This window comes from Aedes albopictus, chromosome 3, assembly GCF_035046485.1.
Source record: "Aedes albopictus strain Foshan chromosome 3, AalbF5, whole genome shotgun sequence".
In the NCBI taxonomy this organism is placed as follows: Eukaryota; Metazoa; Arthropoda; class Insecta; order Diptera; family Culicidae; genus Aedes; species Aedes albopictus.
This window is the reverse complement of record NC_085138.1, coordinates 204,456,841-204,578,226: the sequence shown is the minus strand read 5'-3', so window position 1 is coordinate 204,578,226 and position 121,386 is coordinate 204,456,841. Positions and strand designations below refer to the sequence as shown.

The window sequence follows — 121,386 nt, the reverse complement described above, 5'->3', positions numbered from 1 at the left end:
CCGTTTCGGGATTTCGTATGGGATTTTCTATTTTAGAAATTGTTTATTTCAATAATCTAATCAGAAATATGGAAAATCATGTTTTTTCTCCTACTACCTACAGTATCTGACAATAAAAATGCATCAAAGCCGTTTTCGCAAATAAACTAGTCAACTTTAGGTTGCCATATCTCAGTTGATTCTCAACCGATAATTTTCATTTTTGTGTGACGAACTACAAAACATTTCAATTTTCAAAAACTTTTGAAAAAAGTTCAGTGATAACTATTGTTACAAAAGCTACAGATAGGTTTAATTTTGATAATAAAAATGCATCAAGACGAAAAAATTTACCAGCATGATTGAACTTAAGTATTTTTTGCTATATAATTGTTTGTCTTGTTGCATTTTTATTGTCAAAATTCAACCTACCTGTAACTTTTGTATCAATACTTGAAAGTATATAACCGATTACGTAAAAGCACAGACAAACAGACGAAACACTCTTCCAAACGGCTTGGCACATGCATTTAACGATCAATTCAAATTTAATTTGATTTGCGCGATCCTTCCACCAGATGCGCTAGTGTTCGATCGCTTTGACGTTTGCCAGTGTACACGTTGCTGAATGATGCAAACGAAAATTCCAGGCGATTTGTGTACAGTCATACCTCGATATAACGTAACCTCGATATAACGTAACCTCGATATAACGTAACTCGATATAACGTAACTTTTACCTCGATATAACGTAACTTTTTTTTTGGTTCTAATTTTTCACTATTTAAATAATTAGAGTGAATTACAAAATTTTCTATATGATATTACACCTCTCCTGGAACCAAGCCTGCTATCTAGTCGTGGGTTATACGAATTTCAAAGTTTTATAAGAGTTGTTGTCACAGTTGATGAGAAATGTCATATAGCTCTTCACAGAACAAACATTACATCTTCTACTCATTATTGACATTACATCCCTAGTACATGCGCTAGTGTTCGATCGCTTTGACGTTTGCCAGTGTACACGTTGCTGAATGATGCAAACGAAAATTCCAGGCGATTTGTGTAGTAATGTGCGTGTTAAACAAACGTCAATTCGAAATCCATCATGACCGACAATGTCTCGCGCGGTTCTACGAACAGGTGACAGTGAGCTCATGAAAATGACATAGGGCAAAAGTATTTCATGAATTTCCTCTAAGAGTTACGTCTGTTTGTCTGTGGCTATACTTTATTATTTATTTTAACTTTAAATTTTGAAAGAGGGAAAACCCCTTTGAGTGATTTCAACATTCCAAAAACAAAACGCAAAAATCAGTGGCTTGTCCGATTTTAAATCTCTTTGGCTCAAATGAAAGGGCCACAAGTCTAGTTTTCAAAACCACCGGAGAAATCCGGATTTGGCCAGTGTGGCCACCGGGAACCTGCTTCAACTGAAAAATGCCGCTTTTGAGTCCAAGAATCGTTGGAAAGGTATTTACGTGGACTTTGATTATAGACATTAATATTGACTAATTATTGAGAACCGGTTCCGGAAATCCGGAACATCCGAAATATTAGTTTTCATCGTTGCTATGTGCATGAAAATCCATAAATGTATTCCCTTTATGCATTTTATTGCATAACTTCTCTGCACACTTCACTGAAATGAGAAACATATTGTTTAGGACCATTTTTGGAGGGTTCTGGGCAGGTCTGGTCAATGCTGAACGGGTTACAGGGACTCCGGCAGCTGGTCAATTGGGTAAAGGCAATGAACTTTGTATAGTTTTTGCTCCAAAACCCGGCGCCACATGGTTCAATCTTCGTCTGTTGTTCTTGTGATTCAAAAAGAGATTGATAGCCATCTTCTTCTTCTTCTTCTTCTTCTTCTTCTTGGCATAACATCCCTACTGGAAAAAAGCCTGCTTCTCAACTTATGAGCCTGCTTCTTATGTTATGAGCACTTCTACTGGTATACTGAGAGCTTCCTCTGCTAATCATTATTTTACATGTGTATACCGTGTAGCAGGCACGAAGATACTCTATAGTCTATGCCCAAGGGAGTAACGGTGATTTCCCTTACGAAAAGTTCCTAGCCCGACCGTAAATCGAACCCGTGTCCCTCAGTATTGTCATGCTGAGGGGCCCCAAATGAACAGTCATATTAGTTCCTCGTGGTCACAGGAGTGGCCACCGGAAAAATCCATATTGTATTTCTCTCAGAATTTAACAACAAATGTAGGCTTTTGACGGCTTAATTTTTATTATTTATCGTCACTGTATTGTTCTGGTATAGATATGAACAAATGCTGATCTCGATCTTGTCTTGCGATTTTCGACTGTGAAGATTACAAATTAGGTTCCAAACTTTGGAGTCAAGAAAATAAATTCGCATGCCAATTTATTGAGACTGCAAGCCACATTAAAGTTAGTTCAAAGATGATCTCGACCTCGGCCATGGTCATCAGAGAAACTCAAATTGTGTTTTGCATCGATAAACCATCTAAAATTTCCGCGGAGAATTTCTCTAAGAGCTTCTCGGAGAATCTATTGAAGGCATTATCAGGTCGATCTCCTCCGGAACTTATGAACAATTTATAAGAAAAATTCCGAAGGAACTCTTGAAAGAATTTTCGGACGACCGCCTGAAAAAATTTCCTGAGAGACTACTGAACGAAATTCTAGAGATTTACTGAAGGAATTTCTGCTAGACAGATTCTTGGTAGAAACCCTAGAAGAATTAGCGGTGGAACTCTTAGGAAAATCCTGTGGAAGTACTTGCGGAATTCCTGGTGGAACTGTTTTTTAGTTTGTTTTTTTTTTTTAATTAAAGAAATAATAAAATTATCTCTTGGATGAATTACTGGTGTAAGGCCTGGTGAAATTTTTACAGAACTTCCCGATGAAGATCCTCAATGTTTTTCGGTAGGAAATCTTGGAGGCTTTCCCGATGAAAATCTTAAAAACAATCGAATAAAAGTCTTTGAAGAATTCCATGTGGAGTATTCATAAAAACTATGAACCAGAAACATAGGGCATTTAGTGGAGCTCCTAGAGGATTTTCCGGTGAAACTCCTCTGGGTGTACCTACTATAAATTCCAGAGGAATATCCAGTGTAACTATTGTAAATTCAAGAGGAATTTCCAGAGGAGCTCCTAGCGGAATTCACAAAGCATCTGTGTTGCGGAGCTCCCTCAGATATTCACAGCAAAACTCTTGAAAGACTATCTGATGGAGCTCCCAGAAAAAAAAAAACCGATTAAACTTCTAAACAAATTTACGGTGAGAATCCAAGAGAAATTAGAGTGGAACTCTGGATTTTCACACACAAAAATACGCCATGGAGGAGGAGTGGTCCGAAAATTAAGATTTAATTATTACGTAATAACTTGATGCTGCATAGAGAAATTTCTGAAAGAACTTTTAGAAGACTTTCCGTTGAATTTTCTGCGAAAATTTTAGAGCACTATTTGGTAAAACTTGTAGAGAAATTCCCGATGGAATTTCTGCAGGAATGTACGGTGGAACTTCTACAGTAATTACTTAGTATTCTTGGCGGTACTCCTGTTAGGAATTTCTAGTGCAACTTCGAGAAGTATCCCCAGTGAATAATACTTTCAAAAGAATTCCTGACAGAACGTCCCAAGGGATTAAAAGTTTATCTTCTAGAGGAAATTTGTGGCAGAACACATAGAGAAGTATTTTGAGGAATTCTTGAGGAAATTCTCTTTGGAACTTTTAGAACGATTTCTGAAGAGATTTTTGGTGGAACTCCCACAAGAAATTTCGGTATAACTCTTGCCGGACTTCCCGATGCAACTTCTAGTAATAATCGATGCAACTCCCAGAGAAATTCTCTAGACGAATCCCTAGTCGATTTCCTAGTGGGATCCTTGCTGTAACTCCTAGGAGAATCACTGGTGAATGTCTTAGAGGAGTTCCAGTGAATATACTGGAGGAATTCACAATGGATTTGCTGGACGGGTTCACTGTAGATCAACTACTACAATTTCTGGATATTAGCGGAGGGGGCCCTACAAGTATTCATAGAGGATCTTCAAGTGAAACTTCCGGTGTAACTGGAAATACTTCCATTGAAACTTTGAGAAAAATTGCCAGTGAAATTCTGACAGGAATTCCCAGTGAATCTACTAGAGAAATAACACTAGTTTACAGCATTTTTGAACTCGGTAAGCTGATGATCATTTTTAGTGTAGAATCATGCCCTGAGTTCGAAAACGTGAAGGAAAAAAATACAGTAGAGCGGAATTTTTTTCGACTTTCAATTCAAGGCTGTCGATTTGAAATCGATTTTTGTTTTAATTTTTCAGCAAAGTTTCTCCCTTCATGCATCTCTATTTCCGTAACCAATGCTCCGATAGACCTGATTTTTTTTTTAACCCTCGAGCGATCGCGCTGTTGTATTTTGTACAACACGATGAAAAAATCTCGCTTTTTGTACTCAGCATTAGCGTGGTGCTGACGCAGGTAGTCAACCGCGCGAGTTACGGAAGGTTAAATAACTGGCCAACATCTATGGTTTCGAATGTACGTTGAGAAAGATTTTTTCAATAATTTTTTTGTTACTGCAAAAAATACAAATCTTCATTATTTCAGGATATTTTGCTCAAATTTAAGGAGATAGTAAATTTCATATTAAAAAAAAAACTATAGAGCTCAATTTTCAGGAAAAACTCAAAAACTGTTCTACCTAAAAATTTTCAAAGCACGATCCTGATTTCAGAACATAATTATGCATCAAAAATTTTGGTCGATGATAGAAGTTCATGAATTTCATTTTTTTTGTAAACTAGTCTAATTGGTGGAAGCAATAAAAAAACATTTAGTGGAACTCCTAGAGAAAGTCTATTTGGAACTCCTAGAAGAATTCGTTACGGAACTCCTAGAGGATTTTCCTGAGAAACTCCTAGAGGCATTACCGTTGTTACTTCGAAAACAGTTCTTATTTAAAAAAAAAAAACTACTGGCGAGAGAATTTCTGGGGCAACCTCTTCTAGAGGGATTTCTGGTGGAACTCCTAGAAAAATTTTCGTTGGAACTTCTAGAGCAATTCTCGCTGGAAGTACTAGAGGTCCTGCGGGAATTTGCAGTGGTACTTATACAGAAATACGAGGTGGAACGCCTATACGAATTTCTGTTGTGAATCCTACTGGAGTTTCGATCAGAATCAGAACTCCTGAAATTTCTGGTGAAATTCCTTGAGAATTTCCGGATGACTTTTCTGGTGGATTAGATGGTGGGACTATTGGAAGTATTCCTTATGGATCTCCTTGAAGGTTACCAATAATGGAACATCTAGAGCAGTGGAGCTCAGCGCTTTTCGTATTTTTCGCAACATTTGGTTAGAAATCAATAAAAACTGAAGAGATGTGTTACAAATTTATGCTTTATTCAATGCCTGGTGTTGTAGCTAACTGGTTATGGAGAAGCCCGCAGGCCTCACTCATTTTTGCCGAAGTTCGTCAAGTTACGAAAAGTTGGAAAACTTATTTCAGTTTAGTAACCTTGTACTACTAAATGACCTCGATACTAAGCTTCAGTTTGAATACAAATTTGCTTGTCATTGAAGTGGTTTTCGATAAGTACTAAGCAATTTTGTTGATGAATTGCGTAAAATGCTGAGCACCACTGGTCTAGAAGAATTTTTGCTGGAGCTCCTGCGGGCATTCTTGACGAAAAATAGGTGGAGCTTCGTGAAAGATTCTCGTTTGAACTCCGTGAGGAAATCCTGGTGAAGCTCCTCGTGGGAGCTCCCGAAGGATTTTTGTTTTATTTTCACCGGAGATGGAAAAAGCCAGTGGAGTAGAGTAATTTTCAACAATCCTTCCTCCAACTGACATGAAACCTCCTCATCTTTGTATTTTATAATTTGCAATAACAATTTTCGAGTTCATTTCCAGTGAGAGTACATTTTTTTGGAAGTTAGATTGCTACATCTACAATAAGGTGGATACATATTTCATTTTGACTTTTTGTCTCCTCCACTTCAAAAATTTTTGGTAGGATTTGTAAAATTCCACTTCGGATATGTAATGGATAAACGTCCGGTTAGGTTTACGTATAGTTCAGAACTGATCTTACTTTATTTCTACCAAGATTACCAACTCTCAGATCTCTCATAATCATTCGATTGCCACTCACCTACATAAGGGGTCTTTACTCGAAAGGTCGAAACCACGGATACTATAGTTCTTACCCCTAAGGATATTGCAATAGCAAACCTAAATTCAATAATCTAATTTCATATATAAATGCACAGAACACATAGTATCAAAAATTCAGAAGTCTAACAAACACAAGTACTAATTCAATTAATGATTTCAAAATAAAAACGTACACTACATCACAGATCAAAATTTCGAACGAAAACGATTTCAAAATTCTACCCAAAATTCATAATCTTAGTTCTAATTTCGAGAGAACATAAGTTCAATTATAAACGTAATCTTCATGTATTTTCTGCTTCTTTTTCCTTGACGATCTACGGAGTGTTGGTTGGCTGGTTTCAGTCATGGAGATGGGTCGTTTATCCAAACTTCCTGCCGTTGTCGATGTTGCTGGTCTCGTCATATCGCAATCAGCTTCGTCCTCATCCATCATCACCACCCGACTTCTTTTGCTTGAGACAATCGGGACCATTATGTTCAAGATGGGAGGTTTAGTCTTCGGAACCTTCAGCTGGTTTCGATGAGCGCTTGAAATCACGTTTCCAACTGCCACCTGGAAGACATTGAGAGAGAGACGTCTCACAAATGTTGCCTCAATCCATCTCTCTACGTGATTCATGTGGTTATTTTTCAACCACACCTTGTCACCTGGTATCAGGCTATCAAACTGGTCTTTTTTGACTTCCGTTTGGTTTGATGATGTTACTGTGTTTTGCTCACGTTTGTAATTAGCAGGGCTTTTGACCAATTGTCTCGAATAATGTCTTTTTGGGTTAATCAAGTCAATTAACATCTTTGGTTTATAGCTAAATATTTTCTCTGATGGTAAAGATCCATCTCTCGTCACACAAGTATTACGGTAATTAATCAAAAAGTAATTGATCTGGTCCTCCACGTTCCAGTTGCGAACCTCTGGTTCAAGCAAATATTTTTTGAACACTTCTTTTACCAGTCTGACCATCCTTTCTGCTTGGCCATTGCTGGAGGGGTTGTATGGTGGACTTTTCATGACCAAGACCCCTTGCCGCTCAAGAAAGGACACAAATAGCGCAGAATTGAATGGAGGACCACCATCGGTTACTATTACGTCCGGTATGCCAAAACTCGAAAACAATTTGGCAAATCTACGAATCACTTTTGGAGCATCTGTGCCGTTCCTCATCCACTCAATTTCTAACCATTTAGAATGGCTGTCCACTATGAGTAGGAACACTTTATGCTCAAAATGGAAGAAGTCTGCGTGAACTCTGCTGAATGGTTTCGTTGTGGGTATCCAATTAGTTGTCGTGCTGGGCTTTGGAACAGCTGACATTTTAGTGCACGTATCACATTGTCTAACAAACTCCTCAATCTCTTTATTCAGTCCAGGCCAATAAACCGTTCTCCTTGCCAGTTGTTTCATCGTGACTATCCCAGAATGATTAACGTGTAACATTTTGAGCAATTTGTTCCGAAACTTCACTGGTATCACTACCCTATCTTGAAACATTAAGCACCCATCAACGATCTCAAGGTCATGCTGATTTGCCTGAATGTTTAATAAAGATTTATCAATTTTTTCTGGCCAGCCATGCTGTAGATAGGACATTAACTTCACCATTAACGGATCATTTATTGTTTCGGTTGCAATTTTAGAAAAGTTTAAGGGTAGTTCAGAACTGATCTTACTTTATTTCTACCAAGATTACCAACTCTCAGATCTCTCATAATCATTCGATTGCCACTCACCTACATGAGGGGTCTTTACTCGAAAGGTCGAAACCACGGATACTATAGGATTTTGCATTTTGAGGGAGCAGATAAAAAATATTTATCAAAATATCGGGTCTTGCTAAAAATTCTGTAACAAATCCGATGAGTTTTTAATATTTTTCAGATGAAATGGTTTATTATTTTTATCCCCCCCCTCGACCAGAGGGTGGGACAAAAAGTGAAATAAATATTTGTAACGGCCTAATTGTTGTGACAAAACTAACCAAAATTTACAAATCTATACATTTATTGGTAATGAAACGTGATCATAATATATTATTTGCAACACCAAAAAGATTTCCTAGTGGAAGTCCTGGTAGCTGTAAAGGCAATCAGCATGATAATGCTGAGGGACACGGGTTCGATTTACGGTCGGGCTAGGAACTTTTCGTAAGGGAAATCACCCTTACTCCCTAGGGCATAGACTATAGAGTATCTTCGTGCCTGCTACACGGTATACACATGTAAAATAATGATTAGCAGAGGAAGCTCTCAGTAAATACCAGTAGAAGTGCTCATAACAGACGAAGGTTGAACCATGTGGCGCCGGGTTTCGGAGCGAAAACTATACAAAGTTCATTGTCGTTACCCAATTGACCAGCTGCCGGAGTCCCTGTAACCCGTTCAGCATTGACCAGACCTGCCCAGAACCCTCCAAAAATGGTCCTAAACAATATGTTTCTCATTTCAGTGAAGTGTGCAGAGAAGTTATGCAATAAAATGCATAAAGGGAATACATTTATGGATTTTCATGCACATAGCAACGATGAAAACTAATATTTCGGATATTCCGGATTTCCGGAACCGGTTCTCAATAATTAGTCAATATTAATGTCTATAATCAAAGTCCACGTAAATACCTTTCCAACGATTCTTGGACGGTCCTGATTACTTGTTTGGTTGCAAAGTTATAGCTTGTCAAAGTTAGGGTCTCAAAAGCGGCATTTTTCAGTTGAAGCAGGTTCCCGGTGGCCACAGTGGCCAAATCCGGATTTCTCCGGTGGTTTTGAAAACTAGACTTGTGGCCCTTTCATTTGAGCCAAAGAGATCCAAAATCGGACAAGCCACTGATTTTTGCGAGCTGACCCCAGGGTCTTATTTGTAACTTTTTTTATGGGAGCGCCCCTAGGGGTCGTTCAATACTTTTTATTTTTGGGAAAGGTTTATTTCCGCGAAAAAATAATTGTCAGAAAATTTCAGATTGCTAGCATTCGTTAAACAAAAACTACAGCGAATTGAAATTCGAAAAAGATCAAAAAAGACCCCAAGACCTTACTAAGGTTAAGTATTTATTAAAAAAAAACCTAATGATTTAATCCACCTATAGTTAACAGAACCCTTCTTACACTAATCAGAATTACTTCTTCTTTATGATACGAATATAACATATTTATTTTGTGCAATAGTGTATTTGGGTTATTCTTGAATATGAATTGGTATTCTTGAAAAAAATACGCATTAAGTACTGTTCTAAGAAATTACCGTATCCTTTTCATGACGAATCAACACAATTGTGCTGTTGAGAAATAACAGTTTTGCATATTTTTCATCCGTTTAGTCTTTGTTTTATGCGATGTAAACTGTTTTAATAATTGAACTATTTTAGGATTAACCTAGAATTTTCATCATGATTTCCTTTAACATTTTCTCTAGTTGAACATAATGGCAATCCATCCGAAGATTTTTCGAAAATGTCTACACGACAGTAATTAATCATCTAGCTTGTCTACGCTTATTAGCAATCTTGGAATTTCCCGGATCTTTATTTCTCTAATTATAAACCTTCAGTTGTATTGTTCCAATTCCAAGTACATCCTTGCCAAAATTTCCCTACAGACAGTTTTATATACTCATATTCTGCATACACTCATTACTCATCTCAAAACAAAATCATATAGAATGTTAATAATTTACTTATTCCCGAAAGCATTATCGAAAGAATTTTTGAAGGTATTTTCGCAAAAGCCTTGAAATTCACTGGAGGAAACCCTCGAGGTATCCCTGTAAGAATTCCTGAAGGGAATCCCTGGAGGTATTTCCGGAGGAATTTCCGGAAAACTCTCAAATAACGAAATTCTTGGAAAAAAAAACTGGAAATCACCTGAAGAAACCTGTACTGCCAAGACTCTTCTGTTACATGTGTGTTGCTTGGAATAAGCCTTGAAGGACTTATTGTAAGCAGTTCCTGAAATTTCATGGGGGAATCCCTAGAGGACGCCGGGGCCCGTAGCGTAGTGGCTACACGTTCACTTCATAAGTGGATGATCATGGGTTCGATCCCAGCCCCGGCACTTGCAATTTTTCGTCAGTTGCTCTTCCCCCGAGAGCGGCTGACACTTGACTCTCTTCTGAGCATATGCTCTAACGGACCCGGAAACTTGGATATCGGCTAACGGAAACTCATAATGGACCCCCAATCGGACTGGAAATGGAACAAGAGCCAACACAGCAACATCGTGCTCATCATTTTACCATGGACAGGGTAGAAAAGTGACAGCAGCGCCAAAGGCTACCAGTTCGAATTAGAATTAAAATAGCATACATTTAGGCGCTGTACAAAGTGTAAGTGCAGCCGCCAATTGGAATCGCTAACGCAGTGCCCTACTGGACAAAAGAGCTGTAAATTAGGTTAAGTGGTTGAAGAATAAAAAAATCTCTAGAGGAAGAGAAATTACTGAAGGAATCCCTAAAAAAAAAAATCCTGGACTAATTTCTGGAGGATTTCCTGAAGAAATTCCTGGGATAGTTCCCGTAGGAGCAGGAGGAGTCCCTGGAAAAATTCCTGGCGTAACCCTTAAGCAATGGGGCACGTTCGGTGTAGTACTAGATTTGTAGTAATGAGCTGAATTTTTGTATGGTGAGAAGGTCAATTCTCCGTTTCTGCAATGAAATGGTGCAAAAAGCGTGGGTCTTATGATTCCTTACCTAATTTGATGCAAAACTTTGAATAACTATGTTCAGGGCTGAAAATCGTCGCCGTACGACCAAAAAAGTAGACGACGAGAACGAAAACTAGATCGTCATCGTTGCTCGTTCCACATCGGATGACTCATTCAAGCCAGCGAATCGTCGCGAAGGGCTTGCGTCGTGACGAAAACAAAATCTTCATTCGTTTTGTTTCGCTCTTCGTCCAAGTGCGTCTAGCCGACGGAGTCAATGTTGCCACCAGCAACACACAAAAAAAAATTAATAAAAAAAATAATTGCACCTGGAATCAAACGGCGAACCACTAGATTGCCAATCCAGCACTCCTACCAACTGAGCTAATGAGGTTTCACACCACTATAAGTGCCGAAACGCAAATAAAAGCTATTGCCAGTTGGCGTTCGCTTGGCCCGTCGTCGCTCATTTCCAGGGAACAAAGAGGACGACGAAAAAGTTGGTGGGTGACTATTTATGATTGAGCTTCGTCGTGAAGCCCGCAGACGGCGACGAAAGGGCTAATCGTCACCGTTGTTCTTTCGGACGAAGATTGTTTTATTGTTATCTTCACGCAGTGGTGACGAGAACGACGTTTGTCAACCCTGACTATGTTGTTTATGTTGCAAGAAATGGAGAAAACAACAACACTGATACCCAAAGTTTTATAATACCTTTCAAGATAATTTAGAAAAGGGGTTATTATTTGCCACTCCGTCCAAACCTTATGTTATTGTTGGCGACATAAATATCCCTATTAATATGCAAAACAACAATGTAGTTACTAGATATAAAAAAATTACTAGAATCTTATGGTTATGTATGTACAAATACTATACCAACTCGCCCGATAAGCAACTATATCTTAGATCATTGTGTTTGTCCAATTGATCTTGCATCACAACTTCATAATTATACAATATTTAGCGAAATTAGTGATCATCTTCCAGTGATCCAGTGATATCGTCTCTCGCATTGAGTAATGGCAAAAAACGACAAGAGTTAAAAACGAATGTTATTGATCACGTCAAATTGCTGACCTGAGTGCCCTTATTTCAAAGTAGGGTGCGGGCACCGGTTTTGGCCAGTCTAAGGGAAATCATTTTTTAAAAAATAACCAATAATCCTATGAAAACAACCAATGCGTCAAATAAAAGGTATCAATCTATATTTTGAAGGAAAAATGCAAAAAGCAAGTCAATACTTGATTTTTGTGTTAAAAGTGGCACTGGCCAAAATAGCTCTGCCGCAGTTTTGGCCATATTCTTAAGTTTGGTTTCTATTTTGGCCAATCACGTGTATTTCTTATGGGAGTGGCCAAATTAGAAGCACCCTGGCCAAAATAGATATATGGGAGCTGATTTTTTAAGGAAATATATTTTTTTCTTCCAGTTTTTAATCAAAATGTGTGGTTTTCACAACTGTAATCATCATATTGTATTAGGATCTACTAGTAAAAATTAAATTTACGCCGGTTTAGATCGCAATAGGCTCAATACCGTACTATGGCCAAAACTCCGGACTGTCCAAAACTGAAGCTTCTACCCTACAACTCTCTATTGATTGAATGTACCAGATCCTTCACTAAAACTATCAATGTAAAAGGAGACCATTGTCCATGGATGACATACAACCTCTGGCGATTGATGCGAATTAAAAATAACTAGCTGGAGAAACATAAACGTAAACCTGCTGATAGACATGTTACCGACATGCTAGCTCACGTTTCTAGTAAAGTTAAAATTGTTAAAATACGGTGCAAGAGGCAGTACTATGAAAACATATTAAAAAGTTTAAGCCATTCTAATCTATGGAAGAACCTGAACCAGATATTGGCCGCACTAAAATAAATGAACGAATAAAACTACGAATTGATGAAAATTATTTAGATTCAGATCGTGATGTTGCAGAAGTGTTCAATAGTTTTATCTCCAGTATCGGAAATAATTTAGCTAATCAACTTCCGAGCAGTAACTTCGATATTTTAAACCCTGTAAAACTAGTCGACAGTTCAATTTTTTTTTAGGCCTGCCAATGTGAATGAAGTACGTATATTGATAAGCCAGCTCAAAAATAAAAAAAGCAGAGGAAATGATAACATGCCGACTGATCTATTAAAAGCTAATAGTTCCTTTTTCTGAATCATCACACAACTTTTCAATAAAATTATAGAAACTGGGTCTTATCCTGATACTTGCATCCCGAAACTGCCAAAATCTCACCGGTATTCAAATCTGGAGACTCGTACGACCCTTCAAACTATCGTCCAATTTCTACTCTGTCAGTTCTGAACAAAATATATTTGAGAAAGTTTTGACTAGCCGACTAGTGAACTTCTTTTGCGCAAACAATGTTATGTATAAATACCAATATGGCTTTCGTGAAGGATGTGGAACAACAACTGCAATTGTAGAACTGTTTGATAAATTGGGTCGTGAAATCGATCAAAGAAGATAGTAGGAGGTCTTTTTATAGACCCTTAAAAAGCATTTGATACCCTAGATAATGACATTCTTCTGAAAAAGCTCGAGAAGTATGAAATAAAAGGGGTTGCAAACGATCTTATAAAAAGTTATCTTTCCAATCGAAAACAGTACGTTTCTGTAAATGGCTTCCGTAGTAGCTTGCGAACGACTGAAATCGGTGTTTCTCAAGGGAGTAACATTGGTCCCTTGCTATTTCTTATTTATATCAATGACTTGGGCAACTTGAAACTTCATGGGACACCAAGACTTTTTGCTGACGATACGGCTTTGTTTTATCCTGAATACAGTATTCAATCCGTTATTCAGAACATCGAATCAGATCTTGAATGCCTAACACAATATTTTGACGGAAACCGGCTCTCTTTAAACCTCACAAAAACTAAATATATGGTTTTCCGTTCTTCGCGTAAATTGATACCACAACACCCCGATCCATATGTCAATAATGTTCATGTTGAAGAAGTTTCATCTTTCAAATATTTGGGGATACACTTAGACTCTTATCTTCCTTGGGATATTCACATAAAACAAATTCTGAAAAAAGTTTCATCATTGTGCGGCTTGATGAAAAAAGTTCGGTGTTTTGTACATAAGGAAGCTTTACTGCGATTTTATTACGCTTGCATACATTCTGTCCTACAGTATTTAATTATAGTTTGGGGTCATGCTTCCAAATCAAAACCTAAAAGGTTCAAGTGCTGCAGAATAGATGTATCAAAGTTATTTTCAATTTATCTCCCCTGTTTTCGACGACTTCGCTTTACACTGATTTGCATCATAATGTTATTCCAATTCTTGGTTTACGTGATTTTAACACTGTCATGTATGTATACAATGCTTTGAACAATCGTAACTTTCATCACAACATTGAATTTCCAAATAGAGCAAATATACGTACCACAAGACATGCACATGAACCGTTGAGAAATAGAGCGAACACGAACCTGGGCCTTGTCTGCATAACAAACTATGGCCCTTCAAAGTTCAACTCCATTCCTTCTGACATTAAAGGCATAACGAATACAATCCTCTTCAAAAGGAAGTTTAAGCAATATTTACTACGGATGTAAGCGAATATATCGTATAGTGTGTCAACCTTTCCATAAATGTAGGTTTTTCTGGCTCCTGCTTGTTTTTGCCTACTAGTCAATTATCCAGTTGATTCATTGTGCAACTGTCATTGGTTTCGGTCAATCAGGGAGTAGCAACCATAGATATGTGCAGTCAGTCTAAGCTCAGCTAAGCTCCTGCTTGTTTTTGCCTACTTTTTCACTTAAATTAAAGGAAAAATAATCAATTTGATGTTATAAGCCACAAACGTTATCACAAGGTTATATGTTTAGTCTATTAGTTTTGTTTAATTCTCTGGTTTAGTTTAATTAGTGGATCCCTTCAAAGGAACATAGTTCCACTGGGAATTCACATTTCTTGAGTTAGTTATAATTGTTCTCCGCGTTCTTTTTGTATTTTTTTTTGTTAGTAAGTGTCCATTACCAGAGGGCACTCAGTGTGAGCTCTTTGGTGTGGGGGTGAGCGGAGGGTACACTTAAAAAAAAGTTTTGCTCAAACAGCATCAAATTAGTCAAGGAATCATAATACCCACGCTTTTTGCACCATTTCATTGCAGAAACGGAGAATCGACCTTCTCACCATACTAAAGTTCAGCTCATCACTACAAATCTAGTAATTCACCGATCTGTCCTATTCCTGGAGGAGACCCTCAAGGAATTCCTAAAGAAATTCTTGGAGGAATGCCTATAGGAAGAATCTTCTGGAGGAATATGTAAAGGAATTTCTGGAGGAATTCACAGAGGAACTTCTGAAGGAATCCCTTGAGAAATGCCTGGAAGAATCCCAGGAAGTATTCCTGAAGAAATACCAGGAGGAATTTCTGAGGGAACACCAGGAGGAAGTACTGAATAAATTGTGAAAGGAAATCTTGGAGAAATCTTGAACTCCCAGGAGAGGAATTTCTAAGAGAATCCCTAAACAGTTTTTGGAGGAAGTTATTTTTTTTTTGTAGAGTGACCAGGTGGAGCTGCAGGACAGCTAATGGCAAAGCCTGGACCCTTTCCCAACTTTCCCCCTACTAGGACCAATACTCACGATGGACTAGACGATGTCGTCAACTTGAGCAAAGTGTGTAGTAATTAGTATTGGGTCGTAGTAGTTTTTAAAAATACTGTGTTCAAGGATGGAAATCTAGTGATCATGATCAGATTTCAAATGTTTCGCGGTTGAAAGGCATCGCGCGATCCTAGCAACAACGATAACATTTTGTCATCAAGCATCATAACAAACTACAGTGCGAGAAGAATGATTCGCTCGGCATGTGCGGGCGCGATGCGATCGCTATCATGAAGTCGAAATGATAAATTCGCGATTTCATTCACTTTTTGAGCATTCTTATTTCTTTAACTTGAAGATATGCTTATGAATGTATTATTTCTTATAATGAATGCGGTTTACGGGTGCATAAGTGGCCTAAATTGTGATGAATAAAATTCATCACGACTTGTAACATGATGCGATAACGGGTCATCACGCGATAAAGCGTGCATCAGATGCTTTGATTGCACGGTGATACGAGCACGGTGTGAGGCGTCGGCATCATCCTACTGCAAGAACAAGGCTATCTTGGATTATTCGTATCCTTTTTTTTTTTTTTTTTTTAAGAGTGACCAGGTGGAGCTGCAGGACAGCTGATAGCAAAGCCTGGACCCTTTCCCAACTTTCCCCCTACTAGGACCAATACTCACGATGGACTAGACGATGTCGTCAACTTGAGCAAAGTGTTTAGTAATTAGCATTGGGTCGTAGTAGTTTTTAAAAATACTGTTTTTAACTTTTCCCATCGCACTAGTGTTTTGATCGAATGGAAGCTCTAAAAATGATTTGATAATTGAACAATATTTCAATCGAAAATCTCCGAGGTCACTTCAGAGATAAAAAAGGTGTCTATGTCTATGTTAACGCCTTCAGAGTACTATTCTTAAGAAATATACGAAGAGCAAAAAGAAAAAAAAAAATGTGTCGTAGCTAATTTTTAAAGATTTGATATTTCTGAAAATTATTCGAAGACAGCTACCAGAGCTAGCGTTTTTAGGCGATATGGGCAACTAGTTTTTCTGACAGCTTCCCCAAACAATAATCAGATATATCCTCAGTTATTTTATAATACATTCTGAAAATTATTTCAAGCTGATTACCAATAGTGTCAATAACCGATGTTAGTCATTGACAGCACCAGCATCATCCCCAAATAACTCTCATATTAGTGTTAGATAACACTTTTTGAGCTTCCATTCGATATTGTAAAGAAATTTGTCAAACCCTATTTGTCCAAATATAGTCAATAATGTATCAAATTGTGTTTCTAATTTCGCTAGTCGTCTTCTGCATATCTGTGATCATCTCAGTCCAAAGTAATATTATATCGATCGTAACCCTTTACAATGTCAACCGTCCTAAGTCCTAACTAAATTCCTGCTTTTTTTGATCAGTGAAATAATACCGTCTAAGATATAAAAACAAAAAAAGTTCAGTCAACTGATTTTTGTCAAAAATAAAAATGATAATGATTATTTGTCAACTTTTATAAATTCACAAAACCCATAAAAATAAGAAATACAAATATAAACTCCTATAATCAACAGTTTTATCTTTACCTAATCAGTCCATAATTTTCTAATTGTAATGAATCTAATCTGTAAGGCTGTAAGTCAAATTATCCTAGCGTCCCCTGTCCTGTGTACTAACGAATTCAAGTAACGAATGATGAGTGTAACGCAGAGACCTCCTCTACCCACTCTTGCGTTACGTTAAATTTAACAATTATTGATAAATTTGAGGAAATTCAAAGAATGCAAAGATTAGGTCTATGCAAGCTGAATTATAATTTGTTTTTGACTTGTGATAAATGCACTACGGATACTCCTTTGGTTCCCATTAGCACTTACGGCGATTCTTTCACTTGCGCTCAACTCGTAAACTAGATATATCTAGCTCAAAGTCCAAGCGGTGGTGAATGAACTGGCACAAAAGTGCTAATGGGTTAAGCCCTCCCATCGCGTCAAGATCGAATATCCAGGGGAGGGAACAAGGCTATCTTGGATTATTCGTATCCTGTATCATTTATCGCTTGAAGTGATTTTCTTCCATCCTTGACTGTGTTTGCACTATTCCCATCGCACTAGTGTTTTGACCGAATGGAAGCTCTAAAGATGAATTGATAATTGAACAATATTTCAATAATCGAAAATCTCCGTTGTCACTGGACAACATTCAGAGAGTAAAAAGACTGTCTATGTTAACGTTTTCAAAGTACTATTTCTAAGAAATATTACAAAGAAGAGCAAAAAAAATATGTCATAGCTAATTTTTAAAGATTTGATATTTCTGAAAATTATTCGTAGACAGCTACCAGAGCTAGCGTTTTTAGCCGATATGGGCAACTAGTTTTTCTGACAGCTTCTCCAAACAATAATCAAATAATATCCTAAGTTATTTTATAATACATTCTGAAAATTATTTGAAGCTGATTACCAATAATGTCAATAACCGATGTTGGTCATTGACAGCACCAGCATCATCCCCAAATAACTCTCATATTAGTGTTAGATAATATTTTTTGAGCTTCCATTCGATGTTGTAAATCAGTCAAACCCTATACGTCAAAATAGTCAATGTGTCAAATTGTGTTATTAATTTCGCTAGTCGTCTTCTGCATATCTGTGATCATCTCAGTCCGAAGTATTCTTATATCCACCCTTCACATTGTCAACCGTCCTAATTCCTAAAGAAACATGTAACTAAATTCCTGCTTTCTTTTTGGTCAGTGTTATAATACCGTCTAGGATATAAAAACAAAAAAGTTCATACAGCTGATCTCTGTGTCAAAAATAAAATGATAAAGATTGTTTGTTAACTTTTATATATTCACCCCTACAAAACCTATAAAAAAATACAAATATAAACTCATTTCTAAAATCAACAGTTTAATCTTTACTTAATCAGTCCATAATTTTCTAATGGTAATGAATTTAATTGTTCACATAACCTAATCTGTAATGCTGTAAGTCAACTTATCCTAGCGTCCCCTGTCCTGTGTACTTTCGATTTCAAGTGATGAATGATGAGCGTAACGCAGAGACCTCCCCTACCCACTCTTGCGTTACATTAAATTTAACAATTATTGTTAAATTTGAAAAAAATTAAAGAATGCCAATAGTAGGTCTATGCAAGCTGAATTATAACTTGTCTTTGACTTGTGATAAATGCACAACGGATACTCCTTTGGTTCCCATTAGCACTTACGGCCGATTCCTTCACTTGCGCTCAACTCGTAAACCAGATATATCTAGCTCAAAGTCCAAGCGATGGTGAATAAACTGGCGCTTAAGTGCTAAAGGGTTAAGCCCTCCCATCGCGTCAAGATCGAATATCCAGGGGTAGGGCTAAACAGTTTTTGGAGGAAGTTATTGATAGAATACCAGGAGAAATTTCTGAAGGAACCCTAAGAAGAGTTGCTGGAGGGAATTTTTAAATAACACTAGTTTACAGCATTTTTGAACTCGGTAAGCTGATGATCATTTTTGGGGTAGAATCATGCCCTGAGTTCGAAAACGCGAAGGAAAAAAATTACAGTAGAGCGGATTTTTTTTTTCGACTTTCCATACAAAGTTGATGATTTGAAATCGATGTTTGTTCTATTTTTAAGCAACGTCGCTCACTTCACACATCTCATTCTCCATAATCAATGCTCCGATTGAGCTGATTTTTTTACTGTAACTCGCCTACATATGATATGTCAAATACACGTTGAGAAAGAATTTTCAGATTGTTTTTTTTTCTTACTGAAAAAATACATTTCTTCATATATTTTTGGAAATTTAGCAAAAATTTAAGGAGATCGTTCCTAAAACTCGCCAATATCTTGATTCTCATCAATCTGACGCAAAACCTGCATTCAGATGATTGAATGGTATTGTATTCAGCTTTCAATTTATGGAAAAAGATTTGAAATTGGTTGAACAAAACGCAAAATATTTGAATAGGGTCCTAAAATGAAAAATATTTCCCCGGTTTTGCTGCATAGCACGAAAGAGCATGCTTTTCTGATCTCAATGGTAATTTTTCCGAACTTAAACAATAACAGAATAGTTAATAAACTTGAAAATAAAATAATGATGAGCAGGTCTTGTTTGACATTCGAGGTCAACCTTGACGTAACGAAAGTGAAACGGCGGGTTGCAAAAGACACCACATTGGCTCACTTTTGACAATAAATGTTCCTGTTTGACATACACGGTAAACAAAATTTACCCAAAATTTAGTGCTAAACAAGAAGTGTTGCAAAAATTATTAAAATTTTTGAAAATATATTTTATGGGCTTTACCTAATAGGAATACTTAAAAAATGAGTAAACATGTCGTTTTACTCAATGCTTGATCGAATTATGCAGAAATTGAGATAGGCCTTTAGGAGCCTATTTTAGTAAATTTCATATTTTTAAAAGTTGTAAAACTCGATATTGAGCTAAAACTTAAAAACGGCTCTAGTCAAAATTTTTTGAAGCACGGTTTCGAAATCAGTGCTAAATTGTGCTTCAAAAATTTTGGTCGTTGACAGAAGTTCACGACTTTCGTTTTATTTTGTAAACTAGTGTAATATGTTCTTTAATGTACATTTAATCACTCATTTATGTCAAAGTGTAAGAAACTTCGGGGCATTGTGGAACTCGTCGCTATTTCCATGCGAATGGTGCAGTTTTAAAATATAAAACTGGAAATAACCACCCAGTAGTTCAAATTTCAAAACTCAACTCGGAAATAACAGACTCAACGGTTAAAAATTGGCATTCATCCTTGTAAAGCACATAAGCCTTGCATAAGCCTCTTTACGATGGTAGATTAAGATTTATGTTGACTAATGATTTTTTTTTTGTCTGTATTAACGAGATTTTTAGCCCTAGGCTAGTTCATCTCGGGACCCACGCTTTACTTCCCTTCCGAAGGAAGAACTCACATTTTGTGAGTTTGTCGGGAGTGGGATTCGATCCCAGGTCCTCGGCGTGATAGCCAAGTGTTCTAACCATCCAACCAGGTCCACTCCTTGACTAATGATGTTATAATAGATGAATCAATAGAGTTAGACAATTTAGACTTTAGCTATCATGATAGATTTAAACTTGACAATATTCAATACCGAACAAACGAAGCATGTAAAAACTTAGGCTATTTATATAGGACACATATTTTATCGCATTGACAATATTTTGACCGACGAGAATAATTGTTGTTGAACTAAATACTGACAAAATATTTGGCAACCTGTTTAGATATGAATTAACTGATATAAAAAGACCTATTAAAGTTCAGGACAACTTAAATCAATGTACATATTAGCATAAGCATTACCCAAAATGAAGAAATTATAAATTTTGTGTCAATATGTAAGTACAGTACTCAGGTAGATTGAACAAATGTATTGTGAATATAATTAATGCTATTTAAATATTGTGGATTTACCGGCTACTTGTATTCTACCGGTTACTTGAGTAACCGTTACAAAGTATCCGTTTTCATATAAAAACCAATTTGATTGTCAAAAAATGAATGTCGCTGAATAGCTAGTGGCAACGAGGAATAGCGCATACAGTAAAAATGTTTAAAAACATTTTTGAGTTTTTTTTTTATAAAACGGCTACTTTGGAGGCCATACTGAAGCGACCGGTAGAATACAAGTAAACGGTAAATCCACAATATGTTAAATCTATTTTAGATTTTTGAAATCAAATTTTGTTATCATTGATTTTTTTATGTGATAACAAAATAATATCTCAATTTGATATTACATTAAAAATTTTCAAATGAAAACTCGCATTGTTTTCATTTTGTTATCAATAACAAAATTAGTTATCAATTTGTTATAGTTTTGTTCTCATTCCTTGCTCGGGTAACTATCCATCCCTTCAATAAAACCTTCCCGTGACAACTGTGGAGGGTCCAAGTAGTACTCACATCCTCTAGTAACAACGGTTGTCAAACAAACATTCCTTCCCTTCCCCGGTTGACCGTATGGACGTGGCCAGCGCCGTTATTGACCGAATGAAATTTGAGCTCTCGTCGGATTGTTTCTATTTTACCGCAATAGGGTATATGGATCATTCCTTGGCCTAATTTGCAAACCGCCTTGACAATTTTGACCATAACTCATGAATTAATAGCACTATAAATAATATGTTGACCCTATTACGCACTCTAGGCAATGCATGTTTCACCAATGAGAAGTAAACTAACGTAAATATTCAATAATTTACTTAACTAAGTTGAAAAGATTCGATGTGATGGTATGCAACGTTGGTCTATGGTACAAAAATTGGCCTATTAGTGGATACAACGTTGGCCTATTGCTTTCCATGCACTAGAACCACTTATTATCTTACTTTTTCAATATTTCTGCTGAGGTATTATCTCTGTTTGTTCACCAATCATACTTTCAAATTACATTTTCGGAGCCAAATTTTAAAAAAACTATAAATAAATCACTTAAACTAAAGTTCTTTCATTTTTAGTAACGAAAACAATGCAACCCGATTTTTGTGTTATATTTTTACAGTCACCGCACACAAAATCTATTTTTCTGTTCGTTCTTTCTGGTTTTTACGCAAGCAATGTTGTTGGCGTCACTTTATCGGTGTTTTTGACGTCACTTTACTGATGGGCCAAGATTTGGGTACATAGTGAAAAAAATGTCCTGAATATTCGGCCCACATGTAATTTGTAAAATAGTTATTATTCGTTAAAAACAAACATACAAATTCAAACTAGCATCTTTGACCGTCGCATCAAATGTTCAGTTATTGAAAAGGCAATTCGAAATATACCAGAATCATGCCATTTATGACCATGTGTATAGACTACCCACTAAGCTGAAGAATCATGGCGTCTACAAAAGCTAAACAAAGTGACATTTTCATACAATTTTAAAACTCCAAAGTGCTAAAATTGAAGCGAAATATTACAGTTGTTTGGCGCAAAGCTTTTCCGATATCCAGTTCGGCATGTTTGTTTGAGTTTTTGGTTAACGTTAAGATAGGCCGAACGAGGGGACTATGCCAACGAAGCATCCCGATACCCTATAAGCCCAGTTTAGTGTTCGAAAGGAATCGCTCACGAAACTTCTTGACCGTTTCCTGGCAGAAACTTTCTACTGTGACTGCCATTTGAACTGTCATTAAGAAATTTTCTTCACAACTGCGTACTGCGATCGAAAAAAAACCGCTTCTTGATCTATAGGGCACTGCATGAAAATCTCTCCTTCTCTTTCACTCTTACAGAAATTTAGTAAACAACAAGGCCACGAAACGTCAAAGTGCCATACAAAATCAAAACAGTGCAGTGCCCTATTCAGGTAAGGAATTTCCCATGCATCAAGATAAGCCTAGTTTGGTGTTTGAAAGGAATCGCTCAAGAAACTTCTTGACCGATTCCTGGCAGAAACTTTCCACGGTGACTGCCATTTGAACTGTCATTTCTTCGCAACTGCGTACTGTGATCGAAGGAAACGGTTTCTTGATTGATTCAGGCAAGGAATTTCCCATACATCAAGATAGGCCAAAAAATTCCTTCTGAACTGCAAACAGCACTCAATGCATCTGACAGGAGCCAACATCTATCATGTATCCACAATGAAAAGCTTTGTGGATACACAAATGTTTACATGCAAGATGCTGGATTCTTAAGAATGGCGGCCTCGCACCCTGGTGGTTTCTGTGGACTTTGATTTGAAGTGGAGTGGACCACTTCCGGGGTAGTCGTAATATAGAAATAGCTGAATTCTAAATAACATACCTGGACTCCAACCGGTGGAAAAATCTCCAAACAATCCTTTTATATGCATTTGATTTCATGATGAATGCACAAATTCGGAGCTGTAGAAATTGTATCGTTCATTTTGTCAACAGAAACTCACACTCCCGCTCTCCCGGCCCATCATCACAAAATTTGATTTAGAAATTCACCACGGTCAAGTCAACGTGATCTCACTCACCTCGCGCGCTCGCGCCCTCTTGGAGTGAGAGCACGGTAAAATTGCGACACACAAATAATTAAAAAATAAACGCGCAGCCTTGTGCGCAGCGCTACATGGCGCTACCACAGACAAACAGACGTAACACTTGCAAAATTTCCATCGACAACGTTTTTAACGATCATTTTAAATTTTCATAGTTGTGGCTTTCACAACCAGAGGCGCGCGCATCGTTTCTCTATGCGTTTGACGTTTTACACTAGCGCCTTCTGTTGACGATATTGCACAACACATTGATTCGTGCAACTTTTCCACCAGGTGATGGTAGTGTGGACTGGGCGATGGATTTCCATAAAAATCGATCAAGGTGTTACGTCTGTTTGTCTGTGGCGCTACCATTTTGACTAGGCCACGCTTTTCAGCATCGGTAGCTTTCAGTCGCCCTGATTTGATTAATTGCTACCGATGTAAAAAAAAGAGTGGCTAAGGGTTCATTAAAATATTACGTAACGCAAAATATAACCATTTTAGACCCCCTCCCTAACCCATACGTAACAATTTTTGTATGGGAAATTTTGAAATTTTGTATGGAGCGTAACACAGCGCTAGACTCCCTCCCTCCCTTATTACGTAATATTTGAACGAATCCTAAAGGTGCCATAAGACTGTTTGTCATTATATTCATGCCAAATATTTGCCATTTTACATTATTAGACATTTATCCAAGGTTGCTATGTTTCACGCAGTGTTGGCCATTTGTTAGGCTTATTTGGTCAAATATTCTCCATGCACTTGAAACCCAGAATTTTCGACTAGCGAAGTTGGATTTTTCTCCGAATCCGTGCGTCGGACCTAACTTCGGAAGTAATGCGCTGTATAGCGGACCAGGTTTATTGTTCGTGCAGTTGAAAATCGGAATTTTTGACACGCGAAAATCGAGTTTTCTCTTAAACCATGTGTCGGACGTACGTCGGGCACAGTGCGCTGGATAGAGGGCCAGGTCCGCTGTCCAGCGCAGTACGTCCGACGTTAGGTTTCTCGTATAGATTTTGAGAAAATTCGATTGTAGGGTGTGGGGGAGCTTCGGGTTTCAACCGCGACGACAATACTATACAGCGCATCACTTCCGAAGTTAGGTCCGACGTACGGATTTGGAGAAAACTCCAACTTCGCTAGTCGAAAACTCCGATTTTCAACTAAATTGAGAATATTTGTCACGATCTAAGATAAGCGCCCGGAATTTTCGACTAGCGAAGTTGGATTTTTCTCCAAATCCGTGCGTCGGACCTAACATCGGAAGTGGTGCGCTGTATAGCAGACCAGGTTTGCCATACAGCGCACCACTTTCGAAGTAAGGTCCGACGCACGGATTTTGGAGAAAAATCCAACTTCGCTACACTGAAATAAATTTTGTTGTAGAAACTACCGATTCCATAGTTAAATTACTAACCGTACCTATGATTCTCAACCAACAGCTATTTCCTGTTAATTCCACTAAAACACTGTCAATTTAACTAGCAGTGCTGTTAACATTACCAAAAATAATCTAAATTCAACAGCTGGGCATTGTATTTTCAACCATACCGTGTTGTAAGATGCGTGTCCAGGAAAAATTTACAATGTTTTGTTGTTGAGGCGACTACGCTTTTAGTCAAACTTACTGCAATGTATTGTTACTTCAATCATATTTCAGTGAACTTAACAGATTTTGTTGTCGGTTGAGAATCATAGGTACGGTTAGTAATTTAACTATGGAATCGGTAATTCCCACAACAACATTTATTTCAGTGTAGTCGAAAACTCCGATTTTCAACTATTGAGAATATTACAGTGGGGTGACACAGCTGTCAAACTCGGTACATCGCCGCTTCACCCATCATCGTTTTTGGTACGGCGCGTTTTGGTACCCACTTTCTGGTCGGTTTACCCTAACTTGTTCCTGATTTTCGGGTGTGTGGCTCGTGTGTTGCTAGTGCTTATTTCGGAAATTACACATTTCGAACGAACTCGTTGTTTTTAATGATTGTTTCTCTTTCTTTATCACTTTGCACGATATTATATGTGGCAGCAAAGCAGTGTCGATGTTTCCAGCGCATTTTTTCCATGAATTAAGCAATCAAAACAAAAACATTGGACGCCATGTTTAATCGAATGCTGGGTAGATGATTTTAGCCCTTCGTCATCCCCCTGGAATATTGTGCGTTTAGCACTAAATTGATTTCCGAAAAAACTTCATTGACTTCCGCTGCCTTTCCTATGCGTTAAACATTACGTCGGAAGTAGTGCGCTGTACAGTAAATCTGGTTTGCTATACAGCGCACTACTTCCGACGTAATGTTTAACGCATAGGAAAGGCAGCGGAAGTCAATGAAGTTTTTTCGGAAATCAATTTAGTGCTAAACACACAATATTACAGGTGATGGTATTTTTTTTGTTCAGTGCATAAAAAGAGAAGTTGAGATTTTTTGTTCACCAATATTGTGCTGATTGCATTTTAGCGTGTAGTGACTGACAGCGCAAGTTCGTTGAAATTTTCACTCCACCTTGCGCATGTACGCTTCTTGCAGATCAATAATACTAAGCACCAGTGGAAAACAGGACAAAATATTTTATATTAGTTTTAACAAGTGAACTAATAGTGAAAAGTGCTTGAAATACGGCAAACCAAACAGGAAAATAGTCGTTGGCGATCGTGGGCATCAGTTCTGCAGTGTTGAAAATTCCAACTAGCCGTTGAGGGAGATTTGCAAACATGGAATCGCTCATTCCTATTGTCAATAAACTGCAGGATGCGTTCACCCAAATGGGTGTTCACATGCAACTGGATTTGCCACAAATTGCCGTGGTGGGTGGACAATCCGCTGGAAAATCGTCTGTGCTGGAGAACTTTGTGGGAAAGTAAGTACCGAAATCTCCTACCCTTCTCCCAATGCTAGCTAGGTTGTGACCTTTCGGCAGTGATAAAAATTATCTTGCACAATCACAATCAAAAGAAGCTTTTCACTCCTAAATTCCCGTTCTAAGTCATGGAAAAAGGTAAATCCCCTTTACCTCCTAGAATCGCAATCAATCACTCGCAGGGGTTTGTTTGAGGGAAAACGAATTCTCATCATCTGAGTTCGATTGCCAGAAAATCTGAGTCATTCGATTCGAGGGGCGAAGCTGAAAGATAAGGTATGTGCACCTATTATGACCACCACTAAAGGGTTATTCATGTATACGGAGAGTCGAGCGTTATCTCAATCACTCCACTCCGTTCCGCTTTTTGTATATCTTACTGTCAGTTTATCGATGGGCCTTTGTTGTGACTTGTGAGTAATTTGAAGAAGGCTGCGATAAGATTGCATAACTGCGAAGGATGCCAAACGCTGCTGCTGCTGTTCTATAGGGCTTGCGCGGCATAAAGTCATTAAAGTGCAAAGGTAATGTGGGTGGGAACTTCTGCTGGATGTCTTCTAGCAGATTTTAAAGTTATTTTTTTTGCTTATCCTGAGAAAAAGCATTCTTAGGCTACGACCGTTCTTCAAATAACCTACTCTGAAGCAAGTGGATATTAAACGATACGAGTGAAAATGTTACAACAATTATTTAATATTAACGAGTGAAAAAAAAAATATTCTATAGAAATCTGTTTTCATAAAATTCATTTTTATTTGCCCTGACATATCTATCTGCTACTGGTAAAAGCATAACAGTGCCAAGTAACCATACGCCATACATTACATATTACTTATGGGCTGTTTGCAGTTCAGAAGGATTTTCTCGGCCTATCTTAATTGATACATGGGAAATTCCTTGCCTGAATCGGCCAAGAAACCGCTTTTCTTCGATCGCAGTACGTAGTTGCGAAGAAATGACAATTCAAATGGCAGTCACTGTAAAAAGTTTCTGCCAGGAATCGGTCAATAATTGTCTTGAGCGATTCATTTTCAACACGAAACTGGGCTTTAACATGAACTTACAGAGGATGGCCAAAATGTTTAGGATAGGCAACTTTTTTTCTCCCACAAAAAAATTCAATATTTTTTAACTTTTCATAGAGTGCATAAAAAAAATCGCAAATTTTGACTGTTTGTCAACCTATTACCTATATGTGCATCATTGGTACAAATTTGGGTTCGATTTATTGATTTTTCGCGAAGTAAGAACCGTTCGGGTAAAACATTATTATTTGGACAACTAATTTTTGAACTGTCATATCTCGGAAACCAGTGAACCGAATTGAATGATTTTTTTAACGTTTAGGGGTAGGCGGGGCATTATGGACACCCGGGGCAGAATGGACACCCTCAATATTTTGAAATATGTGAACTTTTTTGAACTTTTAATGAATGGAGAATATAGTTCATTTGTCTAAAACGTAGTTTCAGGAAAATAACATTCGAAATTAAAATTATACTGTAAAATCACACGAAAAAGTTGCGTCCTCCGTTTTTTGTGCATGGAAATTATAATTTTCACACCATCTAAAATAAGATTTAGTGATTAATTTATTGTATTGCAGGTCGATTAAAACCTGATATTTCTAGAACACATGCAAGTAGTTTTGCTGTATCTTCATGCTTAACATGTTTATATTTTCTTCTTTGTTATATCAAAAATCAAGTTTGGAAATATCTTCTGCTGCCGGGGCAAAATGGACACTCACCTTTTTGAAAGAAGCGGCAAGGGAAAAATATAACCTAAATCACAAACCAACCAAATTCTTCGATTTCAGTATATTTTCGGTTAAATGTTCACTATAGTAGACATAGGGTGAAACAAATTGGTCAAAAACGACAGCAGTAGAAAATAGTTGTTCTAGGCACAGCTGTACATGCCGACAAAAACGAAGCTTTATCCAAAACAGCCTGAATTTAAATTAACTGAACAAAAATGATCTACTTCGGCGTATTATTCATCCATAATAGTTGTTTTGTAATGAAATGACTTTATAGGTGTAAATAATGTACGAAATTCGTAAAAGTCTCATGGTGTCCATATTGCCCTATGGGGGTGTCCATTCTGCCCCGTATGCTTGAAGACGGTCATGAAAAACTAACATTTTTCATAACATTTTTTGAAGTGTATAAATCATTTTTCTTCGTGAGCATTCTTATGCAATAGATACTAAATAGACTTTAAAAGGATACATGTATCAAAAAACTAAACTTTTTTGACATCTTGCCAGGTAAAGTTGGCAAAAACCTTAGGGTGTCCATATTGCCCCGCCTACCCCTATCAACAATATATTGATAATTATTACGACGTTATAAATGTAATATTTTCTCTCCGCGAATTAAGTTATACCGGGTTGAAATTTTTACCCATATAGGGGAAAATAAGTCAAATTTACAATATTTGTATTTGTTTTTATTCAGTTTAACGTTAGCCTATAGTTACAAACTTACCACCCAACAATTACTAAATGTGTATTTTTTCCAATCTAAATAGACTCTAATATATCTGATTGAAAATAACTTGAGAACAGAAGTGGAAAATCTTTGGATATCAACACTAAAATTTGTTGACATTGATGTAAAAAAATCACATTTTTTCGAGAAAAATCCAAAAAGTGTCAATCCATGATAACTTTCTTCGACGTTTAAAAAGTACTTATGTTTTAATAGTTTGTAAAGCATATACATATTGTTAGTGTGCGTTCAAAATTTCATTCAATTCGGTTCACTGGTTTCCGAGATGTGACAGCTCAAAAATGAGTTGTCTAAAAAATAGTGTTTTACCCGAACGGTTCTAACTTTGCGAAACATTAATCAATCGAGCCCAAATTTGTACCATTGATGCACATATAATAGGTTGACAAACAGTCAAAATTTGAGATTTTTTGATGCACTCTATGAAAAGTCATAGCATGTTGAACTTTTTTGTGAGAGAAAAAAAAAGTTGCCTATCCCAAACATTTTGGTCACCCCCTGTACGTGTAAAATAATAAAGTGACTTATAAACTACATAATTACATAAAAGTTTTGCTCAAACAGCATTAGATTAGCCTTTGCGACAAAATTTGATGTTCATTTAGCTCTTTTTTCTTCAATATCCACCCGATTTTGATGAAAATTTGACTAAACAACCGGAAATTACTACCGTTTCATAGACTGCATCGGTTGGGCAAGTTGGTTGACCGGTTCCGGATTTATACGGAAATCCAGTGGGGTACGTCCGTTGGCCAAAGGAGACCGCCTTCAAACATTTTGCTCTACAACAACGTTTTGATTATTTTTTCAATTTGTGGCTTATCCTCGGTAGATCAATCATACACTGGAAGGCGGCTTGCAGTAATGACAAGCATAACAATGTTTTTAAATTTACCATGGCAAAACATGATCATCGGAACACCAACGCTTCTTGTGTGCGTTTTGTTTCTCCTCACATCAACCGGTTCGATAGCTGAGTGGTAGCGTGCGAGCCTGGTGAAAGCATGGTTCTTGGTTCGAATCCGGTTGCCAACAGAAAGTTTTTTAAATTGAAAATCGAGTCCATGGTAAAATTGAAAACATAATTCTGTTGAATTGAAACGAAAATAAGTCTGCACAAATTTAGTGGCGTTGTGTATTTAAATTGATCCTCAGAATAGTAATTTTCACCGCAAGCCGCCGTTCAGTGTAGTAGGAGGCGGGGCATAATGAGCAGGTGGGGCATAATGAGCACCTTGTATTTTCACTGTAAATCTATCTTCAAATTAACAAAACAAATTGCTTGATTGTTGCCTAATCATGTAAAATCCAATGAGTTGATGACAAAACATTAGTCAAAAAATCCGTTTACCTTGAAAAAATAATCAAAATGCGTAAAGTGGTCATGTACTGAGAAAATACTATAAGAATCAGGTGACCTAAAATAAGGTTTTGGGAATCGAAATCACAACTTAGTGGGCATCTATCGATTTTCTTGATATTCCCTAGGCCAATGAAATTTATTTGTAACACTTTTCAACTATTTGTACAATTATTTTGTTGAAAAAATATGCTTCGAAGAGTTGGTAGTAGGGTGGGGCAAAATGAGCAATTGGTAAAAAAATGAAGAAAATGGTAAACATCTTCAACAAACAAATTTTAATTTTGGTTTTCTCTGTTTTGATGCATATAGTAAGGTTTTGTCTGTAACTTTCAATTTATTAGCTTTAAAATTTCAGTATCTGTTTATTATCACCGTTTAAAAATTCCTCAATAGAAGACTCCTTGGAACCCCACAGTTCCTTATGAATTAAACCCCGTAATCCCTTCAAATTCTCATTGATTGTTGCCGGTATGCTTTATCATTGACAAGCAGGCTTGTCCGCACTGAACGCATGAAAATTTTGCTCTTTTGATTTACACCACCAAAACCATCGTATTTATGCAATCTTCCTATCTTGCCCGATAGAAGGATGTTGAAATTACCTAAATGTCATTTTGAACTGTCAAAAAACCGCACCGCAGTGCCACACTGTGCGCGCAAAGAGAATTACACCCGGGTGAATTCACCCCAGTGAATTTCTCTTTGCGCGCTCAGTGCGGCACTGCGGTGCGATTTTTTGACGGTTCGAAATGTCATTTAGGATATTCAAACATCCTTTTATCAGGTAGGATAAGAAGATTGCATAAACACTTTGTTTTTTTTGCTGAAAATCAAAAGAGCAGAATTTTCTTGCGCTCAGTGTGGACAAGCCTGTTGACAAGAATAGATAATTAGCATTTGATTGTGTACAAAACTGGTATTGATCATTCTGCCCCACCTAGGGTGCTCATTATGCCCCACCCCCAAACGCAACTCGCGATTTTATACGTTTTTAAAAACATAAAATTTTACAATATTTTAAACTTTATTCGGAATTTCAACGATTAGCTTTTGTCAGTTAAGGTTCAAATGAGGATTGAACGTTAAAATTGGATGCACATAATTTACTGGATTTGATGGCAAAATGCTTAAGCTGCTCATTATGCCCCGCCTACCTTTAGAACCTAAATAAGGTCTTGAATCTCTTAACGAAGTGTGTTTTCATGAATTGAAATCAATTTTGAAAATTGGGGCGGAAATCGGTAAACGCCTAAATGTATGCAATGTCATGTAATTTCATGTAGTTAAAACTGTTGTGTCCAATATTTGTTAATATAAATTTCTAAAGCAACTCAAAAAGAGAACCCAATATACGTTACATATAATAATATGTTGATGTACCGTCAAGGCGCCATTCACCGTGTGCCTTCGAAAATTTTTTATTATTTCCATATTACGATTGAATGAAATGACAATTTCCCTTCAATTTCACCAATACAACACTTATGTATTGTTACCATGTCAAAACGCTCATTAGAAAAGAAACATTTAAAAGTATCATTTTGACACTAAAGTGTGTTTACATAAAGCGGGTTTCTGCTCGTACACTGCATTCATAGTGAAAAACTAAATGTAGTAACGTTTTTATTCCACCAAGAAGCAATTAAATTCACATATCAGGTATGTATTTTGCATTACCGAAGTAAGTTTAACAAGAAAGTACGATTACTCGTATTATTTAATTGAAACAAAAAGGCAAAAATCCACAATTCAGGTGAGATTTGAACTCACGACCCTTATTCGCTAGACAAGTGCTTTACCAACTAAGCTACCGAGCCAATTAATGACCCGGCAACTTAGTTGTCATAAGGTTCAATTCTAATCTCATCGATCTATATCATCTTCCCCTAAACCGCAAATATAACCATCTTTGTTGTACATATGTAAGAAGAGCGAAAGCGATTTGTTTATTGTTTGAAACTGTATGCCTATCATACAGGCACCGCTTCCTCAACCACTTGTAGAGGAAGAACAATTGCTACCTGGAAGGCGATCAAACGCGTCGTTCGCATTCTGTTTGATACGACGGATAACTACGTAGAGGTAGAAGCTCGAAAACGACTCACTCAAAGTGCAAATTTCCGGTAATACCAATCCGTGTAGTCAATTATGAATTTCAAATAACTCAACGTACATATGTACAGATGGGTAAATTATTGGTTAAATTGGGAAAAAATCCACAGCTCAGGTGAAAAGAAAAAAATAAAAATTTGAACATTCGTTTTGATCATTTTTAAACAAAATAGAATACAATTTCTCATACACGGTGAATGGGTCCCTACTACCACGGTGAATGGTGACCTACCACGGAATCAGGCGACCTTACTACTCTCTATTAAGTGTACTATGTCACCAAATTTTGTGAAAAATTTTCTACTTCTGTGGATATTGCTTTCATTTTAACCTATAATGAAGGCAATTAAAAGTGGCACCAACAATGTTTATAAGACTGGTGTCAAATGACATCCCTTATTTGCTCCGAATCCACTTAGATCCACGGTGAATGATGCCTTGACGGTACAATTAAAACAAAAAATCCGCAGTTTATGATTTGATTGCTAAATTCACTGCGTGCAAAAAATCTATCAAAGTTACCCAGTTTTACGGTACCTCGGAATCCGGAACAGGCCACTATAGTCCAATTGACCTCAAAGTATCCGAAAATACGAATACTTCATGATTCAGCAGAGAAAATAGGTAGAGAAGCGAAGAGTGTGAAGCCAAAAATACCTTATCGAACCGTCAAACTGGTATCCTATCGAACAAAATCAACAAACCTTAACGATTGCCGAATAATTCAAGATAAGTATTGCGATCATTTGAAACATTTTTTAACAATATTTTCAAATATCAAGGATTTTACTATAAATAACAATGATTCCTTAAATTGATGAACATTGATCCTTTTTGGAATACAATTTAGATGACTTCTTGTTAATAAATCAACTGCATAAATAATTTTCTATTGCAGTACACGAGAAAGACGCTACCCTCGATAGGTGGATTAATCTGTTTTTCGGCAGTTGCCAACATCCTAGTAATGAAATCAAAACAGAAAAAGTGTTGCCATTCAGATGGCTGTTCACTCTTCGCTTCTCTACCTATTTTCTCTGTGATTCAGATGTAAAAACTTATTGATCCATATAAGATCTGCCCGTGTAGCTGCCGGCTTAGAATAGCACTACGGACCACCTGTTCCGGGGGTAAAAGTCCACCAAACAGGTAACCCCAATCCAAGGTGTCAGGCGACCCGTGCTGAGGGATGAATGGTTGAGGGGGTTTAAAAGATGCTCAATCTTTAACGGAGCCCGTAGCGTGGGTAGATCGCCTTTTTGGGTTGCGTTGCGGTGATAGATCTACCAAACCGAAATCTAGTGTCGTCCTAAATTTTCAATTTTGGAATATGTGTTCTGGTAATTAAAGGCGTTATAGTTTTTAGTCCTTGCTACTGGTGTTGTAATATTATGACTTCCAGTCTTTGAATAAAACTAAGTTTACCAACTTTACTTTGCATATAGTTAAAAACCTCACCATCTGAGGCTAAACTCAATGCAAAGGAAATCAAATTGGGTTAGGGATCCATGTATGTACTAACTCTTCGAAGACTGGAAAGTGCTAGTACGCAAGGAACATACTAGAATCCTTATTGCTGAACACATGTTCCATTATTGGAATGACATTGCTGCTAATGTTAAAACCCGGGTCCTATTGGGGAGAATTTAGCAGTAAAACAAGGTTGATGCTAGGTTTCCGATGCATGGCCAATATCAGTACTCTTGTTGTGTTTTCTACGAAAACAAAACAAAAACTGTATCAAAATCGATACTCTATTTCCCCTCAATGGCAATTGAGTAATGCGACATGCACTACACTAACGATACGGGTAATGTCACAATAGATCTAAGAACTGGTCCCCGAGCAGAAAAGAATAGCAACAAAATAACATATCGAGGTATTTATCTTAAATAACATTATACCTCGATATGCCCTTCATTAGGTAGACATAAGAGGCAAAATAACAAAAATGAATACCATAATTTTGTATAAATAACACCTAAAAAATTACAAGTCTTGTTATTTCAATAATGAATGTATACCATAAATTTTAAGTGTTCTATTTGTTATCCAGAAGGTATGAAATAACAAAGTAATAACATGTCTTGCTATTAAATTGAACATTTTTCAATAGCTCCATGATGTAATAACAAATCTTGTTATTCAGTTATTTTCAAAGGTAAATCAACAATACCACATCAATACCTAACTTTGCTCAAATACCTCCATTTGTTATTGTGGTGTTCTGATAACATTGCGTAGAATAATATAGCAATACCACCTTGAGGTATTAGAGCACAGGTTGCTCTTTGCACGGTATTTGTAAGGTATGCCCTTCTGCTCGGGTCGCAGTGACAAACCCGAACAGGAATAAAAAAAAAAAGATCTGTAAAAAACAACGACAATGACTTATTTGGATAACGTTGGTGACGCAAAGGTTAGGCAAGAAATATGGAGAAACTTTATAATGCCCATGCTGTTTGTACCATTTTTATTGCTAAAACGGCGAACCTCACATACAAAAATACTTATATCATTACTTCAAATCTAGTACTCAATCCACCGCGTCCTATTGAACAAAATATGTTAGGTTTTCTTTGGGATCCTGAAAAATGATCAATATGTTCATTTTTCGGTAGATTTTTGACTATTACTGAATAGTAGAGATAGGGAATCGCACCACTTGGGCGGTAACTTCTATTTTCGTCTGTTTTCCGCTATAACTCAGTCAAATTCGAACCAATTGATACAATTTTTGAAATGCGGTGAGATAGGTATAGTATCTACCCGTGTACAACATTTCAAGTCAATTGGTTCAAAATTGACTGAGTTATTGTGGCAAACAGACGAATATAGAAGCCACCGCCCAAGTGGCGCGATACCCTATCACAATTAAATAATTCAATTAATTATGCTTTATCGCCTTTGTTACTGTGCAATCCGGTTTGTAACTAGCAGTATAAAACAAATTCCCGAGTTTGCATTAGCTAGGGCAGTGGTGCTCATCCTGCGGCCCTCCAAGCCTTGAGATGCGGCTCGTGGAGTACTTTTCGATGCACAGAAATTTTTGAACGATTTTTTGGAATAACTGGTTCAGTTCCTTAAGAAATCGAACAAAAAAATTTAGCTGATCAATTTTCACAGTCTTAAACACAAATAAAATGTTAAAAATACAAAAAGAACAATCCGTTCCGGTAAGATTCGAACTCACGACTCAGAACTGTTCCGGCGTGGTATAGCTAAGCCACAAAACCAATCACGAAAAAAAATAGTTCTGGTGCCACTGTAGCTGAAATATCTCAAACAACTTTATAAGAAAATTGGAGCAACAAAATATATTTTGAAAACTACAAACAAGATTCCAGGATCAATTGCAGAAACGCCTGAGAAAAATCTGAACATTAATCTTGAAGCAACTTTAAAAGATAATTTTTAAGAAACTGTCAGAAATAATTGTAAAGAATCTCAAGCAGAAAAAATCCGAAGCATCTTTAGGATAAATTTCGATAGCAGCATAGAAGCATTCCTGGAGGCACTTTGGGAAATATTTATGAAACATTCTGGTTTATGTTGAAGTTCATAGAAAACTTCAAGATATTTTTAAAAGACTTCAATGAAAATCTTTAGCTGCAACTCCAGAAGAGACTTATGAAAATACTTTACTAAAATCTTCGTGAAACTCCTGGAAAATTTCTAGAAAAGCTTTAGGAAAAATCCGTTAACTATTCTAGAAGAAATACCTGGAAAAGATAAATGAAAAATTCATGAAGTAACTTCAGAGCAATTCCAAAGGTAAATCCAAGAAAAGTTCTTGGAGGCGTTCCAAGGAAATTCTAGAAATAGGGGTAGGCGGGGCAATATGGACACCCTAAGGTTTTTGCCAATTTTACCTGGCAAGATGTCAAAAAAGTTTAATTTTTTGATACATGTATCCTTTTAAAGTCTATTTAGCATCTATTGCATAAGAATGCTCACGATGAAAAATGATTTATCCACTTCAAAAAATGTTATGAAAAATGTTAGTTTTTCATGACCGTCTTCAAGCATACGGGGCAGAATGGACACCCCCATGGGGCATTATGGACACCATGAGACTTTTACGAATTTCGTACATCATTTACACCTATAAAGTAATTTCATTACGAAACAACTATTATGGATGAATAATACGCCGAAGTAGTTCATTTTTGTTCAGTTAATTTAATTTCAGGTTGTTTTGGATAAAGCTTCGTTTTTGTCGGCATGTACAGCTGTGCCTAGAACAACTATTTTCCACTGCTGTCATTTTTTGACCAATTTGTTTCACCCTATGTCTACTATAGTGAACTTTTAACCAAAAATATACTGAAATCGAAGAATTTGGTTGGTTTGTGATTTAGGTTATATTTTTCCCTTGCCGCTTCTTTCAAAAAGGTGAGTGTCCATTTTGCCCCGGCAGCAGAAGATATTTCCAAACTTGATTTTTGATATAATAAAGAAGAAAATATAAACATGTTAAGCATGTACATACAGCAAAACTACTTGCATGTGTTCTAGAAATATCAGGTTTTAATCGGCCTGCAAAAGATTAATCACTAAACCTTATTTTAGATGGTGTGAAAATTATAATTTCCATGCACAAAAAACGGAGGACGCAACTTTTTCGTGTAAAATCAAGTATAATTTTAATTTCGAATGTTTCTTTCCTGAAACTACGTTTTAGACAAATGGACTATATTCTCCATTCATTTAAAGTTCAAAAAAGTTCGCATATTTCAAAATATTGAGGGTGTCCATTCTGCCCCGGGTGTCCATAATGCCCCGCCTACCCCTACTAAAAAAAATTCAAAAAAAAAATTTTGAATAAGCAATTTTAAGATTAGCTGTTAAAGAAATTGCTTGAAATTCTTCTGGACCAACTCCAGAATAAAGTTCAAAAGAAGATCCAGCATTTTTGGAGCGATTCGGAAGAAAATCATATAAAAGTTGCATGAGAAATTTCTAAAGTGGCTTCAAGGCAATCTAGGGGCGACTCCTAAATTGTTTGTTTAAATTTCAATTTGAAACTCAAACATTTTTCTAAAGCAAGCCTATGAATCTAAATTGCGTTTTGTTTTCCTTAAAATACAAAAAACTTAAAGTTCTGCTAAATATATTGTAGAATCACAGCTATTAATCATTTTTTGTCACTTAACGAAAAATAAAAACTACATGAAGCAAGTTTGACCCTTACACAAGTTCTGAACGGTTTAGATTTTCAATAAATGTATTGAAAAATGGTTCTTTTGGTTGTTTTTGTTCATCGATATTCTATGCGGCCCGCCGGTCGATCCCAAATTGTAAATTTGGCCCGTGGTATCCTTCAGCCTGAGCACCACTGGGCTAGGGTATCGCGCCACTTGGGCGGTGGCTTCTATATTCATCTGTTTTCCACTATAACTCAGTCAATTTTGAACCAATTGACTTGAAATGTTGTACACGAGTAGATACTATCACCCTCATTCTTGTTTTCTATCGAATCCACTTTCGAACGTAAATCGTCCGCATTCCTGTTTACGCCAGCAAAATCAAATGGGCTACGGATTCGAACGAACCAAATACGTTCGAAAGCGGATACACCCGTAAACAAGAATGAGGGTATACCTATCTCACCGCATTCCAAAAATTGTGTCAATTGGTTCAAATTTGACTGAGTTATAGTGGAAAACAGACGAATATAGAAGCCACCACCCAAGTGGCGCGATTCCCTACACTATATGTTTGAAAGTTTCGAATTATTCGGCTGAATATAACTTTTGTATGCCACAAAAGTACAGCTTATTTGACGCAGTGGATTAATTCCCCCAACAGCGAGGAGGAAAAAATATAAGCAACGCATAAGGGTTCGTTCGAATATTACGTAACGCTGTGGGGGAGGGAAGGGGTCTAGCTTTGTGTTACTTTTCATAATAAAAAAATCAAAATTTCCCATACAAATGTTGTTACGTGGGGCTCCCCCACGTCTAGAATTGTAAAATAAATGCGTTACGTAATATTTGAATAAACCCTAAAATCGTGATTGTTTGCTGTTTATTATTCGTCCTTGCAAGACATTTGAATTTTTTAGTAAGCCCCGTAGCCTACATGTCAACAATAATGAAGCTACAATCGAATCGGTTTGTAATCAATATTTGGCAGTTTATAGTGAAAATGTAGGACGCTCATTTCGCCCCAACTTCTGATTATTCCCTTACCTATTAAAACCATATGGCTTTTAATTATTCTTGTATTATACCAACTATCAGAAGCTATATCATACTCAAAAAATTCTGAATAGTTTATTTTTTGGAACCCTAACCATTTTATCATAAAGATGTTAGTAGGGTGGGGCGGGGCAAGATGGGTCGAGGGGCAAGATGGGTCAGTGCCATTTTCGGGCGCATTACTCATGTTTTGATTATGTTAATAATTTTGTTAGATGACCAGCATGAATATACAAAAGTTTGAGGCATTGATTAAAAAATTATTCACTCTCATTGGAAATAAAAAAAAATAAAATGGTTCTAGCCATTTTTCTGGTGCGATACATTCCATATAATCTCCATATAAACGGTCGCGGTGCAAGATGGGTCACCTTCAATTTTGAACGTATTTTTGGAGCATTCAAAAGTTATTTATTTTTTATAACAAGACTATCTCATAAATGACTTCAATCAAGCGGAATGAACACTCAAAATTATAACATAAAATGATGATAATTTTTTAGTGAAAACACCGATTTTCAAGACGCCTTAGGACCACTCAAATCGTAAAGTTTTTTATATTCCAAATAAATTTATAAAATGTTTACTAGTAGCTCTTGTGTACTCAGTATGGATATGGAGCATATATGAATGCGATACAAATCTTGTATTTTGACGTTTTCGTTGAGAAAATGTGAATTACTTAAAGGGTGACCCATCTTGCCCCGCACTTTTGTCACTGCGCAAAATCGATCACTTTGTAAAACTGCTTGTTTAACATCATATTTTGTATTTAATGAACTTTTTATCGACTTTTAGCATAGCTAACTAGTGTATTGAAGAGTAGCGGACGAATACAAACCAATACGATTTGTATTTACAAAGTTATGGTGATCCATCCTTAGATGACCCATCTTACCCCGCCCCACCCTACTATCGTCTGAAATAGAACCTTTTTTTTGTCTATTAACGAGATTTTTAACCCTAGGCTAGTTCATCTCGGGACCCACGCTTTACTTCCCTTCCGAAGGAAGAACCCACATTTTGTGAGTGTCGGAAGTGGGATTCGATCCCAGGTCCTCGGCGTGATAGTCTTGTGTTCTAACCACCACACCAGGTCCGCTCCTAATAGAACTTACAATTTTCTTCTCTGGCCAGAAAATGTTCGATCAAATTCAAGATTTGATCTCCTTAATTAAGTTTTATTTTGCCCTAGAAACAATGCAATTCGAGTCGAGAAGACGACCTTACAGTTGAAGTCGAAATACGTATCTGTCAAAGGATGCAAATTCTTAGTGGAATCAAAAGGAACAGTACTCAACCCGATTTTCTTTTTACTTACTTTGTGATCAATAAACAATATTATTTAAATAATTACATTTGAGTTAAGTTAGCCCGACGAAAGTTTGAATATTAATATAAACTTTGCTTCGAATCCTACTTTCAGAGACTTTCTTCCCAGAGGATCTGGCATTGTCACTCGACGACCGCTTATTTTACAACTCATCAATGGAACTGTTGGTAAGTGACACTTTCATTCTTTCGATTTATGGTTAGCACTAAATAATAAATAAATAACACAAATAATCAATGTTTGTCGTTTCGCGCAGAATATGGAGAATTCCTTCATCAAAAGGGGAAAAAGCTTACCAACTTTGATGAAATTAGACAAGAAATCGAAGCGGAGACGGATCGTGTGACAGGAAGCAACAAGGGTATTTCCAACATTCCAATCAATCTTCGAGTATACTCTCCCCATGGTAAGTAAAATCCCAAACAAAAGGATTTGTCCTAGGATCGTCATTTTCTTATCATCTATTTTCAGTTTTGAACCTTACTCTTATTGATCTGCCTGGCTTGACTAAGGTGCCTATCGGAGATCAGCCGGCGGACATTGAAAACCAAATCAAAGGGATGATTTTCCAATTCATTCGGAAAGAGACTTGTCTCATTTTGGCCGTTACTCCGGCCAACACGGATTTGGCAAACTCAGATGCCCTCAAGCTGGCAAAAGAAGTTGATCCGCAAGGCGTCCGAACAATCGGCGTTATCACTAAGTTAGATTTGATGGACGAGGGAACCGATGCCCGTGATATCCTAGAGAATAAATTATTACCGCTGCGCCGTGGTTATATCGGCGTCGTGAATAGGTCCCAGAAGGATATTGAAGGTCGGAAGGACATCCACGCGGCCCTCAGCGCAGAGCGCAAATTTTTCCTCAGCCATCCGAGTTACAGGCACATTGCTGACCGATTAGGAACACCATACCTGCAGAAAATTTTGAACCAACAGTTGACCAACCATATCCGGGATACGCTCCCCGGGCTGCGAGATCGTCTACAGAAGCAATTGTTGACCCTGGAAAAGGATGTCGAGCAGTTCAAGCATTTCCGGCCGGATGATCCGAGCATCAAGACCAAGGCTATGTTGCAGTAAGTAAAAACGCGAAACATAAATAGCATCAGCTAGCAGAAATCTTCCGTCCGTGAAAGACGTGTAGGATTCTCTGAATGTTAATATTTACAGAACGTAAGAAGATCCGTAGATTTAGTATAAACATAATGCTTACATTTTGCGGAATTGAATTCTGGAATTAGACCAAGTTCTGCGTAGGTACTCCCAATTTTGAATTTCTGCTTCAGTTTCTGTTTCAAACTGTTTTGCGTCTCAGTCTGTAAATTTATGAATTATCAATAACAAAAGACACATTCTACCGTGACGTTATAACGTTTTGACGCATTCGTAGTCAGATTTTCCTCTATAACTCATGAAAACGAGCGTAAACCTCAAAATATTTTTTCATATTCGGATTCCTTGTAAAATTTCTGATATATTTGACCTACTGAACATTTAGTTTTCATTAGAAAAACGTGTTCAAAATGCGTATTTGTAGCGTGACGTTACAACGCGCTAGAATCCGACCCTCTCTAACGCGCTACCAACATCATCTGTTCGGATTTTTATGATATTCTGAATTTGTTTTCCACCATTGAAATTTATTGGTTTGTTCTTCAATTCAATGGAATAAAACATTTAAAATTCGGATTTGTTTTTGAATAATAGACTTTTACATTTCGTGACGTTACAACGCCCGTTCAGTTTCAAACAGGGTTCTGCTCGCGTTGTAACGTCACGAAAATGCACATCATGTTAGAATCAGAATAATCAGCCAAATCTGCCCGAATTTGTGAATATATTACTGCATTATCTTTAAAGCTTCACGGGGAACCTTATGCTATTGAAAATCCGTTTGGTGATAAATGGCTCGGAGGGCCAAGTTATTGCTATCAGCAGTATGAATACTCTTTCATAAAGGTTAATGACACCGGCACCCATCTTCTGCTTAGTACCACCCATATTCTTCTAATTTTATCCCAAAGACTAGACCCCTGAGATCCATTACTTCGCACCGTCAGATATTTAGATTTTTCAGCAGTTGTAACGTCACGGTAGAATGTGCCTTATCTCGATGGCATGACGTGTTCTAATCATGCCGTAAAGATAAGGCACATTCTACCGTGACGTTACAACGTTTCTACGCATTCGTAGTCAGATTTTTCACTATAATTCATAAAAACGACTGTAAACCTTAAAATATTTTATCATATTCAGATTCCTTCCGATATGTTTGACCTGTTAAACATTTAGTTTTCATTGGAAAAACTTGTTTAAAATGCGCGTTGTAACGTCACGCTACAAGAATTCGACCCCCTCTACCGCGCAACCAACATCTTGAAAAATTTGCTCGGATTTTTTTTTTAAATTGAATATTTCTCCCACCATTAAAATTTATTGGTTTGTTCTTCAATGCAGCGAAATAAAACATATACATTTCGGATTCGTTTTTGGATAATCGACTTTTACATTTCATGACGTTACAACGCCCGCTCAGTTTCAAACAGGGTTCTGCTCGCGTTGAAACGTCACGAAAATGCACATCATTTTAGAATCAGAATAATCAGACAAAATTGCCCGAATTTGTAAAAATATTATTGCATTATTTTTACTGCTATAAGAGCAACTTTATTCTATTAAAAATCCGTTTTGTGATAAATGGCTCGGAGGGTCAAGTTATTGCTATCAGCAGTGTGAAAACTCATTCATGAAGGTTAATGGTACCCATCTTCGGCCCAGTACCACCCATATTCATCTAATATTGTCCCAAAGACTAAACCGTTGATATTCATTACTTCGCACCGCCAGATATTTTGATTTTGCAGCATAAAACTAACCACGCTGTCGGACTAAACATTTTTTCAATAATTTATGCAATGTCATTGATTCAATTAAAAACGCTTTAAGATGTGCGAGCATTTATTGAACCAAAGACATACCTGAGGATCTGCATACCAATTAAATGTTTACAATAGTTTAGAATTTCTCAAAAAGTTTTCAACAAATTTTGATTAGTTGAGAAACTATTTTTTGGCAAAATCTTTGGGCACTTTATAAGAAGTTACAACATGTTGAATATTTTTTGAATAAATATAAATTCCATTATTTTTCAAAATTTCAACTACCACTAGTAAGTTAGAAACTTGAACCAAACGGCTTTTAAACTGAAAATTCTTGACAAGATAAACTACTTTTCCATAGACATCAACATTCTAAAAGTCTAAAGTCTAAGTAATTACAGTCCCGAGATATATGAGTTTCAATTTCGTAGGAGTTACGTCTGTTTATCGGTGATTCTTGTTATATCAAAAATAGGAGTAACACTGACGTAAATCCCATATATTTCAAGATCTTAATTATTTAGACAGTTGGCGTTCTCGACAAAATTGTTTGGCTGGTCAAGGACATTCAATTGATGGGCCGTATGATTTCAAATCCTTCCACTAGGAGGCGCAAGAGGGCATACACATTTTTAGTTTTACTTATCTCAGGATCGTGATTGATTGGAAAGATGGTTGTTTCATTAAAGTTGTTTGGTAGATCAAGGACTTTCCGTTTAATAGCCGTATGGTATTAATTTCTGCCACGCAGTGGGGGTAGTTGCAAATTTTCAAAAGCATGCCAATTTTATTAATTACCCAAAACACATTCAACAAGCCGCAACTTTTTATAAAATATATCAAAAATTCTAAAATTTTGACTGATAGTTCCACATCTTGTTATCTGTAATTTCTACAATTTTGGACTTGATTGATTAGCTCTACACAGAGATGGAGCGCTTTAAGCAGAATCATATTTTTGACTGTTGTTCTATTAACTCTTATATCTAAAGAATAAGTGAATCAAATCAAATTAAATTTTGAAAGTGAAGAATTATATATTGATCTTTGGTTACAATTTGATGTGAATACAATATGTCCAAAGTGAAAAAAGTTCCAGCTTGTAGAATACTTTTCAAGAAATTCTAATCCCTTGCCTGATTTTGCAAAATGGAAACTAACGTCCTCTAGTGGCAAAATCTTGCATCTATTGGTAAATCAACTGCAAGTCCTCTACTTACCAAACAACTTTGCCGAAGAAATCGTATTTCTATGTAAAAGGTATCCTCAGATGTATGAAATTTAAAATTCGTAAGTTCTCAAGCGCCGCCTGTTGGTGGAACTTTAAATCAATGTATCCATCAACTGTAAGTCTTCGACCAACTTAATAACTTTGTAATTTCGTCAGTGTTTCGTCTGTTGGCCACTCATATTACAGAAATTTTCGGTTTGAGTGGTATTAGATTACGATTAAAAAAATGTACAATATCGCAGTACAATTACATCGTAGATTTTGGCCAAACACCATCTCCCCCGTCCTTCAAAAGTCTACGTAGTTTATCAACCGGCAATGGTACGCAATTTATAAACGAAATCTCGAAAAAGAGCTCATACACAATGAGAACGAAACTGTTTTGAATATAGAACCACGTTTGTCTAATTCGGAAGCCGTCCAAGCCAGAAAGATTTGGTCTTTTCCACAGAACTTTATTTCGTGACGTTACAACGCAAACTTCAACCAGGTGAAACTCAGGCTTCCGTGAACCGATTTTCTTTCTTTTAGTCTCATTTGAAAGATCTTTTCGAGTGCAAAGAGCATACAAAATTTCATAATTGTAACGATTTCCGTATTTGAATAAAATTTAAAAATGTTGATTTTTCGTGACGTTACAACGCAATAAAAACCTATACTATGATCAGCCATATTTCAGAGTTGTAAAGTCTTCCGATTAAAAATCTTTTTATGCTAAAAAATCTACATACATATATCTACAAACAATGGAAGACTTTTGAAAAATCAGTGTGTTGGTGTTTAAAATACGATAGTTTGGATGAAGAATGTGCATAATAGACTTAAAATCACGATTTTAAAGATAATCTTAATCGTCGTTCAATCTATATTTATTGTCACACTAATATCATGTCGATTACATTTTTGGATGACAAAAGTAATGTAGAATGTGAAAAAAATGTCAAATATGCCATAACTCAACTTTGAAAAATTGGTATTGATGATACGGGGCCCGTAGAATGTGTCAAAAACTGATACTATTTCTAATTTGATGTGGGTGCCCAATTGAAGAAGTATAATAAGCACGTTAACTAAACGTTTGTTTTTTTTTTAGAATGATCCAACAGTTGCAGTCGGACTTTGAACGAACCATCGAAGGTTCCGGATCGGCTTTAGTCAATACCAACGAGCTGTCCGGTGGCGCCAAAATCAACCGGATATTCCACGAACGGTTGCGATTCGAAATAGTGAAAATGTCTTGCGACGAAAAGGAACTGCGTAGGGAGATTTCATTCGCCATTCGTAACATTCACGGTATTCGAGTAGGATTGTTCACCCCGGACATGGCCTTCGAAGCCATCGTTAAGAAGCAAATTTCCCAACTCAAAGAACCCATCTTGAAGTGTATTGATTTGACAGTGCAGGAACTATCCAATGTTGTTAGAATTTGCACAGATAAGGTAAGCTGTTACGTCCTTTTGTTGAAAAGAATACCTCTAATGGAAACATCTTTTCCGCAGATGGCTCGTTACCCAAGACTCCGAGACGAAACAGAACGTATCATAACAACCCACATTAGAAATTGTGAACAACGAGCCAAAGAGCAACTATTGCTGATGATCGACTACGAACTCGCTTACATGAACACAAACCACGAGGATTTCATCGGATTCGCCAAGTGAGTAACGCTTTGTTGTTATTTTTGGGAACCTAGGTATATATATTAATGCAATTTAGTATCATCATAACGTCTATGTTATTAACCGTTATGTGTCCGACAAAATTTTTGCTTTTTTCCACACCGTGCTTTTTAAATGGGAGCTGGGTACCCGGGTACCCTGTCGGCCACATAACGGTTAAACTCCCTGGCCAAGTTCGCAGGGGTTGAGGGTATTAAAGTGAAGGAGTTTCATTTTGATTATTGTAATGTAGTGTTCTTTACTGAAATATATCACCCTTTTAACACTTTAATGCGCCTCCAACGGTTCATCACGAACTGGCTGCTGCAGATGAAGTATGGCCGATCATATGCATCAGACATGCTCGATAAACACGGAGGAACCGCCGGGGCTCAATAGAGTCTATTTCCAAGCAATAGTTCCAAGTCGGTTGGATTTGAGAAGATTTTGATGATCGTTACAAATCCTAATAAAAGCATTATAGGATTTGTGACAGGTTTTGAAACCTTTTACAGCCAGCTGACTTTAAAATGTTGTTTGGGCTCTATTTCCCACGTTTCTCGGATGATTTTGAATAGTCATGTATTGATGTCATAGTCGCTTTTTCGAATTTTTACAATGTTAGTTGATCATATTTTCTTTAAATAAAGCAATTAAAATCGACCGAAGAACTAATAGTGGGAAGGAGATTTGCAGCTCTTAATTGTGCTGATAGATTCGAAGCTAACGTGCGAACACTTAAACGCATTGTTGACGTCAATGCGTTCGACGTGACATTTTGGACAAAAACTAACTGCTTTTATGGCGGCTGTTCGGGCTCGAAAGAAGTTGATCATCAATATTAATTTCTATTCCCGATCAGCCTAGATAGCCGTGTAGTGTCGGTAGCAGTTCCTTCAACTGGCTAAGAATAACACTACGGACCGTCTGTTCCGGTGGTAAGAGTCCACTAACAGGTGACCCCTAATTCATGGTGTCAAGCGGCTTAATGCGTACCGTGCCTAGGAATGAATGGTTAGGGGGGTCTAATAAAAACCTAGCCGCTAACGGTGCCTGTGGAGTACCAGGGCACCCTCCACAGTATTTTTGCCCTTACTGTGTTAAACGGAGCAATGACGCAGTGGACCTAATTTGTCTCCGGGATAATCGGCTACTTTTCTTAAGTCTCAATTCCGAGGCTTAACAAAAGTGGGTAAATGTATATTTTCATGACTGGAATCAAGTTTGTACAGGTAAACCTTCATCACGCAAAAGGTGCTTCTGCTGTGTTGAGTCGAAGGTTTAAAAAAGAAGGGCTGGAAGTGGCGCTAATTCAAGAGCCATGGTCCAATAAACGAAAGATTCTTGGTGTTCTGACACAAAATAGTAAACTATTTTATGATGAGCAACAAGATTCTCCCAGAACTGCTGTCCTAGTACGTAAAACGTTAAAATGTTATCCTATTACAGAGTTTATCAGAAGGGACATTGTTGCGGTCATGGTAGAGGTACCAACCACTAGGGGTAAAACTGAGATCGCTGTGGCTTCAGCTTACTTTCCTGGTGATGTTCCTGAGGTATCTCCTCCTGAGATCGCATCATTTGTTCAATTCTGTAAAGAAAACAACAAATCGTTCATCATTGGCTGTGACGCCAATGCGCATCACACGGTTTGGGGTAGTACGGATATTAACAGTCGAGGTGAGTCACTATTAGAGTATCTGTCTTCGAACAATATAGACATTTGTAATAATGGTGATAAACCTACTTTCTTAAATGCAATCAGACAAGAGGTCTTGGATCTAACACTGTGCAACGCTGCAATCTTTGACAAGATCACAAACTGGCACGTGTCAGATGAGATTTCTCTATCTGATCATAAACACATAATCTTCAATTGGAGCGGTGGAGATTATTCTAGAACTGCATTTAGAAATCCCAGGAAGACAAACTGGGATCAATATGTGGAATTGTTGAATTCGCATTCATTTACAATGGAGGAAACTATCGATTCAACCCAAAAGTTGGAATCATTTTCTCAAAGAGTAAATGAAAGTATCATCAATTCCTTTAACAGCAGTTGTCCCACCATACAATCGTCTTCTACTAGAGACGTGCCATGGTGGAACTTTAAACTGGATCGCCTAAGAAAATTTTCTCGTAAAATGTTCAATAGAGCGAAACAAACGGGAGATTGGACTCAGTATAGGAAAGCCCTGACTGAGTACAACAACGAAATTCGAAAATCTAAAAGAAAATCTTGGGTGCTGACATGTGAAAACATAAACAGTACTCCTGTAGTTGCTAGACTACAAAAAACGCTTGCAAAAGATCATGCAAATGAATTGGGAAATCTGAAGCGTGACGATGGAGCTTTTACCAAAACTCCTCGTGAAACTTTGGATTTAATGATGGAAACCCATTTTCCAGGTTCGGTTCTAAGTGTGGATTCCAATGATACTATATCTCTGGAAGGTGAAGGATGTCCTAGTATAAACTCAATGGAGTCAAATAGTACAGTAAACACCGCCTCAGATTTAGCTGATGAAATCTTCACGAAGGCCAGAGTGGAAAATGCGATAAGATCTTTTCAGCCTTTTAAATCTGCAGGAGTTGATGGGATATTTCCAGCACTGATTCAAAACGGAGAAACGGTGTTGGTTCCATCACTAATTGAGATGTTCAAGGCTAGTTTGAGATTGAGTTTCGTTCCATCAAAATGGAGACTTGTAAAAGTTATCTTTATCCCGAAAAAGGGGAAACGAGATAAAACGCATCCGAAAGCATATAGACCAATTAGTCTTTCTTCAGTTTTGTTAAAGACTATGGAAAAGGTTTTGAAGGATTTTATCAATTCTTCTTACATAAAAGAGCATCCCCTGTCTGACTTCCAGTTTGCTTATCAATCTGGTAAGTCAACGGTTACGGCACTTCACTCGCTAGTAACAAAGGTGGAAAAAACGTTTTCAACAAAAGAAATAGCTCTATGCGCCTTTTTAGATATAGAAGGAGCATTTGATAATGCCTCCTATTCATCTATGAAGCGTGCCATGGAGAATAAAAACTTCGACCAATGTATCATACATTGGATTCATACTGTGCTTGCAAAAAGAGAAATCACTTCTGAGCTGGGAAGTTCTTCTATAACAGTAAGGGCAACAAAGGGTTGCCCTCAAGGAGGAGTCCTCTCACCACTGATGTGGTCCTTAGTTGTAGACGATCTTCTAAGAAGCTTGAAGGAAAGAGGTTTCGAAGTTGTGGGCTTTGCAGACGATATAGTCATAATAGTGAGAGGAAAGTATGACGAAACTGTTTCGGAGAGAATGCAAAGGGCCCTAAACTATACACATTCATGGTGTATTAAGGAGGGCCTTAGCATCAACCCGTCAAAAGTCGTAATTGTCCCTTTCACTAGGAGAAGGAAGATCAACCTAAAAGCTTTTCGGCTTGGAGGGATACATATTCATCCTAGTGATCGAGTCAAGTACTTAGGTTTGATTCTGGATGCCAAACTGAACTGGAATGCTCAAATTGAGTCCGTGATCGGTAAGGCAACAAGTGCGTTCTGGTTATGCTCCAAAACTATTGGCAGGAAGTGGGGCTTGAAACCAAAAATGATAATGTGGATTTATACTGCCATAATCCGCCCAAAAGTGACGTATGCTTCGTTTGTCTGGTGGCCAAAAACAAAAGAGGCTACCACACAATCAAAGCTTGCGAAAATTCAACGTCTTGCGTCCATTGCTGTTACAGGAGCGATGCGAAGCACTCCATCAAAAGCTATAGATGCGATTCTCAATCTGCTACCTTTGCACGAGTACGTGCAATTAGAAGCAGAAAAGGAATTGCTGAGACTTGAACGAGTTGAAAAGTTTATGCCAGGTGATCTTGTAGGTCACCTGAGCATTTCACAATACTTCCAAAATAGGCCAGTAATGAAAATGATTAAAGACTGGATGAAACCTGTGGAGAACCATGATGTTCCTTACAAGTTGCACGAAACAACTCGTGCAGATTGGGAAGTCGGAGGTCCCACTGTTCGTCAAGGATCAATCAAATTCTATACAGATGGCTCAAAAGTTGGAATAAAAACGGGAGCAGGAATCTACGGCCCTGGAATACAAACATCAGTGGCGATGGGACACTATCCTACGGTGTTTCAAGCAGAGATTCTTGCTATTTTGAAATGCGCAAATATCTGCCTTGAGAGAAAATACAGATATGCAAATATTTGTATTTTCTCAGATAGTCAAGCTGCACTAAAAGCATTGTGCGCTTACAAATGTACTTCAAAGCTTGTCTGGGAATGCATTCTTTCACTGCGCAGGCTGTGCCAAGGGAACTCAGTAAACTTATACTGGGTTCCAGGTCACTGCGGCATTGAAGGGAATGAAATGGCAGACGAGCTTGCTAAAAGTGGTTCCAATTTACAATTTGTTGGTCCAGAACCATTCTGCGGAATATCAAACTGTACAATTAAAATGGATCTGAAATGCTGGGCTGAGCAGAGAGTGATATCCAATTGGATGGATGTCAAAAACTGCAATCAGTCAAAACGATTTATAACACCAAACGCTTATAAAACCAAAAAGCTCTTAGAGCTCAACAAGAGAGCTCTATGTACATACACTGGCCTAGTAACTGGACACTGTCCGAGCAGGTATCACTTGAAAAATATTGGCCAGATTCAGAGTGATATCTGTCGTTTCTGTAATACGGAACGTGAAACCTCGGAACATCTGCTTTGCAGTTGTGGTGCTTTATACATGCGCAGGCAAAGATTTCTAAATAGTGGTTGCTTGCAACCCAGTGAGATCTGGTCTGCAGAACCTGGGAAGGTCTTGGGGTTTATTAATTCCATTGCACCTGACTGGGAGACGACGCGTCGTGGCAGAAGCTGATTACTTGACACATGGTAATTAGCTGGCTAGATGCGAATATCAAAACGGGACATGCCACAAAAGTTCAGCTTATTGGACGCAGTGGCTTAAATTCCCCAACAGGGGAGGGAAAAAAAAAAAAAAAAAAAACTGCTTTTATTAACTGAACAACGTCTCTTGTGTATGACTAGGTTGACATTTCTAGGCTACACTTGAGAAAATGACATGGTTTATCTAGGTAGGACCGATAGGACAATTCAATGAATTTGAATATTTTCCATAATATTTGTAGTGGGATGAATACATAATAGACAAGCAATCTTTATTATTTTAAAATTTTATTGCAATCAACTGACCAACTTGGCGTTTTTTTTGTTTATCTCTTAGATGGTGTTAGGACACCAAAAGAAAAAAATCAGAAGTTCAGTTCAATGTTTCTGTGGGTTTAGGACCGATGACAATTTAACCATCTACTTCCCATGGTTGCTCTAGAGCACCATCGATTTTCGACGAACTCGAGATAAACGGAATCAGATGAATATGATGCAATAGTTTTTAGAATATGATATTATCCCATTAGGTAAACCCAACTCCCAACTACTTGTTTCAATAGTGGATTGATAAACAATCAAAATACTATTGATTTACAACTAAATTTTTTTTTGTTTATTTCGAAAATTTTGACCAATTTGGAATAACTTTTGTTCGAGCACTTTTTTCGGAAACGCTTTCTTGGCATAGAAATAGTCGTTCAAAGTCGTGGGAAGGAAAGGATTAAGGACACAAGAGATGAACACAGAGAAGTAGAAAACGATTAGCGAAATCAAGAAAACAATTTGACACAGAATCGACTATATTTTGACATAGGGTTCGACTGATTCGATGAATCTATCTAGAAGTATCTAGAAGACGATTGACGCTAAGATTGGAAAAAAGCTTGCAGTTGGGACTAGACTAAAATAGTGGCCGATAGAAAACAATGCGCTAGACAGAATTATTATTCATTTTTTAATATTCACTCGTAGGCTTTTGACCGGTTGACAGTACAATATTTAGCTGTGTACGAAGATACGGATTAGTTGGTGTACATATGACAGGGTTCTCACGGAAAGTGCTTCAAGCGAAGCTTACATAACAACTGACAATAAAGAAACCTATTTTCCTTGACTTTCTACGCAATGAACATCTGACCGAACACACGTGTTTTTGTTAATCTCCTAGGCATTATTAAGATATGATGTATGTGCATGACGGAACAACTAGCAGGACACAGTTCCAGTTCTCATTTTAATAACGACATTCAACATATTTCCAATAAAACTACATTTCAATATAGCAAAGACTAAAGCTGGTATGATAGAACAGATCAGAATGACTTAATTGACTATTATCTTGGAGATCTACTTCGAATAACTGACAAATTGACAAGAATCTAACTAAATACATGGACCATACTACAAAAAATAAATTGACAAAAAGACAAAAAAGGGGTAACTTTTATTAAAACTATTTTTGTTCAACGCAGGCCAAAACAGTGTCGACTTGGGCCACACACGCCTACGTACTTCTGTGTGTTGAAACAAAAATAGAGGCTCCTAGAAGCAAATGTAGGGAAAGGGTGCGGTGTAGAACATAAGCACAGTGTTGCTACCGCCGTAATCACTTAAAAAAAATGAACTCGGTGAAACTTTTTCAACTTTTTTTGTGTTACAGCTTAAACCTGAGGCTTTCATATGCAGCTACGTTTGAGGTTTGATATTAACTACAAAAAGTATTAAATATGTGCTTATGTACCGTCAGTGTACCAGTAGCCGCTCATGACCCAATAGCCGCTCACTGTTGCAAAAATCAAGTTTACACGCATAAATACACTCTTTTCGGTGCTGATATTCTTGGACAATATAAATTAGACAAGAGCAAAGCCATTTTATGCAATATTTACCGGATAACATAAATTTTAAAAACAAAACAATGAATATTTTTGAGCGGCTATTGGGCCCAAAAAAGCTGTAGCTAATTTCATGTGTTCCAATAACCGCTCACGCAAAAAAATACGTCAAAAGCGTAAAATCTGCCGATTTTAGTACACAGTGTGTTTAATCCCTGTTATACACTCCTACGGAACAGGAAAAAAATAATTGTAAAAACATAGAGTTGCAAAAATAATGCACTTTTCCGCAAAAGTCTATTTAAAAGATGGCATAAATTTGTTCGTGAGCGGATGTAATAAAATCATACTTTTATGAAAAGTTTTACATAAGTCTTGATTTATATCTGATTGCACTTAGATTGAACTAACAGAAAATGGAAAAACATTACAAATTGGCTTAACAGTCATTCAACAGATGATGTTTTTCTGCGAAACTGGCCTTAGATGAGCGGAATCTGGTACCCTGATGGTAATTGACGATATAAAAAATACCATATTTTGCACATATAATCTGCCAAACGTTTTCCACCAATAAAAGTGCATTAACTGCACGAAAAATGCATAGGACCTACTCTTCATATGTAGTTTAGTAGGTCCTGAATAAAAATATTACATTAACCCTCCTTTGGCATTAGGGTCATTTTTGACCCAAACCGTACACTATGTCAGCGAGCTGCTGGCAACGAGATGCAAAAGGAAGGTTAAGAGAGTTTAAAAAAGTTGCAAACACTTGACACTTTTATTGATCAAAATATGATAAATTACCAAATAATACTCTGAACATATACAGATTTTTCATATTTTTTGTAGTGAATATAAAAGCTCAAACGAAGCTGCATATTTTTTTTTTGCGTTTATTATAGAGGCTTTAAATTTTAAATTCATTCGCCTCTTGAAATAGTGAAAAACAATTATATAAGTTCAAATAGTTTCGCCCTTCTTAAAAATGCTAACAGTTTGCCTTCCGAAATTTTATCGTTTTTCAAAACATTTTTAATTGATTTATCTAGTCCTACTTTATCTCTTATTGTTTTCAATTGCGAGCACTCAACCAAAATATGTTCAATGCTAATTTCTTTTTGACAAAAGCTACAAATTGGGATTGGTTTCTTGTTGAGAACATGTTCTTTTGTAAGCCTACTGTGCCCTGTGCGACATCTAGTGAGACACTTTTGCTCCATTCGATTGAGCCTATCGGACCATCTGATGGTATTTGTTTTAATTCTCCTAAGCTGCTTCTCTTCGCTTTGTCTATTCCAATCATTATCAAATTTCAGATGAATTAGCTTTTTAAGCCATTTCATTATATCTTCTTTCGGCGTCCCTTCTTTTAGAAGTCGTTTTGTTCGTCCTCTTTTAGCAGCAACGTCGGCGGCTTCGTTTCCAGGTATGCTGACGTGACCTGGAACCCAGATGAATGTTATTTTCTTGCTTCCCAGATTTTTGTCGATTTCCTGAATAAAAGGATGCTTCAACGTTCCCTTCTGTACAGCTTCTAAACAACTAGCAGAATCGCTAACAATTATAGTAGGTTTGTTTCTGGGTGCTATTAGAACCGCTTTTGCCAATGCGGCCGCCTCGGCCGTAAAGATGCTGCATTCAGGAGGAAGTTGTCTTTCAAATGAAATATTTTCACCAACTACGGCGAATCCAGTTTGGTTTTCACCAACTGATCCGTCAACATAGATATGGGTGTGGTTTGCATACTTGGTACGAACTAATCCAGTAAAAAGTTGTTTGGCTATGACAGGCGCATCTCCAACTTTGTATTTCCGCTTAACAGACCAGTCGATGGATGGTTTTCTCTCGAGCCACATTCTGTCGTGGTTTCTATAGAGTTTACAAATCTGAGGAATACTAACTCCTGTTAGTAATCGAATCCCGTCGGTTGCTTCCTGTAGAACAGAGACCCGTGACTTGTGGCTCTTCTCGATAATTCCGGCAGCTCTTGAACTTAATGTCAATGCTGCTTTATGGCCGAATGGTAGACATCCGGCTTCGACCAAAACAGAGTCTGTAGGTGTCGTGGGGTATACTCCAGATGCTATCCGAACAATGTTGTTATAGATGCTTTCTAGTTTGTTCGTGTTTGCCAAGCCGACTATTTCGATCCCATAAAGCATCTTGGAGACACATATAGCTTCTCCTATTCGTATCAGAACACTTCTGGAAGCTTTACGAGAAATTGCCTTAAGGAAGTTTATTCTATTCTGAAGACTTTCTTTTAATTCCCTTATATGCCCACAGAAGCTACGTCGCTGGTCTATCGTGACTCCAAGAATTTTCGCATAACGTACTGTCTGAATTATTCCGCCTTGTATCGTGGGTTCTACGTTCCACGCTCGTATATGACGATGCTTGCGTTGACATACATGAAGAATTGATGATTTTTTGCTGGAGAGATGAAATCCTCTTGTTGTTGCCCATGCTTCAACTGCTTTGATCCCTTTAATGAGCCATTGTCTGGTCGGTTTGGCTGACTTTCCAGTGGCAACCACTACAATGTCATCAGCATAAAGCATAATTTTAATGTTTTTTGGTACGCACGAGAAGATAGAATTCATTGCTAAGATAAACAGGGTCGGGGATAGAACCGACCCTTGCGCTCCCTTTTGTTGAAATTTTGAGTCGGATCGCTGTCCACCAACACGAACTTCGAAGGTGCGATCGCCAAGGAATTCTTTTATACAGCTAACCATTCGTTGCCCGGGGTCGGTTTTGCACAGCTGGTTGAGAATATATGGCCTACTTGCTTGATCGAATGCTTTCGTCAGGTCCAGAATACCGAGGTCACAATGTAGACCATTCACCTTTGCGTAAAAGCTGCATATGAAAGCCTTAGGTATAAGCTGTAACATAAAAAAGATTGAAAAAGTTTCAACGAGTACATATTGAGATATAATGTTATTATTATTAGCTTTATTAGGGAGATTTTCAGCCCGATGCTGGTTCATCTCCAGATATAATGTTTTAAAAATGTGTTCAAAAATCTTATAAGTTTTACTAAAAGTTCTATAACTTTCAGAAAACTTATTCGACCTCGCTCAAAATTTTACCAATTGAGCTTCAATATATGGTCAATGATTGGTTAAAATTTCTGCGTTTTTGATTGACGTATAAAAAGTTATAAACATGTGAATGAAAAATTAGTTTGACCAAAAAATTGCTGTACGGACAATTGTTTGATACACTGTAACTATTATGATATTCTCCCCGCCCTTTAGCGCTCAAAACAAAACGGAAAGTGCAGCGAAAACAGGCACGCGCAGTCTTGGAAACCAGGTGATACGCAAGGGTCACATGTGCATTCAAAATCTAGGAATAATGAAGGGTAAGTATTAGTATTTCGTATTTTCTATTTCCGATTCAGATGGTATTTCATTAGAACCCAAATAGTTTCGTCCGAGTACCGTATAACAACTCTGAAGACACTTAAATTTTCCGAACACATTCCTTTGCAGGTGGTTCTCGACCATATTGGTTTGTTTTAACATCGGAGAGCATTTCCTGGTTTAAGGATGAAGATGAAAAAGAAAAGAAGTACATGCTACCCCTCGATGGACTCAAACTGCGAGATATCGAACAGGGCTTCATGTCTCGTCGACATACGTTTGCTCTGTTCAATCCTGATGGTCGCAACGTGTACAAGGTACTAAGCGCGATTGGCTGGAATTGAATTCCCGAATATTCTATAAAAATTAAAATCTTATGCAGGATTACAAACAACTGGAGTTGTCATGCGAAAGCACCGATGATGTTGATTCGTGGAAGGCATCTTTCCTACGGGCTGGTGTATACCCGGAGAAGGATACGTCTGCAAACGGCGAAGATGTAAGTACTATTTACTGTTTTTAACACGTTAAGCCTGATGCCATCGGGTATCACGCCGTTTGATCACAGCCGCCTGCCTGAAGGGAATATTTAAAAAATATATACATATCAATATTGCTCTATCGATATTTGCATATTGATTTCTACATTGCTGATTAAGCAGCCGGCGTCGAGAACATAAAATAGTTGTCGGGATCGATGAAAGGAGAAAATTTATAAGTCTATCGACCTGTCAAACGAAACAAAAATAGGGTGACTTCCGGTATTATTTGCAGGTTTGTTCTCTTCGTCATGAGGGGTTTTTGTCTGTCAAATTGCCTGAAACTAGGTCGTACAATTCAGCGTGGTTGGGGAAGATTTGAGGCCAATAAGCTCAAAAACTAAATAAAACAATACCGAAGAGAACAAAACTATAGAAAATACATAAGTTCCCCTATTATCAATCTAGTCGAAACCCGGAAGTTGGTGCGAGCGAAATTCGATTTTCTCCAAATCCATGCGTCGGACCTAACTTCTGGTGCGGTGTTTAGCAAACCTGATGAAGTACCTACACAGCGTATCACTAAAAAAAGACACTACACCGTCCCGACACGAATGCCTACTATGGCAAAGTGTTGTAAATAAATAATAATAATAATAATAATAACTACACCGTCTTCAACCAGAGGTTGTACAGACTGAACAAGCACTAACATTAGGCAACGGATAACAACACACATAACACCCAGTGGCCCGGTGGAGAATTTTCCGTTTGACGAAAAGTTTTCGCTGACTTGAGCGGGAATTGAACCCGAAGCTTACGAAACGCCTAGACGACTGGTGCCGCTAGCCGCACGCCCAATCTGGAGAAAAATCGAATTTCGCTCGCACCCAATTCCGGGTTTCGACTGGATTGATATATTATCATTTATGTCAAACAGAGCCCATTTGTTTCAAATCTGACTTTTGACTTGCTTCAAACAGTTTTACATGTGTGGCCTGAAAAAAAAATGTTTTTTTTGAGTTACCATTTTGTTGTGTTCTATGAAACATCTTTTATGTTGGGTCTTCCAATCTGTCGTCATAGATGTCATTCTAAACACGAATGTTCAATTCATTCAATGATCTGTTGATAGAGCTAGTTCCAGCGTGAAACGTAAAATCATCAACAAATTTATTTCCATTGAAATATTTCTTTGTTTTATTTTCTACAGGATGAAGGAGCAGAGGTTAGTATGAAATTTAAAAGGAAATTGGCAGTTTTTTTTTCTTCGAACTATCACCTTATTTCATTTATTTTTGTCATTAGACATCGCTTCCTTCGTATTTGTAGTTCCTGAATCGCAACCGATATTAATTTTTATTATTTTAGCAAACTATCAGTAGAGGTTGAAAATATTTCATTATAAAGTTAATAGAATAGTATGTTCATTTGTTGAAAAAATGCACAGTTCCGTTTTATTTTTTAGGTTGAGGACAAAAATGTGATCTATTTCGTTTTCAATTAACTGCGAAACTGTCTCTCCCAAAATACCTCAATTTATAGGGCGCAATATGCTATTTTGGGATTTTTTTACTGCAAACCATTAAGCATAACATTTTTTTTTTAATTAATCAATGAATAAATTGGGTTGTTTAGGTAATAAATTATTGCTATTTTCTATATCCTAATCGAATAAGCTAATTTTTCTGAGTAGGGTGCGGGCACCGGTTTTAGCCAGTCTAAGGGAAATCATTTAAAAAAAATAATCAATAATCCTATGAAAACAACCAATGCGTCAAATAAAAGGTTTCAATCTATATTTTGAAGGAAAAATACAAAAATCAAGTCAATACTTGATTTTTGTATTAAAAGTGACACTGGCCAAAATAGAAGCTCTGCCGCAGTTTTGGCCATATTCTTAACCCTCTACTTCCCATGGTTGCTCTAGAGCACCATCGATTTTCGATGATCTCCGGACAAACGGAATTAGATGAATATGATGCAAACATTTTTAGAATATGGTTATAACCTCATAAGGTTAATCCAACTTGTGTGGTATAGGTCTGACAATAAGCATCTCTCAGTGTGTTTAGAGTCTTATCCCCCAATATGTCAACAGACAACGGATAACGCACGCACATTCCTCACCCGGGGTAACGCCCACGCTATCGAGTGATAGCTGCTGATGACATCACAGCAGGCCACGACTCTTCCTCTTTCTTTGGTCAGCGTTCGACCACGTCGGACGTGCAGTGTATCGGGTCGCTGCGCTGGGCGATTCTCATCGAGGACCATCAGCTAAATTCCCACAATGGCAATCCTGCCAGGCTTTATTGCGACTTTTTTTGCAATAAACTCAAACATAGGTGAGAATCGCTCAGCCAGTTAAGTAAAATTAAAAGTGAAATTGATTGAAAAATGCAGATCGTGGTGGAGCGGCAGGTATGAGTTTGTTTTTTTTTTTTCGTTCAAGATGTGCAAAGGAGTGTCACGTCGTTCACCGAATAGAAGTTTTGGATTGAAAAATATAAAAGACGCGTCACGAAGACCGTCCGAATGACCTGATTTTCCAGTATGCCATGCTAAAAGACGTGTCTCAAAGACCGCCGGATAGTTCGATTTTCGGAATCGAAAGACGCGCCTCGAAGGCCGTCGGAAATGCAAAAAAAAAGGGCGCGCCTCGAAGGCCGTCGGAAATGCGAAAAAAGGGCGCGCCTCGAAGGCCGTCGGAAATGCGAAAAAAGGAGCGCGCCTCGAAGGCCGTCGAAAAATGCGAAAAAAAAGGGCGCGCCTCGAAGGCCGTCGGAAATGCAAAAAAGGAGCGCGCCTCGAAGGCCGTCGAAAAATGCGAAAAAAAAGGGCGCGCCTCGAAGGCCGTCGGAAATGCAAAAAAGGAGCGCGCCTCGAAGGCCGTCGAAAAATGCGAAAAAAAAGGGCGCGCCTCGAAGGCCGTCGGAAATGCGAAAAAAGGAGCGCGCCTCGAAGGCCGTCGAAAGTGCGAAAAACAGGGCGCGCCTCGAAGGCCGTCGAAAAATGCGAAAAAAAAAAGGGCGCGCCTCGAAGGCCGTCGGAAATGCAAAAAAGGAGCGCGCCTCGAAGGCCGTCGAAAAATGCGAAAAAAAAGGGCGCGCCTCGAAGGCCGTCGGAAATGCAAAAAAGGAGCGCGCCTCGAAGGCCGTCGAAAAATGCGAAAAAAAGGGCGCGCCCCGAAGGCCGTCGGAAATGCGAAAAAAGGGCGCGCCTCGAAGGCCGTCGGAAATGCAAAAAAAAGGAGCGCGCCTCGAAGGCCGTCGAGAAATGGGAAAGAGGGACGCGCCTCGAAGGCCGTCGAAAAATGCAAAAAGGGACGTGTCTGGAAGGCCGTCGAAAAATGGAAAAGAAAGATGCGCCTCGGAGGCTATCGAGAAAAGGAAAAGGGGACGCGCCTCGAAGGCCGTCGAGAAATGCAAAAGAGCATCAAGGGAAGAGGGACGTGCCTTGAAGGCCGTCGAATTGATTTTGAACTTCAAAATAGCGACTGAGGAACGTGTCTCGAAGAACGTCGTGTTTTAATGAAATGGTTTTGAAGAACCGGAAGTCTCACCGCGAAGATCGTTACAATCACATGTGTTGTATTCGAGGTTATATTTGCCTCAAAACCGCAGGTTGGGTTGACTTTGTTTTGGAATAATAAAAAAGGAATCGACGGACGCGCCGTCGAAATGTTTAGTGTTCATTTTGCGAAATGGGACGGCGCCTCAAGAAAACTCGTGAGAAATCTTTGGTTTTGGACTTAAAGAGGCAAAAGGACAAATGTAATCGACTAGTAGATACATTCTATGAAATTTGGATCATTGACCGTGTTCGAATCCCAGAACCGTTACAATAGTACTCCGAACATGTTCAAGCTGGAGTATTCATTTGTCAAGAATAAACTTTTTGAAGTACTTGTGTACAAATTAGTTGTTTTGTGAAACAAAGTTTGGACTGAACGGTACAGCAGTGATATCATTCGTCATCGCTTTGCTAGTAAGATGTGAATGCCCGAATAAAAAATACAGTAGAAAAACCAAACGTTGTATTGTAACAGTACTATTTGGAACCATATTTTTACAATAGACACCACTGTAAAAATAAAAATACAAAAACAATAAGATGTAATGTATGACACCATACCGTGAATTGTAAATAAGATTTTTACAATATACTATACGGGTTGTTAAGTATCGTAACAATATAAAAAAATATTTTTCTCCATATATTTTTTTTGCAAAACCATACATTTTATTGTTATTGAATTGTTCAAAATACTGATACGTGGGTTTAAATATACCGTACATTGTATGGTACATGAATGGTTTCAAACAATAAAATGTACCGTAAATAAATTGTTTTTAATTGTAATTTCACTACTGGTTATACATTTAATTAAATGGTTTTGGAATGGTTCTCTTTTGTTATGTTGTATCGTTTTACATTACATAAACCATATATTGTTATATTATCTAGTCATTTTCCTCCTTTTAATGGTATCTTAGGCTTACTAGATTTATTAGAATGCGCTTTGGGAATTCTCCAGAGCGTTTTGGATAACCCTTCATATATAGGATCGCCCACGTCTAAGTCTGAGTAGTCTCTGATTACATTAACAGCTGAAGCTTAGGCTCCCATGCCCCACCAGCCAGATAACCGGGTTTTGCAAACTAAACATTATTTGTGGCAACACTTTGAGCGGCATGATGGAACTATGCCGAGCGCGCTAAGTGTTATTAGACCACTAATGTAGTTGCATGAAGTGGGTGACGAGGTACATAAGTACAATTACAGCGTGCTTAACCGTTATTGCAATATTGAGGCTCCAGTTTGACTTAAGTTAGAAATACATAACAACTCTTGAGAAAACTGTCAAGTTCGATTCAAACATAAATTAGGTTAAAAAGCGAATTTGCAGGCGAATCTATATTAGAAGTTATTTCAGTGTTCAGTGCAGTCCATATGTTAAAGATGGCTCTACGTCAAAATAAATAGTCAAAAGATAAAGTTTGTCAATCGCATTTGATTCTATTGTGGTCGAAGGCAAGTTCACATGAGAGAAGAGGAGAAAACTCTCCTAAATGCAAATACAGAAAGAATAGTGTTGAATTCATCCACTGATTTACGGTAATCTGACCTGCGTCTTTCCGGGTTGACCTACATTCGTATTTCTCTCATCGCACTCTACATACCTAGCCCGCCATATCTCTTGGATCTGCAGTTCTTAGGACATCTGGTTAACCACTGATTTAAACATTTTATTGACTTTAAATTGATGTTTCAACTTCATCACTTTTTTTCTTTTTCCTTTCCTTTGCATAAAAAAAGTAACAAACATCGACAAAATAAAGCACGGAAAAAAATCTAAAACTGAATAAATAATTAAAAATGCACGGAAAAATAATGTTTCGGAAAAGTGAATGGTTCAAACGTAAGAAAATCAGTATAATATATTGTTACATAAAAATCGAATGTAAATGTATAGTAGCTACAATGTACAAAGCTTTAAGCGAACCATTTCATCACAATACACTTTATTGTAGCTGGTACACTGTATGGTGCAGGAATGGTTTTCACCAAACACCCTATGGTTAGTTTTTATCCGGGTGGTTTAGTGGTATTATGAATTAGTAGTTTAGTCATATGTTTGATCACTTACATTGCGTAATGGACTATTTTTCACTATCAACTAACTAAATATATAGTTGGATCGTTAAGCTGATCGATTCCCTAAGTTTCCTGCACTTATAATGCGAGAAAATGCATTGATGTATGAAGAAATAGATACGTAAATTTATTGTAAATCGTATAAAATTGGTTTTCAAACACGAAAAAAGGTATTGCAATATGACGGCGCTTTTACAGTCCGGATTCGCTGGTTGGGTCACGACTGCGCCCCGATTAGCGAATCGTGTTCGTTCGTTGGGGCAACTGACAACTGATCAAAATGCTCTAGACACACGCAAGTGACGAGAAATACGTCACGGAATACTCACATACTTGCGTAAACGTTCTGTATACAGGAGCTGTGATGCGACGGCGGTCAGACGTCAAACTCGTTTTGACATCTATTTTGCCAGCGACAGTGCTTTTTAGTTGGGTTTTGCCCCAACCAGTGAACATTCAACCATCGAGACAGCCCATCTAACGAGCTCTCAACGAACGAATCGTCACTGTAATTGATGACTTTATATTGTTCGCCAACCTCAAAGCTTTAAGCCCACTTTTGGGTTTCTACGCCGAAGGTCCGAGGCAAGATCCGTTGACAAAGAAATAACTATGACAACAGTCGCCGGACAGTTGGTTATTCTGATATTTGACGGCAGTTACCCGTTAGTTGTGTGACTGCATTAATGTCATGCAAATAGAGCATTTGCTTTGTGTTATAAGTTAATGTTGACAGATTTCTTGGTGTGTTATTGAGGAATTTAAGGATGTGCTGTATCGCGTAAACCTTCGCTAAAACGCTCATGTAATTCAGCGAAGCAAAGAAAATTTTCAGTGAAAAAGGCAGTCATGCTTTACATTTGTGAAATCCCTAGGTAGGAGCATTTTTTTCTCGTTTTGAGGGAAGAAAGGGAATGTGTGGTATAGGTCTGACAATAAGCATCTCTCAGTGTGTTTAGAGTCTTATCCCCCAATATGTCAACAGACAACGGATAACGCACGCACATTCCTCACCCGGGGTAACGCCCACGCTATCGAGTGATAGCTGCTGATGACATCACAGCAGGCCACGACTCTTCCTCTTTCTTTGGTTAGTGATGTCGCAAAATTTCAAATAATCGATTAGTCGGTAATCGATTATGTTTTGCCATGGCGATTACCGATGTCGATTAATCGGCTAAGGTACACCGGGGCAAGTTGAAACGGGTGGGGCAAGATGAAACAGCGGGTTAACATGATGTTTTCTAATGATGATAAACCATTTGATCACCATAACACAAAGTTTTTAATTCAAGTAATCCTTTAGCGAAGAATAAATTTCCAAATTGTGTCGAAATCTATTTCAAAACTTCGTGTTTCATCTTGCCCCACCCGTTTCAACTTGCCCCGGTGTACCTTATAATTAATCGATTATTCCTGGTAATCGATTATTTTTATTATAGTATTTTCTTAAACATTTGCACGGTTTATCGCTTGTACAGCGATCCGCTACGTTTTGGCTGCATTAAAGCAACCAACATGCTGGGGTTAATAAAGCGATTTAGTAGTAGGTACCTATTAACTTTCGCGATCCATACACTTTCAAAACATTATACATTTCTTATGTGAGATCGATTCTTGAATATTGTAGTATTGTTTGGTCCCCATTTATGAAAACTGATGAAGAAGACATAGAATCAGTACAAAAGAAATTCTTGCTTTTTGCTCTACGTAAATTGAGATGGACAACTTTTCCACTGCCTTCTTATAAATCGCGTTGTATGAAAATCAACAAACTTGAATATGTAATGATAACATTTCTGAATGATATTGTTTCGCAACGTGTAGACTGCAGTAATCTGCTGTTCTGCTTGTATTTTTATAGCCTATTTTTTATGCTTAGGAAACACTCAGGACAGTTTAACAATGCGGTAATTTAAATTTTATTCCCATAAATTTTACTTAAACTAAGGTACTTTACAGTGTGCAAATCGATTTTGCAATTAAATTTGATTTCCTGTGACTTTTAGGGTAATTAAAAAGTGATCTCCAAAGTTATGTTTTTCAACTGTGCGGTTGAAACGGACCGGTAGAGTGGGTAAGACGGACACGTTTGGAAAATTAGCTAATAAGCCATTAATTGTGTTAAATGATGGTTATTGCCGATTGTTTTCGGTAGATCAATCATAATAGAATCCAAATTTGGCTTTGAATCTTTGTAAATTGGAACAGAACAGAAACCTCCGTACCCTGATAAACGCCTAACAGTATGCAATGGTCTGGTACCGTGATTTCGGGTGAAATTGATCAGTGGGGTGAAATTGATCGACGTGAGGGCCATTTTTATTTGTTAAAAATAACGCTTTAAACTTAAAACAATTTGTAAAAAATGACCACAGTCTGGCTCAAGAGTTATTGAATGATGAGTTTACATGTTTTACAACCAATTAGTCACATATTTCTGTATAAAATTCAATATTTTACGAAATTGCGTGTTAAGAGAACTTCAAAGACACTTTCAAACTTTTGTTACCGTAGCTGTATCGCACATGTAATGAATGTTCTAATGAATGTTCCTAGCTGCCAAGTATTCGCTTAACCCGATTTCGTCATCAAAAGTTCTATTAATATTGAAATTTATGCCTAAAATTGTACTTTTCTGGAAAAAATAACATTTAGTATGGCAATTGCATACTTTTAGGCGTTTTCTTTAGATTTATGAAACTTTAAACTTAAATAATAAAAAAATAGTAAACTTGTAAAAGTTTTGCATAATTTTTCGCATTCCGGGGTGGTTAATTCAGGTGGAAAAAATATTTTCAGCACTTACAACAACATTTCACTGACTGATCAATTTCACCCCGAAAGTAAAGTTTATGATTTTTTATTTCAAATGATTTTTTTTGTAATAAAATGATTTTCAGTAGAATTATCAGCCTCTTTGACTGATGAAAACCATGGTCGTACTTGTTTTAAAGCATTGAATTTAACCATATCGATAAGTATTCAAAAATTATTCGTCAAAAATTGATCAATTTCACCCGAAATCACGGTATTCAATTTCAAGCTGTTGTTGAAATTTTGTGAAAATTCCAATTCCTTGGGGGATTAGGGGCATAATGGACACCCTAAACAAATGAGTATGTTAGGCCTGTATAACAGACAAAAACTTAACATATTATCAGTTTGCTTACAACTTCAACTTGTTTCCTACGTATTTCAATAATTTACAGCAGGTAGAATGTCATTATTGCGAAGAAATAATGAATTGTAAACCGTGTGTTTTTTTGGGGCTGGCAGGAAAGGTACGGGGCGAAATGGACACCCATCGGGGCATAATGGACACCCCTCCATATTTTATGCTGTATCTTCGATAATATCGACCAGTTAAGTAATTTGCCTACGGAGATCAATAGCACAGATATAATACTCCATCTTAGATGAGTTTACATAACATCAAAGTTAAATAAATAAACTTTAGGCTAAAATAATCGGATTGATTTTTTCCACTCTCTAAAACGCCTAACAGTATGCAACGCGCATACATCCATTCATAATTGCCAGTGTTCATTTCGCCCCGAATCGACTACAACATTGAAATCGCTATTTTGAGTAAGTTCTGATAAAAAATATAATACTTCAACCATTGCTAAATCTGCGTATACATGTAGATCTGCTAACATTTTATTTGTTTTATGGTGGACACACTCAAACACGTGTAGGGGGATTAGGGGCATAATGGACACCCTAAGCAAATGAGTATGTTTGGCCTGTATAACAGACAAAAACTTAACATATTATCAGTTGGTCTACAACTTTAACTTGTTTCCTACGTATTTCAACCATTCACAGCTGGTAGAATGGCATTATTGAGAAAAAATAATGAATTGAAAACCGTGTGTTTTTTGGGGCTGGCAGGAAAGGTACGGGGCGAAATGGACACCCATCGGGGCATAATGGACACCCCTGCATATTTTATGCTGTATCTTTGAGAATATCGACCAGTTAAGTAATTTGCCTACGGAGATCAATACCACAGATATAATACTCCATCTTGACGAGTTTACATAACTTCAAAGTTAATTTAATAAATTTTAGGCTAAAATAATCCGATTGATTTTTTTCAAACTCTCTAAAACGCCTAACATTATGCAATGCGCGTACATCCATTTGTAATTGCCAGTGTTCATTTCGCCCCGAATAGACTACAACATTGAAATTGCTATTTTTAGTAAGTTCTGATCAAAATATAATACTTCATCCATTGCTAAATCTGCGTATACATGTAGAGAAGCTAACAATTCACTTGTTTGTATGGTAGGCACACTCAAACAATCGTAATGCCTTATTTGGTGCTGCTTCGAAATTATAAGAAATCCACCATATGTAAAACATACTTGAATTTCAATGACATTTTGGTTATTTTGAAGAAATATACATGGTATTTTTGAAAAATAGAACAATGACTTGTTCCTTTACACTTATGCATTAAACGTTTTACATAAAAGTCAACGGTTTCGCCACAAACAGGGGTGTCCATTTCGCCCCGGGTGTCCATTATGCCCCTAATCCCCCTAGTACCTTATTTGCTGCTGCTTCGAAATTATAAGAAATCCACCATATGAAAAACATATTTCAATTTCAATGATATTTTCATTATTTAGAAGGAATATTAATGATAATTTTGAGAAATAGAACAATGACTTGTTCCTTTACACTTATGCATTAAAAGTTTTACATAAAAGTCAACGGTTTCGACAAAAACAGGGGTGTCCATTTCGCCCCGGGGGTCCATTATGCCCCTAATCCCCCTATAATGAATTATTATACAAAAAATCAATATGATGTGCTTCACACGGCTTCTGCAATGATTTTTGTACTCCTTAGATTTCAATTTATGAATAATGTGTGGATTTAGTGTGGTTCTCATGGCGCTAACTAAATCCAACACTGTTCGTCCTACCCACCTTCAAGGCGGTCCTTACCCCAACACAACCCAAAATGTTCATTCCACCTTCGTTTTCTATAATTCATGAAATTTACCTGAATCTCGTTTTGTATAGAACGGAATAGTTTGAAACAACTGGAAAACACAAAATAAAATGCGAAAACTTGGCAGTTCAATGTTAAAGCTTATTACGGTACCGTGAAACGGGGTATCATTGATCAGCGGGGTAACTTTGATCGGCTTAGCCCACCTAATGAAATGATCCAACAAACAATTTTTATTGAATCTGTTTTTGCTCACCAATGGTTTTCCGTAATCTGTTACTGTTTAGCTACAAAATGATATGGAACTCATGGAAATCGATTCAATGAAATAAATCGATTTTTTCTCAATTGTGTTTCGCAACGCATTGAGATACATTCTGAAGCATTCATGTTATGTCATGAAATCTAGATACATTTGAGGTTCGAAATCATTGTATTAACTGAACATGACATGTCAGAGCTAAATTTCATCAACAAAACTTTTATGAAAGTGCTCCTTTTCAATTAAATAGACGATTTATTAAGATTAGTCTACCTAAGTAATTACCTACCTTTAGGCGTTATTCTTGGTTTATAGGATTTCATTCCTAAAATAACTTGAAAAGTAGGTAAGCTGTAAGAACATATTCGAAATCAGGGACCCCGAATTTAGTTAATAAGGGTGTTTTCAACACAAACGAACATTGTTTACTGTCATGATCAATGTTACCCCATATCAACAAAATCAAAAATTTTGAACGTACTTTTTAAAGTAGTCTGACACATACCAAGAGTGCCAGTACTTGTTTTAAAAGTATAAAACATGTAACGTTTGCTTCTACAAGAGAACTACTAAAGAAAGATCGTGAATTTCGATCAATGTTACCCCGATTACGGTAGGGGGATTAGGGGCATAATGGACACCCTAAGCAAACGGGTACGTTAGACCTGTATAACGAAGAAAAACTTAACATATTATCAGTTGGCTTACAACTTTTACTTGTTTCCTACGTATTTCAATCATTTACAGCAGGTAGAATGTCTTTATTGTGAAGAAGTAACGATTTTTCAATCGTGTGTTTTTTTGGGGCTGGCAGGAAAGGTACGGGGCAAAATGGACACCCATCGGGGCATAATGGACACCCCTACATATTTTATGCTAATTCTTTGATTACATCGATCAGTTAAGTCATATGCCTACGGAGATCAATGTCCATCTTAGACGAGTTTACATATCATCAAAGTTAATAAAACAAATTTTAGGCAAAAATAATCGGAATGATTTTTTCCAAACTCTCTAAAACGCCTAACAGTATGCAATGCTCGTACATCCATTCGTAATAGCCGGTGTTCATTTCGCCCCGAATCGACTGCAACATTGAAATTGCTATTTTTAGTAAATTCTGATCAAAAATAAAATACTTCATCCATTGCTAAATCTGCGTATACATGTAGATAAGGTAACAAATCAATTGTTTTTATGGTGGACACACTCCAACACTCATAATACCTTATTTGCTGCTGCTACGAAATTATAAGAATTTCACCATATAAAAAAAAACATATTTCAATTTCAACGATATTTTGGATATTTTGGAACAATATAAATGGTACTTTTGAAAAATAGGCCCATGACTTGTTTCTTTACTCTTATGCATTAAAAGTTTAACATAAAAGTCAACGGTTTCGCCAAAAACAGGGGTGTCCATTTCGCCCCGGGTGTCCATTATGCCCCTAATCCCCCTATTTATGAAAAATATATATTTTTATGGTACATTAACATATGATTATATACTACGCATAATAAGTTTCCTTTATTTAAGTTGTTTTCGAAGTTTTTATACAAATTTTTAACACAACAGTTCTATCTTTCTATCTATTTGAAATTACATGGGCATTGCTTACTTTAAGGCGTTTATCGGTGTATGGAGATTTCTGTCTCAATTTACAAAAATGATTCCAATTTATAAAAACACGCTTCATTAAGAGATTCAAGGCCAGATTTGGAATCTACTATGATCGATTTACCGAAAATAAGTGGCCATTTATTGAAAATATAGTCAGAACGTTGCTGTAGAGCAGATTGTTTACGGGACATGTTTCTGCAATGGAATTACATACGTTTAGGCGTTTATTGGTGTAGTCCTGTTCCAATTTACAGAAATGATTCCATTTCGTAAAACTACGCTTTGTTAAAAGGTTCAAAACCAGATTTAGATTCTATTATGATTGATTTACCAAGAACAAGTGGCAATGAATTGGAAAAAAAACAATCAAAGCTTTGGCTCTGCCTGATCCAGACAACATTGAGAATTGTAAGAAAACCCTGCAAATGTTATTTTAAAAAGCTGTGAGCATTCGAAAGCGCCTAAATATATGCACGTTCTAATCAACATATCAATTGAACTCCCCAAGTTTCCCATGCAAACGTTGGTCATAAACTGTGAAGCCCCGTTCCAATATTTTTCAAAAATTCTTTCACAATGGCACTTCTAGGGTCCCAAACCCCAGTTCTTTTTTATCCCATAACACAGCGGTTTTCAGATCGTGCACCGCGGTGCACTTGGTGCACCGCAAAACCTTGCCAAGTGCACCGCGACAGTTTTGAACAGAAAATATTAGATTAGTAAATCGACCAACAATATGGATAATTGACAGACAGTACTGTTTTATGACTGTTGTATCTCAAATATAAAATTTAGGAAACCTTGAAGAAAATGGGAGCAACGAGGCTCTTCGGTAAGCAGACAGATGCATAATGAATTCTTTAGTGAATTTCCTATGAATGCCTAGGGTCTCCTTAGTTATGAAACAATTATAATCAATCTATCAAGGATATCCAAAAAATCAAAATACATGTATCTTACAAATTATGGCAGAACGTATTCCCTAGAATTCCAAATTTCAGTTAATATGTCTAAGAATTTGGAAAATGATCTTTTAATTATCACTGAAGTAATATACTGCCTATGATCGCATATCAGTCCTATATTTGCTGGGTTTCCTATTCATATGGGACAATTATGCGATCATGGGCAGTATACCACGAATAACCTGAAAACCGATCTGTTTTTAACGATTTTCTTACTAACCTCCTTAGATATCTTTGAAAAAGAATATTTAACTAAAAATATAACCAGTTACCTAGGGATCCAGCCAAGTATCCACTGAGATTTGGATATTAACCAGACACTAAATTAACCATAAACCAGATCATATCTTTTTGGAGGAGGTATACGACTGGGAGAAAATGTTGAACTGTTTTTTTTTATTATTATTATTAGCTTTATTATCGAGACTTTCAGCCCGAGGCTGGTTCGTCTCCGATTGAACTGTTGTGGCTTTCTCAGTCTATAGTCTTATAAGAGCATTGAAACGGCTAGTTTGGCATAGCCCGACGTTTCGATCGCGTGTATTAGACCTTTTTCAAGAAATAAGCTGTCAATCGTCTCTCGTTATGCGATTTTTGAATGCAGTTTGAGAGTTGGAGCTTCCTGTAATGCCATTTAACATAAAACACATAAATTTTCCTTGTACTTTTTGGGACAGTTTGCACTGTCGCTCGCTGTTATTTGTAGTGTGCAGTGCAAATTGTCCCAAAAAGTACAAGGAAAATTTATGTGTTTTATGTTAAATGGCATTACAAGAAGCTCCAACTCTCAAACTGCATTCAAAAGCCGCATAACGAGAGACGGTTGACTGCCTATCCCTTGAAAAAGGTCCAATACACGGGACCGAAACGTCGGGCTATGCCAAACTAACCGTTTCAATGCTCTTAGACTGAGAAAGCCACAACAGTTCACCAGATCATAACTGCAATAAGAATTTAATAAAAAAATAATCACAAGTCGTCATTGTCAAAATTACTGCGACGTGAGAGAGTACACTGGCAAGCTGCAAGTTTCATCTTTTAATATTTTTGATCAAGTGCACCGCGTGGCAGTTTGTCGACAAAAAGTGCACCACGAGACAAAAGGCCTGAAAACCCCTGCCATAACACAAACTAGTGTAGAAAAGATGATCGATGGGAAGCGAGCAGAGTATGACGACTGTTTCTCTGTAACACTTTTTTTTAAATAATCGATGAAATAATCGAAACAAATGATCGATTATCGGAATAATCGAGTAAGGCACTACTCGATTAAAATTTAATCGATTAGTTGAACGATTAATCGATTAGTTGGGATAATCGATTAATTTGCGACATCACTATCTTTGGTCAGCGTTCGACCACGTCGGACGTGCAGTGTATCGGGTCGCTGCGCTGGGCGATTCTCATCGAGGACCATCAGCTAAATTCCCACACAACTACTAACTACTTGTTTCAATAGTTGAACTATTGATAAACAATCAAAAACCTATTGATTTACAACCAAATTTTTTTTCATTGATTTCGAAAAATTTAGCCAATTTGCAATAATTTTTGTTCTACCACTTTTTTTCGGAACCGCTTTTTTGGCATAGATATAGTCGTTCAAAGTCGTGGGAAGGAAAGGGTTAAGTTTGGTTTCTATTTTGGCCAATCACGTGTATTTCTTATGGGAATGGCCAAATTAGAAGCACCCTGGCCAAAATAGATATATGGGAGCAGATTTTTTAAGGAAATATATTTTTTTCTTCCAGTTTTTAATCAAAATGTGTGGTTTTCACAGCTGTAATCATCATATTGTATTAGGATCTACTAGTAAAAATTAAATTTACGCCGGTTTAGATCGCAATAGGCTCAATACCGTACTATGGCCAAAACTCCGGACTGGCCAAAACTGAAGCTTCTACCCTATAACTTGATTTTATTGCGATGCAATTCCTTTGTTGTGATGGTTATGGTGCTCGTACACGCTCTTCCCACACGCCAAATATTTGATCACTTTTGACAGATAAATTTCGGCAAGTTGTTTGGCTCTGTTTGTCCCTATTCGTTTTTCGAAAGTGGCAAATATTTTTGTTTGACCGGTACACCTTGGATAAAATTTAACTGTCAAAAGTGGTCAAATATTTGATATTGGTCAATGAGTGTCATTCTAGCTTTAAATAAACAAAACAAATTTAAATTCTGAAGATAGAATGAGAGTTCATTCGATAAAATGACAGTTCGTCCCAAAACGTGTTTTTTTTGCGTTTTTCTCATAAGTTGAAAAAAGGTCTGAGACTAGAAATCCTCTATATAGAGATGAGCGGAAGTTTTATATGACGATTCGACAACGCTGTTTGCTTTGTTTACAACTGCTTCCAACACTTGACACAAAGCTAGATGTTCAAACTTTTTGCGTGACTTTGTTGTAGTGCAAGTTGTTTTGTTTACAGTTACTAATTAATAGTCGAGCTTTATTTCCCGAAATTTTGGAAAAAATATAGCAGCGCAATCGAGCAAATATGAAATACATTGCAAAGAGTAGCGCTAATCATATCGGTAGAAGTGAATCAAGCAGTAGTAATAAAAGGATTTACTAGAAGAGAAGATACAAAAGTTTCTACATGAACATGAGTTCTTGAAAGCATAATTAATTAATTATTATCTTTTTACTACATTTTAATATGCCATCAATTCTTCGATATTAAAAATAAATTATAATTTGTTTAGTTCTGATTTCAATACCGTTCGAACGACGCATTCCTACAAACAATAAACATGTTCGTTAGGATAGGATTACTATCTAAGACCATATAACTAATGACGTGAAAGTACATATTGCCTAGGATATGCCGGAAAACTTTGTCGAAGATCGCAAATTGATCAGAGGCTTGTGAAAAAAGTTATTCGCTTGGCAATATAGACCAAAATTGAAATTTTATTATCGATGTTATTCCTTTACATGTTAATTGGCTTCTTCAGTGGTGTTGAGATAATTCCATATTCTGAATGTGCATGCCAAACTGAGCCGAAATCCAAATTTTCATCACTTTTGGAGGGAACCTATTTAAAAATCAATTTGAAATTTGTATGGGAGCGATTTACCGAATCACTCCTCGTCGAATTTTGTACTGAGCGGAGCTGTCAAGCAGTTGCCCAGCTGTCAAAAGGTGATTTCAAAAAATCTCTTTGAAATTGATTTTAGATACCAAAATAAAGTTCTACAAATCTGAAAAAAATCATTGCGGCTCAGAAAAAGGTGCTCTTTCGTTTAGAAATAAAAAATGATTGAATTTTTCTTAATTTAAAATCCCGATTGTTAAGGACCAATTGCTATATTTTTTTTCACAAGTGTCGAATCGCTTTGTGGTCTTCGACAAAGTTTTACGGCACATCCAAGGCAATACCATAAATTCAAGCCTTTTATGAGAAAATGCAAAAAAATAAGTTTACCCATACTCAATCCCATAAAAATTTCAACTGCAATGCGGAATGCGGAATACCAATCGCTCCCAAATGTTGCACAATTGTTCTGGACGCTAATGTGGTTCGAAAAAGGTGTGTTCTGGGATGATGCGATTAAATTCCAAATTTTCAATACAACGTTGCTCCACTCTAATGGGAACGTTACGCCAAGAAGAAGAAGATGTGTGCAAATTTATGTCGATGTATCCGTATCCTAGTAATCCTAACATTATAGAGATGTGCGGAGGCCAATTGTGAGCCAATCGAGCAGAGAGAACTGTCAAAGTGTGAGCCAAATGAACATGTTTATCGTTTGTTGAAAGGCGTGCTTGAACGGTATTGCAATCGACAGTAAACATATTACAAATATTTATTTTTATTATCGAGAATTTGATGGCATATGTAAATTTAGTACGAAGATAATATTTAATTAATTCTGCTTGTTGCTCATGTTCATGCAGAAACTTTTGTCGCTGCTCTTCTCGAAAAAACTTTCATCTTTGCTGCTTGATTCACTTCTGGCGATTTGATTCGCGCTATTCTTTGCAATGCATTTCAGATTTCTTCGATTGCGCTGTTATCTTTTTCCAAATTTGGAAAAAAAAAGTTCGAATATAATTAGCAAACGTAAACAAAACAACTTGCACCACAACAAAGTCACGCAAAAAGTTTGAACATCTAGCTTTGTGGCAAGTGATGGAAGCTGTTGTAAACAAACAGCGTTGCCGAATCGACATATGTAACTTCCGCTCATCTCTGTGTAGAGGATTTCTACCGTATCCCTCTTCTGTGTTTTTTTTTTGTATTTTGATATCGCCGGTTACATAGTTTACAAATAATTTCAGTCGCTTCTTGCTTATCAGAAAAAATGCGAAAGAGTAAGTTTTCCCATACAACATTCAATCGCAATGTGGAATATAGGACGCAACCAATCGCATCCAAATTTTGAATAGTTGTTTTGGGCGCCAATATGAATTGGGTTTTTAAATTAAGAATAATATATTGATTTTTTGATTTTATTCGAAAGAGCACCTTTTTATAAGCCAGTATGATTTTTTTCAGATTTTTAAAACTTTATTTTGATACCTAAATTCAATTACAAAAAGATTTTTTGAAATCACCTTTTGACAGCTGGGCAACTGCTTGACAGCTCCGCCCAGTACGAAATGCGACGAGGGGTGATTCGACAAATCGCTCCCATAAAAACTTTAAATCGATTTTTAAATAGGTTCCCGGGTACCAAAGTTCATGAAAATTTGGATTTCGGCTCAGTTTGGCATGTAGATTGTGAATATGGAATTATCCCAACACCACTAAAGAAGCCAATTGAAAACCATTTGTTCTGGGCTGTTACGATCATATCTTTTTGCATCTTATTGCTGACTGCACCCCAAATTGGACTGACACAATAGTGTGCACACACCTTCAAAGTGTGATTGAAGCGCAAGGACACGTCGGATCGAGTTGAGGTCTTCGGTGCACTTATTCCTTGTAAATGGAGGAATAAGTGCACCGAAGACGTCGAGACGATCCGATGCAAATGTGCACTTTTATCACACTTTTTAGGCGTACCAAAAAAAGTGTGATAGTCCAATTTGAGATGTAGTCTGCAATATATTATTATTCTTTCACTGTTACATTCGTACGGGGCTCCGAAGTGCTCGTACGAAGCAAATAATTGCGAATATCGACCGGAAAAGCAACACATTCGGGAAAATTTGAAATTCCATTTTGCGGGCCATTTCCTCCAGAACTGCATGTCAAATACGACAGCTAGTTTTCAATAAAATTATTAAAAAGGTAAATACTATTCAAAATGTGCTGCAGTTCAGAAAGCGACTACTTTCAATGTACCAGCAGTCACTCGTGTTCCAAAAGCCGCTCAATTCCTGATTTTTACAAATGGGACTGTTATGCGAGTGGGGGCAGTAGTCGCGTTCGGCAATTTTTACCAAAATCTCAAGTAATGAGCGGTTGGTATTTTTTTCTACTAATATTCAGTAAAAAAAATACCGAATTCAGATAAAATGTTGATGTGTACCGTCAGACGGGGTGACATTGGGCCTGCGGGTACCTTTGGGCCAAAAATGAAGAAAGTTGTTTCGCTCAAAAACTAACATTGACCTAAACGATGGATGTAACCTGTGTCAATCATACAGTGTTGAAAAAAATCATTGTTTAAGAAAAACTGATGTAAATTTCAACGTTAGGCGCCCATACTTACTCTCTAGAAGGGGTAAAATTAGGCTAAAATAAATTAAGTAATATCATTAAAATTTCTTTTTATTTGTGAATTTTAACTTAGGCTAATTCTTCACACAACACCAAAAATGTGTAACACTTACACATTCACAAAATCAGCTCCTGCGTCCGCAAAATCGTAAAATTGGCAAAAAAATTGTACGGCAATCTAGCTAGGTTTACTAGTGACCTGGTAAACAAGAAATATTGAAATTTCGCATCTAGAAGAGTGTACGAGCTGTTTTTTAGAATGTGTAACTGTTACTGTTGGAGATGACCAATCGATCAAATTTTGAGTGCAGATCGTCATTTTATTCTTCAAAATTGTAGATACTATTGAAAAAAAAATCGTCATATCTTCACCTTAAGGTGATAATATAGCGAAGCCACCCCATGAATTTTCAAGAGTGCAAATCCAATAAGTGCAATGCGTCATTTGGTGCTTCAGATATGCGCTTTTGATAATTCAAGGTTGTTTCACCTTAAAAATACGGACAACCATTCGTAGATATTCAGCTTCATGTAACGACATTTTAACATCCTAGATTTAAAGCGTTTGTTTGATGTATTAAGGATCTTCCTTTGGAATGATACGCTACGGTAATTTTCAAATTCTCGAGACTTTTCATGAGTTTAACCGATTATAGGGTCTGGGACCATTTGGGCAGGAGCATCTATTTTGGGCACTTTCTTCTATAACTTAGTCAATTTCAAACCGATTGACTTAAATTTTTGAACATGGCTAGATACTGTGCGTATGTAATCGTGTCTCAAAAATTAAGTCAATCGGTTCAACATTGACTGAGTTATAGCAGCAAGTGCCCAAAATAGGTGCTCCTACCCAAATGGTCCCAGACCCTAGTCTCTCTTTACCATTGATGCTTTAGCACTAAATCGAATAAGGTTTATGATAAATAAATACGATGTCCGAGTGCGCTGATATAATATTATGTTTCCAGTTCAAAACCGAATTAGCGACATTTTTTCTTTTACTTCCGCTGCTTTTGCCTTACGTTAAACACAATGTCGGAAGTGGGGCGCTGTATTGTACACCTGGGGCCTGTACTGCCGTGAATCGCAAGTCAGTCCCATCTGCATTTTGGACAAAAATGAGTTAATGGCCGTTTTCGACCTTTCTTAGGATGATCTTCCAGCTGCGTGAATAAAAATATATTGTTTGTTCAGTAAAATTAAAAAAACAACACCAAGTCAGATTGTCCCATAATGAAATGTAATCGCAAGTCAGTCCCATTACGAACTTTTGTATCCTGCAGTACAAAACTCAACACTGTTTTAGCCAGTTTTATATTTTTCACTGTTACGTTCCCACGTTTGAAACAATGTGTAAAAGTTTCATGATGATCGCATAAGTTTTCAATAGGAGACAATCAGTGAAGTACTAGATTGAAAGTAGTGAGCTGGATTTTTGTATGGTGAGATGATCGATTCTCCATTTCTGCAATGAAATGGTGTAAACAGCGTGGGTTATATGATTTCTTGCCTAATTTGATGCTGTTTGAGCAAAAGTTTGGGTAACTGTGTTGTTGAAGTTGCAAGAAATAAATAATACAACAACACAGTTACCCAAACTTTTGCTCAAACAGCATCAAATTAGGCAAGAAATCATATAACCCACGCTGTTTGCACCTTTTCATTGCAGAAATGGAGAATCGATCATCTCACCATACAAAAATCCAGCTCACTACTTTCAATCTAGTACTTCACTGATAGCCTCCTATTCATGGTGATTTTTTTAAGTTTCACATAGAAACCGAATTTGAAAACTTCAGAGTCCATTTTCTCAATGCCTACTTTTTGCAGATGGGACTGACTTACGATTCACGGCAGTATAGCATAATGAAAATTTTACTAATAATATTAGTCTTGTAGCTTGTAACTTATAATTTTCTGTTGCATAAAAATACTACAAGTACAAGTTACAAGTCCAATACTACAAGTCGGTTGGACTAATATTATTAGTAGAATTTACAAGTGTATGTTGCATAAACAAACTATAAGTATAAAATATTAGATATGACTTCCCGGGTAGAGGTGAATAACAAACCAATAACTAAAGAATAACATATTTTGTCGTCATATCTAAATTTGCAATTCTTTTGTTTTTTATGAATAGCTCAGGATGACACATGAATAACAAAATATGCTATCATTGTAAAACTTGTAATTGACGAGTTATTATCAAATAGTATAAAAACATAATAATAGCAAATGTTACTATCACACTATCCTGCCACAACATCAAAACAATAACATAATTTACCATCATATTAAAATATGTTATTATTTTGACATTCTTTTTGCTATTATTTTGTTATTACAATGGCAAAATCAGTTATTCTTTAGTTGTTATGTCATAGAAATTTAGTTATTATTTTTGTTATTTTAACTCTTATTTCAAACAAACTAATAGCAAATTTTGCCATTCAAACATTCTATTTTAATGGTAAAATTTGCTCTTCATTTGCCATTTCGCTCTACCCGGGTTGTACTTTTGATTACAAGTCTCAAATGTCTTGTAAAATAATTTACCAGTGAGTCAAAACTCAACCATCGCGCAACAATTACGACAATGTCGCCACCTGAATTTGTTGCGACATTCTACCCAACGCGACATAAGTTTGTCTCAACTTGAACAGAATAGGACAAAGATCGTGCACCACCTGTTTAGAGATTTTTGAGCCTTGAATTGTGATTTTCGAACGGTAACTTCGAGTTGGAAAACACTGCAACGCTGTTGAATATGGATCATCAAAAAGTTTCGATTTTTGGGTTAGTAATAATTGATTATTCACGAGTTGAAAAGTACGCAACAAATTCAGCTTCCGTTTTGTCTGCAACAAAAATTTTCGAGATCATGTCATTATCTGTTACCAGTTGGGATAAAAACTAATCACCGCGCCTTCTTTGTTGCTTGTTTTGTACCTATTTTGTCTGACAATTCTCTTCACTGGAGTTAGATTTAAAGTATTGCAGAAGTCATATTTAGTTTTGAATATATCGATTTACCATTTTGATGAACTCAAAAGATATTATTTATCTAACATGTCAACCTTAATTCCAGTTTTCGACGATTAAATTTGGCAGTATGTATTCGAAACTCATTGAAGAGAAAATTGCGTTGATGTACACTTTGTATCAAAAATATAATTTCTGCTGGGTCTCTCAAGTTCTCCAAAATTTCTACAATACCCATCTTTGTGTGGAGGTTCTTGGTAAAGTTATATATTATGGTCACTGCATAAGCACAGGTAAAGTTGCAGATGCGAAATAAATTTGAATCAATTGCTTGTATTGCGCATCATTAAGCTAATCAAGAGCTACAATATACATATACTAACTCGAATCGAGTTGCGACATATAAAAGTAGGTTAAAGCTCAATTTTTGCATCCCAGATCGCTTTGGATTTTAACAAGAAGCATAATACATGTTGCTAAATCTTTATACATTGTTTTTCAACCAGTACTATTAAATCTTTGGGACATTTTACTAAAAATCTAGGTACTTGCAGTGCCATACTTTGTAAAAAAATATTTCGTCAGAGCGGTCGAAAATTATCCAAACAGCACATGATTTTCTTCATCTATCGTATAAAGAATGCAAAACTTCGGCATAAACGAAGTTATTTCCGGATGTTACGCGGAAAATGCAGAATATAAACAAACATGAACTGCCATTTCAAATTAATAGTGAACTGTCGGATGAACTTTGACAGGTAAATGAACCAAAACAACTTGTATTTTCATGGTCACTAATATTACAAGTGCTAATAATATTAGTGGAAAATTGAGCCTTTATGCAACACAAATTATTAGCACTTATAATATTAGTACTTGTAACTTATAACTTGTAGCTAATATTATTAGCCCGATTATGCTACAGGGCCCTGGTACTCTATACAGCGCCCCACTTCCTACATAGTGTTTAACGCAAGGCAAAAGCAGCGGAAGTAAAAGAAAAAATGTCGCTAATTCGGTTTTGAACTGGAAACATAATACAATATGTACAATAAGCGCACCACTTTCGACACAGCGTTTCATGTACATCCGATTCTTTAATGCACGGGTCGGTTTTTGCAATAACTCAAACTTAAAATCAAAACTGAACACGTTGCTCAACATTTGTTTTTGTCGTGCTAAAAAAGGCAAATGATTGAAACAATTTATAAATATTTTGACAAATTATCAATGAACATTTTGAACAATCAAAATGAGAAGAAAACATTCTACCACATAATAGTTATTTATGTAACTAGCTGCAAAAAGTTGATTTTTTCAGTACGAGTCGTACATTTATCCAACGAGGCTTGCCGAGTTGGATGAATACGAAGAGTGCTGAAAGAATCGAGTTTTGAAACGAGTTCCATACAAAATTTTATGCAATGATTTTTTATAATGCAACTCATTTGAGTTGCATAATATTCATAATGCAACTCAAATGAGTTGCATTATGAAGATTATACAACTATTTTTCATTATGCAACTCATTTCAGTTGCATAATGAACCAGTTCGGAAAAAACGGCCATTATGATACTGAAATAAGTTATATAAAATTGAAATTATGATACTGAATTGCATAAATCAGATTTATTATATCAAACGCTTGATAATGTTTACACCATCATCGTACACATAACGTTCCATTTTCACTATGCAAAGATGTGCCTCATGTCATAGTACACGGTAAAAAATCTGCAGGCTCTGTTCAAGAGATAAATCCCTTAACTACTCATCATCCGTATCCACGTGATCAGAAGTCATTTACCTTTGATATCGTAATGCAGTTCACTTCGAAATGCTGTCAATGTTGACTTGGGAATCAAAACAAATCACCTGAGTCTAGTGATGATCATGGAGAAGTCAGCTGAAAATCACTTCGATTTGCACCAATGCTTAAGGACAGACTTGTTCAAGACTTGTTAGAATCCCAAAATGGCCGCCACAATGGCCAACTTTGGCACTTGTTCAAGATTTGGACACTGCTTAATTGTCAAACGATTACATGAACACTACACTTGGCCAAAACACAACGGAAAACCCAAATAATTCATTTTGAGTTTTTCCACTTATGATCAGGTTTCGATATGATCTACTCCAATGTGAATTGTAGGGCAGTTTAATAAATATTGAGGAAGTAGTTGATGTTCTTTTCTTATTTATATTAAATTGATATCGAATTGATTGTATAGTAGTTCCAATTTACCGTGTAATTTTTTTACCGTGTAGGCTGCGAGTTGAAAAAAATATATTTTCTTTTGGATGAAGTGGCAACGTACTCGTGATTTGTCCACGTGCAAATGTCGAAAAATGACTTTGTCGGCGTCGATGGTGTAGAGGTGAGCGTGGTTGCTAGTTGGCCGGAAAGAAGAAAAAGAAAAAATATTTTTCAGTAACCGTGGGAGTGTCTCAGTCAAAAATCTAAATTGCTGAAAAAAAGTTTTATCTAAATTATGTTCAAAGTTTCTTCGGCATATTAATTTTTAAATGAGACCTACGGTTTTGAAATTGATCGTAATTTGGCGGAGATATGGGCCTAAAAAAATACATGTTTTTGACCCCAAATTTTTTATTGCTAGTGTACATAGATGGATAACTCATTAGTGAAATTACGGAAAAAAAAAATCACTGCTCAGGTGAGATTCTGTTTCTTGGTAAATCTTCATGTGTTCTCATTCAAGATTGAGAAAAAAAACAACTCATGTAATAAAGAATCGGATGAGACAAAAAAATGAGAAGTAAAAAAGTAGAATACATATCGCTGTTCGGTTTAGTGCTTAGAGCGCCATTAATGATCATAATACCTAGGTGTTTCTCGCTCACTTTTAACCGTGGCGTGTTCAATGGACATCCATTCTACATGACAAACCAAATGTTGTTCACTAGCCCTTGTAATGATCGAATAATAGTTATTATTTATTTACAGCAACAAAAGGTTCAGGTAAAATTACGATTCCCCGAAAAACTTAACACTGTGTTGTCCAGTAATTAGAACATCTTAAACAAAGTATTATCAAAATGTGAATGTAATTTGAAATCAGCGCTTGAGTTTTGCACTACAGGTCGGACTCGATTATCCGAAGTCAGATTCTGATGCTTCTCAAGCATATATCTGGAAAACAGAATGCTCTATAAAGCTGAAATTAAGGCATTTTATCAAGCCAACTTTGATTAGTGATTTGTCAAAATTTCTGCTCTTTACAGCATTCCGTTTGCAAGATATAATTTTCGGAAGCGCTAGAACCCTACTCCGAATAATCGAGTCCGACCTGTATTACATTTTGAAAAATAATGCTAATATCGCTACACCCTCAGGCCAAGTCCATCAAAAACAGTGTCATACTTCAACGTCGAGCATCACCATTAACTAAACAATGTGTTTGTGTGCGGTTTCTCTTCAGCTACTTAGTATATTAGCTTTGTGAATTCATTAATAACTGTTTCCGTTAGTTTATGTGAGGTTTGAGTCATTGAAAGCCTGCTGATATCCCTTACAACGGCCTTACGGATTCCGGGAGCATATAATATGTAGCATGTTTTCTCAAGTTTTTTTTTATCATGATTAAACCATAATATCTACCGCACAGGCTTTTGAATGCGATAAAAGTATCCGTTACATAAAGTTCTCGTAAAAATTGTTCCGTTAGTCGCGCGGTTCGCCACCACCGCCAGCTGAGTACAGAAAGCAAGATGTTTTTTAAGGTGTTGTACAAAATATAACAGCGCGATCGCTCGAGGGTTAACAGCTTCAGGAGCAGTATTAGCAGTATATCTCCAAATTCGCTACATAACATTAGTAATTTCGAAATCTTCCTCCTGTTTGGCAACAACGGTTATCATACTAACAACCCATCTCTTCTTCAAACACAAAAGACACCCTGACGCTATTGACCTAAGCAGTTGAACTTTAACCGTTATGTGTCCGACAAACTTTTTGCTTTTTTCTACACCGTGCTTTTTAAATGGGCGCTGGGTACCCGGGTACCCTGTCGGCCACATAAGGGTTAATACGTCTATACTGCCGTGAATCGCAAGTCAGTCCCATATGTAAAAAGTAGGCATTGAGAAAATGGCCTCTGAAGTTTTCAAATTCGATTTCCATGCGAAACTCTAAAAAATCGCCATGAATTCAAAACTTTTGCGATCATCATGAAACTTTCACATATTGTTTCAAACGTGAATACGTAACAGTGAAAAATATAAAACTGGCTAAAATAGTGTTAGGATTTGTACCGGAGGGCGCACAAGTTCGTAATGGGACTGACTTGCGATTACATTTCATTATGGGACAATCTGACTTGGTGTTGTTTTTCAATTTTACTGAACAAACTATATATTTTTTTGTACGCAGCTGAAAGATCATCCGAAGAAAGCTCGAAAACGGTCATTAACTCATTTTTGCCCAAAATGCATATGGGACTGACTTGCGATTCACGGCAGTATATTGGAAATAAAAATGTTGTATCATTAGGGCGAAATACGTTAGATCGAACAATGTCATTAGGCGGAATGGGTCATTAAGCCGAATGAGTTCATAGCCAAGGGCGAGTAACCTATTTGAATGATTTGATTATGTTACCTCGCAAGAACAGCTTATTTTTAAAAGTAAGAAGAATCTGATAGAAAAACTATAGCAGTTCGAAAAAGAAAACCATCATTTACGAAGGAAATTAAAGTTTTGGCCTACTGGCCCATCCCAACTTGGACCTAGCGTACTTCAGCATAATGATCTGATACCAAGAACACCAAACCTCCATTTATCTTTGTTCAGTTTTTGGTTATTCTGATCGACAGCAAAGCTGTACGTATTTAGTGTCGGTCATACTCTAGGTCATTTCAATATGTAAAATTACTGGAATCGAGCTGGGTCAATTTATCCAGTTTATACGTAACGGCTTGATTTCATTAATTGATTTCTCATAGTGTATATACAACATTATACGTATTCAAAGCAGATTTCTTCATATTAATCGAGTAGTTTATAGTAGCGTTTTTATTTTGTTATATTTCCTACTAACACTAATGAATCAGACATCCTAATTGTGCAGCTGATTAACACTTGTTCTGTATTCGTTATAGGAATCCAACGATGTTAGCCAGACCAGCTCGCTCGACCCACAGCTGGAACGTCAGGTTGAAACCATCCGTAATCTGGTCGATTCTTACATGAAGATTGTCACAAAAACTACTCGCGACATGGTACCGAAGGCTATCATGATGCTCATCATCAACAATTGTAAGGACTTCATCAACGGAGAACTGTTGGCACACCTGTATGCCACCGGCGACCAGGTATGAAAAATTATTAACGGAGGAAATTAATATTTGAACTGATTGATATTTAATTACTACCAGGCATCGATGATGGAGGAGAGCCAAGAAGAAGCTCAAAAACGAGAAGAAATGCTTAGAATGTACCACGCTTGCAAGGAAGCTCTCAGGATCATTGGTATGTTATACATACGTTATTTGTATTTTCATGTTCCAGTTCATGTGTAGCAGGTTTTTGACATTGCCTCGATATGAAAATGCTTTCCATATTCTTTGTCACATACTCATACCAACAACTTTTATATTATTAGTGAAGCAAAAAATGTGACCGGATATCTTGAAATCAAATGCATGTTTTCACTTTACACAGCAGCTTCTAGTATAAAAAATCTGTACAAACTACCAAACACAAACAATCCCTACGTCTTATGTGTCACATTTCATTGTCGTTTTATCAATATTGTAAGTTTCTCGAGACACTTATTCCCGTGTAAAGATAATGTCGTCCGTCACCCACTAGTACACGGAGAGACGAAACTACCCAAAAGTGAGTTCTTTCCACCCAACTTCGGAGTTGCGTGCGTCAAGCCAATTTTGAGTTGATGGAATCGATATTTATCAACCCAACGGTTGTTCCCGCTTGCTTCCATGTGAAAAAATACCTAATTTTAAGTTTTTTTCGACTAGGTTGTAGAGTAAAGTGGGCAAAAGTTCGAGTGGAGCAAGAGTTTCTTTTGAAGTTTTTGAGCTCAATTCAAATTATTTCTTTCGGGTGTCAAGGTTGCTCGAATCCTGTTTGAAAAAGAGTGTTTCACTCCAAAAATTATGAAACTTGATCAATATTTCGAAAAGTTAAGACAAAATGTTGGTTTTTGATCAAAAAAATTGTAATAAGCGATGGTCCTTCCAACGCATGGAATGGAATTGTAATGATAATAATCGAATTCGATATTTTATTTTAGGGCGTAACTAGGTATATTTTGAAGGTGCTTTAGCATGTATAACTTTTTGCAAAAAAGATTTGGAAATCATATTTTACACATAGTGGGGCAAAAGTTCGAATTGTGGGGCAAGAGTTCGAGTCATGTGGCAACTTTAGGTAAAAACCTAAAATTCTTCAAAATGTCCATATTATCTCTAGAAATGATGGAATTAGTGAGAAAATTCGATTATGATTATAAAAAGTTGTTCTATCTGGATTTGGTGGAGGGTCGATTCAAATATGACGTCCATCATTTTTCCGGATTTTAAGACCCCCTTTCCCCCCATTGTCACGCTTTTTTGTATACCTTATACATGGCGTGTCACACTTTCTCAGACCCCCCCCCCCTCCTCCCTTAATGATGGACGTCATATTTGAACGACCCCAAACTACTATTTTTGGTGTAGTAAATTTGGGTAAAATCTAGATCGAACTTTAAAGTGTAGTCCAGTTCTAACATCAAATATTAGTTGGTTTTAGGTATTTATATTAGGTACCAAAGTCCTAACTGCCCATAACTGCATAATTGTAACATTTGCATTTTTTGCCAATACTGAGTTAATATCGGGGAACATCTCCCAATCATCAGTACTTTCATCCACCCAAACGAACTTTATAAGTTTGTTCTGCAAAATGTGAAACAAATACCAAGTCGTTTTGTCTCATTAGCTAAAATTAATTAATGTAACCGCATAACAGTCACACTAGAAATACACACTGGTGTCAAAGCCTAATATCAATCATATTTGGTTCTAATTATTTTTTTAACAATTCGCCCAGCATACAAGAAGAGCTGTAGAAAATTTCATTGCAAAAGGATGAATTTTAAATTATTAACAAATTTTTGAAATTTCGTATCGTCTCCATACTAGCGCATGTTGCAAACTTTAAACTCCATTTTCTCCAATGCCTACTTTTGTCGAATGTGACTGTTATGCAGTTATGGGCAGCTAAGGTTAATGCCAAATTTTCGCCTTAGCTGCACCGTTTCTGCAAATCCGTTACTGCAGAATTTGATCATCTAAGAACTGTGATATTTTAGAATTAGGCTTTTCTGTATTTCTCCTTTCCGTTAAGCAAATTCGAAGGTTTTTTGTACATTTTTCCTTATTCGTTTATTTTCAATGTTTGGCCCTAATGTGTTATACAGGGGATAGACAAAATGATCGGGACAGGCATAATTTTCACTTCTCAAAAAAAAATTCAAATAGCTGTAACTTTGCGAAAAGTGCATCAAATATTCTCAAATTTTCACTGTAAGTTTATCAACTTGTAGTGTATTTCATTTTCATTTATTTAGTTCACATCAAATTCATGATAATACTGAATCAACAATTTGCCGCCATAATACTCGATTTGCAGCTGCAGCTCTCCATCCTCGGTCACGTCCAACACTCGCCAGATCACGCTCCACCTGGTCCGCCCATCGTGCCCTCTGCGCTCCACGTCTTCTTGTACCAATCGGATGGTTAGCAAACACCAACTTTGCAGGGTTGTTGTCCGGCATTCTTGCAACATGCCCTGCCCACCGTATCCTTCCAGCTTTGGCCACTTTCTGGATACTGTGTTCGCCGTAAAGTGCAGCGAGCTCGTGGTTCATTCTTCTCCGCCACACACCGTTCTCCTGCACACCGCCGAAGATCGTCCTTAGCACGCGTCGCTCGAAAACTCCGAGTGCTTGCAGGTCCTCCTCGAGCATCGTCCATGTCTCGTGTCCGTAGAGAACCACCGGTCTTATTAACGTCTTGTACATATAAGACTTGTAGTGTATCAGTAGTCTAATTTTGGAAAAGATCAGGCTATTCTGCACGAAGTTATAAAGATTCTAGGAAAAGGTATAATTACCCGATAGCCAACTTTGAGCTGTTATATCTCCGGATTCAATGAACCGAATGCAATGAAATTCTGACCAATCATGACTTATATAATGAGCTATGAAAAACATTTGACATAACATAAAATTCTCAACGCGGAAGAAAATTATAACAATTAGAATATTTTTCTAATAAAACACCAAACTATCCAAAATTTCAACATCGTTTTAAAATTTAAGATACTTATTATAGTTCATTTAAATTCCCTGTAATTGAGTTGACTATAAATATGTTTTGAAGGAAAGTAACAACATAGCCGGCAATAAATTGAAAAAGTAATGGGATGCATATGAAAAATATACCAATTTACTAAAAAATCATAAAATAAATTAAATCGCTATAATTTTTTCGCTTGTTAAAAATTTGAAGTTTAGTCACACGTTTTACAGAGCTCATCATATAAGTCATAATTGGTCAGAATTTCATTGCATTTGGTTCATTGAATCCGGAGATATTACAGCTCAAAGTTGGCTATCGGATAATTATACCTTTTTCTAGAAACTTAATTACTTCGTGCTGAATAGCCCGATCTTTTCCAAAATTGGACTACTGATACATTACTAGTTGATCAACTTACAGTGAAAATTTGAGAATATTTGATTCACTTTTCAAAAAGTTACAGCAATTTGAAAATTTTATGAGATGTGAATTTCTGCCTGTCCCGATCATTTTGTCTATCCCCTGTATATGATTTTTGTTTATGTCACTGCTGTAAGGTATATCCAAATCTCAGTAATAGATAGTTAGTGGTCATTATACGTATGTTAAAGATAAAAGCAAATAAATAATAATAATAATATTACCAAAGTATCAAAATAGTGTGCTTCTTCTTCTTCTTCTTTATGGCTCTACGTCCCCACTGGGACTTGGCCTGCCTCGCATCAACTTTGTGTTCTTTGAGCATTTCCACAGTTATTAATTGAAGGGCCTTCTTTGCCTGCCATTGCATGAATTTGTATATTGTGAGGCAAGAACAATGATACACTATGCTCAGGGAGTCGAGAAAATTTTCCCGACAGGAACGGGAATCGAACCCGTCGTCTCCGGATTGGCGATCCATAGCCTTAACCACTGGGCTAACTGGAGACCCCAAAATAGTGTGCTGCGGTTAGCGAAATTCCACAAACACATGATTCGAACTTTTGCTCCAGTGGTGGGGCAAGAGTTCGAATAAGACACACACATACAAAAAATGTTGTATCGTAAAATTGAAAAGACATTTGGCGTAACTTTGTTCAGTAAAATTTTAGCTCATAGATGGTAGAATTACATCACGGTATTCATTTATTTTTATCTGATTTGGTTTTTTGAAAAAAAAAATCGAATTTTCAACTAGGGTCGAACTTTTGCCCACCTTACTCTATTCACTCAAATTTGAGTACTGTGCTAGAAACTCAGTGTTGGGTTGACGCACTCAACAGCAAAAGTTGGGCTGTTTCTCTCTTTACTCTCTGACAACAATAGAAAGAGTGTATGGAAAGGAAGATGAAAAAAAACTCAAAATTGAGTTTAAAAGTTCCTAATGTAAAGTTTTTCAATTTCTCCGTGTAGATGAAATTTCTATTATTAGACCGTGTACATTCGGTACATTCAAGTACTTTTGCTGGGAACAATTTTAGATTTTAGATGTAAAATCTAAATGCCTAAATTGTTAAAAGTTGTGGGAAGGGCAGGGTTATCTTCACGGTGCGGGAAATTTGGAATTGTACTTTTTGGGGCGTGTGGTACGTTCGGAGCTAAGATTGAGAGCAGCTTATATTTCAAGCAGCTTCAAAAACTGCAAATTTATTAAAAGATAATTAATTTAACAGTAAATGTTTACAATATAAACTATATTACGTTGTAGTATTAGTTCACGTAAAAATCTCCCAACAACAGTGCACAATTTCTTTGTTGTTCTGCCTTTCACGAACTAAAACGCACTGCTCATTGTACGCAATCTTCAATAGGCAGCTACTGTATCGAACGTCGCTCTTGCTTCAGGGTTGCCAGTTCCACAAAGAGCCTAACGTATAGGAACTATTCGCAACAGTACTTCAAAACCATTTCCATACCCTCTATAACTGTATGCATGAGGCCGTCCTTTACTTTGCAAAAACTGGAAATGTTAAAAGTTTGCTACTGGAAAATGATGTTTGGAAAAAAATACGTTATTCTACTAAAACTGATAATTTTGAGACCCTGAAGGGCCAAGAATGCGCTTAGAATTGCGATATCTACTCATTTTTGAGTGGACTACCAAACTATCAAAAAAAACAGCATTATTGATAATTTGTTTTTATATCCCGTAGGAAACCTATGTTGTTCAATAACTAAAAAAAAACGAGTAGAGTAGAAATATCGCAATTATAAACATATTTTAGGCCCTTTAGGGTCCTAAAATCGGCGATTTTAGTAGAATAGCGTATATTTTCAACGAAAAAGTTTCATGTTTTTAGTCCCATACAATTTTTCAGAATTTTAGGCCTCTTGAGGGACCACTTAGCCTTGAGATACGGGCTTCAAATTTTAACACGATCTTTTTTTTAGCTATCTGCAGTTTCTTATTTTGAAAAAAAAATGGAAATATTAAAAACTGACCATGATAATTTTCCAATAACGAACTTTTAACATTTCCATTTTTTTGCAAAATAAGGGACGGCGTTACTACATTCAAGAAGCGTTCTCATTGAAAACTCATATGCTATTATGTATTGTTTACTATGTTCTAACTACAATCTTCCCATTTAGGTGATGTTTCGATGGCAACCTTCTCGACACCTGTCCCACCTCCCGTGAAGAACGATTGGCTCTCGAGTGGCCTAGATAACCCCAGGCTGTCTCCTCCCAGCCCCGGTGGCCCGAGAAAAAATGTACCTGTACAACAGGTAACTTAACATCGATTAATTTGAACACTATTGGGTTATTTACTATTATAAAAAATACTTTCTTAATTACAGGGCTCGTTAGGATCAGCTGGTGCTCCAGCAGGTGCCGGACGCGGTCCGCCACCAGCTCCAACGAGCGCTAGGCCAGCTCCAGCCATTCCTAATAGACCCGGAGGAGGGGGTGCTCCTCCTCTACCGCAAGGTAGACCAGGCGGCCAAGCCCTTCCTGCACCTCTCATTCCATCGTAAGTACTTTTTTTCTAATAACTCATTGTATACCAGAGGAATATAATTCCTATGTTTTTGTTTAAACTGCATTTGTATAAGAGCAAAGCCTAGTTATGCAGTATGGCAGTAATTAGGGATCAATGTGTGATGTTAAACAAACATTCATGTCGTTTTTATTTTGTTTCTGCACTAGAAAATTGAAAACTGTGGCTCAAAATTTCTTTGTTGACGTGATTGAAACAATTTAAACAATTGCCAATTGGACAAATATTAAATGCTCAATTATCGCTGAATGGTTTTTGCCCTGGCTTTGAAAATTTTAAACAATCAGCATGAAAAGCAAATATATCTAAATCATAATTGAAATTATTATATCAAACAGGGATCGGAACACTCACTTGCAAACAGTTACATTCACTTGCTATTTGCTCAGTTCAGATGCGTGCTATCAAGAACAGGAATAAATTTCATACCAATTGATTTAAATTTTCGTATAAGGTTGGTTACTGTATGTATCTTACTAGTAATCCTACATTATAGAGATCTGCGGAGGCGGCTATGGTAAGCCAATCGTGCAGAAAGAACTGTCAAAGTGTGAGCCAAATGAACAGGCTGATCGTTCGTAAGAAGGCGTCGATTGAACGGTATTGCAATCCGAGCTAAATAAATTAAAATTATTTATTTTTAATATCGAGAAATTGACGGTATATGTAAGTTTAGTAAAAAGATAGAATTTAATTAATTCTGCTTTCAAAAGTATGACGAAACTTTTGTTGCTGCACTTCTCGAAAAAACTTTCATTGCTGCTTCTTGCTTCAGTTCTGCCGATATGTTTAGCTTAACACTTTACAATAAATTTCAGATTTCATCTATTGCTCCGCTATTTTTTCTCAAAATTATGAAAAAAAAATTTATTATAATTAGAAAATGTAAACAAAACAACTTGAACCACTACGAAGTCACGCACAAAGTTTGAACATCTAGCTTTGCAGCAAGTGTTGGCAGCTGATGTAAACAAAATGAACAGCGTTGCCGAATCGACATGTGTAACTTCCGCTTATCTCTATGTAGAGGATTTCTATATCTTACCGTATGTCATTAAGTTATTACCGTGGGGTGCCCTAATTTCGCGCGGGTCCAAATTTCGCTCACTGATAATATTCAGAGATCATAATCATGAAACTAATTGTGCAATTGGCTTCTTTAGCGGTGTTGGGATAATTCCATATTCTGAATTTGCATGCCAAACTAAGCCGAAATCCAAATTTACATCAATTTTAATGCCCGGGAACCTATTTAAATATCAATTTGAAGTTTATATGGGAGCGATTTGTTGAATCACCCCTCGTTGCATTTTGTACTGGGCGGAGCTGTCAAAAAGTTGCCTAGCTGTCAAAAGGTGATTTCGAAAAATCTCTGAAAGTGATTATAGGTATCAAAATAAAGTTCTAAAAATCTGAAAAAAATCATAGTGGCTCAGAAAAAGGTGCTCTTTCGTATAAAATCTAAAAATTAATACTTTTTTCAAAATTTAAAAACCCAATTGTCCAAATTTCACTTTAGCTTCACTATCTAAGTGAAATTTGGACAATTCAACAACTAGTTCTACGATTATGATATGTTCTCTAAATATTATCAATGAGCGAAATTTGGACCCGCGCAAAATTAGGGCACCCCACGGTAGCTATAAACTTGACTTAGTTATAGCGGCAGGTGCCCAAAATAGGTACACCTGCTCAAATGGTGCAAGACCCTATCTGTATGGAGGAATTCTATCCTATAATTTTATCTACAGTCACATCCGCATCCCGAATTCTTGACAAAGCTATGAAGCTACTCTCATCTACAAGGTAATTGTCCTCTAAAAGGCTATTATAAAACCACAAAGTAAAAGTCCTCCATAAACTGTTTTTGGATAACACGCTTCTGTATAATCATGAATTTGATTTGATGAAATGAAAATGAAATAGCACGCTTCTGGAGTGAGATAGTTGCAAGTGAATGTAACTCTTGGAAAATGACTGCTCCCATCCCTGATATAAGAGATAGTTTTCAGTTTGAATTAATATGTTTATGGTATCCTATAGCGCACAGCCCTGTTTTGCACATCAATTATTATCGTAAAAATTCATCAGTCAGACACAATGTCAGACTCAGTACATGTTTATGCCATTTGGATGATAGTTGTATGCATGACTCTGACGCTCTACACAACATGTTAAATTTGATCAACAAACATTCATCTTTTCTATGATTCACGCAGTAATCCTTTTTTGCCTTTTAAAAATTTGTGCAAAATTTCAAATATAGTGACTGGGTATTATCGGCATGTTTGTTCTCTTCGTCATGAGAGGTTTTTATTGACCAAATTGACTGAAACTTGGTCGTATGCAGCTATGCAGCTATGCAGCGTATGCAGCTTGGTTGGGGAGGATTTTAAGCCAACTGGTCGGCGTAAAGATAAGCGAAGGCATTCGATAACTTTGAACTTTTCGACGATATTTTGGTGTAGATGTTTCATTACATAAAAGAGTAACAGTATTTCAGAAAATAATGATAAATATTCCAAGTGCTTGCAGGACATTTTCCCAAAATCATTGAAAAACAGATGGTCCGGTCTGACTTAACGCCGACCAACTGTGAGTTCAACATGTTTAAAAAAAAACCATGACGAAGAGAGCAAAACTACGAAAAATACATAAGTTGCCAAATCAAGTTTTAATAAATCTTAGTATTATCAATTTTGATAAAAATCAAAGTCCGATCGCAGCTCTCTTTGGAAGCTGCGAACTTATATGCACTTAGACGATAAAGTACCCAAATGTAAGTAAAAGAATGTCGAAATGTTTTACACCAAAAAACAAGCAAATTTAAGCGATTTCCCGAATTTAATCAGAATGGTTGGGATCGCCGCACGGATATCTGAACGAAAATGTTTTTAATTTTACTCCGATCGCTCTTTTATCTTTGAATGAACGCGATCTGGAGCGGAATCAATAAATATTGAATAAAAAAGTCCGTACAATTGAATGGAATGTTCCACAGCGCGCAGTCCAATCATTGCGGTTATTGCGCAAGGTTATCCGGGTATGCCTTGAATTTTCCTCCGCGGATACTACTGACCATGTCTCCATCGTCATCGTGGATGACGTTGCAATTATTAGTATATCCATCGCTATTTCAGGTTTTACTAATATGTACCCAGGTAACCGCTAAGCATTTGAATAGCCGTACAGTAGACCGCATTAAGCATTATCTATATATAGAATGCTTAGATATAGATATATCTACAATAACATAGACCCACTCATCTCCAGACACTTGGCCCAGTCCTATAAAATATTTTCATTATTAAAATCCTATAAAAAAGTATCCAAACCTGAAACAGCTTCCGCTAGATGATGAGATGGTAACAATAGACTGGATCAAGGTTCTAATACCCGCCAATGCAGGCAAATTAGCACATGTAGAGTTCTCCTTCTTCTTTCTTCTTCTTTCTGGCTCAACGTCTCCACTGGGACTTGGACTGCCTTGCTTCAACTTAGTGTTCTTTGAGCACTTCCACAGTTATTAATTGAAGGGCTTTCTTTGCCTGCCATTGCATGAATTTGTATATTGTGAGGCAAGTAAATTGATACACACTATGCCCAGGGAGGCGAGAAAATTTTACGACCGGAACAAGAATCGAACCCGCCGTCTCCAGATTGGCGATCCATAGTCTTAACCACTAGGTTTACTAGAGACCCACATGGAGAGTATGTCCTGCAAACTGCATGAGTCGCAGGTTTATGTGCTTACTTTAAGGTGTCTTACTGCATCACTAAGTTTTCAAACGAATCATTGACTTTTTGCTTTTCAATGATTGTTTGCCTCGCATTTTTGAAGTGATAAAAAACTGTCAATAGGCTCCTAAAGGCCTATCTCAATTTCTGCATAATTCGATCAAGCATTGATTAAAACGACATGTTTACTCATTTTTTAAGTATTCCTATTAGGTAAAGCCCATAAAATATATTTTCAAAAATTTTAATAATTTTTGCAACACTTCTTGTTTAGCACTAAATTTTGTTTACCGTGTATGTCAAACAGGAACATTTATTGTCAAAAGTGAGCCAATGTGGTGTCTTTTGCAACCCGCCGTTTCACTTTCGTTACGTCAAGGTTGACCTCGAATGTCAAACAAGACCTGCTCATCATTATTTTATTTTCAAGTTTATTAACTATTCTGTTATTGTTTAAGTTCGGAAAAATTACCATTGAGATCAGAAAAGCATGCTCTTTCGTGTTATGCAGCAAAACCGGGGAAATATTTTTCATTTTTGGACCCTATTCTGCAGCAACGCAGCAGAAAAAGTATCATCTCAATCACTGCGAGTGAGCATATAGGATGATACTTTTCCATACGAATATTTGCTTTGGTGACAGAGAATTATCACTTTAAAATTTTGAGGCTCATATCCAACATGGCTGCCGATGCTGATGATGCCGTAAAAAGCCTTAATGTATGAGTCACACTAATGGAAAACATTTGTTTATCCCAAATGCAAATATCCATGTACCAGACACATAATGTCGAAACTTTGCTGCAGAGCTCAAGGAAACAGCTGTGCTTGAGTAAACATTAGCCGTCCTTTATTGTGCAAAAATTGGAGATGTTATAAGTCCGTTGTTGAAAAATGATCGTTTTAGCTAAGAAATGATTATGTCCATTTTTGATGCCCGTATCTCAAGGCTAAGCCCGTATCTCAAGGGGCCTAAAGTTGTCAAAAATTGTATGTATGTGGCCAATAAACATGATTTTTTTTTCGTCGAAAAAAATACGCTGTTCTACTGAAACCGATGATTTTAGGACCCTGAAGGCAAAGGATAACAATAGAAAGAATGCCCTCTCTTGTCTTTTTCTATGTAAACGTCAAGCGACAAGACAAGTGGCGCTCTCTAAGCGTTTCAAGGTGGAAGCTCTATGTAACAGTGTTCGTGATTTGTCATAAGAGAAGGTGGTGTGCGTATGTTTTGGTATCCGCATACAATCAGAAACGCACACTACCGCATGAAGGTTGAACTTTCATCCGCAGATAGCGCTGCGGTAGTGTCCCCCCGAGCATCAGCGGAGTGGGCTTTCTTGATATTCTTATTCTTTGCTGAAGGGTAATAAAAGTACTTATAATTGCAATATCTCTACTCGTTTTGGAGTTATTGACGAAAAACATCCGACAAATCAGCATTTTTTACCATAATTTTAGATCCCGAAGGAAAGGGTAGGTTGCTCAATAACTCAAAAACGAGGGGAATAATCGAAATTTTGAGCATATTTTTCGCCCTTTAGGGTCCTAAACTCATCGGTTTTAGTAGAGTATTGTTCATTTTAAAAAATCATTTTTTTTAACCCCATATAAAATTTTTGACAACTTCAGGCCACTTAGCCTTGAGACACGGATTTCAAATTTTGACATGATCACTTCTTAATCTAAAGCGATCATTTTCCAATTTTTGCAAAATAAGGGACGGCCTTGTAGACATTTCAATTGATTTTTTTTTTCTAATTTCAGTCGTGTCCTGGTGCATGTATCATTCTATTAGGAAGTCACATGTATTTGGTTGATTTTGTTCGATTCTGATGTAGTTGATATCGATGTTACTCAAAAATTTAGATGCCATTCGTTATCATTTAATTTGAATAAATGTGACTGACTTACATACTGTTTCAACAAATTATAAAAAAAAACTGAAAGCCACTTCTAATCCCTTCGGATGTTCTGTTAAAAAGCTTCACAATCTTAAACGATTTTTATTCTATGCTGTTCAAGTTGGGACAAACCTATGTCGTATTGGTAAGATTATCACAACAAATGCAGGTTGCGATAAGGACTGTATCGGAAATTAACTATAAACGTTCAAAATGCTCTATCTCGAAGCACGGTTGGTCTTTTTATTCCGGTTCTTCTATGAAATCTTCACAATATAGTTAAGTTTAGAACAGCTTTGAGAAATTTGAAAACTTTTAGTATTATTGAAAATATGGTTCTATGAGTATACCACACGAAATAACAATCTGTACAAACTGCATTTTTTTTAATTTGTTTTACGTTTCAATAATTTGTAGCGAAAAAAAATTGTACGGGGAAAAATCTGGAAAATAATTATTATCACTAGCAGTTATGTACACATAACATATCACTCAATACCGACGTTTAAAGTTCTTATTTTGGATAGAAAAACCTCCAACATTTAGAATATGGTCTCTCCCAAAAAAAAAATACCTACTTTTTGGTCGAACTTTGACGCTCTGTTTTAAATATCTTCAGAGGTTATAAAATTCCGTTCTCTGGTAAAAATACCTTTTCAATAGATTTAAATACATACCCAATTAAAAAAAAGCAAATTTTCTACTTTATGTATTTTTTTTTTGCGTAATATTTCTTTGATAACGCATAAAAAAAGAGTTCCTCGAAAAATGGCCTTTTTTGCATTTTTAACCCTTTCCTTCCCACGACTTTGAACGACTATAACTATGCCAAAAAAGCGTTTCCGAAAAAAGTGATAGAACAAAATTTATTGCAAATTGGCTAAATTTTTCGAAATCAATGAAAAAAAATTTGGTTGTATATCAAAAGGTTTTTGATTGTTTATCAATAGTTCAACTATTGAAACAAGTAGTCAGTAGTTGGGTTAACCTTATGATGTTATAACCACATTTTAAAAATTATTGCATCATATTTATCTAATTTCGTTTGTCCGGAGTTCGTCGAAAATCGATGGTGCTCTAGAGCAACCATGGGAAGTAGAGGGTTAAGAATTGCCCTAAACTGCGGAACCTACAGTTTTCGCAATTATAAATTTTTAGGAGGTGTCCAAAATTTTAAAAACATATATTCAATCTTTGAGATAAAAGTCCAAGTTGAATGATAATTTATTGAAATTCAGAATTGACATTCTTTATTTAAAAGATTTTTATAGTATCTCCAAAAATAAAGTTATGTTTATTTCGAACAGATTATTTTTTAGGCAATTGTGAACGTTTATAGTTAATTTCCGATACAGTTCTTATTCTCGCTATTATTGAATGATGGTTGAATTTTGATTCAGTGGGTATATCGGAGTAATTTGGAAAAACATACTTCAATCGCTAAACCCGTGCGGTGAAACAAACCAGCTGTATTCGATACTACTGTAGTATTTACACAAATACAAGTTAAGGACAAACGTCTAGAAATCCCGCACCAACAGTGCATCAGAACTTCAAACGCACAAATCCCAAGAAGCAAGCTTCAAACAGCAGTGCATTTTATTATTCTGATCTTGCTCATTTGTAATAAGCTTTAAATAAGAAGCACAGGTGCGCTGGTTTTGTTCACGAAGAGATTTGTGCTTTCGAAATCGTGAGTAGGTGCCAAAGCCGGCCATTGTGGCAGCCGTTTTGGGATTCTAACAAGTCTTTCCTTAAATACATAATTTGTTTTGCACTCTAATCGGAATGTATCGGAAAAGAACAAACATATTCCAAAAAAGTCAGAGAGAGTTGGATAAAACCATCTCAATGCTTTCATTTCCGGCATAGTGCATGGACCTCCTTTATCTGATTCTATTGAGATTATTGCAGTGCGTCAAAAAACTAACCATCCGTTCCGAGGAATAACATTAAATTTCTTCACGTTTTACACTTTTTCCCACTGTGCCGTTTAACTCATGAAAAAAGATTATTGGAAATATAATTATTTTCAGTTGATGAAAATCGTCTCAATTTTTATTTTTTTTTGTTATAGTGAGCTTCACGAAATATCTAAAGGCTAGGTAGTATTGAATTATAGTAAAATAAGAAATTTTTAAATGAAAGGCTACTTAACGGAATACATTTTTACAGGACAAGAGTGGTTATCTAAAATATTTAATTCATCTGTAAGGAATCTATTCATCCTAAACAATCAATATTACACAAACTTGGATCTCATATGTCACATATATGTATGTTATATGTTAATGATGTATGTTAACATTATTATACATATGTTTATAAATTATGTCAACAAAAACCTCATCACCTTTCAGTTTGATGTCATTCGATGTTTTTTTTTCTAACAATCTAACATATTTTTTGCACTTTTATTACAATTGCAGGCGGCGTTAAACGTACATCAGAATAGTCTTGCTTAAAAGAAATAAAGTCTACTAGCATAACAACATTTATGTAATCTGGCTCCACATTGTAGTTTCTTCCGAAGGAAATCTAAGCATACAACGTAATTAAAGGCTAAATCATTGTTATATCGAAACTATTGTAAATTCACAGTTGACAAAGTAATTACCTATGCAACACAAATCGCCTGTAGCATCTATTGTTTCGCTAAAATACCATCTTCAAAGTTTAATGTACAGCAACCAACCAGTGTTAATAAGTAGCAAAATCATGTAACATAACGAAAGATAAAGAAAACTATATCGTTCTAACCAAATGATAACCCTAAAAATCACACAAACAATGTGGCAGAGAAATATAACTACAACTAATCTGCCCCCACTCGCATAACAGTCCCATATGAATAAGAAACCCAGCAAAGATGGGACTGTAATGTGAGTGGGGGCAGTAATATTCTAGACAAAAAAAAACGTATCACCTTGTTTAAAAGATTAGCATATTAATCATTCTGGCTCGAAAAACATTCCTCAATTTTCTGTATTGGAATAGAATTTATCAGCAAAACCATAGAAATTATATGCACCTATTCTGTGAAAAATGGTTGATAGATTGTTATAAAATCAGACGAGTATTAGGCAACCAAAAGATCAGCACAGTATTCCAAAGAAGTTATTCTGAGGTGGACAGCATTCACAAAAATAGGAAAAAAAAGAAAACAGCTTTAAGTGATAGTATTTTCAATTGTTCTGAAAAAGTATTCCGTTAAATGTAGTCTCTCTTTTTATGTCTTGTGTTTTGTGTGTACGGAAAACGTCGAAACCCATTTTTGTTTGTCTTAATTTCGAATTAGGTTATCTCCAAGAGGTATCCTTGATTTGCTTCTGATGGTGTTATACACCAGTTTCTGTTCTTCCAAATCAGTTGGTCTCACTGTTAAGTCTTATTTTGGATTTTTGAGTGTAAATTTTCCTTTGAATAGCATAATACAACATTTAGAATACTCGAAGTAAATTCGGATAGAAACGACTATTTATGAAGCATTCGATATGAAAAACAGCATTTATCCATTACAAAAAGCAAACTATAATGTTAAGCATTGTAACATAGAATAAATAAAATATTACTATATTGTGTTCAAAAAGCATCTTTTTCTTAACTAGGGGATAGGGTGGTAACTACACTTTACACTACAATACCTGATATTTAAAACCAATTTTCACCACTATATTATGATAGGAAAATGTGGCCATCTAGGTAGGCAGATTATTTTTATTCTTGTAGCAAAATAAATCGACCGGTGAAGAATAGATGGGTATTGGGTAACCATTGGTATTACGACATTTTCACCAATTTAGACGTGGTCAAAATTAATTTGGCTCAGTGTATCAGTTATGGCTATAGTATCTCAAATTCACCATAGTTGATTTACAACCTTTAGCGATGCAAATCAACAAGAAAAAAATATGAACAAAAGACCACGTTCACACAAGATGATAGCACTCATTCAAACTTCACAATTTTCTCAAATTAACCCTCAAGCGGACGCGTTTTTGACTACCTGCAGCGACACCGCGCTCACGCTGTGTACCACATGCGTGTATTTTTCTTGGTGCGTGTACTCAGTACACGACGCGACCGCTCCCGGGTTAATTATGATATGAATTAATCCTTTTCCTTCAAATTTTGGCTTCCTTGCACCCTATTTCGCCATATAGTGTACCAGTTACGGCTAATCCCACAATGAATGCATGTAAATAGTGCGAAGTGGAATCGAAATAAAAAAATGTGTTCTTAACTGGTACAGGGTTCCTACCCAAGCAACACACATCTTCTATATCTATATATATAAAATGAATTTCTGTCTGTCTGTTTGACCGTAATGCATTCGGAAACTACTGAACCGATCAGTATGAAATTTTGTATGTGGGTATTTTCGGGACCGGGGAAGGTTCTTAGCTTGGTGTGAGACCTCTCCGGTTTCTGGAACGGAAGCTCCCATATAGATGACTTTGTGGGGGACGTCCTTATAGAGCTGTGTGTCAAAAAACACAGTAGGCAGGCGTATGACGTTTTCCGGGACAGCTAGTATTATATACTTACGACAGCGCATGTTTTGGTTGTATATTAGTTTATTTGACGTTATTTCAACACAATGTTAGAATTACGTCAAATTAACTTCTATACAACCAAAACTTGCACTGTCGTAACTCTTATATAACATGTTTGTTGCTTGGGTATGTGCCGTAATAAATACTAAAAGTAGTTTTGTCTCCGTTACTATATTTTTCCTGTAAAGTATGAAAACAAGTCAATTATTTGACATATCGAATCGACGATATTTGTTGGTCTTCTTCTTATTTTTGTAGAAATAGTTTTCCTTAGGTAGTGCGATAACTGGTACAGGCATCCTATTATTACAGTCGAATTTCGCTCACGACTTCGCAGCGGCTAACGCACTGCGCGCGCATGCACACAGTCATGCGGATGTCGGAGTATTGTTGGGAAATGATTATTGTTGGCATAGAGGTTCATGCATTAGTGCGTGGCTTGCCAGGCTTAAAGTGATAGGTTTGCGTATTTCTCGCTGAGACCGACCCACTTGTCTTTAAAAATGTTTAAGGTATTGTCGATTTTCCCCCTCATCGAACGCGACGATTTGGATCCGACGTGGATGAAACCGTCGCCAGCCAATCAGCTGGCGGGAGTCTGATGTTTCTCCAATCCAAGGGGTAGATCACTCTTGGAACATTAGATGCATGACAAATAAGTGCTGCATTTAAATGCATTTTCATGCATTCATTTATTCATTCAGTAAATAAGCAACCCATGGCTTGCTACAAAACATGACTGTTGTTATTGTCCAACAACCAACTTTGTCAACCTTAACTACTGCTAATAATTAATTTGCAACTAGGATAATCGTTAGTAACTTGAGTACTGATACAATTCACTGAAGGCCACCAAATTCGTGGTGGTCCGGAACAGACGTAGAACTTGGCGACATTAATGGCAATGTGTTTAGTGTATTGGGGATGCAGTCCTGTCTTCTACTTTGACTATAGAAGTCGGTCCCAGCCGCACAGTACCGGGACCTGTGCCGTTCAGGTTTTTTTTCGAACCTTTTTACACTTAGACGCTAGATTGCATCGCAACCTAGCGATTTATGACCACAAAGTGCAACCATACTTGCATCTTGTCACTTTAATTTGAAGAAGAGAGTGTCGACGAAGAGAACTCTCTCATGTTACTTTCGCCCTTATTTAAACTCAATCTAGAGATTATCCCCCCATTTCAGAAGAGAAAAAAATACTCGACATAGCTTTTAGAAGATTGTATTATTTTTTTTTTTCAATAAAAAAAACTTGAATTAAAACACATTATATGCTCATTTATACTGTTATTTTCATGGTTCTCCATTCTAACTAACAGGCATCTATTTCTTCTACGGTGTGCTCCCCCAACCAGCTGGACGCATTTAGATCCTTGACGTTTAGTATGTGCTTTGCTTATGTGGGCTTACTAGCCCAACTTCTCCTCTATCCGATTCTTGATCCGATTCCAGAACAGTTCCTGCAATTAGTTTTTATGCCATAAGTTTCTCGACTTTGTTGATAGTCTATTTTATAGGGTTTCCTTTATTACTTACAATTACACAGTTTCTGTTCAAGTTGCCCATTCCAAAAGAATTAACTTTTGAAGAGAACCAACACGATACACATCATACCTTTTTTCTTCAGTAGCTGCGGTTTGACATTCGCATATATGTCAATGCTAAGTTGATGTAAGTTTCATGAAATGCATTTACATACATTAGATGCAAATTGAATGCATATTCAAAGAGTGATCCACCCCTTGCTCCAATCTCACTAACACAAACAGCCGTACAGGTGGTGCTTGATTCGTCGCTATGATTCAAGAAATGCCGACTGAAAGTTGGCAGCGCATTTTGTTGGGAAAGCAACAATATTGGTTTTCTGAAAGTCCTTGCTAAAAAAGTAAAGAAAATGCATTTAATTTCTCAAATTGATGGACCCCCGTTAGTTAAGAGCCACAACCATTTTTGCAGATCCCTCGATTCTGGTCAATAATTGTTGGCTTATTTAAACCGTTATATTCACCTCGTTGGGGACTTTACGAAAGCCAAAAACTCAAACAAACACGCATAACTGGAAATCGGAAAAGCTATGCGTCAAACAATTGTAACATTTCATTTCAAGTTTAGCACTTCAGAGCATAACAACAAAATAAAAAGGCACTTTGTTTAAGTTTTGTAGACGTCATGATTCTTCTGGCTTAGTGGGTAGTCTATACACATGATCATAAATTCTATGATTCTGGGATATATCGAATTGACTTATCGATAACTGAACATTTGATGCGACGGTCAAAGACTTTATTTTTAACTTGTATATTTGTTTCAACGAATAATAACTATTTTACAAATTAAATGTGGGCCGAATGTTGAGTGAATGTTTTCCACTATGTACCCAAATCTTGGCTCATTAGTAATGTGACGTCAACAACATCGATAAAGTGACATCAACAACATTGTTTGTGTATGGACCAGAAGGAACGAACAGGAAAAAAGATTTTGTGTGCGGTGACTGGAGAAATATAACGCAATAATTTAATTGCGTTGATTTCGTTACTAAGTTAAGGAAAAACTTAACTTTTAATTATAGTTTTGTAAAAATTTGGCTCCGAAAATGAAATTTGAAAGTATGATTAGTTAATAAACAGTGATAGTACTTCAGCAGAAATATTTAAAAAATGAGAAAAAAGCAATAGGTCAACGTTGTATCCACTAATATGCCAACTTTTGTACCGTAGACGAACGTAGGGCTCTGCACTGTTTTGATCTTGTGACGTTTCTTGGCCTTGTTGTTTACAGAATTTCTGTAAAGACTGGAAAACATAGCGTCCGTTCCGTCGAGGTTTGCGTTTTTTTGACAGTTTTCTCATGGGAAATGTGTCAAACTACTGTCACGCACACGCAAACGTATGCATTGTGTGGGGCACTTAAGAGTGGAAGAGAAGGAGATAATTTCATGCAGTGCCCTATGCCCTATATTTACGTTAGTTTACTACCAATTGGGTTTTTAAATTAAGAAAAATGTATTGATTTTTTGATTTTATACAAAAGAGCACCTTTTTCCGAACCACCATGATTTTTTTCAGATTTTTAGAACTTCATTTTGGTACCTAAAATCGCTTTCGAGGAGATTTTTCGAAATCACCTTTTGACAGCTGGCCAACTGCTAGACAGCTCCGCCCAGTACAAAATGCGACGAGGGGTGATTCGACAAATAGCTCCCATACAAACTTCAAATTGATTTTTAAATAGGTTCCCGGGCACCAAAATTCATGAAAATTTGGATTTCGGCTCAATTTTGCATGCAGATTCTGAATATGGAATTATCTCAACACCGCTAAAGAAGCCAATTGGTGAAACATGCATTACCTAGTATGCGTGATAGGGTCAACATATCATTTCTAGTGCCATTAATTCATGAGTTATGGTCGAAATTGTCAAGGCGACTTGCATATTAGGCCAAGGAATGGTACACATACCCTAAATTCAAGATGACAGCCGAAATCAATATGACCGACCAAACTTTTTATATCTGCAGAAAGTATTTCTATCTTTCCTCTTTTCCACAATATTTCGTTTTGTTATGGTTTCTGGACAAACTTTCGAGTTATCATGGTTTAAATGTGCTAACAAATAACCAAAATCGAGGGGTCCGCAAAGATGGTTGTGGCTCTAACTAAGGGGGGGTCGGGGGTCCATCAATTTGATTAACCAGATGCATTTTCCTTATTTTTTTGGCAAGGACTTTCAGAAAATCACCACCTTATACACTTTTAAAAACAAGGTGTTACTCTTTTGTAGATTATTTGTAGGCGTCATATGATAGATTTACATTGTGCTATGAAAGTTTGTAGGAATGGAGACGGCCTTTTTATTTTCTTGTTCCAGCGATGGCTAAGAACATTCATTTCTACATTATATGTGCACATATGCAGAGAAGAGAGTATCAAGGAGGAAAAGTAGGGTAATTTTCCAATTGTTGCACGGCTAAAAACTCGCCTATCGTTGCACACTCCCTATTATTCTTATGAGGTGTGCAACAATTGGCGAAATTTTAGCCGTGCAACAATTGGAAAATTACCCTAGATATGTAGAGAGATACAAAGTACAAGGAAAGGAACGAGCCAGGGATTGAACCTAGAAGCTTCTGCACATGAATCAGAATCGGTAGCAGCTAAGACCACCAAGCTCGCCTTGAATAGTCCCCAAGACCGTCTTCTCTGAAAACCCACAGACTGAATAGAAGAAGTGATATAATTCGTTCGTTATTTTTTTTTCTATTCCACAGGCGTCCCGGAGGAGCAGCACAAGCCGCACAAGCACTCCCGCCAGGAATGAGACAACAAATCAACCAACAGGTTGGGCAAGCCGTGACGAATGCAGCAATGAACGAACTGTCTAGTGTATTTGCTAACCGGTTTAAGTAAAGTTAACTTAGTTTATGAAATCCAAACAAATTGTATTATATACTATTAGTTGAAAACAAATATCGTGATGTCTATGTATAGTATAATGTTACATGAATTTTCATCAATGTCAATGACTAATGGTACGCAACACACTTCCAAACATTTACACAAATTATATCAAAAACACGTTGGCAATTTCAATATTGGAAAAATAAAACTAAAGTATGTGTAAACTTATTCCTGTGTTTGAATTACGTAGATATCACGTTCATTCGATTCGAAACATTAATTATTAAATGATAAGCTTATGGAGGAGATCAAGCACGGACAAGCAAAGTAGGTATACTTTGTTACAATTTTCTTCAACCTCACAGTCGACTGATTCATGTTTGATTAGTGTTGAAAGCCCATATAGTCGAAGTAATGAACACGACTCCGTGATTGACCGGAGCTAACGGAAGTGTACAGAGAACCACTGGCGTAGGCAGCTCTTCCTTTTGCTCAATCATTCTCCTCATAAACACGAGAACGAACGGGATGAAAGAGGGGGAAAGTACCCCCTCTTCCGCCCTTCTCTTTCTTGTTTTTGTTTAGGAGAGTGAATAACAAAAAAAAATGCTGTCCACACTCTTTGGCAGATAACCATCAATCAACAAAAAGCACAGTTCGTTTTGCTAAATTTTGCTTGCTGTAAGCATTTGTTGTTTACGTACAGAAGATCAAAAAATGTGGCTTGAGATTAACTCACCATTATCAATAATGTACACGTTTCGAGCGCTCAATCTTTATTGGGTCGATAACAGCACTGTTCGTGTTCTTACCGGGAAGGGAGGGAATGTTAGTTTGGCAATTGGGTTTTTAAATTAAGAAAAATGTATCGATTTTTTGATTTTATACGAAAGAGCACCTTCTTCTGAGACACTATGATTTTTTTTCAGATTTTTAGAACTTTATTTTGATACCTAAAATCAATTTCAAAGAGATTTTTTGAAATCACCTTTTGACAGCTGGGTAACTGTTTGACAGCTCAACCCAGTACAAAATGCGACGAGGGGTGATTCGACAAATCGCTCCCATACAAACTTCAAATTGATTTTTAAATAGGTTCCCGGGAACCAAAATTCATGAAAATTTGGATTTCGGCTCAGTTTTGCATGCAGATTCAGAAAATGGAATTATCTCAACATCGCTAAAGAAGCCTATTGTTAGAGGCTGGAGGTTGTATATGACACATTCTCTTGTGACGTTACAATGTTTTGACGGTAAACCGTGTTTTATCGGTATTTAGCGTGTGTTACCCAAGTAACCACAAGCATTATACCATGACATTAATTCAATCGTATTATAGTTTAGCTAATGCGAGAAAACTTTTATTCTACACCTGTCAAGTAATAAAGCGTTTAATCTACATTATGAAAGCATTGAAGCATTATGGGATTTTGACAGTTCGTTATAGTTCTATAGGGACGTTGTTTAGTGGTTCATTGCATTACCATGTTAAAAGCTTTATGGCAATCAATAATGCAAGTATTTATTACTTTATATATGCCTTTACTAATGCTTTCATCGTTGGTTGTAAACAGAACAAAAACCCTCAGCTCGAAAAAAATCTGTAAAACATTTTTAGAAACACAACCATTTGAAAGAAAAGAAAAACAAACCCAAATTTTCATGTGTTGCTGCGTAGAACTTGGATTATCATGCACAGATGTTGCTGTTTGAAAATTTATATTGCGCATGATTTTTTTGTTTATGGTTGGGAAATGAAGACAATCAGATGCTGAGGGAACAAAAAATATGTGGGGTTGAGGTATTGGTTTCCTTATTTAACATAGTGCCCCGATTTCATGAAAGAAATGGTAGAAGTGAGCATGTATGAAAACAATAAGAACAGAATCAACACAGACTAATTTATATCTTTATATTTGTGCTCATTCTGCGAATGGAGTGACGTGAGAAAAGTCGGAGTCGTATATCGAGGTGAGAAATTTCGACTCGAATGAGGTGAATCTCCATTTGATTTACACGGCGAGTCACTTCATTCGAGAGTGGATTCCTCATCTCGATATACGACTCCGACTTTTCTCACGTCACTCCATTCGCAGAATGAGCACAATTATCTTCGTTTGTTGAATCAATCGGTTCTGTAATGACTTGTTTTCGAATTAATTTGGGAGAATAAGATAACTGATGGCTTTCAGACCCTAGCACAACTTCTTAGAGCAGCACAATAAAGCACGAGCTGACTATACGTTACTTAATATTGCACATTTTTCCAGGTGCAAAATACATGGTAGTCGTAGCACAGCGTTAGCGCGTCCGAGTTTCACCGCGGTCCAGATTCAGCAGTCTAGGTTCAATTCCCGAAATAGAATAAAAAACATCAGAGTGAGAGTATCGGAACAGGTATGAGAAGATAAAAATAGACAGAAAAATAAAAAAATTACTATTTTTGTTTTGTTGACATGATGCCTTAAGTATGCATTCCGTACTATTTCATTGCATTAGCTGTATGGTACAAGCATTTTATATGCTTTAGCAATCGCCAAAGTAAAGCTTACTTTAAATCAACAGTAGTAGCGCCACTTTCAACTTTAAACCTACTTTAATGGTACCTATGTGGCAAAACAACTTTATATCGCATGTCGTATAATACACTATAAAGCGAAATTAATGCACTATTTAGCGTCATGGTTACTTGGGTATTTATCATCGCCATTGTCGTCGTCGTCCACTGGATCCAAATCGAATCCACTGATCTCCCGAATGATCGAACAATATGTAATTTGTATGTATAATTGTATATGTTTGGCCGTCGGATTGGTTGTAAGAATGTTAATTAATGGTTTTAAATGTTTATTAAAAGTTTAATGCACTAAATTATTTTTACGCGGCTTTATTTTACACGATTTTTTTGAAATTACGCGAGGTGCTTTTGGAAAGATTCATCTCTCATGGTCGCTATTTTATCCGAAGGAGCTCAAATTGTTACTAGATATTTTTCCTATCATCCTTGATATCCTGTCAACAGGGTCTCCAGTTAGCGTAGTGGTTAAGGTCTTGACATCCCGCTTTAACAGTGCATCATAACTTCAAACGCATACATCTCAATAATCATTCTCGGACTATCGCTCAACCGATACGAACTCAACTCGTTTGGCTCCCGTAGAATTTTTGAATAATAGTCTCGTCTGGCTAATGTTCCCTTTGTTGTGTTTGTGTTTTGTTAACAGAAAACATGGCTAACAGTGTCAGGAAAAATACCGTAAAACTCGTGTTCGGACCCGGTAGTAAAGTGCCATCTCAAGTTGTGTTGAAGTTCTCCCTAGGAAATCTGAAGTTGTCAGCAGCGGATATTCACTCCATTTACAAGGATGAAAATGGAGGACAGTTTTATGTGAAAGCGATAGACGAACCAACGTTCTCAGCCTTTATCGGGAACTCAGATGAAAGTTATTCCTTTAATTACGACGACGGATCAGTGACCGAAGTGCAAGTGGATCAGGCGTGCCGTATCTTCCAATACGCTCGGATCTTTAACCTTCCTCCGGAGATCGAAGACCGAGAAATTCAGTATGTGCTAGGGCAGTACGGTACAATACGGCAACATGAGCGAGAACGGTTTCCTAGTGAAGTTAATGTGAACATTTTTACCAGCAGGGTTGACAATCGTCCTTCTCGTCACCACTGCGTGAAGATAACAATCAAACAATCTTCGTCCGAAAAAACAACGGTGACGATTAGCCTTTTCGTCGCCGACTGCGGGCGTCACGACGAAGCTCAATCATAAATAGTCACCCACCAACTTTTCCGTCATCCCCTTTGTTCCCTGGAAATGAGCGGCGACGGGCCAAACGAACGCCAACTGGGATTAGCTTTTATTGGCGTTTCGGCACTTACGGTGATGTGAAACCTCACTAGCTCAGTTGGTAAGAGTGCTGGATTGGCAATCTAGAGGTTCGTTGTTTGATTCCAGGTGAATTTTTTTTTTATTAAAATCTTTTTTTTTGTGTTGCTGGTGGCAACATTGACTCCGTCGGCTAGATGCACTTGGACGAAGAGCGAAACAAAGCGAATGAAGATTCTGTTTTCGTCACGACGCAAGCCCTTCACGACGATTCGCTGGCTTGAATGAGTCATCCGATGTGGAACGAGCAACGATGACGATCTAGTTTTCGTTCTCGTCGTCGACTTTTTTGGTCGTATGGCGATGATTTTCAGCCCTGTTTACCAGGGTACGCGGCGTCCACATGGAGGTTTCCAGGGAGATTCCCGCACATCTCTATGTCGGGCATTTCCGGGCACGCATCTTCTATGATGGACTAAAAATAAGTGCTTCTACTGCTAATCGAAATGTGAGAACAGCGACAACGGGAACAACAATGGAACTCTTCTACCACCACGATCGGAGGATAGTGTGAGCACCTCGGATACTACAACAGCCGATGAGAGCAACAAGGTTGCAAGCGTAAGTAAAGCGGTCCGCGGGGCTGGTCAAGTTGAGGACATGGAAGACTTGACCAGCGAGAGGGACAGAGCGATGTACAAACGTCCGATGATCATCTCATCGGAAGGTTCTGATAGCGACGAGACACAGGTAAAAATCCAAAATGAATGTGATGGAACTCAATCAAAAAGTGAAGTACTACCAAAGAACGTAAGCATCTCTGGTAAGCACGGAGGGAAATCGAAGCGAAACAAAAAATAAGACGTGGTTCAGAACGACCAGCCATGTTTTCAAGAACGATAGCATCGATTAACATCAACGCGATTAACAGTACGCTTAAGAAAAAAAATACTGAGGGACTTTGTAAGAAACAGTGATGTTGATATCATTTTCTTACAAGAAGTTACATTTGAAAATTTTAGCTTCATTCACAGTCATGTAGCATTTGCGAACATTAGCGACGATAATAAGGGCACAGCTATTCTTATTCGCAAAAACATTGATTTTTCAAACATTTTTTTTTGAACCCTAATGGTCGGATTAGTTCCGTAAGGGTCTGAGGAATAAATTTTGTTAATATTTATGCCCATTCCGGATCCGGGTATCGCAAAGAACGAGACTCTTTGTTCACCCAGGATATTATCCCTCACTTGTCATGCGATGATCGAAATGTATTATTAGGTGATTTTAATTGCATTCTGCTAAAGAAATATTCAAACGGAACAGTCAAAAACATAAGTTCAGGCCTTAAATATCTTCCAAAAGCTAGACTTTACATATACTGGCGTGAGTGAGAAATGGACAAATTGAGGTGAAATTTGCGAAAAAGTTACTCGTCCTCTCGGTGAGACTCGAACTCACGACTCGTTCGAGTCTCACCGAGAGGACGAGTAACTTTTTCGCAAATTTCACCTCAATTTGTCCATTTCTCACTCACGCCAGTATATGTAAAGTCTAACTTTTGGAATAAAGTAAAACTTCCATTCGGCTGGTTAAGCCGCAAAAATCGATAATTAATTAATTTAATTAACTTAAATATCTTATTGACAGTCTCAACTTAACAGATATTGGTAAACACACAATACACTTTTTTCGGAGGTGGATCAATGTCCAGGCTAGATGGAGTTTATGGACCAGAATCTTGTTTTAAATGACCTATGAACGCCTTCGGAAGTCGAGCAACAGCCTTTTCTGACCACCATGCTTTAATTGTTAAATATGAAACTCGTTCTAACGAGGACGTTACTGTGTTTGGCAGAGGTTATTGGAAAATTAACCCCTCCTTGCTGCGTGATGAAGATGTTAAAACCGAATTCATAAAAGTCATACGAGAAACTCGAAGGCGAGTGGTTTATACTGAAAATTTTTGTGCTTGGTGGAGTAATCATTTGAAAACAAAAGCAAAATCCTTTTTTAAGTCCAAAGCGTTCCAGCTGAACAATCAAATAACAGTTGCTAAAAGCTTCCTGTACGGATGCTTGAAATACATTACGGTCAAACAAAATGAAGGCATCGATATTTCCAATGAAATGAATTTTGTCAAGTCAAAATTGTTGGCAATTGAGCAGTCGCGTTTAGAAACTGAATCTCCAGACCAACAACGTTCTGGAACTGAACTGAAACTGAAAGTCCAGACCAACAACATTCTGGAAGATGAAAAATTAAGCCTTTTACAAATATCTAAACAGATAGCAAATAGAAAAAGTGGCCCATTGAAATTGATTATAAATGGAACCAAAACATCTGCAACGAAAAAAAAATAAACAAGCACTAGAAAGTAATTTTGAAACCCTGTTTGATAAATATAATGTCTTTCATCCAGGAGTGGCAAATATCCTAAACTCCATTGATAAATATCTTTCCTTGGCCGACCGTGAATGCCTCAATGCTCCTATTACTATAGATGAAATCGAATTAGCGCTTAAACAAGCAACAAAAAAGAAAAGTCCCGGACCAGACGGTCTATCTTACGAATTATATTCCACTTTCTTCGAAGAACTACAACATGATCTTTTAACATTATTCAACTGTTTCATGTCAGGAACCAAACAAGATTCATCATTTACCGAAGGTATAATTACACGGTCCGACAAAAAATCAACTTTTGTTCTGCCCAGCTCTAAATTTCACCTTTTCTGATTGCTCCCGACTAGAAACTTATAAATCTGAAGTTTTGACCCTCCCCCTCCTGGAAGAGGGGAGGGGCATTGATTTGAAATTTTGAAAAATCGAAAAATTCCGAGGTTTTTCGATCGCCATTTCGGCTGAATGCACGATATCAAAAAAGGAAAAAGATTGATCACGTAGCTTTAGGGGCTGTGCAACGACCAACAAAATTTCACGAAGATCCGTCAAGCCATTCTCGAGAAACGGTGTTTTTACGAAATGATGTTTTAAAGATTTCTTATATTGCACTCAAAGAATCCAACTACTATATGGCACAATTGTTGTTTAACCATGCCGTTTAGCATCATGGTGTTTTCGAGGAAGTTTTTCACTACAATAACGTGCTTCTTTTAACCTGTTGGTAAAAATGATCAATTCCCCTTAAAGTGAGATACTTTTTGTATTTTTTAAGATGCAAGGTTGATGTCCTAGATGTTGTAGAAAATGCTGCTCTGAATAACTTTGTCGAAGACGCCAAATTCGTTACTCCGTTAGTTTTCAAGATACGTTACGTTTTCATTACCGGCGGCCCCCCGGTCAACCAGTGAGAGATTTTCGATGTCGAGCGATATCGATTTGTTTTGAAACGATGGCGATCGCTATCGACAGATAAAGAACTATAAAGAAAATCAGAATCTGGTTGATAGGACCCTTGAAAGTGTTTTTTTTTTTCCTCAATAACTTTTTTCACTTTTGATTCCACAATTCTATTCTCACAGTCTCCAATAGGTCAATCATTTTGACTTCCTAAATAAGACAATTACTTGTTCTTTCGCATTTGTAAGAGGTTATTTGTTTACAATTGCCTAAAAAGTAGTGCGGGACAAAAGTTCGCACCTAACAGTCTCCACAAAATAACTATCAAGCGGAAATATAATAACTTCGTTTTTCATTGCTTAACGATTCCCTATCTGTTATCTATCATGTATAGACTGTTTTAGAAATTATAAATACACTAACGATTGACTGCCATTTCCATTTGAGTACAATATCCAAAAAAGTTTCTAGTAGCTCTTATGATACTCATTCTAATATCAATTTTGCTAATGTTTCTTGCTAAAGTTAAGAAATAGGGCTCTGTAAACAGGAGTTTTAATCCTCCTGGAAGTTGCACAAAGCGATCAAAAAATATAAGAAAGGGAAAAAAATCTCATTATACAATATTGTATTTTCAAACAGTATGAAAGTTACTGTAAGATAAGAAAAGGTATTTTTCGACTGGTAAAAGTAATTTTCATTGGGATATTTGATCAAGAACTATTATTACGAGCCATCTAAAAGCAAAAGCTTTTGTTTCAAATTTCTCAACAAATCCAGTAGCAGCAAACGTGAAGCAAACGAATGTCTTAATTACTGTTTACTGTATTCGTTTTGTGTTATGACAAGTTATACCATCCGAATTATCAAATGAGCTGAAAAAAATAAATTAATTTAAATTAAATGTGTTCAGGAACGCTAAGAAACTACGTCTTATGTTACGTAAAGAACCTTAAAAAAATAAAAAACTTGATCTCAAAAAAAAAAATATGTTGTGGAAATGGCTATTGATTTTATCCGGGTTTTGATGAAGACATTGTTAGACAACTTGTTGAGAAAGTGAATATGATGAAAATTCAGATTAATTTTGGTAGTTATGTATAAATAATGTTGAAATGATAGTACTAGATTTGTAGTAATGAGCTGAATTTTAGTATGGTGAGAAGGTCAATGCTCCGTTTCTGCAATAAAATGGTGCAAAAAGCGTGGGTATCATGGTTCCTTGCCTAATTTGATTCTGTTTGAGCAAAACTTTGGATGACTATGTTGTTTATGTTGCAAGAAATAGAGAAAACAACAACACGGTTGCACAAAGTTTTGCTCAAACAGCATCAAATTAGGCAAGGAGTCATACTACCCACGCTTTTTGCACCATTTTATTGCAGAAACGGAGAATTGACCTTCTCACTATACTAAAATACAGCTCATTACTACAAATCTAGTACTTCATCGATCTGTCCTATTGTAAGAAAATTACCTCATACAAATGCGAAAGTACAAGTAATTGTCTTATTTAGGAAATCAAAATGATTGACGTATTGGAGACTGTGAGAATAGAATTGACTGTGAGAATAGAAGGGCCCATATAGCCGAGGCGGTAAACGCACGGGTATTCAGCATGACCATGCTGAGGGTGACGGGTTCGATTCCCGGTCGGTCCAGGATCTTTTCTTAAAGGAAATTTCCTCGACTTCCTTGGGCATAGAGTATCTTCGTGCCTGCCACACGATATACACATGCAAAATGGTCATTGGCAGAGGAAGCTCTCAGTTAAAAACTGTGGAAGTGCTCATTGAACACTAAGCTGAGAAGCAGTCTTTGTCCCAGTGAGGACGTTACGCCAAGAAGAAGAAGAAGAAGAAGAAGAAGAAGAAGAAGAAGAGAATAGAATTGTTGAATCAAAAGTGAAAAAAGTTATTGAAAAAAAAAACATTTTCAAGGTGCCGCCGGTAATAAAAAAATAACGTATCTTGAAAACTAACGGAGTAACAAATTTGGCGTCTTCGACAAAGTTATTCAGAATAGCATTTTCTACAACTCTTGTGAGGACATCAACCTTGTATCTTGAAAAATTCAAAAAGTAAATTTTCTATCTCACTTTTAGGGGGATTGATAATTTTTACCAACAGGTTAAAAAAGCACGTTATTGTAGTGAAAAACTTCCTCGAAGACACCATGATGCTAAACGGCATGATTAAATCAGCAATTGTGCCATATAATAGTTGGATTCTTTGCGTGCAATATAAGAAATCTTTAAAACACCATTTCGTAAAAACACCATTTCTAGAGAATGGCTGGACGGATCTTCGTGAAATTTTGTTGGTAGTTGCACAACCCCTAAAGCTCCGTGATCAACCTTTTCCTTTTTTGATATCGTGCATTTAGCCGAAATGGCGATCGAAAAACCTCGGAATTTTTCGATTTTTCAAAATTTCAAATCAATGCCCCTCCCCTCTCCCAGGAGGGGAGGGTCAAAACTTCAGATTTACGAGTTTCTAGTCGGGAGCAATCAGAAAAGGTAAAATTTGGAGCTGGGCAAAAAAATTGTCGGACCGTGTTACCCTTATACCGAAAAAAGACGATTCTTTCTCTATTGATGACAAACGGCCAGTAAGTATGTTAAATTATGATTATAAAATTTTCACAAAAATATTGTATAATCGGTTACAGCCAATTCTAGATTTTTTAATTGGTCCAGGCCAGTCAGCGTGTATGCCCAATAAATCATGCACTTCAAATTTAAAGAAAATATCATAATCAAATCTTCAAACTCTAAACTTATCAAAGGAACCATAATAAGTCTAGATCTTGAAAAGGCTTTTGATCGTGTCAACCACGATTTTCTTTGATTGGTACTAGAAAAATTTGGATTTCCACCGCCATTTTTGGCATGCATTAAGAACTTGTACGATAAAGCATCATCTAGAATTTTGTTCAATGGATTTTTGACTCGTGAAATTCCCATAAAATCATCAGTTCGAAAGAAATGCCCGTTAAGTATGGCATTGTTTATTTTATACCTGGAACCCTTGATTCGTAATATATGCAATAAAATAAAAGGGTTGTCTCATAGACAATATCATTTACATCTATGCAGATGACATTACTATCTTCGTCCGTGATGACGAAGAGTTTGATACAATTTTAGATATAATCAATAATTTTGGGCTTTTTTCCATAACTAAATTGAATTTCGGGAAATCCTTTTTCATGAGACTGAACAAAACAGATATAAAGCGGAGGAAATGAGCAGGGCAAATTTACTAACTGATGATTGAAGAATGAAGTGCAACCTCAGTATAAAACGAACGAAATCAACCTCAGTCGTCTAATTTTTCAGTACCGGGTTTGACTCGAAAAACATACAAACAAAATTCGTCAACAGATGGTGTTGCCCGGGTATACAATCGACCAAGTGAACATTTCCAATTGGTTTTATACCACAGTATTCACTGCTGTTCAGTGAAGAACAAGTAGACAACTCTGTTTGCGTCTGATACTAATTATTAGAAATCGATAAAAAGTACCGTGTAAAAAGGATAGTAATTGTGCTGAACTAGATCGAAAACATGTGAATTTGCTTGTAGCCCATCAAGCTAAGCAGTATAAAATGGTGGTACTTGGAGGAACCTGAATCGAGGATCGCACTGTTTTGCTTTCTAGGGAGGTAGTTAGCTGCATTTGGCAAACCTGTGAGGCTTCCAGTATAATAAATTTATGTAACTCTGGGCCATCATCTTAACGTCACCGGAGAGTGAACACTGGATGCAAATACAGGAATCGCATTGAAATTTTCAAGGCACAGTGAAACTCTCATCTGGTTCGGTGTCAGTAGAAACACAGTGCGAATAAAAATAACATGGGGAACAACGCTACATCCACAAATAAAAAAGTTGATGCTGCTGAGAGCGTAAAGGAATTTTTAGATCAAGCAAAAGAAGATTTTGAGGAGAAATGGAAAAGGAATCCTACCAACACTGCTGCCCTGGATGATTTCGAGCGTATCAAAACACTCGGAACTGGATCTTTCGGAAGGGTGATGATAGTACAACACAAGTCAACCAAAGATTACTATGCTATGAAAATACTGGATAAGCAAAAGGTAGTCAAGCTTAAACAGGTTGAGCATACCCTGAACGAAAAGAGGATTCTACAAGCAATTTCTTTCCCATTTTTGGTGAGTCTAAAGTTTCATTTCAAAGATAATTCAAATCTATACATGGTTCTGGAATATGTTCCTGGTGGAGAAATGTTCTCCCACTTACGTAAGGTGGGACGATTTTCGGAACCTCATTCACGTTTCTACGCTGCGCAAATAGTTCTCGCTTTCGAGTACTTACATTATCTAGATTTGATATATCGTGATTTGAAACCCGAAAACCTGTTGATCGATTCGCAAGGCTATCTGAAAGTTACGGACTTTGGTTTTGCCAAACGCGTGAAAGGAAGAACCTGGACTCTTTGCGGCACACCAGAATATTTGGCTCCGGAAATTATTTTAAGCAAAGGTTACAACAAGGCCGTCGATTGGTGGGCGCTAGGAGTATTGGTTTATGAAATGGCAGCTGGCTATCCTCCATTTTTCGCTGATCAACCCATACAAATCTACGAGAAAATAGTGTCCGGAAAAGTTCGATTCCCGTCACACTTTGGCTCAGAGTTGAAAGATCTTCTAAGAAATTTGCTTCAGGTCGATTTGACGAAGCGTTACGGTAACTTGAAAGCGGGCGTAAACGATATTAAAGGCCACAGATGGTTTGCCTCCACTGATTGGATTGCTGTGTTCCAAAAGAAGATTGAAGCTCCGTTCATACCACGCTGCAAAGGACCCGGAGACACAAGCAACTTTGACGACTACGAAGAAGAAGCATTAAGGATCTCAAGCACCGAAAAGTGTGCGAAGGAGTTTGCCGAATTCTAAGATACACGGGAGAAGAAAAAAGAGTTTAATACACTGCAATCATCAAAAAACTAGAATTTTATAGAATAAATTGTACGTCACAAAACTCTCAAAACAAGGCAAATAGTAATGACCAATCAGACCAAACCACTATCATCGCAAAGCTGATTGCCCATCCAGTACAAAATCGATGTGTCATTAGTATTGTAATGAAATTAAAATCGTCTATACGCTGCTGTTACCACAATCAAATGGTGAGTATTATTTAGAGTTTTTGAGCATATACCTATTCTTTTTTTTCTATGGGCATCAGGAGCTCTCGAATGCTCATGCTCATGCATGACATCAAAGTTACCAACTACCTTGTAATTTATTAGGTGATGTATGGCATCCTTAGGCTTCTTAATGCATCACGTTGGAAACAGCAATAGAATTAATAAACTATAGAGGACGAATGTCGCTGCTGTTCCCTTTGTTCTCGCTCGCAAACATGTCGGGTATCTATCTGTCAAACTGCATATTTTTTCGCTTTGACACTTATAGCCCGACCTACCTTCGCCAGCAAGAGATGTTTCGGCAGCGACGCCAGCGACATTCTTCCTCTATAGTTTATTAACTCTATTGAAACAGCTCGCTGACGTAGCGCACGTTTTGGGTAAAAAATTACCCTGATGCACAAGGAGGGTAAACTTCCCTAAGAAGTAGAGTTATTTTAGTCATATCCTCATACGATAAGTACCGTAAACCGGGGTCAAGTTGATCTCCGGGTCGAAATTTATCAGTGTTTTTCCGTCAATAGATAAGGCATTAATTAAAATAGTTTCGTAACGTATCTGATTTCTACTGCACGATACTTGTAGGCATAATATTTAAGGTATGCTTTATCTAATGTAAAAACGTTTGATTGATTTCGACCCGAAGATCAATTTGAACTCGGTTTACGGCACATATACATTTCCGTAGCTTTGCTGTTCCACGTTTTGCCGCAATCGTTCGAACTGCGTTTTGTCAACTTTTATTTATCATACCAATCTCATGAAACTTTTAAATGCATCGTTGATGGCTGGTGGCGGGGGATCATCCGGTAGTCGCCATCGGTACCGTACACTGTCGATGGCTACGCGTATGGGCTGTACAGACTGGTCCAAATACAAAAATGTCGAAAAATTGCACGTGGCATCCTTTAGAACCATGCCTTTGAGAAGAACAACCTGTGGAAGTTTCAGCTCAATTGGGCACGTTCGATGTAGTACTAGATTTGTAGTAATGAGCTGAATTTTAGTATGGTGAGAAGGTCAATTCTCCGTTTCTGCAATGAAATGGTGCAAAAAGCGTGGGTATTATGATTCCTTGCCTAATTTGATGCTGCTTGAGCAAAACTTTAGATAACTATGTTGTTTATGTTGCAAGAAATGGAGAAAACAACAACACTGTTGCCCAAAGTTTTGCTCAAACAGCATCAAATTAGGCAAGGAATCATAATACCCACGCTTTTTGCATCATTTCATTGCAGAAATTGAGATTGACCTTCACACCATACTAAAATTCAGCTCATTACTACAAATCTAGTACTTCATCGTTCTGTCCTATTGGTTAAAAACTGAGCTGGCGGAAATGAGTTGAAGGTTTGAGGGGATTTTCAGTTCAAATATATGGGAAATTAGATGACCTGTAGTCTCCCATTCACGTCTGTTTGACAAGTTCGATTTGGTTCAGAATTGAAAAAATAACAGTTGATATTCTAAGAAAAAAAAAACTTTGTAGAAAACTTTATCATGATAAAACTTAATTTATTTGCGGTTTCAGCTAACGAAAGCAGGATGAGGGACATCTACCCCGTTTACTTTCGGTTGATACATGCAGCACGTGTTTGCCGATTGAAATTTGCGCATCATAGGCAGTATGTAATTCTTTAGAATGGATACAGCGGTCGTTCGCTCGTTGCAAAATGATTAAATTGCAACGAGCGAATGCCATTCGCTAATTGCAACGTCACTTTGACACTGACACATCGAAATGCACTGACAGCACAAATTTGACACTTGGTTGCTTTTTAATTGCAAAAACGTGTCACATTTTCCAATTAGCGGAATTGGAACTAAAAAGCGTTGCAACGAGCGGGATTGCAACGAGCGAACGGCCGCTGTATTGATTGATGCACCAAGCGGTAAGAAGAAGAATTTTAACATCCAAGCGGTGTGCCGTTTACATCCATCAACCAATCAGCGACGAGGATCTAATCGTCGGCACACCGCTTGGATGTCAAAACTTCTTCTTCTTTTCGCTTGGTGCATCAATCAATAAGTTAGATAAATTCCTCTGTCACCAGGGGACCCGCATGCGGCAAGGTAGGCATACTGCTCATCTTTTGCGAGTGTGTTAGTGTGACTAGCAACGCGACCAGAAGCCTAGTCGAATCCTGCTTGCAAATCGATTTGTTTTGTCGATGGGGGTGGCCCGCGAAATCGCATTGTGTTGTTTGGGAAGGCCCGCTCGATGCATGTTAGGTAGGCGTAGTTTGTTCGAGTTTAACGTGCCTGCACCCTCCCTGTCTGTCACCTTTTTTTAAATAAGGCAGCATCCATTTATTACGTAACGCTAAAATCGACATTTTTCGACCCCCCCTCCCCCCTCCGTAACGCTTTTTTGTATGAAAACCCTAGAATTTTTGTATGGGTCGTAACGCTCGGCCGTACTCCCCCCCCCTCCCCCTAGAGCGTTACGTAATTAGTGGACGGCGCCTAAACCATATTATGCCTCTCAAGAAAAATCAGAATATGGCGATTATCTGCCTTTGGCTTCTGATATTAGCGCGACAGTCACTAATCATAACAGCGTCACCAGATTTAAAAGTATATAATTCCATTATATGGAGTTTGACAGCAAGAACACTCATTCCACTGAGCCACTCTTGTCGTTCGTCACAAATACATTCAAAAACATCTGTCACTTCGCGAAACCCACGTGCTTTTGTTTTTGGCGGGAACACTTTTTCTTTTGTTTTGCCTTGCGACTGTCATGCAGCGGCATGCCTTACGAGCGTACGACCGCCGCAGGACTCTAATAAAAGATAAGCGCGACAATACTTTGCTCGGTTCCTGTAATACGATGTACTTTGTTTGAGATGCAGAGCACCAGTGCGACCGTCGTGTTTCCAGATTCAAACGGGTGTACAGCTCTTTCACTGTTTATAAGACCAGTGTGAAGAATTAGCAATAAGTTAAAATTCACAAATACAAAGAAATTAAAAAAAAAAAATGTTTATAAGACCCTACACACTGTCTTCAGCCAGCATAACTGAACATAACTTACATTAATTAAAGGACTACGGGAATCGGGAAGCGGGAATCGAACCCACACTGCGTGGCTTACAGTACACTGAAACCGCCTAAGATGTTAGTCTAGGCACACCACGATAACGTAGGGTATTATATTCAGCGAGCCTGTCTGAGCTTGACCTCAACATCCAGATCCGCTGTCCAGCGCGCTATATCTGACATTTGGTGTCACATATTGATTTGGAGAAAAATCGATTGTCGCGTGTGAGGAAACTTTAGGTTTTAACCGCGACCACAATATTTCACCAGGAACTTTTAGGCAGTCTTGCACGTTCATCGTTACTTTGATCAATTATGTCAGCACTCCAGAAACACCTTTCTCGTCCATGGTTTCCATAATTTCAAGTTATTAGTATCGTATGACGAGTAGAAGTCGATGGACAGGGAATGCGATGGGATCTAATACCCATACCTTTCCTGGAGGATTTGTTGGACGGTGAAGATCTGGTCCGTAGTCGACTAGATAACCTCCCACGAACAATTTCGTTTTAGGTGACAAACGACGAAAGATGATCTGAGCTCATTGTAGACGTCATTCACGCGCACTTTCTCGCGTAACTAAAACTACTTAAGAGGTAGACTAGCTCCTCCTTCCGGCAGATGTTCGGTTTCCCAGACCCTGAATAGTACAGACAGCTGAAAAACTTTCATGAATCCATCATAATGAGTTCAACTGTGATGCCATTCTTACCACCTGCTTTGTGATTTTTGAGTTGGTGGATGTCATCCTTAATTTATGTCCGGGTTGGTTAATTCCCGTCCTCTACTGCACTAAAGTAGTTCTTTACTTCGTTGTCTTGGCTCTCCGTATGTACATTCTCCGTTCTGATGCCCATCAGAGTATTGTTTTCACCTTTCGATCACTTCACATTCATCCGTCAAAAGGCTCACGTCTTTATCCCTACTCTTTCAGGCGACGTGTTTTTTTTTTCTCGCGAAAAAAGAAAGTCTGCTGCTTCCGCTTTTGTTTATTGCTGACTACACCCCAAATTGGACTGACACAATAGTGTGCACAGACCTTCAAAGTGTGATTGCAGCGCAGGACCACGTCGGATCGAGTTGAGGTCTTCGGTGCACTTATTCCTTGTAAATAGAGGAATAAGTGCACCGAAGACGTCGAGACGATCCGAGGCAAATGTGCACTTTTATCACACTTTTTAGGCGTATCAAAAAAAGTGTGATACCGTCAAGGCACCATTCACCGTGGATCTAAGAGGATTCGGGGCAAATAAGGGCTGTCATTTGACACCAGTCTCATAAACAATGATGGTGCCGCTTTTAATTGCCTTCATTATAGGTTAAAATTAAAGCAATATCCACAGAAGTAGAAATTTTTTCACAAAACTTGGTGATATTACAATTAGTAAAGGGTAGTAGGGTCGCCTAATTCCGTGGTAGGTCACCATTCACCGTGGTAGTAGGGACCCATTCACCGTGTATGAGAAATTTTATTCTACTTTGTTTAAAAATGATCAAAACAACCCAGCCAAGGGAATTTTCTTCATTTAAATTCATTTCAAGTAATAGCTTGCAAGATTTTATTAGAAAAACGAATGTTTAAATTTTCGATTTTTTCTAGATATATGGGACAATATGGGGCACGGTGAATGGAGACCATTGATTTTTAGGGTACCCATTTACCGTGCCTTTTTGTTTCAATTAAAAAGTACGAGTAATCGTACTTTCTTGTTAAACTTACTTCGGTAATGCAAAATACATACCTGATGTGTGAATTTAATTGCTTCTTGGTGGAATAAAAACGTTACTACATTTAGTTTATCGCTTAAATCACCTTAGCGCAGTTTTCGATTTTTCACTATGA

At 37.1% G+C, this 121,386-nt stretch overlaps 2 protein-coding genes across 6 annotated transcripts in view; both read left to right on the top strand.

Annotated features, from left to right (window-relative positions):
* Positions 1–25,849: 25,849 nt before the first annotated feature.
* On the top strand, positions 25,850–104,413 carry LOC109432839 (dynamin). 4 transcript variants are annotated; one of them, XM_062858661.1, is made up of 16 exons: positions 25,884–26,238; positions 39,859–39,932; positions 40,022–40,171; positions 40,237–40,843; positions 44,971–45,316; positions 45,377–45,534; positions 55,549–55,655; positions 55,786–55,973; positions 56,039–56,155; positions 57,349–57,363; positions 81,246–81,260; positions 83,399–83,611; positions 83,675–83,768; positions 89,177–89,313; positions 89,386–89,558; positions 104,056–104,413. In XM_062858661.1, exons 1-16 carry the CDS (start codon positions 26,093–26,095, stop codon positions 104,192–104,194), a joined length of 2,679 nt encoding a protein of 892 aa, XP_062714645.1. In that variant the 5' UTR covers positions 25,884–26,092; the 3' UTR covers positions 104,195–104,413. The 4 variants fall into 4 exon arrangements, with proteins under 4 accessions (XP_062714646.1, XP_062714647.1, XP_062714645.1 ...); XM_062858664.1 differs by lacking the exon at positions 104,056–104,413 and adding an exon at positions 97,657–98,816; XM_062858662.1 differs by lacking the exon at positions 81,246–81,260 and having other exon boundaries at positions 25,850–26,238.
* Positions 104,414–114,768: 10,355 nt separating this feature from the next.
* Positions 114,769–121,386, top strand: part of LOC109416633 (cAMP-dependent protein kinase catalytic subunit 1) — a 16,016-nt gene continuing 9,398 nt past the window's right edge. For both annotated transcript variants that reach the window (XM_019690701.3, XM_019690702.3), the window contains exon 1: positions 114,769–116,480. In XM_019690701.3, coding sequence (XP_019546246.1) covers positions 115,186–116,247 — 1,062 coding nt within the window. In that variant the 5' untranslated portion in view covers positions 114,769–115,185 and the 3' untranslated portion in view covers positions 116,248–116,480. The remainder of the gene's footprint in view (positions 116,481–121,386) is intronic.

What these genes read in the sequence shown, in the direction of transcription:
- LOC109432839 (XM_062858661.1), top strand. Translation starts at nt 26,093, where the DNA reads ATGGAATCGCTCATTCCTATTGTCAATAAACTGCAGGATGCGTTCACC. An exon ending in AAAATGTACCTGTACAACAG is followed by an intron (nt 89,314 to 89,385) that starts GTAACTTAACAT and finishes TCTTAATTACAG; the next exon opens with GGCTCGTTAGGATCAGCTGG. An exon ending in CCTGCACCTCTCATTCCATC is followed by an intron (nt 89,559 to 104,055) that starts GTAAGTACTTTT and finishes TCTATTCCACAG; the next exon opens with GCGTCCCGGAGGAGCAGCAC.